This window comes from Sminthopsis crassicaudata, chromosome 1 (genome assembly GCF_048593235.1).
Source record: "Sminthopsis crassicaudata isolate SCR6 chromosome 1, ASM4859323v1, whole genome shotgun sequence".
Classification (NCBI taxonomy): domain Eukaryota; kingdom Metazoa; phylum Chordata; class Mammalia; order Dasyuromorphia; family Dasyuridae; genus Sminthopsis; species Sminthopsis crassicaudata.
In genome coordinates this window covers 60149796-60293974 of record NC_133617.1, presented here as the reverse complement: position 1 = coordinate 60293974, position 144179 = coordinate 60149796, and the positions used below count along the sequence as shown (strand labels likewise).

General features: G+C 36.7%; 2 protein-coding genes and 1 pseudogene across 4 annotated transcripts; 2 read left to right on the top strand and 1 right to left on the bottom strand.

Annotated features, from left to right (window-relative positions):
- Nucleotides 1-49892: 49892 nt before the first annotated feature.
- LOC141564165 (cytochrome P450 4F11-like) lies at nucleotides 49893-83555 on the bottom strand. Of its 2 annotated transcripts, XM_074306299.1 has the most exons (13): nucleotides 83424-83555; nucleotides 68080-68296; nucleotides 62263-62407; nucleotides 57705-57758; nucleotides 57282-57409; nucleotides 56038-56159; nucleotides 54214-54484; nucleotides 52528-52594; nucleotides 52150-52279; nucleotides 51472-51605; nucleotides 50828-50892; nucleotides 50442-50524; nucleotides 49893-50213 (listed from the first exon to the last, which is right to left on the bottom strand). In XM_074306299.1, exons 2-13 carry the CDS (start codon nucleotides 68293-68295, stop codon nucleotides 50003-50005), a joined length of 1626 nt encoding a protein of 541 aa, XP_074162400.1. In that variant the 5' UTR covers nucleotide 68296; nucleotides 83424-83555; the 3' UTR covers nucleotides 49893-50002. The 2 variants fall into 2 exon arrangements, with proteins under 2 accessions (XP_074162400.1, XP_074162410.1); XM_074306309.1 differs by lacking the exons at nucleotides 62263-62407; nucleotides 83424-83555 and having other exon boundaries at nucleotides 68080-68214.
- Nucleotides 83556-101592: 18037 nt separating this feature from the next.
- Nucleotides 101593-141182, top strand: LOC141564152 (cytochrome P450 4F3-like). 2 transcript variants are annotated; one of them, XM_074306286.1, is made up of 14 exons: nucleotides 101593-101749; nucleotides 106217-106307; nucleotides 115733-115949; nucleotides 124591-124732; nucleotides 130474-130527; nucleotides 130953-131080; nucleotides 131971-132092; nucleotides 134372-134642; nucleotides 136477-136543; nucleotides 136824-136953; nucleotides 140011-140144; nucleotides 140289-140353; nucleotides 140578-140660; nucleotides 140858-141182. In XM_074306286.1, the coding sequence occupies exons 3-14, from the start codon at nucleotides 115734-115736 to the stop codon at nucleotides 141066-141068; spliced, it is 1623 nt and encodes a 540-aa protein (XP_074162387.1). In that variant the 5' UTR covers nucleotides 101593-101749; nucleotides 106217-106307; nucleotide 115733; the 3' UTR covers nucleotides 141069-141182. The 2 variants fall into 2 exon arrangements, with proteins under 2 accessions (XP_074162387.1, XP_074162379.1); XM_074306278.1 differs by lacking the exon at nucleotides 101593-101749 and adding an exon at nucleotides 102703-102861.
- Nucleotides 108285-112406, top strand: LOC141545881 (alpha-enolase pseudogene; annotated as a pseudogene).
- Nucleotides 141183-144179: the final 2997 nt, after the last annotated feature.

Here is a 144179-nt window from a genome sequence, read left to right as displayed (position 1 = left end):
AAAATTTCCCCTTATTACTGCTTTAGCTGTATCCCACAGATTTTGGTATGATGTCTCATCATTGTCATTATCTTGGGTGACATTATTAATTGTTTCTATAATTTGCTCTTTCACCCAGTCATTCTTTAAGATGAGATTATTCAGTTTCCAATTACTTTTTGGTCTATTTATCCCTAACTTTTTACTGAATGTAGCTTTTATTGCATTGTGGTCTGAGAAGAAGGCATTTATTATTTCTGCCTTCCTACATTTAATTTTGAGATCTTTATGTCCTAATATATGGTCAATTTTTGTATAGGATCCATGAACTGCTGAGAAGAAAGTATATTCCTTTCTATTGCCATTCAGTTTTCTCCAAAGGTCTATCATACCTAGTTTTTCTAATGTTCTATTTACTTTTTTAATTTCTTTCTTGTTTGTTTTGTGGTTTGATTTGTCTAAATCTGAGAGTGCAAGGTTGAGATCTCCCACTATTATAGTTTAACTGTCTATTTCTTCTTGCAACTCTCTTAACTTTTCCTTTAGAAAGTTAGATGCTATACCACTTGGTGCATATATGTTTAGTATCGATATGGCTTCATTATTTATGCTACCTTTCAGCAGGATATAGTTTCCTTCCTTATCTCTTTTAATTAGATCAACTTCTGCTTTTGCTTGATCTGAGATAAGGATAGCTACCCCTGCTTTTTTGGCTTTACCTGAAGCATAATAGATTCTGTTCCAACCTTTTACCTTTACTCTATATGTATCTCCCTGCTTTAAGTGTGTTTCCTGTAAACAACATATTGTAGGGTTCTGATTTTTGATCCAGTCTGCTATCCGTCTCCGTTTGATGGCAGCGTTCATCCCATTCACATTTACAGTTAAAATTACTAATTCTGTATTTCCTGCCATCATATTATCCCCAGATTATGCTTTTTCCCTTGACCCCCCTGAACCCCTTTCCCAATATTTAATTTATGGACCCCCTTGTGACGCACAGCCCTCCCTTTTTTTTTTTAGTATCTCTCCCCCCTCCCTCCATGTCCCTTCCCTTATTCTCCTTTTCCTTTTCCCTTTTCCTCTCCCCCCTTTTAATGAGGTGAGAGAGAATTCTCTGAAAAACAAATATGACAATTATTTACTCTTTGAGCCTCTTCTGATGAGAGTAAGATTTACACAATGATTCTCCCCCTCTCTAAATTCCCTCAGATATGGTATATTTTCTATGCCTCTTCTTGGGATGTAGTTTCCCTCTTTTTATCACACCCTCCCTTTTTTCTGAATGTATCCTTAGTTTTGAGCAAAGTGCCTGATTAATAATAATACTTAATGGTATGTGCTTAATAAAAACTTATTGACTGACTGATAGTTAAATCATCACCTGTTCTTCACAGAACAGCTAGGACCCAAATCTTCCCATTCTCATCACTTGTCAATTATCACTAATTTTTTTTTGCCACTCCTAATACCTGATATAGACAAGGGTAGCCTTGAGACCAGAGGAATGAGTACTAGGTATTAAAGTAATAATGGACCCAAGGGGAAAAACTGGCCAGTTGATCAAGATTCAACAGATACTTCTGGGATTCTGAGTAATAAGGGGAAAAAACAAAATTTCAGAGTTGCAAGGAACCTCAAAGGGCATTTTATAGACTCCATACAAAATCTTACTTTGAATTTTCTCTTTGACAGACCTGACAAATGGTCATTCAACCTTGCTTTGAAGATTTTGAGTTAGGATAGTCTAATTCAAAAAGGAGGAGCATGGGAAGGAGAAAGAAGAAGAGAAGGACAAATTAGAGCATAAGGAAGAGAAAGAGAAGAGGAAAAAGAGACAGAATAGGAGGAGTAGGAGGAGAAAAAAAAGTCTGATACTTTTTATATACAATAGATCCTCACTTAATGGAAGATAACTACTATGCACTCTTGAGTTTTTTCTTCTCAGGATGATAGATCTGAAGATCTTTCAATCAGGTCTAGATGATCCTTCTACAATCTTGTTATCCTTTTTTTTTGGACACTCTCGTTTTTATCACATCCTTCCTAAACTGTGACTCCCATGATGAAATAAAATACTCAAGATGGGAACTGACTCAGGCTGTCAATATTTACTTTGTCTATTATTACCTTTCTATCTTTATCCACTATGCCTGTTTTCATGAAGTCCAAGACTGACTTAGCTTTTCTGGCTACCATATCATATTGCTGGCATTTTGAGTCTGTTTGATACATACACTGCCAAGTAGGCAGGAATTGATGCGGTTTCTTGGGAGATGATATGAATGTTAATATGCAGGCCCACAATGGGTTCAAAGAAGAGTTCAAGAATGCTGCAGAGGAGGGGAGAAGGGAAAGATACTAGGAGTTGAGGCATGAGGGTTTAATGGGTTTGAGAGGCTGGGGGATTAGGTTTGGGCATAAGGATTTGGAGATTAAGGGATGGTTTACACTTTGGAAAAAGTGATCCTGTCTTCATCCAAGGTCACTCTGTATAATAAAGCATTGGATAAGCATTATTGGGGGTTTGCTGGTAAATGTTGAGCAAGTAGCACTCTGACTCATTTAAAGCTTAATCTACATTATCAACATTTTCTCTATCACTTTCTTAAGACTAAACAACTAATAAAATTGTGATATTCACAATGGAAATTTAGCTATCACTTGTTAGTGGTACCTGACTTCAGTACATCTCTACTGGGCATTATAAATCACTGTGGGTGTGACAGGCTCAGACCAGCCAAAGGCTTGGGAAGAAACAAAACCTCTGGTAGATGGGAATAGCTCCTACTCCTTAGTGGTCTTGATCTTTATACTTTAAGATTAAAGATTTCTTTTGCCCTGCCCTTTGGGATAATTGTGTAGCTTTCTTCTCTTTTCCTATCATACTTTGTTGATAGAAGGAAACAGCCCTATCTGCCTCAGCATATTTCTATTCTTCTACCATCACACTCTGGCAAGAATGTTCTATATTCTAATCCTATAATAGAAACTTGTCCAGTTGAAAGGAAGTATAGATATAATCGATTGAGGAACCATTTTCATGCACTCAAATTCATTTGCAATTGTATGAGGTTATCATTATAAACATCAAGGCTTCAAGCTTAAGAAAGTCATAGGAGGTACCAACTTTTCAAAAGCTGTCTCCCATACTTATTTCCTGTGTCAGCCCAGGCAAGTTGCTTTAGGTCTCTGTGCTTCAGTTTCTTGTATAAAATGAAAGCACTGTACTCAGTTATCTTTAAGGAACTTTTCAACTTAAATTTATGATCCTATGAACATGTATCAAAAAACTGCCAGGCAATTTAAAAGAAATATATATATTTGATGACACAAAATGAAAAGGATTTTGCACAAAATTATTATATTTAAGATAAGAAGTAATGGGAGCTGAATAAGACCCTAGGTCTTTGGTAGCTGGGAAATAGACCTTTTGTTCTTAAGTAGGCCTTTTGTTCCTTGCATTGACAAAATTATGACCCCGTAGCTTATTGTATCCAATCAGAAAGTCAAGTTATGATGTCAACCCCCAAGGTTATATTTCCCCCATAAAAGAACCTACCTGTACTAAACTAACTAACTCCTTTTTAGGCTTAGTTTACTTGCTAGGTGTCATAATGGCTAACATTTTTTAGGGTGCTAAATCCTTTTTACCCTGCCAGTCAATGCTATAATTTCTTTAGACATGAGGGTTCCTTAGGAACTTGCTGTGCCTTAAAGGATCTTCCTCTTTAATGGCATCTTACCCCTAGCTAATTGTGAGTTGTACTATGAGACTCAGCTCTTCTTTTTTCCCCTTGTTAATTGCTAAAACCCCCTTTCCTTGCTAAAAAGTACATATGGATTTACCCTGCTACAAGTAGCATAACAAAGTCTTTCCCTCTTGATTTGGAAGTGATCTAAGCCTACAAGTTCTTTTGATATATCTTCTGAAATCAGTCTGTAATCACATCATATCTTTTGGGGTCCAAAACTCTTTACCCCAACATTTGTTAGCTAAACCCCATTAGAAGGACAGTCATTGATTGGGAAAAATCCTTGTATCAAATATCTCTGATACAGGTTTAGATATAAAAATATGTAGATAATTGATAGAAATTTATAAGATCAAAATAAGTAAGACCATTTATTCCCTAAATGAATAATTCACAAAAGAAAATGGCAAACTATTAATAACCACATGAAAAAGGACCCAAATCACTAATAAGAAATAAAATGCAAATACAAAGAATCCTAATGCTTTATCTCACAAACAAATTGGTAAAAAGAGGAAAGACGAAAATAATCAATATAACTAGAGGGTGTTTTTTTTTTTTTTTTTTTTTTTTTTTTAGCACAGAAATTTCAAATCAGTACCTAAAGTGCAGCCAGAACCAAATTAAAATGAAATTGGGAAATACTTAAAAAATAAAGAGAAATATAAGAAAACCCATAGATAATGTTTATATGTGGGTTTTAAAGTCAATATGTAGCTTTTAGAGGTCCTTATTTATGATATAGTGACCCCATTTCTATTTGAGTTTGATTACAATGATGAAGCAGAGCATGAGGGATATAAATGCGGTTTTGGTGAGGCTTAAATTAGTCCCACTATTCTGGAGAACCATTTGAAATTATGTAGATAAAGTGATGAAAATGTCCATAACACTGACAAATTTTACTACTATGCATATACTACCTAGGAATTTGCTGACAAAAAAGAAAGTCTCCATTATACCATAATATTAGCAGTAACTCTTTTTGTGGTAGCAGAGAACTGGAAAGCAAACTAGATAAATGCCCACTGTTTGGGGAATGACTAAATATAGAGTCCAAGACACACACATATATATAAGACACACTAAATATTATGAATATAGAGAAAATTGATAACAACATGAATTGACACAAAATGATGTAAGCAGGACAAGGGAAATAACATATATCACCACAACAATACAAGTACAAAAAATAATCATCACAAAAACAATAAGACTAAGTCTTTTAAAAAATATTTTTAAAAATTAGCTTGGCCCCAAAGAGAGAACTAAGAAGATATTTGACTCCTTTGCAGAGGTGAGGCTCCATTGATGTGGGGTAAAAAAATTCATGAAATCTAAAAGCATAAATGGAAAATTAATATATTTTTGATGTATTGATTGGTTTTTCTGATCCCTTCCCTCTTTTAGAAATAAATTATTTGTTAAAATAGCTGTTATAACTCTCTGAGATGGTGTGGGATATAGGAGAAATCTAAACTCAAGAGCCAACAAGACAAGTTCTTAGAGCTCTACTAGGGAAACCCATGATGAAGTGTTGCTGATTTTTTTTTTTTAGTGTAGGTAGGATTGTATCAATGAAGAGAACTAGCTCTCTTGGTACCAGAAACCACAATATGAAACACAGGTATTAGGAATTAGTGAAGGGAGAATTGTTCTAGGGAAGAACTATTGATCTTCTTTAGTGTACTCAGACCCAAGCGATAATTCTGGAGTGTCTACTTTGACTGGGATGAACTCAAATCTTTTGAGGACATTCACTAAGTATTATAAACAGTAAGCTGAAGTGCACTTGTGCCTAAATACCCTGGCCACTTATTTGGTGGCCAGAAATTTGTAAAGGGACAGAATATAGGACTTGAAATTTTCATATTGGTTCTGTGCTACCCAGCAATTCAAGGATTGGGTCTCTAAGTCCAGAGTGTTAGTTTTAGAGATGTCCTAGAATTTGAGGAAGGGAGAGATTGCATGAGAAGAAAGCTGAGCCTTATGTCAGCTGAGTTTTCATACCATGAGTAGGATGTAGACTGAGCCCAGAGAAAAATAGAAACACACAACTCTTGGACTCCCAACCATTCCTAGAATGGTTTTGAAAATTTGCCATCTTTAATCTGCAAAACTTCCAGAAGGAGTTTCTAGACAATGGTATTATTACTTTACTGAACCTCAAAGTCTTTTTATTTCCCTCAGAGTGGTAGTGGTATAAAACAGGAAAATTAAGAATTAGGAAAATTCATTGTGAATCATTGAACCCTGAGCCAATGAACTGAAATGCATCAACATGTTAAGCCATGAATTTGGAATGTCCTGAATTGTTGACTGTATATCCAATGACACAAGAGATTGAATGGTGGTACCACTAACTCTGAGTGCATCATAGATCTTAGGAAGTATCATGGATGTTGATTTGTGTACCAGGAATAATTCTGTTGTTATTATTCAATCTTTTAGTCATGTCTAACTCTTCTTAGTTTCATGGACTATAGCTCACCAGACCATTCTAGCCTTCACTATTTTTGGAAGTCTATCCAAGTTCACATTCATTGCTTCCATGATATTATCTTTCCATCTCATCTTTTGCCATCCCATTTTCCTATTGTTTTCAATCATTCCTGATATCAGGGTCTTTTTCAGTGAATCTTGTCTTTTCTTTATGGGGCCAAATATTTAAGCTTCATATTTGGTATTTGTCCTTCCAATAAATAGTCTGACTTAATTTATTTAAGTATTGACTTCTTTGATCTCCTTGATGCCTAAGGAACTATTGAAATTCTTCTTCAGCACCACAATATGGAACTGTCAATTCTGTGATGCTCCTGTTTCCTTATAGTTCAACTTTCATAGCCATACATTGCTGCTGGAAAAACTCTTAACTTTGACTACATAAACCAGTGATTTTTCTAGAAAGAAAAAAAATTTACACGTGATTTAAGAGTCACAGAGAGACTAGGATTTCCCAGAGAAGATTTATTATAAATGAAAATAAGTCACATAGCCATGGGATAATTGACCATTCAGGAATAATGAACAATGGATTGTATTGCAGGATGATAGCATGAAGAGAACTTTAAGCAGCAAAGGGCACTTTCCAAGCCTGGAATTATAGAAAATAGCTAATACAAGATGGGAAGAATAGTAGTTGAATAGGAAACCAATTTCTAAGGAAGCTATCAATAAAGTCCTTCTACTTATGTGTGAATTTCAAATAAATAAGCAATAAACAACTTAGAGAGGAATTTGTAAAAGAAGGGAACAAATTTTATTTAGACTTCATGGATTAGAACTTGTCCCAGGAATTTGACTCTGGAAAATCGTGGAGAGAATTTGGATAACAGTTAATAAAAGGAGAAAGAGAAATAACTTTGCCATAAAAACCTTGGCAGATGTCAGACCACCAAGAAAAAAAGAAAAAAATTGATGAATATTTTAAGAAATGGATCAGAGACCTGGACTAAATGCATGGTATTATAATGATGAAGGAATTCAAGTATCTAGAATCTGCCAAAAACAGAGTAGGTGATAAATTGTTAAATTATTTATTTTTCCTTTTGTAAATTGAACTAAATACAAATTAAGAAAAAAAAAAACAATAGAAAGACACAGAAAAGAAAAATAAAAAATCCCCTGAAATCCCACAATGTGGTAATGTGCCTGGAAGAACATCAATGAGGATTCAAAATATATAACAATAAATTTCCATTTCAAGAAAGCATTTATAATAATAGAAGAGATTATATTCACGAGTGTCCATCCTTTCTTTGTTTTCTTGTAGATTATTTTTTTGTTCTTTGCTGTGCACTTTTTATTTTATTTTTTCCCCTTTTCATCTCCCTCTCTCCCTTATTAAATTCAGGTTTGGCTGAGACAAAGTCCTGAAAATCTGCAAATTTATTCGATGTCTATTTTTTTTTTAATATGATGGATAAGTTTGCTGGATATGATATTTTTGGCCGGAGGCCTAGTTTTTTTGATTGCTGGTGTATATTATTTCACAACCTGCAATCTTTTATTGTGGCTGCTGATAAATCCTGTACAATACTAATTGTAGCTTCAGCATATTTGAATTGTTTTTTGTTTTTGTGTTTGTGTTTTACAAAATTTTCTCTTTCATCTTGAGGTTTTGAAATTTGTCAATAATAGTCCTATATTTTTTCCACAAAGGATCTCTTTGAGGTGGTGATCCATGGGTATTTTTTCCTATTTCTACTTTCCTCTTGTATTTTATCACTCCAGGACAATTTAAAAAATTATTTTTTGCATTATTTTGTCAAGGTTCATTTTTTTGGTCACAGCTTTCAGGTAGTCCAATTACCTTATATTTTCTCTTCTTGATCTGTTCTCCACATCTGTTTTTTTATGTTTCTAATTCAGTTCTATTTTTCATTTTTTATATTTTATTTATTTTATTTTATTTTATTTTTTTTTTTGGTCTTTTATAGCTTCACTAACTTCCCCTTGCCAAATTCTAATTTTCAAAGAATTATTTTCTTCTTTAAGACTTTATCTTCTTTTCTAATTGATTACCTTTCTCTCCCCACAATCTTCTTGTTCTTCTCTTCTCTTTTCTTTTAATTTTTTCTCAATCTATCTCACTTGATTTTTAAAGTCTTTTTTTGAGTTTGATAAATTCTGGGCAAGTAGTTACTTAACATTACTCTTGGGGTTAGAAGAGGCCTTTTTTTTAGTTTCATTATCCTCTTCTGAAGATGAACTCTAGTTCTCATAGTAAGTTCCTATAGTTGGGTTCTTTATTCTTTGCTTGTTCTTTTTTGTTTGTTTGTTTAAAAATGAGAACTATTAGTGTAAGCAAACTCTAATTTTGTGTCTGGGGGGGGGGGAGGATAGTGCTTCTAGCTTCATTTCAGTTCAACTCTCTTCACCAAAAGCTCCACAGCCAGCAGTGACCCGGTCCTACAGCTTCTGCACTCACTTGTGTGCTGGTTTCCTCTCACCCAGGGCAGTATCTCAGCAGCATATCTAGGCCTGGCGTTCTAAATAAGCAGAGGTTTCCACTATCTTCCCAGACTCAGATCCTTGATTCCACACGCTATTTGGAAGGTTAAAGTAGCTGTGTTTCCCACTAAGGTTCCCCATTTAATTGTTTCTATGAAGCTAACCTGGAGTTATTTTCACTTCCCTAGTTAAACTCTGTAGTCTTTCTTCAGGTCCTTCTCTGGTCATCTCAGAAAAAGTACCGTTCTGTCCCAGATCTTTATTTGATGTTTTTTTTTTTTTTTTTTTTTTTTTTTTTTTTAATCAGTCTATATTTACTCTAGACTCAAATTTGTTCTATTTGAGGGGGAAATCTTGAGATCTTGAAATTTTCTGACTTGCTCCACCATTTCCCCAGAATCCTCCCCTCAAATTGTTACTTATGATTGTTCACTAGTACCCAGCACAGTGGGTAAATGTGCTGAGCTTGGGGGCAGGAAGACCTGAGTTCAAATCCCTCCTCACATATCTGCTAGCTGTGCCATTCTGGGCAAATCATTTAATTTCTGTATGCCTCAGTTTTCTCATTTATAAAAAGAAGATAATTATAACATATGGTTATTTTACATCTCAAATGAGATATCACGTGTACAGTCCTTTGGAAACCTTAAAATGACACATACATACTACCTTTAAAAGGTAGAGGTAATGAAAAAGAAAATTTCTTCTCTGGTGTTGATTTTGATCAGGGAAGAAGAAATGGTCACTGAAGTAGAAATTATGAGAATCTTGGGAGTAAGTGACCATACCATGATAGAAGGAAAGTTTTGGCAGGTAGAGTGTGCTACATAGTTCTAGAGCAATGCTTCTTAAATGGTGGGTTGTGATCCCACAGGGGGTCAAGTAATTGAATATGGGGGTCATGAAATTATGATTGTCAGTAAATGTTTTATTTGTAACCCATTTTATATAACTAGATATCTTGGGTCACATAAACATTTCTTGGGTAAAAAGGGCTTGCCAGTAGAAAAAGGTTAAGGAGCCCTTGTTTAGACTTTGAGACATTTACAAAGAGAATTACATAGAATTTAGAGAAAACATCAGTAAGATCCAATTACCTAATATTCTGAATTAGAATTGAGTCATGAAGGAAGGGGAAATTCTAAATAATCCCATTCTGAAGACACAAAAACTCTCTGATGAAAAAGAAAATGGGAAGTAATATGGAGAAGTCATTACTAAGCTTAATAATTTAAAATCCTTAGCTAGAAAAGTGAAGTAAGGTTAAGTCACAAAAGTATGACACAAACCTATCAATCTGGTGTCAGGAGTGATAAATCGCAGAATGAATTGAGGATTATGCTAGATGGTAAAAAATTTCTTTCTTTCTTTCTTTTTAATTTTAGGCTGGGGTTAAGTGACTTGCCCAGGGTCACACAGCCAGGAAGTGTGAAGTGTCTGAGGTCAGATTTGAACTCTGCTCCTCCTGAATTCAAGGCTGGTGCTCTATCCACTGCGCCACCTAGCTGCCCCTAGATGGTAAAAAATAATCAAAAGGGTCTTTGTAGTTGTGTTAGAGGCAATAGGAAGATTAAAGGACTAAAGTCACTGTTCAGGTCATGTTTATGGTAATAGAGTACAATGGTAAAATAGATTAACTACTTGTCCTTTTTTGTTGTTGTTGCTTCTGTTTTATATTTCAAAGAAATTAATTGTTGGACTGGGCAGGATAAAACAAAAATTGTTAAGAAGGAATGGAACTCTAATGACCGCCTTTCTTTTTCTAAATCATTATTAATTTATTTTTTATATTCTTTTCTTTTTTAAAATTTGAGTTCCAAATTTTCTCTCTCCCTCCCATTCTTTCTCTACTTACTGAGAAGGCAAGCACAAAGATAACAGTTATACATGTGAAATCTTGCAAAGTTTATTTCCATATTAGCCACTTCTTAAGCAACAATATAACTTGAAGGTCATACTTCAATTTTCACTTAAGCTCATCAGATTACTCTTTGGAAATGTATAGAATGTTTTCATTGTGAGTCCTTTTTAATTGTCTTGAATCACTTAATTGACCAGAATAACTTGTCTTTCACAGTTGATCATTATTACAATATTGCTGTTACTGTACAAAATGACACCCCAGTTTTTCTCATTTCACTTTGAACCAGTTAATATAGATCTTCCCATGTTTTTCTGAAACTATTTCTTTCATAATTCTTACAATACAAGGCAAGTTTGAAAAAAAGAATATTTCCTCTATTTTGTAGAAAGATGATATTTAGGTTCTTTTTTTGTATTTGAAAATAATATTTTAGCTCTTCCAGGAATTCATTTTGGGTTTGTATCCAGTTGAGGAGTTTTTTGTTGTTGAGATTTAGACTGCAGCTATTTTCACATTGTTGACTTCTTCTGAGTTTGTGTCTTGATCTTTGCTGTCACTGTAGTAACCTTTCACAGTCAAGTCTTGTTGTGGTTTGCTCATTTTTCTATTTTATTTCTTGGCTTTGAATTTTATGTTAAAGTTGGGCTCTGTTCAACTAGGGGAGGGGAAACACTGTCCCAACTTTTAGACTTTTTTGTGCTGCTATTTTCAGAATTAATTTTGGGGGAGTGCAAGTTTGGGACGCTTCTAAGATGGTGTGATTTGTAGAGAAGTGTGGTTATTGTCCTCCTGGTCTGTCTTTACGCAGGAAGATTAGACTGCAGTACTAATGTTCCAAGGAACTTTGATTAGGTTTTTCCCTCCCTTATGATTAACCACAAGTATTCCTCTTTATTCTGAAGATGCTGCTTATGGGCAATAGAGTTGCCAATCAATGCGAGGAATTTGTACCTGCAAAAGACAGTCTGTAATATCTGTTCTACTCCCTTACTATTTCTGGACTAAGAGCTCCCAAAGTCACAGTCTCCTCCAAGGACTATGACTATTGTTGCCCTAGGGGAGACCTCTATTTTAATGTCATAGACTCTCCTGCTTACCTAAGTTGTTTTGGCTGGAAAAATTTCATCCTGACTTTTTGTTAGCTCTGCCACTCAAAATTTGATGTGAGGCATTATTTGAAATTTGTTTGGAGGCGAATGTTATACCTCTATCATCCAGCCCTCAAGGAGCTGATTTTTAAAAAAAGGAGGGTGGAAAATTCTAATTATTGACCAATGAGCTTGGCTTTGATTGCTGGCAAAATTTTCAAAACATTATGAAAGAAAAGATTCTCTCTCTCTCTCTCTCTCTCTCTCTCTCTCTCTCTCTCTCTCTCTCTCTGCCTCAGCAAATTAATCATGTTGTAAAAGAAGAAACAGAATAAAAGAAATAAAAAAAAACACCAAAAAGCTAAAAATATTATACTTTGGTATGCTTTTAGATTTCATCAATTCTTTCTAACATTTTCATCATGATTTCTTGTCTTCGATCATTGTATTGTTGAAAATAGCCAAGTCATTCACAGGTGACTGATAATTTTGATTGATAATATTGCTGTAATTGCATTCAGTGTTCTTCTAGTTCTATTCACTTCACTTTGCATCCATTTTTTCTTATTATAGCTTTTTATTTACAAGATATATGCATGGATAATTTTTCAGCATTGACAATTGCAAAACCTTTTGTTCCAACTTTTCCCCTCCTTCCCCCCACTCCTACCCTCAGATGACAGGTTGACCAATACATGTTAAATATGTTAAAGTATAAGTTAAATACAATGTATTTATGTCCAAAAAGTTATTTTGCTGTACAAAAAGAATTGGACTTTGAAATAGTGTACAATTAGCCTGTGAAGGAAATAAAAAATGTAGGCGGACAAAAATAGAGAGATTGGGAATTTTATGTAGTGGTTCACAGTCATCTCCCAGAGTTCTTTCACTGGGTGTAGTTGGGTCAGTTCATTACTGCTCTATTGGAACTGATTTGGTTCATCTCATTGTTGGAGATGGCCACGTCCATCAGAATTGATTATCATACAGTATTGTTGTTGAAGTATATAATGATCTCCTGGTCCTGCTCATTTCACTCAGCATCAGTTGATGTAAGTCTCTCCAGACCTTTCTGAAATCATCCTGCTGATCGTTTCTTACAGAACAATAATATTCCATAATATTCATATACCACAATTTATTCAGCCATTCTCCAATTGATGGGCATCCATGGGCATCCTATCAGTTTCCAGTTTCTGGCCACTACAAAGAGGGCTGCCACAAACATTCTTGCACATACAGATCCCTTTCCCTCCTTTAAAATCTCTTTGGGATATAGGCCCAGTAGTAACATTGCTGGATCATAGGGTATGCACAGTTTGATAACTTTTTGAGCATAGTTCCAAATCTTTGCATCCATTTGTATAAACATTTCCATTTTTTCTGATATTAGTCTGCTTGTCATTTCTTATATATAATACAATAGTAGTCCAACATGATTATGTACCATGACTTGTTCAGCCATTCCTCAGTTGATGGGCATCCCTTCAATTTCCACTTCTTTGCCATCAGAACAAGAGCTGAAAAGCAGCAATTCTTAAAACCAATATGGCTTCATTAAAAATAGATTATGCCAGACAATATAATTTTCATTCTTATAGAATGGCAAGTCAGAACAATGCTGTAGATATGGTAGAATTTTAGCAAAGCATTTGACAAGTTATCAAACTATTTTTGTGTAAAATGGAGAATTTTTGTTAAGAAGAGAATAGTTAGATTTATTCAGAACTGGCTGTATAATGGATCTGAAGAGTGGTTGTTAAGACTTCAATGGAATCTTGTTAGTTCTAAGGAAGTATCAAGAGCTCTGTCCTTTATTCTTTTCTGGTCCAAGTCAGGGATGAATTGTATGCCTATTCATTTTTACCCTGGGAGGAATACTGAACCAGGACAGAACTTGAGCAATAGAACCTCTGCTAGAGAGGTTCTTGCACTAAAGAGCATAATTGACTTCAGGGATTTTGTCTATCTCTTTGGGACTAATGGTTGCTTCTTTATGTATTAAATTTTTATTTCTTCTCTTTTTAATAAATAAAACTTTGATTAAAATTAAAAAGAATAATGCCCATCAGTAATAAAGTTTTGTCACCTGGTAAACCCTTGACAACAGACAATGAATGATAAATATTAGCTAGGAGTAATGAGACAAAAGATACAAAAGAAGAAGGAAAATAAAGAATTGGGATTGGGGGATCAGCAAATGATTAGTTATAAAGAAGTATATTGGAAGAAAAAGAGCATTTCCACCATGGTAAGATTTGGAGATTGACTAGCCTCATTTTCTTCTTCTTTCCCTACAGAACTCACAGAATCTCCAAAATTCCTTCTTGGCTAATCCTTCCTTATTCCCAGGGCTGTGATCCTTGCTTCCCCTTGAAGGACTTTACTCCTTCTTTCTGATGTGTTGTGTCCTGCTTTCTAGAGCCCCTAAGTTGGGGTGACAAAACATACCATTACTTTCTAGAGCTCCCACACTGGGGTGATTACCATCCTAATGGAGAAGTGATGAGACAGGATTCCTGAAGATGGTAGAAAAATGGAGTCTATCTATTCCAAGGACTTTCCCCTTTTTATATCCTCATACCCTCATGTAACAAAACCACTGCACATGCACTAAGTATATACTGTGCACTTGGGACCACATAAACAACTTGGTATTGTATATAGTTTGCCACCTGGTGTCACTCTGCTTCAATCATAACACAGGTTGTCACCACCCCCTGATTTCTCAGGAAGGCGAGAGCCCTTAGGGGAGATGGGGAGCTGAACCAGACATTATTAGCATGTTCCCTCTGGACTGAAGGGTCTTTTACCTCGCCCAGAGTTCCCCTACTGTCTGTGACCCTCTACACTGATGGACAATTTGTTTTCTAGTTGGCAATCTCCAATGTCCCAGCCTGACCTGTCTCCATCTCTCCCTCTCTTTGACTGACTCATATTCAGTTCATAGTTAAACCTTTTTACAAGGATAATTCCCTGTGCTCAGATTTCCCCCAACCTCCATTCTCCTTGCAACTGTATCCCCAGGTTCCCTCTAATTCCTACTTCTCTAGTGCCTCCCAAGTCCCTCCAATTTTTTTTTTCTCTTCTTTGCTACAGTTTCTCTCAGCTTCCTGTATCTACCCCCATTCCCAATCTCTTTTTCATCTTGCCCCCTTCAGCATAGAGAGACTCCCTATCCAACCCCAATCTTTGATCTCAACCTTTTTTTTAGGCAATACCTTGTATCTCTGAGTCTCTGTCTGTCTCTGTCTCTGAGGAAGGTAGCTCTGGGAATTCAGGTTCACACTTCTGCTGTGCTGGGATTCAGCTTGCTCCTCAGTGTCTATAGTCAGAGAGAATGCTCTATTTTTATATCTAATTTGGACTCCACCTTCATAGGAAAGAGATTAAGAGAGGCCCACAAGGAAGGAGTCGAGCCTGGGTGGAGACTGGGAAAGACAGATGACTGGAAACAAGAGCCAAAAAAACATCTAGGATTGGACATAGTTAGGTGAAAGGGAAAGAGAAAAAAAGGGCCCAGGTTTCTAACTTATTTACTTCACTAACTTTTAGGCCTCCCACTCAGCTTTTTCCCTTGCCTTTTTTCTCACTTAGTTCCATGCCAACTAAGCAGGAGAGGAAAGTCTTCCTGTCAATGTCCTCTGAATTATTTGTGTCAGGCTTGGCCTTCTTGTGTTCCTTTGCTGTTTCTCACACTCACCAGAGGCTATTTTCTTCAGCTCTCCACTAAGCACCACTTTTAAGTACTCTGTTGTTTATTGAAACTGGAAATGTCCCAATATCTAGTAATCATATGCGTAAGTGGTACTGTTGTTCCAGGTCTTAACTAAATAGTAATAAGAGTACTACTGGATAGTAGTAGTAGTTCCACCATTTACTGGGAAGATTGTTTCTTTTGTAGAAGAAAGACCACAATCCTTTTTGTTTGTTCTTTAGTCTTTTCTTAAAGCCTTCTTTGGGAACTACATGAAATAAAGTAAAGTGAGATGAAGGAGGAGTCTTGTAGGATGATCCATGGAGTTATTATCAGTAATACAATGATCCAAGACAATTCCATAGGCCTCATGATAAAAAATGCTGTCCACCTATAGAGAAAGTATTGATATTGTCTGAATACAGACTGAAGCATTCTATTTTCCACTTTTTTCTTTCTTTTTTTTTTCAGGGTCTTTTGCACAAAATATATGACCTTTATTGGATTATTTATTGTCTCAGGGAAAATGATGGGAGGGAGGGAAAGATAGAATTTGGAACTCAAAACAAAAAAAAATGAATATTAAAATTGTTTTGATATGGAATTGAGGGAGAAGAAAATATTTTTTTAAAGAGCCTTCTTTGATCATTCACTTTGGGTGAATGAATGAATGAGGAAACATTTATTATGTGCTTAGTAGACAAAATTTTGGAGATATAAATGGTTGGAGTCCTTGCTCTCTCAGAGTTTCCATTTTAATAAAGGAAGACAACACAGTAGTGGCCAAGAGCCTTTTTGGTCAAGGTAGTGACAACTGATCCACTGGGCAATCAAATGAGACTCCCTTTCTGGAAGAAAGTGTTGACTTGAGCCTCAGAGCAAGAGAAGGAAAGCAAGGCAAAAGAAAAGGAGATGCATATTGGTGACAGAACAGATGATAAGATGGCTCTAGTGGACAATGGGATGGGCTTGATGGATATGAAGCATGGTCTAAGAGCCAGTTAGATAGAATGGAATAAGCACATCTGTGCTTATCTGGTCATCAAACAAAATTGCTCAGCCCAGAATGCCAATGCTAAAGAAGAAGATATTAATGTCCCCAGGATCTGTGTTTTGGAGGTGCTGCAGTGCTGGTCAAGGTGAGAAGAAGTAGGGCTAAATAGCAGAGAATGAAATTATCTTCAGAATCTTGTACCATTCAATTTTCTGAGTTCAAATCTAACCTCAGACTTTTACCAGCTATGTGACCATAAGCAAGTGATTTAACTTTTGTTTGCCTCAGTTTCCTCAATTGTAAAATCTACCTCACAGGGTTTTTGTGAGGATCAAATGAGATAATATTTCTAAGGTGCTCAGTACAGTGATTGACACACAGTAGGATTAGAAAGAAAGAAAACAACTAATTATGAATGTAAATACATAGAAATAAAATAAAATTTGAAAGAAGAAAAACAAAACAAAACAACCAGTAACATTAAAAGAAAACACTCTTCATAAAAGCAAAACATATTAATCTCAAAGACAGGATGCTTAGAGGCAATCTAAGGATGATAAGTATCCTAGAAAACAAACAAACAAACAGCCATGACAAGTCAGGAAAATTTTTACCATCTGTAAAATGGGAACTTAATAGAAATAATACAAGTAAATGTTCCCAGAACAACTCCAAGGTGAATCAGTTTGTGTATGTGTGTGTGTATGTGTGTGTGTGTGTGTGTGTGTGTGTGTGCATGTGTGTGTGTGTGTGTGTGTGTGTGAGAGAGAGAGAGAGAGAGAGAGAGAGAGAGAGAGAGAGAGAGAGAGAGAGAGACAGAGACAGAGACAGAGAAATAGAGAGAGACAGAGATGAGAGAAAGACAGAGAAGAGGAGGGAAAGAGGAAGGGAGAGAGGGAGGGAGGGGAGAGTGGAACAGAAATAGAGATGGAGGGACAGAGTAAATCACAATATGAAAGAATGCATGAAAAAGGGGAAAAGAAGAGAAAGAGAGAAAATATATGATGTAGTTTGCTCAAAGTGAGAACTAGCAATGAGAGGAAGATGATACCTGTAGTCTCTTAGGAAGAGGAAAATCTATAGAGAAGTGGGTACAAGGAGATAAATTAACAAATTTTGATGGTAGGATGGGATGCCACTGATGAATGCTCCCATGAGTGAAGAAGAAAGATGTTCTATGAAGAGAAATGAAACTTTGTACTGGGTGCTGTCTGTGGAGCAAATGTGCTGCTTAGAGATTTTATTCATCCTGTCTGGGTGGGGTGATGTCAGAGCTTTTAGGGGAAACATATGCCTAGAAGGGTAAGAGACATGGGATCTGGGAGGGGATTTTGAGACAAATAGGGAAAGAAGGTGACCAAGGAAAGGGCACAAGTCAATGATGTACTATATAATTGGGGACATGGAGGGAGGGGATCCTCCTATTGTTTGTGTCTCTATATCACCTATAAGAAATGATATTTTTTGCGGGGGGGGGGGGAATGAGAGGCAATGGAAAAGGAGGTTGAGAAGGAGAGAAGTGTGCATGACAGTGGCAGAAACTATTTCGAGGAGAGAGCTAAAATTGGGTACCTGAAAGTTTTAATTCTATGTGGAATGTAAAAAATAGGAAGGGACAATATAAATATAAAGATTATGAACCAGAGAATAAGATATAGAACAGATACAAGGAGAGGATGGATAGTGAAGAGAATGAAGAAGAAGAATCTTCTCTGGAAAGAGGTGGGAAATTAAAAAAAAACCCTATGAATTTGGGGATATGGGGAGAGAAAAGAGGATTATACTTAACTAAGAAAAAAGAGAAAGAATTAAAGGAAAAGTAACTATTAAGCAAAAGTCCAAAAGAAAAAGGGTGAAAAACAGGAGGAAAAGATCAGGAGTAAAGAAAAGAGAACCAATGGGAAGAGAACCTTAATAAAGATTAATCTTAGTTTAGTACAGTACCTGGCATATAGCAGGTGATTATTGATTTGTTACTTTTGTTATTGATGTTGTTGATTTTTATTGATTGATGACTAAAGAAATGAAGAATTCTGAGTCTCTTAAGGTTTTCTGAAACTAAATGGTGTGTGCTATGGTGAAATAATCCAGATTAGTTTTATTGTTATCTTGGAGTAAAAGTTAAATCATTACAATGGGCTATCAATAAGTAGATGACCCTTGATTCTGATGACCTTTGGCAAATATTTTGTTCTAAAATATGTATCAGCCATCTCTCCAAAGATTCCTTCTCTTTCCCTCTTATAATATTCAATTTATCACCAATAAACAGGGTCAGAGCTCAATTGAGGTCAATGTTTATAATTAGTGTCTCAACTAGCTCAGGGTGAGTAAGCATGTTTTCTGAGGATAATTTGTCATCAGGGGAAGATGACCTTGTCCCAGAGAACCTGGAGTTTCTCACTTGCTGAGTGGGAGTTAGTGTGTGCCAACTGTTTTTATTGAGGCATGTTGTTTGAAACTGTGAAGTTATATATGTGGCTTATTATAAACAATTCCCCTGTACTTGTAGAGTTGTTTTTGCTATTTATATTTTTTAAATAAATTTTTTACTTTTCCAAAATACATTCAAAGATACCCCCATTATATATGATACTTGCTGATTGTTTTATTTTTTATTATTTTTTTTCAAAATATATGCATGCATAATTTTTCAACATTGACCCTTCCAAAACCTTGTGTTCAAAATTTTTCTTCCCCTTCTTGCCTAGATGGCAAGCAATCCAATATATGTTAAACATGTTAAAATATATGTTAAATCCAATATTTGTATACATATTTATACAACTATCAAGCTTCAAAAGAAAAATCAAATCAAAAAGGAAAAAAAAAGATGACAAACTTCAAGCAAATAACAACAAAAAGAGTGAAAATGCCATGTTATGATCCACACTCAGTTCTCACAGTCCTCTCTCTGGTGTAAATGGCTTTCTTCATCACAAGGTCATTGGAAATGGCCTTAATAATCTCATTGTTGAAAAGAGCCATATCCTTCAGAACTGATCTTTTGCTGCCATGTACAATGATCTCCTGGTTCTTCTCACTTCACTCAGCATCAGTTCATGTTAAGTCTCTCCAGGACTCTCTGAAATCATTCTGCTGATAATTTTTCAAAACAATAATATTCCATGACATTCATATACTATAACTTATTCAGCCATTCTACAACTGATGGGCATCCTCTCAGTTTCCAGTCTCTTGCCACTACAAAAAGGGTTGCCACAAACATGTTTGCACATGTGGGTCCTTTTCCCTTCTTTATGATCTCTTTGGGATATAAGTCTAATAGATACATTGCTGTATCAAAGGATATGCACAGTTTGATAGCCCTTTGGGCATAGTTCCAAATTGTTCTCCAAAATAGTTGGACCAATTCACAACTCCACCGACAATGTAGTGTCCTTATTTTCCCACATCCCCTCCCAACATTTATTTATCATTATCTTTTCTTGTCATCTTTTACTGATGGTTTTAAATAGATGCTACTAATCATTTTAAGGAAAATTCCATTTATTCCTATAATTTCTAGTTTTTTAATAAGAATGGGTGTTGGATTTTATCAAATGCTTTTTTTTGGCATCTATTTACATAATCAGATGAGTTCTGTAAGTTTAGTTATTGATATGGTCAATTATGCTGATGGTTTTCCTGATATTGAACCAGTCCTGCATTCCTGATAAATCCTATTTGGTTATAGTGTATTATCTTGGTGATAAGTAGATATAATCTCTTTGCCAATATTTTATTTAATATTTTTGCATCAATATGCATTAGGGAAATTGGTCTATAATTTTCTTTCTCTGTTTTAGCCCTTTCTGGTTTAGGTATCAGCTCCATATCTTTTAAATAAAAGGAATCTGATAGAACTCCTTCTTCCCCTATTTTTTCAAATAATTTATATAGTATTGGAATTAATTATTCTTTAAATATTTGGTAGAATTTACTTGTAACATCTGGTCCTGGAGATTTTTTTCTCAATGGCTTGTTTGATTTCTTTTTATAAAATAAGACTATTTAAGCAATTTATTTCCTCATCTATTAATCTGGAAAATCTATCTATATATATTTCCTTAATGAATATTGATGCAAAAATCTTTTTTTTAATTATAGCTTTTTATTGACAAAACATATGCATGGACAATTTTTCAAAAATGACCCTTGGAAAAACTTCTTTTCCAACTTTTCCCCTCCTTCCCTCTACCCCCTTCCCTAGATGGCACATAGTACCATACATGTTAAATATGTAAAAGTATATGTTAAATACAATATATGTATACATATTTATACAGTTGTCTTGCTACACAAGAAGAATCAGATTTAGAAAGAAGGTAAAAATAATCTGGCAAGAAAAAAATAACAAGCAAACAATAACAGAAAAAGTATAAATGCTATGTTGTGGTCCACACTCATTTCCCAGTATTCTTTGCTGGGTATAGCTGGTTCTGTTCATTACTGATCAATTGGAACTGCTTTGGATCCTCTCATTGCTGAAGATAGCCACTTCCATCAGAATTGATTTTCATATAGTACTGTGTTGAAGTATATGATGATCTCCTGGTTCTGCTCATTTCACTTAGCATCAGTTCATGTAAGCCTCTCCAAACCTCTTTGTATTCATCCTGCTGGACATTTCTTACAGAACAATATTCCATAACATCCAGATACCACAATTTACCCAGCCATTCTCCAACTGATGGACATCCATTAAATTTCCAGTTTCTAGCTGCCACAAAAAAGGCTGCCACAAACATTTTTGCACATACAGGTCCCTTTTTCTTCTTTAATATCTCTTTTGGATATAAGCCCAGTAACAATACTGCTGGATCAAAGGGTATGCAGTTTGACAACTTTTTGAGCATAGTTCCGAATTCCTCCCCAGAATGGTTGCATCTGTTCACAATTCCGGGAAAGCTATATTTTTGTAAGTATTCATCCATTTTACTTAAATTATCAGACTTATTGCCATACAAATGGGGAAAGTAGCTGCTAAGTATTGCTTTAATTTCCTCTTCGTTTTTTGATACTCATAATTAGGTTTTCTTCTTTCCTTTTTTTAATCTAAAACTTTGTGTTTTTTTTCCCCCGATAAAGCCAACTCTTAGTTTTGTTTATGAGTTCAATACTTTTCTTACTTTCAATTTTATTAATCTCTCCTTTGATTTTCAGAATTTCCATTCTGGTTTTTAATAGGGAGGGTTTAATGTGTTCTTTTTCTAGCTTTTTTTTAGTTTCATGCCATATAATTGATTTTCTTTTTCTCTGTTCTATTCATGTCAAGCATCTAGATATATAAAAAATTCCCTAAGAACTGGTTCAGCTGCACTCTATAAGTTTTGATATATTGTCTCATTATTGTCACTCTCTTTGATGAAATTATTGATTGCTTCTGTGATTTGTTGTTTCACCAACTCATTCTTTAAATTAGATTATTTAAACTGTTTGGACATGCATACATATATTGAATTTAACTTATATTTTAACATATTTAACATTGTATTGGTCAACCTGCCATCTGGGGGAAAGGATGGCGGGAAGAAGGGGAAAAGTTGGAACAAAAGATTTTGTAATTGTCAATGATGAAAAATTACCTATGCATGTATCTTGTAAATAAAAAGCTATAATAAAAAAAGAATTTGAAGAAATATTTTTCTTGATATTATTGGTAGATCTAGGAAAAGAAGATGGAAGTTATTGAAGATGCAGTTTTTCTGAATAAAAATGTCTTACAGAGTAATTTAAATTAAATTACTTTAAGAAAAGTAGATCCTCTGATTTTTCTTGTACATAATTATATATGCAGAAATATATTTAGAACAATTATGCATGTGTAACATATATTAAATTACTTGCTGTGTAGGGGAAGGAGAGGAGGAAAAGAGGGAGAACAATTTGTAACACAAGATTTTGCAAGGGTGGATATTGAAAACTATTTTTGTGTGTATTTCAAAAAATAAAAAGCTATTATTATTATTTTTAAAAGTAGATCTTTTTCTTAAAAGCATTAATGTAGACTTGACAGGACTTTATTAAGAATGTTGTTGAGAGGAATCTCAATTAGATAAGAGTTAGAATAGTTGATACTTGACGTCTCTACTCTATGTCTTTCTATAAATCTCTCTAATCCACTATACCAATGTTTTAGATTAGGAAAAGGCAGTCTACAGAGGATAAATGATCTGCCAAAGTTATGTATCTAGTTCATGATCTAATCAGGAATTGAACTCAGGAGATCTGATTCTTATTTTTGTTATTTCCCCATTGTTTTAAAAATAAATTTATCCAAAAGTATTTTTTTTTATTCTGCACTTAACAAACACTCCCAAATGAACATTTACATAAAAAGAATAAAAAGTTTATCACCTATAAATATGAATTCATATTATGTATAGTTTGTAATTTTAAAACTACATGAAATAAATTCAGCATACTATTTTGAGAGCAAAAATAAATAAATAAGATTATTTAATTTCTTTTATTTTTTTCCCATCAAGCATTTAATTTTTTTCCCTTCTCCTTCCTTTTTTAAACCCTCTTCACTCCTACTGTACTTTATCTCACAAGTCTTCTCTATGTGCATTCTGGTTTCCCTTTCTTTCTTCTCCTTCCCTTACTGGCAACCATGTCACCTGATTGGTTCTTTTTTTAAAATTAATTTTATAATTATACATTTTTTTTTGATTGTATATATGCATGAGTAATTTTTTTATAACATTATTCCTTGTATTCATTTTTTCAGATTTTCCCTGATTATTTACTTTCTAATTGGTTTTAAACCTTTCTTTCCCTTTATTGAATGTAATTTTCATTACATCATGACTTGGAAAAGGATTTATTTACTATTTATTTCTTTCTGAATTTTATTGTGAAGTTTTTATTTCTTAATACATGGCCAATTCTTGTGAAGGTGTCATGTACCTCTGAGAAAAAGGTACATTCCTTTCTATCCCCATTCAATTTTCTCCAAAAATCTGTCACACCTAATTTTTCTAAAATTCTATTTATCTCCTTAACTTTCTTGCTTATAATGTGGTCTGGTTTATCTAATTCTGATTGAGGGAGGTTGAGGTTCCCCACTAGTATAGTTTTGCCATTTCTTCTTTTTTTAAAATTTTATTTATAATTTTTTTGACAGTATATATGCATGAGTAACTTTTTTTTTTTATAACATTAGCCCTTGTATTCATTTTTCCAAATTATCCTCTCCTTCCCTCTACTCCCTCCCCTTGATGACAGGCAATCCCATACATTTTACATGTGTTACAATATAACCTAGATACAATATATGTGTGTAAATACTATTTTCTTGTTGCACATTAAGTATTAGATTCCGAAGGTATAAGTAACCTGGATAGATAGACAGTAGTGCTAACAATTTACATTCACTTCCCAGTGTTCCTTCTCTGGGTGTAGTTGTTTCTGTCCATCATTGATCAACTGGAAGTAAGTTGAAGATATCCACTTCCATCAGAATACATCTTCATACAACATTGAAGTGTATAGCGATCTTCTGGTTCTATTCATTTCACTCAGCATCAGTTGATGTAAGTCTCTCCAAGCCTTTCTGTATTCCTCCTGCTGGTCATTTCTTACAGAGCAATAATATTCCATAACCTTCATATACCATAATTTACCCAACCATTCTCCAATTGATGGACATCCATTCATCTTCCAGTTTCTAGCCACTACGAAAAGAGCTGCCACAAACATTTTGGCACATACAGGTCCCTTTCCCCTCCTCAGTATTTCTTTGGGATATATTTGCTATTTCTTCTTGAAACTCTCTTAATTCCTCCTCTAATAATTTGAATGCTAAACCAACTTATGTATACATATTTAATATTGATATTACTTCATTATCTATAGTACCTTTAGCAAGATGTAGTTTCCTTACTTATCTTTTTTTTTTTTTTATTAGATCTATTTTTGCTTTTGCTTGATTGGATTGCTCACCCAGCTTTTTTTTTTTTTTTTTTTTTTTTTTTTTTTAATAACTTCAGCTGAAACATATGTAGTCTTCTACTTTTGCCTGTACTCTGTATGTATTTCTCTGCTTCAAATGTGCTTCTTATAAATAACATATTATAGGATTTTTGCTTTTAATCCAGTCTGCTATCTGCTTCCATTTTATGGGAGAATTCATTCCAATCACATTCACAGTTAAAATTACTAATTCTATATTTCCCACCATCCTATTTTTCCCAAGTTATACTTTTCTCTTTCAACCTTTCAGAAGCATATTGCTTTCCTTTCCCATTTCCCCTCCTACTTCCCTATAGAGTGAGACAAGTTTCTATCCAAGCTAAACATATATGTTATTCACTTTTTGAGCCCAATCCAATGATATTAAGGTTTAAATGATGTTCATTCCTCTCCCTTCTTTCCCTCAACTGCAATAGTCTTTTATGCCTCTTTATGTGATATATTTTATCCCATTTTACCTGTCCTCTCTTTTTCTCCCAGTGCAATCCCTCCCCCCCAATTTCTTTTTTATATCATTACATTAAAGTTAGCTTATATCTACACTCTCTAAAACAAAGTTCTCAATAATTACACATATCATCTTCCCATGTAGGGATATAAAACATTTTATTTTTTCTTTCTTTTTTTACCTACTTATGCTTCTCTTGAGTCTTGTATTTGAAGATCATATTTTCTGTTCAGCTCTGTGATTTTTTTCCCATAAAAACGATTGAATATCATCTATTTCATTGAATATCCATCTTTTCCCTGAAAGATAATGCATAGTTTTGTTGGGTAGTTGACTCTTGGTTGTAGTCTTTGATTTCTGGAATATATTCCAGATCCTTTAATACTTAAAAGTGGAAGCTGCTAGGTCCAGGGTAATCTTGATTGTGACTCCTCCATATTTGAATTATTTCTTTCTAGCTGCTCATAGTATCATCTCCTTGATTTGATAATTCTGAAATTTAGCTATAATTTTGGAGTTTTCATTTTGGAGTTTTTTTCAGGAGGTGATCCATGGATTCTTTCAATGACTATTGTACCCTTTGGTTCTATGATAAAAGGGCAATTTTCCTTGGTGATTTCTTGAAATGTATTATCCAGATCTTCAACATAAAGAAGAGCTAATCCAATTCCAATTGATCATAATGGACAGAATCAGCTACACCAGAAAAGGAACACTGGGAAATGAGTGTAAACTGTTAGCATTTATTGTTTTTCTCCCCAGATTATTTTTACCTTCTGAATCCAACTCTTCCTTTGCAACAATAACAACAACAACAAAATTTGGTTCTGCACATATATATTGCACCTAGGATATACTATAACATATTTAATATGTATGGGAATGGACTTCCAGCCAAGATGGCGGCGTGGAGGCAGACAGCTGCTTGAGCTCCTCGTTTTCTCTCAGAACTTACTTCATGACAGGCCTCTGACTTAATGCTTGACCCAGAAAGAAATCCACAGATGGTCACCAAGAGAAGACATCCTTGAGAGTCGCCAGAAAAGGTCTGTGTTTGCTCAGGGGAGGGTCAATCGGACTGGGCGCAGACTGAGGGCAGACAGCCAGAGCAAGACGGGCAGCTCACACAGCTCAGACCGGAGGGGGAGGGGTGTGATCTCTGCCGTTTCTGTGAAAGGGCTTTTGCTCCAGTGTGGATGCTCCGTCTTGGCAGCAAGCCAGGAGCAGCAGAGAGGGTGTAAACACCGGAGGTGAAGATTGAAACCCCAGAAAGCCAGGATCTCTCAGAGCCCGGCCACCCCCAACCCCCATCTGGACTGACTCGGTGCGTTCTCGGAGCGCAGACTCAGTACAGTCATTGCTGTTCTGTTAGTGGCTCTCTGCTGCCCTACCCCCAGTCTGTAGAGGAAGCCCATTAATACCATCCAGCCCCATCCCCCGCAAAACAGACCAATTGTTTCTCTTGTCAGTTTGTTTTCTTTGATTCCTACTCTGACAAAATGAACAAAAAATTCAAAAGGGCTCTAACCATTGACAGCTTCTGTGTGGAGAGGGAGCAGACTTCAAATGCTGAGGAGACTAGGAACAGACTGTCCTCAGATGTATCCCCTGGGAGGGATACAAGCTGCTCCTCAATGCAAAAGAACCTCATAGAGGAAATCAAAAAGGCTCTCACAAGAGAGCTGGAAGAGAAATGGGAAAAGGAAAGGGAAGCTTGGCAAGAAAGCCTGGAGAAGTCATCCCATGCATTCAAAGACAGAGTGGATAAAGAAATCAAATCATTGAGAAACAAGATTAGTGAGCTGGAAAAGGTAAACAACTCCAAGGAAAACAGGATTAGTGAGCTGGAAAAGGTAAACAACTCCAAGGAAAACAGGATTAGTGAGCTGGAAAAAGAAATCAGCTCTCTAAAAAATAAAATGGATAAAATGGAAAAAAATTCCATAGAAGATAAAAACTCAATTGGACAATTACAAAGAGAGATAAAAAAAGTGAATGAAGAAAATACATCATTGAAAATTAGACTGGAACAAGTGGAAATGAATGACTCAAGGAGAAACCAAGAGGGAGTCAAGCAAAACCAGAGAAATGAAACAATTGAAAAGACTGTCAAGTACCTTACCAGAAAGACAACAGACCTGGAAAACAGATCCAGGAGAGACAATTTGAGAATAATCGGACTCCCTGAAAAATGGGAGGAAAAAAAGAGCTTGGACACCATTTTCGAGGAAATTATCAAAGAGAACTGCTCAGACGTTTTGGAAACAGAGGGTAAAATAGACATTGAAAAAATTCATCGATCACCTACTGAAAGGGACCCTAAAATCAAAACGCCAAGAAATATAGTGGCCAAGTTCAAGAACCATCAGACAAAGGAAAAGATATTGGAAGCTGCTAGAAAAAAACAATTCAGATATGGAGGATCCACAATAAGGATAACCCAGGATCTAGCAGCGTCCACATTAAAAGAACGCAGGGCCTGGAACATGATATTCCGAAAGGCTAAGGAACTTGGTATGCAGCCAAGAATAACTTACCCAGCAAGAATGAGCATCGTTTTCCAGGGAAGAAGATGGACATTTAACGAAATAAATGAATTCCATCTATTTTTGATGAAAAAACCAGACCTACATAAAAGGTTTGATCTTCAAATACAGAACTCAAGAGATTTCTAAAAAGGTAAAAAGAAATCTTGAGAACTATACTTCTGCTAAAAAAATATGTAAAGAACATGTACAATTTGTCTTAGAAACTAGAGGTGGAAAGGAGATTATATCATAAAAAAGTGTAAAGTGGTGGTACTACATCTCATGAAGAGGCAAAGGTAACCTATTATATCTGAGAGAAAGAAAGGAGGGAGATGAACATAGCGTGTATCAATAGACATATTCGATTTATGGTGAAACTTCTTCCACTTCATTGAAAAGTGAAAGGGAAGGAGTAAGCTAAGGGGAAGGGAATACAGTAATTTCGAGGAAAAGGGGTAAAATAAGGGGAAGATCTTTAAGGTGGGGGAGGGATCCTAAAAAGGGAGGGCTGTGAAAAGCAAGTGGTGTTCACCAGTTTAATACTGGATAGGAAGGTAAAAGGGAAGGGAAGGGGAAAAGCATAAGCAGGTGTTAATAGGATGGCAAGCAATATAGAATTAGTCCTTCTAACCATAAATGTGAATGGGGCAAACTGCCTCATAAAGAGGAAGCAGTTAGCAGACTGGATTAAAAGTCAGAATCCTACTATATGTTGTTTACAGGAAACACACCTGAAACAGGATGAGACATTCAAACTAAAAGTAAAAGGGTGGAGCAGAATCTATTATGCTTCAGGCAAAACCAAAAAATCAGGAGTAGCCATCCTCATCTCAGATCAAGCAAAAACAAAAATTGATCTAATTAAAAGAGATAAGGAAGGGCATTATATCCTGCTAAAGGGAAGCATCAATAGTGAAGCAGTATCAATATTAAACATGTATGCACCAAGTGGTGCAGCATCTAAATTCTTAAAAGAGAAATTAAGAGAGCTGCAAGAGGAAATAGATAGCAAAACTATAATAGCGGGAGATCTCAACCTTGCACTCTCAGAATTAGATAAATCAAACCACAAAATAAATAAGAAAGAAGTCAAAGAGGTAAATAGAATACTAGAAAAGTTTGATATGATAGATCTTTGGCGAAAGCTAAATGGAGACAGAAAGGAATATACTTTCTTCTCAGCAGTTCATGGAACCTATACAAAAATTGATCATATACTAGGGCATAAAAACCTCAAAATCAAATGCAGTAAGGCAGAAATAGTAAATGCATCCTTTTCAGACCATAATGCAATCAAAATAACATTTAATAAAAAGCCAGGGGAAAATAGACCAAAAAATAATTGGAAACTAAATAATCTTATACTAAAGAATGATTGGGTAAAACAGCAAATCATAGACATAATTAATAACTTCACCCAAGAAAATGACAATAATGAGACATTATACCAAAATGTGTGGGATACAGCCAAAGCAGTAATAAGGGGAAGTTTTATATCTCTACAGGCCTACTTACATAAAATAGAGAAAGAGAGGGCCAACGAATTGGGCTTACAACTCAAATTGCTAGAAAAGGAACAAATTAAAAACCCCCAGACAAACACAAAACTTGAAATTCAAAAAATAAAAGGTGAGATTAATAAAATTGAAAGTAAAAAAACTATTGAATTAATTAATAAAACTAAGAGTTGGTTTTATGAAAAAACCAACAAAATAGACAAATCCTTAGTAAACCTGATTAAAAACAGGAAAGAGAAAAAGCAAATTGTTAGTCTTGAAAATGAAAAGGGTGAACTCACCACTAATGAAGAGGAAATTAGAACAATAGTTAGGAGCTACTTTGCTCAACTTTATGCCGATAAATTCGATAACTTAAATGAAATGGAAGAATACCTTCAAAAATATAGCTTGCCCAGATTAACAGAGGAAGAAGTAAGTAGTCTAAATAGTCCCATCTCAGAAAAAGAAATAGACCAAGCTATTAACCAACTTCCTAAGAAAAAGTCCCCAGGACCAGATGGATTTACAGGTGAATTCTACCAAACATTTAAAGAACAACTAACTCCAATGCTATGTAAACTATTTGAAAAAATAGGGATTGAAGGAGTCCTACCAAATTCCTTCTATGACACAGACATGGTACTGATACCTAAACCAGGTAGGTTGAAAACTGAGAAAGAAAACTATAGACCAATTTCCTTAATGAATATTGGTGCTAAAATCTTAAATAAGATATTAGCAAATAGACTTCAGAAAATCATCCCCAGGATAATACACTATGACCAAGTGGGATTTATACCAGGAATGCAGGGCTGGTTTAATATTAGGAAAACTATTAGTATAATTGACCATATTAATAATCAAATTAATAAAAACCATATGATCATCTCAATAGATGCAGAAAAGGCATTTGATAAAATCCAACATCCATTCCTACTAAAAACGCTTGAGAGTATAGGAATAAATGGACTATTCCTTAAAATAATAAGGAGCATATATTTAAAACCTTCAGTAAACATCATATTTAATGGCGAAAAACTAGAAGCTTTCCCTGTAAGATCAGGAGTGAAACAAGGTTGCCCACTATCACCATTACTATTCAATATAGTACTAGAAACTCTACCCTTGGCAATAAGAGCCGAGAAAGAGATCCAAGGAATTAGAGTAGGAAATGAAGAAATCAAATTGTCACTTTTCGCAGATGACATGATGGTATACATAGAGAACCCCAAAGACTCTGCTAAAAAGCTATTAGAAATAATTCAGAATTTTAGCAAAGTCGCAGGATACAAAATAAATCCACATAAATCCTCAGGATTTTTATACATTACCAACACAATCCAACAGCAAGAGATACAAAGAGAAATTCCATTCAAAATAACAGTAGATAGTATAAAATATTTGGGAATATATCTACCAAAGGAGAGTCAGGAATTATATGAGCAAAATTACAAAACACTTGCCACAAAAATAAAGTCAGATTTAAATAATTGGAAAGACATTCAGTGTTCTTGGATAGGCCGAGCGAATATAATAAAGATGACAATACTCCCCAAACTAATCTATTTATTTAGTGCTATACCAATCAGACTCCCAAGAAACTATTTTAATGACCTAGAAAAAATAACAACAAAATTCATATGGAAGAATAAAAGGTCGAGAATTGCAAGGGAACTAATGAAAAAAAAGTCAGAGGAAGGTGGTCTAAGTGTACCTGATTTAAAGCTATATTATAAAGCAACAGTCACCAAAACCATTTGGTACTGGCTAAGAAATAGAATAGTTGATCAGTGGAATAGGTTAGGTGCACAGGGCAAGATAGTGAATAAAAATAGCAATCTAATCTTTGACAAACCCAAAGATCCCAAATTTTGGGATAAGAATTCATTATTTGACAAAAACTGCTGGGAAAACTGGAAATTAGTATGGCAGAAACTAGGCATGGACCCACATTTAACACCACATACTAAGATTAGATCAAAATGGGTCCAAGATTTAGGCATAAAGAACGAAATCATAAATAAATTGGAGGAACATGGGATGGTTTACCTCTCAGACTTGTGGAGGAGGAAGGAGTTTGTGTCCAAGGGAGAACTAGAGACCATTATTGATCACAAAATAGATCATTTTGATTACACCAAATTAAAAAGTTTCTGCACAAACAAAACTAATGCAAACAAGATTAGAAGGGAAGTAACAAATTGGGAAAAAAATTTTACAGTTAAAGGTTCTGATAAAGGCCTCATCTCCAAAATATACAGAGAATTGACTTTAATTTATAAGAAATCAAGCCATTCTCCAATTGATAAATGGTCAAAGGATATGAACAGACAATTTTCAGATGATGAAATTAAAACTATTTCCACTCATATGAAAGAGTGTTCCAAATCACTATTGATCAGAGAAATGCAAATTAAGACAACTCTGAGATATCATTACACACCTGTCAGATTGGCTAAGATGACAGGAACAAATAACGATGAATGTTGGAGGGGATGTGGGAAAACTGGGACACTGATGCATTGTTGGTGGAGTTGTGAAAGAATCCAACCATTCTGGAGAGCAATCTGGAATTATGCCCAAAAAGTTATAAAAATGTGCATACCCTTTGACCCAGCCATACTACTACTGGGCTTATACCCCAAGGAACTACTAAAGAAGGGAAAGGGACCTGTATGTGCCAAAATGTTTGTGGTAGCCCTTTTCATAGTGGCTAGAAGCTGGAAGATGAATGGATGTCCATCAATTGGAGAATGGTTGGGTAAATTATGGTATATGAATGTTATGGAATATTATTGTTCTATAAGAAATGACCAACAGGAGAAATACAGAGAGGCTTGGAGAGACTTACATCAACTGATCCTGAGTGAAACGAGCAGAACCAGAAGATCATTATACACTTCAACAATGATACTGTACGAGGATGTATGCTGATGGAAGTGGATTTCTTCAACATAGAGAAGAGCTAATCCAATTCCAATTGATTAATGATGGACAGAACCAGCTACATCCAGAAAAGGAACACTGGGAAATGAATGTAAACTGTTATTTTTACCTTCTGAATCCAATTCTTCCTGTGCAACAAAAAATTCGGTTCTACACACATATATTGTATCTAGAATATACTGTAATATATTTAACATATATAAGACTGCTTGCCATCTGGGGGAGGGGGTTGGGGGAGGAAGGGAAAAAATCTGAATAGAAGTAAGTGCAAGGGATAATGTTGTGGAGAATTACCCATGCATATGTACTGTCAAAAAATGTTATAATTATAAAATAAAATAAAAATTAAAAAAAAATATGTATGGGAATGCCTGACATCTAGGGGAGGGGGTGGAGGGAAGGAGGGGAAAAATTCTGAATACAAGGGAGTACAAGGGATAATGTTGTAAAAAATTACCTATGCATATGTACTGTCAAAAAATGTCATAATTATAAAATAAAAAAATAAATAAATGTATTATCCAGGCTCTTTTCTTTTATCATGACCTTCTTCAATAATTCTTAGATTGTCTCTCCTGGATCTATTTTCTAAGTCAGTTTTCCCAATAAGGTATCTCAAATTTTCTTCAATTTTTTTCTTTTTTAATTTTGTCTGACTGATTCTTGCTTTATCATTGAATCACATGCTTCCATTTGTAAAATTCTAATTTTGAGTGAATTCTTTTCTTCAATTAGCTATTTTTCTTATCTCCTTTTTCATTTGAACAATTGTACTTTTAAAGGAGTTGTTTTGTTCAGTGGATTTTTTCTATTTCACCAATTCTATTTTTAAGAAAATCTTTTTTCCCCCCCATTTCATCAAATTTATTTTTTAAGGAGTTGTTTTCTTCAGTTAATTTCTTTTGGCTTCCTCCCAAAACTTTCATAATTCTTCTAAACAACTCTCATTTCTTCCCCCCATTTTTTTCTATTTCTAAAAATCCTTTTTGAACTCTTCTAAGAGACCCTTTGAGTTGGAGACCAGTTCATATCCTGCTGTGAGGCTTCACCTGAATGTATTTTGCCTTTATTCTCCTCTTCTGAGTTTGTGTTCTAATTTTCCCTTTCTCCATTGCAGCTTCTATAGTCAGAGTTAGTTTTGCTTTTTTTCCCCTCATTTTTAAAAGTTGTGTTCTGCTCCTGGAGCACAGGGAAGATTGTTTCAAATTTCTGAGGTTGAATGGTCTAAGGACTTTAGAAAGGAGTAACTTCTTTCACTTGATAGACAGCATTCAGTTTGGAAGCTCTATGAAAGAAGAATTTTCATATCCAATTCTACTTACATTTGTAAACATTCATATAATCATTAAGAGAATATAAGATCATTCAGGTAATCACAAAGCAATTAGAATTATCAATAGTTAAATAATGGCAAGAAACTTCTCACCTATCTTAATGTTAGATAACTGCTTAATCTTAACCTTTAAGATGATATCTTCTCACCAGGACACAATCTAATGCACTTGAATTCAGGGTGGGGGTTTAAGTACTATTAATTTTCAACCCTCAAATGAATATCTGCTGAAGCTAACAGAAAAAAAAAGCAAAATTTCTTGACTTTTATTATTTAATTTAAAACAAAAAAAGCCCAACAACCAAGAAAAAATCCTTCCTTATATTACCTTTGATAGCAAACAAAACAAAACAAAACCCAAAACCTACATATATTCAAAGAATTCTCCCCAAATGTGAAGAGAAATAGATGACCGCAGGTCATAGTTGAACACATCCCACTCGGTCAAGAAAACTAATAATAAAATCACAAAATCAGAACAATTTTCATTTCTTTCATTTGGTATAGATAGCACTATCATAAAACATCCATATCAATATTTTCCAATAGGATGTATTTGTAAACTCACAAACATAATTGAATACATCTTATTTTATTTTCATCTAAAGAACTAATCCACACATGTATTTTCTGGCATATATAGCTCTGTAGAATTTTTTGGATATCTGCTTAAATCATGAATTTACTTTCTTATTCACTATTTGTCTCTTTTGTGTAATTAGACTCATGACCCCTTCTCCTGCTCTCCTCATGGTAGGAATCTTAATCTCCTTTCAAGATATAAACTCCTTGTGAATAGTGCCTGGCTGATGATAGATGCTTAACAAATACTTATTGATGGTTTGAAATATGGCTCCAGAGTCACTGCTGGGCAGTTGAGAATACTCTATGAGGCAGTGCACAATCTGAATCATGATATACTTTGTCCTTCTCCATTGCTTATCTGTCTTGTTATTGCTTAGCAGCACCATGAAAGACTAAAAAAACTAAAATGTGTATGAACAGCTGAACTTTGAATATATGAAATGAGGTATGCCAGCTCATGTTTTCAGGGAACCCTGAATTATCTTCTATGGAATGCTTTCTTTACCAGCTCAGAGTTTCTTGTTCTAAAGAATTATCATGAGTATGGATAACCTGTCTAGTAGATTTTATGCATTAGAAATTATGGTGATTCTACAGAAGGGTTGAAATTTATGCCTGATTCAAAGGAATTCTCCTGACAAGGGAAATGGTCACAGAGAAATTTTGAATTTCTACATCATGAACGGAAGTAATATATGTGGCTGTGGGCCAATTGACCAATCTAATATGATGAACAGTGGGCTCCACTTTAAGAGAACTTTAAATTGCAAGGGAAAGAAAAAAAATTAGTTATATAATTCTGCAATGTCTGAAATAGAGTGTAAGGGTTACAATTTGGGAAGACAAATAGTAGAAGAAAGGACAATGTCTAAGAAAAGCTATCAATAAAAACATAAGATCTCTATATACAAACACACATGTTGACATTATGTTGAGATTTGATAGGTTGGGACTCAACAGGAAGATAGCTCTGGAAGAATTACTATATCTTTTTCTTTTTGCTTGAAAATCTTTATTTGAAAATATGATTGGTTTATCCTATTTTTTTTTTAGTTTTTTAATTGAAGCTTTTTATTTTCAAAATATACGCAGGAATAATTTTTCACCATGATCCTTGAAAAACCTTATGTTCCAGTTTAATGTACATTCTCCCCACTCTCTCCCCTAGATGGCAAGTAATCCAATATATATTAAACATTGTGAAACTATATGTAAATCCAATATAGGCATAAGTATTTATACAAGTATCTTGTTGCATAAAAAAATTAGATCAAAATGGCCTAATATTTTATTTTAGTTTTAAAATTTTTTATTATAGCTTTTTATTTATAAGATATATGCATGGGTAATTTTTCAGCATTAACCCTTGCAAAACCTTCTGTTCCAACTTTTCCCCTCCTTCCTCCACTCCCTCTCCTAGATGGCAGGTAGACCAATACATGTTAATTATGTTAAAATATATGTTAAAAACAATATATGTATACATATCATACAGTTATTTTGCTGCACAAGAAAAATTGGACTTAGAAATAGGGTAAAAATAACTTGAGAAGGAAATAAAAAATGCAAGCGGACAAAAACAGGAGTGGAAATGCTATGTTGTGGTTTACACTCATTTCCCAGAGTTCTTTCTCTGGGTATGACTGGTTCTCTTCATTATTGAATAAATGGAACTGTTTGGTTCATCTCATTGTTGAAGAGGGCCATGTCTGTCAGAATTGATCATCATATAGTATTGTTGATGAAGTGTATAATGATCTCCTGGTTCTGCTCATCTCACTCAGCATCAGTTCATGTAAGTCTTTCCAGGCCTTTCTGAAATCATCCTGCTGGTCATTTCTTACAGAGTAATCATATTCCATAACATTCATATACCACAACTTATTCAGCCATTCTCCAATTGATGGGCATCCATTCAATTTCCAGTTGCTAGGCACTACAAAAAGGGCTATAGACTAATATTTTAAAAACAAAAATTGCATATGAAAATATACCACAAAAATCTTTAAAATTAAGCTTAATAAAAGTTTTAAATTGTTCCAATCATTGTGGAAAACAATTTGGAATTATGATGGTAAAATTACTAAATAATTCATGCCCTTTGATACAGCAACAAAAGTTTCTGGCATGTAATTTAAATAGGTTAAAGACAGATAGAGCCTATATATACCTTAATATGTATAATGTATTTTTTAAGGTAGCAAAAAAAAAACCAAACATAACTGGAAACAAAATATATTCATATTTATTAGAAAGTGAATTGTGTTGCATGAATTCAATGAAATATTATTTTGCCTTAAGAAATGATTAAAATAAGGTATTCTAAGAAAGTTGGGAAGTTGTTTGAAATTATATATAATGAAGTGAGCAGAAGACTCAAAAGATATAACAAACATGATAATATTATAGAAAACAACACTTAAAGTCATTCAACTCAGTGTAATAAATCCTCTCAATGGAGGGATGGCATATTACCAAATGAGGCAAAACCATTTAAAAATTATCAAGGATTAAGTTTCTTTGGCTTAATTCTACTTCTTTCCCTTCTGTCATGAGGGAAGGTACCATAAGGATTAGTACAGAAAAGTGACAGTTAAATTAAAAAAAAAAAAGGCAAAGCATTTTTAAAAGAAAAAAAAAAAAGCCTTTTACAAAAAGAAACAGAATTCATAGGACAAACCATGATTTCTTTCATTACAGTCTCGCCCTAAAGAATCAATAGAGATATTATTTACATGAATGTAAGATTCCATGGACTTTTTTCAAGGATATAGTTTGTCAATACTTGAATGGAATTCAAGTAGAATTCTAGAATCAAAATTCCATCCTTTCTCCCTATCCTATTTTTTTCCCCATGAGGCAATTGGCGTTAAGTAACTTGCTCAGGGTCACTCAGCTAGGAAGTGTTAAGTGTCTGAGACCACATTTGAATTCAGCTCCTCCTGACTTCAGGGCTGGTGCTCTTTCCACTCTGCCACCTAGCTGTCCTTCCCTATTCCATTTTTAACGGGGGGCCATAACCTCTCAGCTTCTGAGCTTTAAGAATCCAGTAATGTTCTAAGCACGGCTATTTCTTTTTCTGGAAGGGGACTAGGTTTGTGGTGCTTCCTGCTGATCAGTGCACAGGAACTACAGGGCTGATGGAGCAGGGACACTAGGTTTAGTGAGACTAGGCAGAGTTTATAATTCGCTTTCTTCTTTGTAAAGCAGTCAGTAAAGATTTATTGGTTTGTCTAGTATCATCCCCAGTGAGTGTTTCACCATCACACTCGGTCGCCTCGTCCTTAAGGGGCTTGCAATCCATCCCCATCCGCACTCTGGGATAAAGTGGGACCTCAGGGACCTGCAGATACTTGGGGTGGAGGTGCGGCAGCAGCGGCGCGGATGGATCGGGCTCTCGGAGAGCAAGCATGAGGGGTGCCCGGGGAGGGGTAGGGGTAGAGGTAGAGAGAGTTTCTACGGCATCCGGGCGGGCCTTTGCAGCCAGACCTGGGTCCCACGTCCAATGGAAGGTTGTGAAGAGAGGCGTCGCCGCCATCACTACCTAACGCGACCTGAGCCGCTGATTGGGAAAAGGGGGCTAGGAAAATAACTCTTGTTTCCCCCCGGGATGCTATCACCGCTGGGTAGCTACACGTTGTTTCTCTCCGCTGCCCCTTCCTCCCGTCTCTGCTCAGTGCCCTGGCGGACGGACTATTTTCCCTTCAGCTCGGAACTATACCTTTTTCAAAAGCAATAGAATAGACAAAATATAAAGTGATGCATTTATCACATTCTGAAGACAAAAAGAAAAAGGCTGCTTGTGAGAAGTAGAAAACTGCTTGGAGCACAATGTGGCAGCACAGGGAACCCATGAACAGCTTCTGATTTTTAAAAGATACGCATCTCGATTAATCAACAAGCACTGATTAAATATGTGCCAAGCACCAGGGATTTGTAGACTAAAGTTTGGAGACTTCTGGGTATTAGTCTGCATCTCGGTAGTCAAGCCTGTCCATCTGGGCAAAATCCTCTCACATCCAGTCTTAGCTATCACTGTTGAAGTTGTGGAGGTGTCAGGCAACAGAAGAGGGTGAATATGAAAGATGTTACAAAGGTAAACTCAATAGACCTTGACAACAGATTTGATGTTGAAGGTGAGGGAAAGAAATTGAAAATGATTCCTCCCTAGGTTGTGAGTTTGTTTGATTGGAAAGATAGTGACTTCAGCAATAATAGCAAAGATAAGAATGGGGAAGAATTTTGGGAGAAAGATAATGAGGTCAGTTTCAGGTATGTTGAGTTTAACATATCTATTGGAGGCAGAGTCAAGATGGAGAAGTAGGAAGCAATATATTTAGGAAGGTTTTTTTTTGTTTTGTTTTTGTTTTGTTTGTTTGTTTTTGTAAAGCGCAATACCATTATGTTTAGATGTACTGAATTAAATCTAACTCTAAGAGGAAATGGGTTTTATTAGTAGGTCATGGTTTAGAACAGAATGTTCTGAATGTGTTTATTGATTCATAACCATGAATCTCATCCACAGTCAGTCTAACATTGGAGTGGTGGAGATGCAGGTTAAGAAATTCTCAAAGTCTCTGAGGACCATAGAAGCGTGAGTATATTCCAGTTTTATAACCTGCCAATAGAAATATTTGGTTTACTATGGACTCATTTTGTATATATTTACATGTATATATGTTGTTTTCTCCAATTGAAGGTAAGTTTATTGAGGGCAGGGGACTATTTCTAATATTTATTGCTTGGTGTATAAGTAAGAATGCAAGAAATTAATTGCTCAATAGTAGCAAGCATGTCCATGAGATATCCTGCTCTTTACCTTCCAATATGCCTCCTACTTTTCACATTTTGTATTCCTAGATATATCATTTGATGTTCTGTATTTAAAAGTCTCTTTAAACATATTCTTATATATTCTACATTTAGTTACAGGTCTGACATTTTAAGTCCAGAGGTTCCTTCCAGTTTTGGCATTTTATGTTCTAAAGATTTTTTCCAGATTCAACATTCTATTTGCTAAATTCCTGCCCAGTCTTGACTTTCTGTTTTAAAGTTTTTTTTCCCAGCTCCTTTTAGGTACCTCTCAGTTCTGACATTCTGTGTTCTAAGGCCCTTCCTAGGAGTTGTTCTGTGTTTATGATCTGACATTTTTTTTTTAGTTCTATGATCCTAGGACTCAGAATGTCAGAACTGAGAGGTACCTAAAAGACAGAGTTCTCTCTCTGTCTCTGTCTCTGTCTCCGTCTGTCTGTCTCTTTCTTTCTCTCTCTCTCTCTCTCTCTCTCTCTCTCTCTCTCTCTCTCTCTCTCTCTCTCTCTCGACTGCATAGAGCATGAATGAACAACTCAGTTGGTCAAACCATGGCATGATGCAAGAAGATTGTCCAAGAAAAATGGAACATTAGGGAAAAGGGCATCTGAAAAGAGCAGGCAAGTGGAGATGAGGAAACATGGTTTTTGTTCAAGTGTATTGGTGACTAGCAACATGAGCAAAGTGTGTGGGTGTACATTTATGATCATCAAAGGTGTTGACTTGTGTCACAATTAATGTTCTCTGGCCAAGTCAAATGGAAGAGGGATTCTTTATGGAGAGATTCAATCAATGTTCTTGCCTGTGACGCTGTGTGTCCTCAAACTTTTTAAATAGGGGGCCAGTTCACTGTCCCTCAGACTGTTGGAAGGCCAGACTATAGTAAAAACAAAAACTCATACTCTATCTCCTCCCTTCAGCCCATTTGCCATAAACTGGAAGCCACATAAATGTCCTCAGTGGGCCACATCTGTCCTGCGGGCTGTAGTTTGAGAACCCCTGCCTGTGAGTGACATTGGGCTTTGGACTGATATATCATGTTCCCTCCAGAGATCTTCTTGTATCTTCGTCTCTTTGGTAATTGATCTGGAGAAAGAATGATATTATGGAAAGTGTGCTGAGTTTGGGGTTTTGGGTCAGAGGACCTGGCTTTGCCACTTGTTAGTTTGTGATCTTGGACATTTCAATTTAACCTCTTTGGCCTTCACTTTCTTTATTCCTCCAATCCAGAGATTGAGATGACCTCAAAGGTCCCTTCTAAATTTCTGTATATGATCCTATGAACCTCATACTGAGACAGAAAAGAAGGAAAAAAACCTTATCATGTTAGCTTCATTCCAATTTTGTTGAATTCAGCAAGCAGATATTAAATGCCTACTATGTGGTAATAAATATGGCCAATACTAAAAATATAAGGAGAAAATTATGTCCTATTGGGGAAGAACCAATAGAAACTGAGATTCTTCATGAAGCTGAATTAATACAATGCTGGCAAATGTCTGAGTTTAAAAAAAAAAAGAAAAAAGCAGTCTGGTAAAAAGTCCTGATAAAATCACAATGAATGAGAGACATTTCCACTTTAGTGTAATCATTCAGAAAAGGAAAAAAATCCTCTTGTTGTATAATTAAAGATGTCCAAATGGAGAATTTGTTAATTTGTTGCAGTCTGGAGAAACAAAGAGGATTAGATAAATAGAAATGGATCAACTATGTGAGAGTATAGGGATTTGTAGCTATACTAGAAATATTGTGGAGGACAACAGTTAATCAGTAAACAAACATTAAGCACTTATGAACTAAAATCTACAAAAAATATTAATTAAGCACCTACTAAGTGCCAGGCACTGTGCAAAGCTCTAGGGATACAAAGCAAAAAGAAATTTCTATTTTACACTAAAATGGAAAAGACAATATGCAAAAGGAATTTGAAAAGTGGGGAGAGGAAGAGAGAGAGTACATAGCAGTAGGGGCGTAATAATGATGATAGAATGGAAACTAAGTCCAGCAGCTGGTGGCAAATAAAGAGATGTCTAGGAATTTGAGATTTCCATAAAGGGAGGCTATGAGAGGGAATCTTTACTCTGTTCTCTAGTCCTCTTACCAGTGGATCAGAAATAATTGAGGGCATGAGGTATGAATAGTAAAAACTGAAGCAATCTCCATGGTGAGTTTCCTGATAATTAGCTTATCATGGGCAGTGAAAAATAAGAAGAGGAAAAAGAAAGAAGAGGAGGGGAAAAAGGAAGAGAAGAAGAAAAAGAAAAGGAGAAGGAGGAGGAGGAGAAGAGGAAGAAATGGAGGAGGAGGAAAAAAAGGAGGAGGAGGAGGAAGAAAAGAAGGAGGAGGACTTGATTATATCAAAAATGTTTCAGTTTGGGGGAATATATTGTCAATGAAGATATCCAGTAAAAAAGCAGACTGAATTTTATCCTGATCTTGCAGCTTTCTATGCCTCACTTATACTTTTATATAGAAATATGGGCTACAGTTTTCTATAAGTTCTTCCTCAGTTATATTCCTCAGCTGAGATATTATGTTTAGAGTCTTTTGCAACTTAATATCAAGTGTATTGGAGATACTGTGATTAGTAAGCATCTTCTTTGTAGGCAAAGCTATGGCTGTCTTCAGATCAACTAAACTGAGCCAATATCTGAAGCTGATTTTAACTCTTTCATTAAGATTGTCAGCTAACCTCTATGCAGCTCTTTCTATTAAGCCATATTGTACCAGACAATAGAGACTGTTTTCTGTTTGTTTGTTTGGTTCCCCCCTGAAACTTCTACTAATGGTTAAATTCTCAACTTTGGCCCTGAACTGAACTGATCTTCTACTATGTCCCCTGAACCTGTCAGTTCAATTGCCACCCATTCCTATTATTATCAAGATTCTAAGGGCTACAGGGAAATAGCTTTCCTGTGGATGGAGAATGAAATTTATTTTTATTGGTTCTGAACAAAAGAATTGGGTTCAGTATGGCAAAATTATAAGGACATGTGATATGAGAAGACTTTTTTTAAACAATTAAATATATCTGACAATTTAATGTGCCTTTATTTTGGGAAGAAGTGATTAAGATGATTCATCCTTTAGGAATTTATTGAACTTGATTATCTCAGAGATATTTTGGTTTTGAGAATCTGTTGTCTAGAAGGGTATCAGTAGAGAAGAGCAATAACAAGCAAGGTTTGAAGAAAGCCCATGTAAATAGTAGAAATGAGTGATTTCATAGATCATGAGGCACTCAACTTCTCAAGCCTGAACATGATGCAGGATCTGAATTATCAAGAAGTAGCTTTCTAGTCTTTTACTTTCCATAACATACTCTTTGACCCAGAAATGTTGGCCTCTTTATTCATTCCATGATCAAGAAACTCCATCTTTCAGCTCTGGGGATTTTCTCTGTCCTCCATGCCTGTGATGTTCTCCCTCCTCATTTCTGCCTATTACCTTCCCTGGCTTCTTTTAAGTCCCAACTAAAAAAATATCTCCTATAGGAACCCTTTCTCAGTGTCTCATTTTTAGTGATTTCCCTCTCTGAATTATTTCTTCTTCTCTTCTATTAGATCATAAGGGTGAAGATTGTCTTTTGATATCCTTACCACATGGTAGATTCTTAACTATGTTTATTTTTTTATTTATATAACTTTTTTTATTTACAAGATATATGCATGGTAATTTTTTTCAGCATTAACAGTTGCCAAACCTTTTGTTCCAATTTTCCCCTCCTTCCCCCCACTCCTTCCCCTAGATGGCAGGTAAACCAATACAGGTTAAATATGTTAAAGTATATGTTAAATACAACATATGTATACATATCCATATAGTTATTTTGCTGCACAAGAAGAATCCAACTTTGAAATAGTGTACAATTATCCTGTGAAGGAAATCAAAGATGCAAGTGGACAAAAACAGAGGGATTGGAAATGCTATATAGTACTTCACACTCATATCCTAGAGTTTTTTTGCTGGGTATACCTGGTTCTATTCATTATTGAATAAATGGAACTGATTTGGTTCATCTTATTGTTGAAGAGAGCCATGTCCATTAGAATTGATCATCATATTGTTGTTGAAGTATATAATGATTTCCTGGTCCTGCTCATTTCACTTAGCATCAGTTCATATAAGTCTCTCCAGGCCTTTCTGAAATCATCCTCTTGGTCATTTCTTTTCTTTTCTTTTTTTTTTTTTTTTTGTTTGTTTGTTTATTTTATTTTATAATTATAACTTTTTTGACAGTACATATGCATGGGTAATTTTTCACAACATTATCCCTTGCACTTACTTCTGTTCAGATTTTTTCCCTTCCTCCCCCAACCCCCTCCCCCAGATGGCAGGCAGTCTTATACATGTTAAATATATTATAATATATTCTAGATACAATATATGTGTGTAGAACCGAATTTCTTGTTGCACAGGAATAATTGGATTCAGAAGGTAAAAATAACAGTTTACACTCATTTCCCAATGTTCCTTTTCTGGATGTAGCTGATTCTGTCCATCATTGATCAATTGGAATTGGATTAGCTCTTCTCTATGTTGAAGATATCCACTTCCATCAGAATACATCCTCGTACAGTATCATTGTAGTGTATAATGATCTTCTGGTTCTGCTCGTTTCACTTAGCATCAGTTGATGTAAGTCTCTCCAAGCCTCTCTGTATTCCTCCTGTTGGTCATTTCTTACAGAACAATAATATTCCATAACATTCATATACCATAATTTACCCAACCATTCTCCAATTGATGGACATCTATTCATCTTCCAGCTTCTAGCCACTATGAAAAAGGCTACCACAAACATTTTGGCACATACAGGTCCCTTTCCCTTCTTTAGTATTTCCTTGGGATATAAGCCCAGTAGTAGTATGGCTGGGTCAAAGAGTATGCACATTTTGATAACTTTTTGGGCATAATTCCAGAGTGCTCTCCAGAATGGTTGGATTCTTTCACAACTCCACCAATAATGCCTCAGTGTCCCAGTTTTCCCACAGCCCCTCCAACATTCATCGTTATTTGTTCCTGTCATCTTAGCCAATCTGACAGGTGTGTAATGATATCTCAGAGTTGTCTTAATTTGCATTTCTCTGATCAATAGTGATTTGGAACACTCTTTCATATGAGTGGAAATAGTTTTAATTTGATCATCTGAAAATTGTCTGTTCATATCCTTTGACCATTTATCAATTGGAAAATGGCTTGATTTCTTATAAATTAAAGTCAATTCTCTGTATATTTTGGAGATGAGGCCTTTATCAGAACCTTTACCTGTAAAAATGTTTTCCCAATTTGTTACTTCCCTTCTAATCTTGTTTGCATTAGTTTTGTTTGTGCAGAAACTTTTTAATTTGGTGTAATCAAAATTTTCTATTTTGTGATCTATAATGGTCTCTAGTTCTCCCTTGGACACAAACTCCTTCCTCCTCCACAAGTCTGAGAAGTAAACCATCCCATGTTCCTCCAATTTATTTATGATTTCGTTCTTTATGCCTAAATCTTGGACCCATTTTGATCTAATCTTAGTATGTGATGTTAAATGTGGGTCTAGTTTCTGCCATACTAATTTCCAGTTTTCCCAGCAGTTTTTGTCAAATAATGAATTCTTATCCCAAAATTTGGGATCTTTGGGTTTGTCAAACACTAGATTGATATTTTTATTCACTACCTTGCCCTGTGAACCTAACCTATGCCACTGATCAACTAGTCTATTTCTTAGCCAATACCAAATGGTTTTGATGATTTGCTTTATAATATAGTTCTAGATCAGGTACAGCTAGACCACCTTCACTTAATTTTTTTTTTTTTCATTACTTCCCTTGAAATTCTCGACCTTTTGTTGTTCCATTTGAATTCTGTTGTTATTTTTTCTAGGTTATTAAAATAGTTTCTTGGAAGTCTGATTGGTATAGCACTAAATAAATAGATTAGTTTAGGGAGTATTGTCATCTTAATTATATTCACTTGGCCTATCCAAGAGCACTGAATGTCTTTCCAATTATTTAAATCTGACTTTATTTTTGTGGCAAGTGTTTTGTAATTTTGCTCATATAATTCCTGACTCTCCTTTGGTAGATATATTCCCAAATATTTTATACTATCGACCGTTATTTTGAATGGAATTTCTCTTTGTATCTCTTGCTGTTGGATTGTATTGGTAATGTATAAAAATGCTGAGGATTTATGTGGATTTATTTTGTATCCTGCAACTTTGCTAAAATTCTGAATTATTTCTAATAGCTTTTTAGCAGAGTCTTTGGGGTTCTCTAAGTATACCATCATGTCATCTGTGAAAAGTGATAATTTGATTTCCTCATTTCCTACTCTAATTCCTTGAATCTCTTTCTCGGCTCTTATTGCCGAGGCTAGAGTTTCTAGTACTATATTGAATAGTAATGGTGATAGTGGGCAATCTTGTTTCACTCCTGATCTTACAGGGAAAGGTTCTAGTTTTTCGCCATTACATATGATGTTTACTGAAGGTTTTAAATATATGCTCCTTATTATTTTAAGGAATAGTCCATTTATTCCTATATTCTCAAGCGTTTTCAGTAGGAATGGATGTTGGATTTTATCAAATGCTTTTTCGGCATCTATTGAGATGATCATATGGTTTTTATTAATTTGATTATTAATATGGTCAATTATACTAATAGTTTTCCTAATATTAAACCAGCCCTGCATTCCTGGTATAAATCCCACTTGGTCATAGTGTATTATCCTGGGGATGATTTTCTGAAGTCTATTTGCTAATATCTTATTTAAGATTTTAGCATCAATATTCATTAAGGAAATTGGTCTATAGTTTTCTTTCTCAGTTTTCAACCTACCTGGTTTAGGTATCAGTACCATGTCTGTGGCATAGAAGGAATTTGGTAGGACTCCTTCAATCCCTATTTTTTCAAATAGTTTACATAGCATTGGAGTTAGTTGTTCTTTAAATGTTTGGTAGAATTCACATGTAAATCCATCTGGTCCTGGGGACTTTTTCTTAGGAAGTTGGTTAATAGCTTGTTCTATTTCTTTTTCTGAGATGGGACTATTTAGACTATTTACTTCTTCCTCTGTTAATCTGGGCAAGCTATATTTTTGAAAGTATTCTTCCATTTCATTTAAGTTATCGAATTTATCGGCATAAAGTTGAGCAAAGTAGCTCCTAACTATTGTTCTAATTTCCTCTTCATTAGTGGTGAGTTCACCCTTTTCATTTTCAAGACTAACAATTTGCTTTTTCTCTTTCCTGTTTTTAATCAGGTTTACTAAGGGTTTGTCTATTTTGTTGGTTTTTTCATAGAACCAACTCTAAGTTTTATTAATTAATTCAATAGTTTTTTTACTTTCAATTTTATTAATCTCACCTTTTATTTTTTGAATTTCAAGTTTTGTGTTTGTCTGGGGGTTTTTAATTTGTTCCTTTTCTAGCAATTTTAGTTATAAGCCCAATTTGTTGGCCCTCTCTTTCTCTATTTTATGCAAGTATGCCTGTAGGGATATAAAACTTCCCCTTATTACTGCTTTGGCTGTATCCCACACATTTTGGTATGATGTCTCATTATTGTCATTTTCTTGGGTGAAGTTATTAATTATGTCTATGATTTGCTGTTTTACCCAATCATTCTTTAGTATAAGATTATTTAGTTTCCAATGATTTTTTGGTCTATTTTCCCCTGGCTTTTTATTAAATGTAATTTTGATTGCATTGTGGCCTGAAAAGGATGCATTTACTATTTCTGCCTTACTGCATTTGATTTTGAGGATTTTATGCCCTAGTATATGATCAATTTTTGTATAAGTTCCATGAACTGCTGAGAAGAAAGTATACTCCTTTCTGTCTCCATTTAGCTTTCGCCAAAGATCTATCATATCAAACTTTTCTAGTATTCTATTTACCTCTTTGACTTCTTTCTTATTTATTTTGTGGTTTGATTTATCTAATTCTGAGAGTGCAAGGTTGAGATCTCCCACTATTATAGTTTTGCTATCTATTTCTTCTTGCAGCTCTCTTAATTTCTCTTTTAAGAATTTAGATGCTGCACCACTTGGTGCATATATGTTTAATATTGATACTGTTTCATTATTGATGCTACCCTTTAGCAGGATATAATGCCCTTCCTTATCTCTTTTAATTAGATCAATTTTTGTTTTTGCTTGATCTGAGATGAGGATGGCTACTCCTGCTTTTTTGGTTTTGCCTGAAGCATAATAGATTCTGCTCCACCCTTTTACTTTTATTTTGAATGTATCATCCTGTTTCAGGTGTGTTTCCTGTAAACAACATATAGTAGGATTCTGACTTTTAATCCAGTCTGCTAACTGCTTCCTCTTTATGAGGCAGTTTGCCCCATTCACATTTATGGTTAGAATGACTAATTCTATATTGCTTGCCATCCTATTAACCCCTGCTTATGCTTTTCCCCTTTCCTTCCCTCTTACCCCCCTACCCAGTATTAAACTTGTGAACACCACTTGCTTTTCACAGCCCTCCCTTTTTAGGATCCCTCCCCCACCTTAAAATTCCTCCCCTTATTTTACCCCTTTTCTCACAATTTCTGTATTCCCTTCCCCTTAGCTTACTCCTTCCCTTTCACTTTTCAATGAAGTGGAAGAAGTTTCACCATAAATCGAATATGTCTATTGATACACACTATGTTCATCTCCCTCCTTTCTTTCTCTCAGATATAATAGGTTACCTTTGCCTCTTCATGACATGTAGTACCAACACTTTACACTTTTTTATGATATAATTTCCTTTCTACCTCTAGTTTCTAAGACAAATTGTACATGTTCTTTACATATTTTTTTAGCAGAAGTATAGTTCTCAAGATTTCTTTTTACCTTTTTAGAAATCTCTTGAGTTCTGTATTTGAAGATCAAACATTTTATGTAGGTCTGGTTTTTTCATCAAGAATAGATGGAATTCATTTATTTCGTTAAATGTCCATCTTCTTCCCTGGAAAACGATGCTCATTCTTGCTGGATAAGTTATTCTTGGCTGCATACCAAGTTCCTTAGCCTTTCGGAATATCATGTTCCAGGCCCTGCGTTCTTTTAATGTGGATGCTGCTAGATCCTGGGTTATCCTTATTGTGGCTCCTCCATATCTGAATTGCTTTTTTCTAGCAGCTTCCAATATTTTTTCCTTTGTCTGATGGTTCTTGAACTTGGCCACTATATTTCTTGGCGTTTTGATTTTAGAGTCCCTTTCAGTAGGTGATTGATGAATTTTTTCAATGTCTATTTTACCCTTTGTTTCCAAAACATCTGGGCAGTTCTCTTTGATAATTTCCTCGAAAATAGTGTCCAAGCTCTTTTTTTCCTCACATTTTTCAGGGAGTCCGATTATTCTCAAATTGTTTCTCCTGGATCTGTTTTCCAGGTCTGTTGTCTTTCTAATAAGGTACTTGACATTCTTTTCAATTGTTTCATTTCTCTGGTTTTGCTTGATTACCTCTTGGTTTCTCCTTGAGTCATTCATTTCTACTTGTTTGAGTCTAATTTTCAATGATGTATTTTCTTCACTCACTTTTTTTATATCTTTTTGTAATTGTCCAATTGTGTTTTTAAGTGAGTTTTTTTCTTCTATGGAATTTTTTTCCATTTTATTTTTTAGAGAGCTGATTTCTTTATCCAGCTCATTAATCCTGTTTTCCTTGGAGTTGTTTACCTTTTCCAGCTCACTAATCCTGTTTTCCTTGGAGTTGTTTACCTTTTCCAGCTCACTAATCCTGTTTTCCTTGGAGTTGTTTATATTTTCCAATTCACTAATCCTGTTTTCCTTGAAGTTGTTTGCCTTTTCTAATTCACTAATTTTATTTCTCAATGATTTGATCTCTTTATCCACTCTGGATAACTTCTCCAGGCTCTCTTTCCAAGCTTCCCTTTCCTTTTCCAATTTCTCTTCTAACTCTCTTGTGAGAGCCTTTTTGATTTCCTCTATGAGATTCTTTTGTATTGAGGAGCAGCTCATATCCCCCTTAGGGGATTCCTCTGGGGACAGTCTGTTTTTAGTCTCCTCAGTATTTGAAGTCTGCTCTCTCTCCATACAGAAGCTATCAATGGTTAGAGCCCTTTTGAATTTTTTGTTCATTTTGTCAAAAGCAGAATCGAAGAAAACAAATTGACAAGAGAAACAATAGGTCTGTTTTTTGGGGGAAGGGGCTGAATGGTGTTAATGGGCTTCCTCTACAGACTGGGGTTAGGGCAGAAGAGAGCCACTAACAGGAAAGTGATGGCTGTGCTGAGTCTGCGCTCTGAGGCTCTGAGAACGCGCTGAGTCAGTCCAGGTGGGGGTTGGGGGTGGCCAGTTCCGAAAGATGCTAGCTTTCCCGGGTTTTAATCTTCACCTCCGGTGTTTACACCCTCTCCGATGCTCCTGGCTTGCTGCAAAGACGGAACATCCACACTGGGGTAAAAGCCTTTTCACAGAAACGGCAGAGATCGTACCTCTCCCGCCTCCAGTCTGAGCTGTGTGAGCTGCCTGTCTCACTCTGGCTGCCTGCCCTCAGTCTGCACCCAGTCTGTTCAACCCTCCCCTGAGCAAATACAGACCTTCTCTGGCGAATTTCAAGGATGTCTTCTCTTGTTGATTATTTGTGGGTTTCTTTTCTGGTCAAGCATTAACTCTGAGGCTTGTCATGAAGTAAGTCCTGAGAGAAAGTGCGGAGCTCAAGCAGCTGTCTGCCTCCACGCCGCCATCTTCCTGTTGGTCATTTCTTACAGAACAATAATATTCCATAATATTCACATACCACAATTTATTCAGCCATTCTTCAATTGATGGGCATCCACTCAGTTTCCAGTTTTGGGCCAGTACAAAGAGGGCTGCCACAAACATTTTTGCATATACAGGTTCCTCTACCTTCTTTAAGATCTCTTTGGGATATAAGTCCAGTAATAACACTGCTGGATCAAAGGGTATGCACAGTTTGATAGCTTTTTGAGCATAGCTTAATTATGTTTATTGATTGACTGAGTAATGAGAGACAAAGATTAATTGAAAGGAAAACAAAGGTAATATGGGAAGGTGAAATGAAAGTGTTCCCAGAAGTCAGAATAACCACTTGCCAGGGCTGCTAAAAAGATTCTTATTCAGATCTAGGCTCAACTTGATTCTTCTCATTTTGGATTTCTGTGAATCTGATTTTTGTCAATGCCCCTGGTCAGTAGCACTGATTGGTTAGAGTATTTAATAATTTAAGGACTAGAAGTATCTTAGAAGCCATTTATTCCAACCTTCTAAGGTAAGTCCTCAGATATTGTAGTTGGTTAGCCTTAGGCTTAAAGTTATGGATTCCAGGAATTTGGTAGAGGCTAAAGTATATGTACTTTTTAGCCTCCTGTTTCTTCCCAGTTATTGAAGGTAGGAACATATGCTTGGTTTCTATTCCCAACCTTCTTAGGACAAAGACAAAAACCAAAAATCAATGTACAGGATACATTTTTATTCAGGAGAATCACAATCAAAATAGTCCTGGTTTGAGGAGCAGGCAGTCACCAGAATCCTATGACTACCCTATGCCTATGTTAGGAGAAAATGCCTCTCCATTATTCCTGGGGGACTTTTGCCAGGTGTGGTCCAGGACTGGAAGGATCCAGAATTGGTTCTACCCTCAGCCACAATCCATCTTTAGCCCTGAGGATCAGTTCTGGCTTCCTTTGAGATAGGTATCCATCTGAGAAGACCCGAAAGTGCAATAAAGTGAGGGCCAGCACAACCTTCATCTCTGTCATGGCAAAATTCTTGCCAATGCAGTTCCTGTCAATGGAAGCAGAATGATGAAGATCTCTCCAACCCTCAGATCTTGAGCAAATCCTAATTTAAAGATCTTCCAAAATTAAGGATGGGACTGGAGTATAGTGGGGATTCCCTGAAGATAGAATCCAGGGTCAAAGGGATGGGTGTTTTATGAAGGATTAGAACTGCCTACTAAGATTTAGTGATATAGTCCATTTTCTACAGAATTTAGGGAGGATATTGACTCACCTGGGTCCAGCTGAGAAAGGCATAAATGCCAGTGGTGACATCTTCTGAGAGTTGTTGGAGTCAAAGCGGTATGGGTTAAAGACCTATAGGATAGAGCAAGGATGGAATAGTAAGAGTATTTTTTTACTTCAAACTAACAGACTCCCTCCAAAGGAAGAGATCATAATCAGGGCAGATAGACTACTCTCAGGAAAAAGCAAATTCAAAGCAGAATCCTCTTGGGGATGAGAAGGGAGATGATGAAGTATTTCCTGCCCTCTCCAGACCTGTCTTGAGAATTATGTTCAAGTGGATCCTTTTACTGTAGGACCTGTGCTGGAGCTCAGGTTCATCTTAGATGGGTGTCTCTGTCCCCTATCCATGAGGGGAAAAATTGGTATTGCTACCTCAGGGTTGGTCCACACAGTTGGATTGTGGTGGGTTCCAAAGATGTTGACAAGACAGCTAATGCCTGTTATGGAGAGAAGAAAATGTTTCTTGTGGAAAATGTTTTCAAAGTACTGGCTTATAATTCTGGGTCAAAATAAGGAACATGCCTTTCCAACTACAGTGAAATTGGGGAATTTTTCTAATAATAAATCTATGTCAAGGTAGCAAGTGCAAGCATTAGTCCCATGCTATATGAGAAAAAAAAAAACTGAAGAAAGAATAATTTATTTTATTTAAAGTCATATGGTAAATCATATTTAGCTTGTTTATGCATAATTGCTTATCTGTTTTCTTCCTGATTAAGTTGTGAGAAGGGAATTTTACCTTTCTTTGTATAGCTAGCTCTTAGCATAGTTCCTGGTAGTTATTAGGTACTTAATAAATGTCTATTGATTGACTGATGTAACCCTTCCCCAACTTTTTTACCTATATTCATAGGCATGGCCCTCACTTTCCTCATTTTGATTCCCGTTGTCCTTATCCCATTAGAAAACGTATAGAAATTTTAGAGGCTATATGTATTTATGCCCTCCCCCTTAAATTCCCGTCCTCATCTACCACCCCAAGAGACTTCCTCCTCTTATGGTTTGGCAGGTGGCACCTTTTGGAATGATGTGACCATCAGGCAGCTGAATATCCTTGGTGCAGCAGCGGATGACGGTTACAACTGGTGGGTACAATCGCAGGCTCTCTTTGATACACATAGATAAGAAGGGCATCTGGGACAGATCATCCCTAGGGATAACAGGCTTATCATCCCCATGGTGATAAAGAGGAAGAGAAATACTCTGCAATTCCCAGCAGGAAAGTTGGTGGAAATAGGTTTTAGTACCCTAATATTCTGGTTTTGAAGTCTCTTACAGTAAGAAATTAAGTAAACCAGATAAGATTATTGTTCAATAAAAGAAGATAATGATATGGGAAGAGTTGGGTTTTTTTGTTTTTGTTTTTGTTTTTATATAGAAGTCTTCCTGCTTTGTAGACCGAATGATAGCTGTGAAAAGTTTTTTAAAACTGGTAGTATAGATATCCTAGCTATTTGGGGATGTCTTCAAATCTGTTATATATGGAGTGGGAAGACCAATTTCAATGGATAAAGAAGCATCATCTAAAGTGTCAGCCAAGGTGAGGTGGGATTTGAGTGGTTCTTTTGTGAGTGCTTTAGTTTTAGTTTAGTTTAGTACCTAAGATGAGTAGGGATCTCTTCTTTCTTCATTACTCCTATTGGACAACCCACCACACATCTTGGTCTTTATTCCCAGCCTCAGTCCATACTGACCATTTAATTTCATTTGGTTGACGTCCCCTCAGGAGTTCCTGTATCTCCTGTCGGCAGTGATCCTGATGTTCCTGATGTTGTGCCAGGTTATATAGGACCCAGGAGATTCCACTTGCAGTTGTATCATACCCTAGGGAAAGTAGAGAGAAAAAAGGAATTCAGAGAGATGATATGGTGGTTGGGGATACCCATCATTGCTCTATGGAGAGGAAGAATACCTTTTCCTGATCAGTTCCAGGTTAGGAGAATAATTCACTCTAGAATAGTTCTGACGCAAGCTATATTCAGTGGGACTGATACTGGGGCTAAAAGCTAGATAGGAAATTTCATCACCATGTACCCCCACCCCATTTCTCTCCCTTTCCATATGACCCTTACCTTCAAACATAAAGGTGTCAGCTTCTGCTTGTATGTCCTTGTCTGACAGAGCCTTCCCATCCTCATCCTGGAATAGGTTCCCAAGAAACTATAGCTTCTTGATCTTTTCTCTTCCCTTGAACAATTCTGCTCAGAGCCCCAAGCAATATCACCTCTAATAAATCTAAAAATTATTTTGTTATATGTATAATTGAAGAGTCCAACCATATATATATATATACATATCACCAATATATATATATATATCACCTATATATATATATATATCACCTATGTATATATATATATATGTATCACCAATCTCAAAGCCAACTTATATACCTAAAGCTATTATCTTCCATGTTGCACTTTCAGAGTCACTCCCTAGAGATTCTCTGAAGGGCATAGAATGCTCAAAGGCTATGATATATTCCTGCAAGCAAACATTGTGAATGAGAGCTTCTTGGAATACTCCAAATCATAGAATATTTTATTTGGGATGAACCCTTACTCAAGCATGAGTTTTATCTACTTCCAGAGAGCTAGCATTAGTCATAGGGATACTCCTAGAAATTTTTTCCGATTGTTATTGTCTTCAATAAGTATTGTATATTTTCCTCTGTGTTGTCTAACATTTGTATCCTATAGCTCTTGATTGTTAATAGTAACCTAGACTTCCTTGATGTGCCTAGAGCTATTCCTAGTCATACCTAAAATCCAAAAGACTAATTGCACTTCTTCTAGGCATTTTTCTTGAAAGAAGGAAATTTCTGAAAGATACTACCATAGAGATCCTTTTAGATATAATCAGAACAGTAGGGATGATTGTCCTTCCCAATATATAGAGTTAACAATAGATATTATTCAGAACAAGCTTAACACAAAGGACCTTGATTATTTAAAACAAGCTTAGAACAAAGGAGCTTGATACACATGCTAAGAATGGAGATGACTTGGAATATGACATGTTAACATTTCAGCTATGCTAATGTCCTACCTGTGTTATTTTGGGAAAATTACTTATCTTCCATGGGTCTCACTTTCCTCATCTGCAGAAAGAAGAGGCTACAGTAGATAATTCTTAATGTTTCTCTCAGCTTTAAAGATCTGATTTTATGTGGAAGAGCTTTGTAAAGGATAAATCACTATACACATGAAAAGGATGATAATCTATTAAATTCAGTAATTGAGATAGTCCTAGAGCCAAATGGAACTTGGGTTTTTTGCTGAAATTACAACTTAGATGAATTTTGAATTCCAGAGATATTTAATATGCCTAGAACCAGCACAAAGATAACCTTAGACTTACCTAGAACTCAAGGTACTTCCTTGATATACTTATAATCAGCTAGAAGCAGTTATTCTACAACCATGGAAGAGGAGCAAAAGATTACTCCTTCTCCTTTCCTAAGTACATATTTAAGTTTGACTTAAGTTTGACATTGGCTTGAGTCCTTCAAAGAAAAATGGGTTTTGATGACAGTAAAGTTTAGCTCAGTTTCCCATTGTGGGTGCAGAATGCTTATCATGCTGTGCTGGACTTCAGGTTTCATAAAACTTGGCTATGAATATCTTCCCCACTCCCATTCAAGTCCATGAATATATTAAGATGGACTTTCCTCTTCCCCCGAGTCTCCCAAAGTTCCCTGAATACTTTCTGCTTTTCTACCTTCTCCCTGCCCTCCCACCCCCTCCACTGGTACTAACCTTGGCCAGTAGCAGAATATCTATGAAATCCATGATCTTGCCTTTGCCTTTGTTACTGAAATAAGCTTCAGGACCATATGTGTCAAGGATATGGCGCCGGGCCTGGACAACAGCTTCTGAGAAGTCATGTACTAAGCGACAGGCGCGGGAGAAGTGCCTCCCCTGGCTGGTGAGGTAGTACAAGACATCCCAGTATAAGAGTAGATGTTTGTTGCGGCTTGACACCAGGGCACTCAACTCCAGAATGGCTGAGATGTAGGAATTTGGCTTCCTGTCCAAAGTATGGGGTACAGAGTGAATGGCTAAGGCAGAGAGGAAGAGAACTCTGACCCTGGAGACTTCATATAACCTAGATTAAGCTCTTCAAATGTCCTTTCAACCCAACTGCAACCCAATTGCCCACCCAAGCTTGCCTGTTTTCATCACTGACATGACCTCTTTCCAGTAAGCCATCCCCATTCCTTCCTTCTACTGAGCCCCAACAAGCTCTGATTACTTTTCTTCCATTATGTCATAGAATCTGTGTAGAAAGAGACCCCAGAGGGTACCTAATCTGTGTTTTATCTTATTGGGAATTCCCTCATGTGTACCTCAGGTCCTGCTTAAAGATATCCAGTGAAGAGAGATCTGCTACTTTTCCGGGCAGCATGTTCCACTTTGAGATAGCTTTCGTTATTAAAGTTCCCCACCCCTGTTATATCAAGCCTATATCTGCATCTCTATGACTTCTATTCATTGTGCCTGATTCTGTCATAGGCAGGCACTGTGATCCTCATTGAACAAATATGACACTTGAGGCTCGGAGAATGACTTACCCAGAGCTCAAACTTATTAAGCCTGATATTTAAGGTTCTTCAGAGCCTATATTTAACCTACCTGTACAACTGCTCCTCTCTTAGCCTCTTAACTAGCCTGTAGTCCAATATTCTCTAATCAAACTTTGATCACATCATTCTTTCTGCCAGAGGCATCCCATCTATCCCTCCCTGATCTCCCAGTATATAGTGAACTCCTTTTCTGACCTCCTAAAAGTATCCTGAACTGTAATGTTCTATCAGTTTCCTATTTCCTCCACGAGTTTGGGAATTCTTCAAAGGCAAGAACAGTGTCTATACCAAAGCTGTCTCAGAGTAAGAACTAGAAAAACAGATATTTTATCTTGACTGATTAAGCTGCTCATTATTTAGAGGAGTGGACAGGACCTTTTGCCTTGCTACCCAGAGAAAATCAGGAAGAACCTATTCTTAAGGGGTCAGACTTTGCATAGAGCCTTGGTATTGTTGTGTTAACAAAAAGGGTAGAGCACTTCAAACTGTGGTGATGGGAAGGCAAGAACAACAGTCTTTGTAGTTCTGAGGATGGGGGAAAAAGATAAAATTATCTCCTATCTTGGAGCTCCCATTGGGGGATGCCAATAATTCACATCAATGACACAATGCAATATTTGTTATATTACATGTATCCTTTTGCTGAAATTTCTTGAACTGTAAATAATGGATAATGAAATACTCTCTGTTGCTCTCATTTAAAAGACTGGTCAGGGAGCTGTTGAAAGCAGAATGACACCTTCTAATAAAAAGGATGAAAGGATAGGGGCTCCTTGAATCTCTAGTAAGGAACTGGAGAATGAAAGCTACACATCACTGTTAACTAATGGTGATTAGTTTTCATATTGTCAAATCAATTCTCCTCCTGGACCATCCCAGACTCTTCTGTGACACTGTGAATTCCTTTTATCTAGGAGTACTTTATTTCCCTTTTCCCGGATGCAATGCTATCTATAACTCTTGAGGTTCCAAAGCCAAGGACCGGGTAGTGACTCACTCCTGGCAATCACTGTTATAACTAAAGATGCATTTCTGAAGGCTGTCCAAGGTCATGAGGCTGATGTGCTCGAACATGTCCAGGTGGTTGCTGTTTCTAGCACACAGATGCTTCCATTTCTCCTGGTTAAGTAAAAGAAACAGATTGTAGGCTGTCCTCCTTCCAGGACCTGTCACATGGGTTCCAACCTCTGTAGCTACAGAGAGGGAAAAGGAGGGACTTTGTCATGGGGAGCAGTATAAGGCTATAGGCCACAATAGGAAATCTCTCTTGGGAAAGAATCATGACCTGTCAACCAAATCTTATCAAGATTTACTAAAATCTTGCTCCATTTCTGTCATTAATTCACTCCAAACTTTGTGTTGCCATTGCTGTCATAGTGATGTTAGTAATAATTACATTTATATAGCATTTTAATATTTGGAAACACCACTGGGAGGTAGTTATTATTATCCTATTTTACAGATGGGAAAATTGAGCTTGACAGGAGTTATCTAGTTGTCCAGAGTCACACAGTTAGCAAGTGTATGAGACTGGATTTAAAATTAGGTCTTCCTGATTCCAAATGCAGAACCTTATCAAATTTGATTTAACATCCTCATAGAAGGACATATAAAATAAACACAAGATAATTTTCTTTGTGGGGGCTGGGGAATCAATAACTGGAGGAAAGAGGAAAATCCAAATATGGGATATGATACTTGACCTGAAGTTTGAAGGAAATACGGAATTCTCAGAGGTGAAGGATGTAAAAAAGAAGTAAATTCTCTGCATAAAGTATAGTCTGTGCAAAGATATTCCCTCAACCTATTTGCTCTACATCTTAGATTTTGTTTTTCATAGTAAAATTCCTAGAAAGAAAACTATCCATATTATTACCTCTGCTTCCTCCCTTCTCATTTCTCAATCCCTTACACTATGATTTCTGATCTCATTGCTCAATCAAATTTGTTCTTCCCAAAGATAATTAAGAATAATGAAAATTATTGGTAATTTTGATTGAGCAATTTCATGTTAAGTGATGAGGACAGAAGCCAGACTTCAAGAGGAAGGGAAGGCAATGAGTACTGACAGTTTTTCCCCTAGGAGTTTGACTGCAAAGTGGTGACATATGAAGAGGTAGTTGAGTCAAGTAACTGATTATACTTTATATAGGGTGGTCTAGCAGGAAATACTCTTAAAGTGGGCTTTGGCCTTGATGCCATTTTTCCTACCCGCCGCCCCCCTGGCTCTTCCAGGCTCACATGCATGATGTTTGTAGACTGGTTGAAGATCTTTACATAAGATTTGAGGATGTCAAAATGAAAAGCTGGGGTCAGCAGGTGCCGATGTCGTTTCCATTTGTCTCCTTCACTCAGCAGTAGCCCATCCCCTGGGAAGAGAATATGGTAGAAATCTAGGTTTAATCTTCTATCCTTCAATCACCCAGAACTTAACTCTACCCAGACCCCAATGCTAGTTACCTAGCCCTCATTCCAGATTTCTGCTGACCCTGAGTCCATAACCCCTACCCCTCAATCCTAGTTTCTATCTACATCCAGGTTTCTATCATTCAGTCCACAAACATTCTTTCTCTAGCATCTTAGGTTAGGGGAATGTCAAGTGCCTTTCCTTTTGGTCTCATCCTCACTTTCTCGTGATAATTACTGGTTCCACTTATGACTTACCCAACCAAGGCTTCAAAAATCCGTAGAAAAGCTTATCCTTGGGTGCAATGTTGACTGTTGAAAGAGAAAATTTTTTCAAGTAAGAGAAAGACAAGGGGAGAACAAACCATATAACATCTCAGACAAAGGATAATGAAGTTTATTTCAGCCTATCCCAGAGTCCCAAATTATTAGACCAGTATATAGGGAATAGAAATTCCTTCATTTTGTCATCTACCCTACCCTAAACAACCTATTTCCAATCCTAGCACAGCTGGTATTAAGAGAAAGAGGAAGATAGAGGAAAACAGAATAGAAAAAGAGAAAGTGAGACTTTTGTAGGATGGAGATAGGAGCAAAAGAGTGGGGATGGGACATAAATCAGATATATCCTGATGTGTTAGATGTGTACAAACCATAGAGAGTCCAACATTTGATCCAAGAGCATTGCAGACACAATCTCAGCTATGTTCCAGACATGGTCCTAGATCCTTACCAGATACAGGTAAGATGTAGATCAATAATTCTCAGTACAGTCATGGCCCCAGACATAACTCCATGCATCATCTAGAAATTGCTGGAATGCCTCCCAGACAGTTTAAAATTTAATTTCAGACATTGACCAGACAGGCAACAGAAAACTCCCAGATGTGACTCCAAATAACATTAATGCAACAGAGTCTAAATAACTTTCACAAATACTCAGAACCCTACTGCCATAGACATAGTTGAGATAACTTCAGACATAGAAAATACCCAATTTGTACATGGTTCAATTTCTCCTAGTATCCTTCAGGAGTCCATACATAATTTTATTATGTCTAAGACTTCCTTTCAGGGTCATGTCTATAATATTTGCATATTGCATAAAGATATTTACATAGAACATGAGGATGTTGAAGTCAAAAATTGGAGTTAGCTAAGATATGAGTTAGATGGCTCCCAGAAATGACTAAGCCTGGCTCCTAATTCATTATCCCAGAACTTTTTCAGGATTCAGACACCTCCACCTAGACATTACCTAGACACCTCTTAGATATGATACTGAAAACTGTCCAAGACATATATTCTAGGCACTCTATATAACCTTAAAAATGAACCTATTTAGAGTCCAGAGAAGTTCCTGTATGTAACCTAGATATAATTCCAGACAAACTAGATATGACTTTAAACATGTAACCATTACAGCTCATTTAGGCCAAAAGGCCACTTAGTCCAGCTATATCCCTGGAGAGATTCAGAAATGGTCCCAGAAGTATTCCAGACACGGCCCCTGATATGCCCTGATCATGGCCCTACATGTTAAACATGGCTTTATACAGCTCTAAGCATGACCCTTGACTTATCCTAGATACAACTTGATGTTCTAGCCAGACACAGTTTAGACATGTAGCCAGACAAATTCCCAGAAATCACTTTGGTTTCACCAAAACTTTGTTCCACATACCTCTTAGACAAAGTTAAGATTCTCACCCTAGACATGACTCCAAATATCACCCAATCCCTCAACAAATATAACCAAGGCACTACCTCCTAAAACAAACAAACAAACACGTTCCATATACCTGAGGATAGCTGGGTTGGGCAGTGGATTGAGTGCTGGACCTAAAGTCAAATAGATCTGAGTTCAAATCTAGTCTCAGACATTTATTAATTATATGACTCAAGCAAGTCACTTATTCTGTTTGACTCAGTAAAATGTAAAATGGGGACAATAATAGTACCAATTTTTCCGAGTTGTGAAGATCAAATAATAATTATAAAGCACTTAGCACAGTACCTGGTACATAGAGTCACATAATGTTTGTTATTATAATTATCATTATCATACTTGTCAGATGGGCCAGAGCCTTTCCTGTCTATCTCTCTTTCCTGTCAAGCCAAAATTTGCCATACTCACTTCCACTACACTTTAGTTTCTTTCTTTTAAAAAACTGTGTTATTGTTTTCTGGTTATACATATACATTAATTTTTAAATACACATTTCTTTATGAATCATGAGAAAAATCAGAACGAGAGGAAAAAATGAGGAAAAAAAAAGAAGAAAAATTGGGAAAAAATGAACATAGCATGTGTTGATTTATAATCATATTCCATTCTAATTTCAACCAAACTTGTTCCCTAATCTTTTGTTGACCCAACCCAATTCAATTCAACAAATATTTCCTGAATACTTACTATGTGTAAGGTGCTATGCTAGATATTGGGAATTAGAAAATAAAAAGAAAAATAGTCTTTAAACTTAAGAAAGTCATAGACTACTGGATTATATTTTATAAGGATGTCCTTCACACTTGACAACACTCTTTTAGAACCCTTGCTTTTGAAATGTTCCTCTTTCATAAAGTCCCAGCAGAGATATAGATGAAAGAAAGAAACATTCCCTACTGAGAGGCAGCCAGGTGTTGGGTACAGTGGATAGAATTCTTAGCCTGCATTTAGGAAGTCCCAAGTTCAAATGTGACCTCAAACATTAGCTGTATGATCCTTGGCAAGTCACATAACATCTGCTTCAGTTTCCTCAACTGTAAAATAATAATTGTGATAACAGCTACCTCCCAGGGCTGTTGTAGGGATCAAATGAGATACTATTGGTAAAAGTGCTTAACACATTTTCCTGGCACATAGTAAGTACCTAATAAATATTTCTTTTCTTTGTTTCCTCCTACCCAAATATTCATAGCCTTGCTAATTTTTTTTATGGTAACACAGAACTGGAAACAAAATGTATAATCATTATTTGGGCAATAGTTGAACAAACTGTGGTATATATTGATTATTGATTTATTGATTATAATTAATTATTATCATGATGAATGTGAGGCAGAGAATATGCCACTTTTCTTGGTACTGAGCAAAATAACCAGAAAAAGAAGAACAATCTATACCCAATGATTAGAATAATGTAGGTGAAAAAAATACTAAAAAGACACTTTGAATAATCATCATAGGAAGTCTTGATCCAGGAAAATAATGAAATATAACTCAATTTTCTTTACAAGAGGCAGAATATTGAAAATATCGTCAGATCTAGTCACTATACAAGTGGCTTTAGACTCTTTTTCATTGATACAAGGGAGAGGTCAGTGGGAAAAGGAAAGACAGAGTGCCAGGATTATCCAAAAAGGCCTGTAATATGTAAATTAAAGGTATGAATAAATATTTTTTTAAATTATAAAGGGAGATATTAATTATAAATTTCAAAGAGTCCAAACTTTTGAATTTATAGGACATAGTAAGGGGATAAGCATAAATCAAAATAATAAACATTTATTGAATTCAATTACATTTCTAGAAGAATTAGTTGGCAAATGAAATCCAGCTATCCAAAAATGAATTTCTTTCTTCGTCTCCATCCATCTCCTTCCCAGACCCATCCATACATTTTGGCTTACCCACAACACCCACCAGAGAATCAGTGAATGTCAGAGCAAGACAAGACCTCACAGATTTTGTCCAGTTTTCCAACAGAGGATGGCCCAGAAAAGGTTGAATGATTTGCCCTAAATCACATAAGCAATAATAGCAGAAGTCTTATTTTAAGATCTTAAAGGGAGGTGCTAAGAAGGATTGAGTGTTGTCTTCTCCATCTCTGAAGCAGTAGATATTTTACCAGCCCTGTTCATACTTCAGTCACTTAGTGGTAATGTGCTTGATGCAGATAAGTCCTCAATATTTGTGTCTCCAAAACAAGTCCAAGTAAACAAAATTACTAATACATCTTTCCTTCACTTTACAATCTGAGGGATCCTGTTCTATTACCTCCTATCTCAACCACAGAAGGCAGAGATCAATCTCCATTAATATATCAGAAAATATTTCTATTCAACTTTCACAAATATTTCTTGGACAAAAAGGGGGTCTTTGGGGCTAGTGTAGACTATGTTTTCCCCAGGTGCTACTATTCTATTTTACCCACCTGCTACATAACATCCATATAACACATGTTCTCCTGCCACTGGGCAGAACTAGACAGTTGCCTCTAGTAGCTTCCTCCTAGGCCAGAACACAGAGAAATATTCTGGAATATAATCCACATCTAGTTTAACAATAAAAACTCAGCTTCCTTTCTTTTCTTCTCTCCCCTCATCTCTTCTTACCAAACCACAGATCTTGGAGAGCCTTTGTAACCACATTTGGGTTGGGAAAATTGAAATTATGGGATAAGAACAGAAGGGGGAAAAAGAAGATGAACAAAATTCTCTAGAGGACTGGAAGGAGGGAGGCAGGAGGATAATGAATGAGGAAAATGAAGGTAAAGATTGCTTAAGGATAAATCAGAGAGACATTCAGAAACAAAGGAACACAGATACACATATAGATGCAAACAGGTGACTAGGGTAAATACTTAGTAAATAGTTATTTACTAGATTCTTGAGGTAGGAAAAGCTGAGTACTGAGAATGGAATTTCTGATCTTGAGGGATTTGAAGGCCTTGTTGAAAGGCAATAATCTATGGGACTAAGAAAGATCTGGATGACTGAGAAGGAGCTGTTTCTTACTAAAGGAGCATTTGAAGGTAATGGATAGCCTAGGTTAGATGTGCTACAATAACTATGAACCTTGGGATTACCATACCTGAGGCTGAAGTAAGAGGCTGGATATAATCAGGGTGGCAGAGTATAACCATTGGGTAGAAAGGCCCCATCCACATTAGAAATATTTTCTTGAAGGTATTCACTAACTGGACAGTACGAATCAGGCCTTCCTCAGTAGGATCAATCTATGAACAAGACAGAAGTCTGTGAGTCACCTTCATTTCTTTTTCATTGTCTGAAAGCAAGGGCAAATGGCTGATAAAAGATCACAAGAAAAGATGCAGACAAATAAGCAAAGAAGTGAATCCAGGGAACTCAAACTTCATTCATTTCCCCAAACGGTATCATTGAGTTATGAAGGTAGAAGTTAGAAGCAAAAGTTAGAGCTTTGGAATAGAGTTTTAGACTGAATTTGTAAGTGATCCCACGTTTGGTACCATGACTTAACATTGCCATCAAAACATTTCACGATTATCTTGAATCAAATATGCCATGTACAGATGGTAATGGTAGGCTGTGGTACCTTTATTTAGTTTGGAATTTTGTTCCTCTGACATTGTCATTCAGGGCAAGAATCTTAGGCTAGTAAATGAAATTTTTTGGACTAAATGAAAGCAAATCTGATACTACTAATTTTGCCTAACTCACACTGCAGCTTTAGAGAATAAGTTCTAACAAGCCTTGTGGTATTATCTATATTGGCTTTCTATTTCTGGTAGGAGAACATAAGAACATAAGTCAGCTCACAATGATAACTTAGACTTTCACCAGATATGAACATGGAGATTCAGCTGGGAACCAGAAAGTACCTAAAGTTTTGTGAGAGAAGTGTTTTTCCCCTGCATAAAGATTCACCTTTAAGATTCATTCTGACCAGGACAGAGAATTTAAAAGTATTTTAAAAGAAAATATTTATTTTAGCTGGAATTATGATGCTTATACATTGTACTTTAGCAATCTCAAGGAAATTTGAATATACTACATTGATAAACATGCTGTAAATGTTGAGGTCCCAAAAGTATGGAGCAATATGTGATTTTTAAAATTATTTTTTTCAATTAGTGAAAAATCTGCTTGCTTGCTTGCTTTCTCATCCCATAATGAGAAAGAAAGAAAAAACAAACTCCAATTACAAACATATATAGTTTGACAGAAAAGGAAAATGACAAATGTCGGAGGGAATGTGGGAAACATGAGACATTAATGCACTGTTGATGGAAGAGTGACCTGCTTCAACCATTCTGTAGAGCAATTTTGAACTCGTCCAAAACATGCACACCCTTTGAACTAGCAATACCACTAGTAGGTCTGTATCAAGAGATACAAAAAGATAAAAAAAGAAAAAGAACCTATATGACTTAGGAGAGTCTAGACCCTCCTAAGTCAGGCTGGAAACCATCTCAAGTTTTTTCCAAGATGACTTTCCTCTCCATATCCCATCACATCAGATATGTACATCTCAGCAGTAGAAGAGAGTTTTTCTTCTTCCCCTGGGCTATTCCCAAAGGCTCAGGCTATATATAACATCCCTTTGATGTTTAAAGGGACCTTTTGTAGTTCCAACTTTTTCATGGGTAGATCAGGTATTAGTTGTACCTGGGATGACATTTTGCCCAAAGGGAAAATTTTTAGCTGGTAAAATTGTAAGAAAGAACATGAATTTAGAATCAAGACTTTCGAATATGGACTCTGATACTACTTACCTCTGCTCTCACCATCCTCATTTATAAAATGAGAGAGTTGGATTAAATGATCTCTTATGATCTCTTAGAATTCTATGACTCTGAGAATTGTATAATGCTATCATACAATCATTTTTTTGTTGCATTTTTTTGGCATGATGAATAGCATACTTAGTCTGGAGTCAGGAAGATTCATCTTTCTGAATTCAAATCTGGCCTCAGACACTTACTAGCTGTTTGTTTCACTTTTGTTATATGTAAAATGAATTGGAAAAGGAAATGACAAGGTACTCCAGTGTTTTATTTTGTTTTGTTTTGTTTTTTTGCAAGAAAATACAATTGAAGAATTGGATATGATTGAAAAATTACTAAATTCATCATATGATGATGCAAATTTTTGTCTGTGGCACTATTCTGTATGTCTTAAATGGGACAAACAGAGACAAAATTTATACTGCCATTTAGGATTAGTGAAACATATTTCGGAACCCAATTCCTTTCCCCCAACCTCTAGGTGTCTGCTTTCCTCAGGCTGTACAAAGCTGCCTTGCTCTATCTCCATCCCTTTGGGACCTCTCTGTGGCTTTTATTACCTAGGGCTACAAAATTTCCTTTCTATTCCTTCTGTCTCGGTTCTCTTTTAGACTAAGCTCAAGTAGGTTTTAGGAGGGGCATATGGAGTTTTCAGGGGGGACTAGCACCACTGGTAGGCAGGGCTTCCTGAGCCATCTTTAAGGATGTTCATTTGTCCACCCAACACTCAACAAGCTATAACGTGTAGCAGCTACACCCCAGTAAAACTGTCACAGCAGATGAGCTAAACTAGATAGAGGGCAATCAGCAGATCTCAGATCTGTTAATGAGTAGGGAGATGTCTACCCCAAGCACAAGACTTCCCCTCGTAGAATGGATGGATGAGAAAATTTGGTTCCAACAGCTTTGAAGGCTACTGAAGCAGGCACTGTGGAACACTTAGAGCTTGGTCAGACAATGAAGATGCCAAGGTCATCTACCACATCCCAAGCCTTGATTTTTGTCCTCCCACTGGACTTTGATGACTCTGAAAGAGACAGTCATCAGCCTCACATGCACAACTCCTGTGATGTCATTGGTCCTCTTTGTAAGTAAAGGATGAACAAAACAACACATTGGAAGCTGAGCACAAGCTAAATATGCCAAGAAAAGGTAGATTTAGGATGCTACAAGGAGACTAGAAGAAAGCTTCATTGTGCCTAAGGGGAACTTTGTGAACCCTAACCTCTCTGCTGACAGGGTTACATCTGCAGTTACCTATTGGAAGCTGAAACTGAATGTTTTGTAGACATATTAAATTCACATATACAAAATCTCTGCCTTCCAAACTTCCTTTTTACTACTGAGGACACTATCATACTTTTAGTCTCCCACACTCAAAATCTAAGCACCATCCTCAACTTCTTATTCTCTCTTACCCACTATATTAAATTTGTTACCACATCCTGTTGGTTTTATAGAACATCTCTTGTATAAGAGACTTTTTCTCCTCTGACATTGCTACAGCCTTGCTGCATATCCTTATCATTTAAAGTTTGAGCCACTAACTAGCTTATTGATTGGTCTCCCTCGTATATCTATCCACATGCCAGTCTATTCTTCATTCAATTGTCAAAGTAATCTTTCTAAATTGCAGGACTGAGCATGTCACTTCCACTCAATAAACTCAAGTAGCTCATTCTCACCCTTAGAATAAAAATATACTCTCTTCTATCGAGGCTTCAAATCCTTTGCAAACTACTCTACTACATTCCTTATCTTCTTACATTTTACACTCACCTTTCTTCCTTATATATCCTGAGATCTAGTGACACTAGTCTTTTTGCTATTCTTCTCACAAGATATTCCATTACCCAATTCAGTTTCCCCTGGCTGTTCTTCATGCCTGAAAAATTTCTCCCTCCTAGCCTCTACCTCCTGGCAGCCCTGGCTTTGTTCAAGTCCTAGCTTAAATTCCACGTCCTCCAAGCAGCCTTTCTTGATTCTCCTTTAATAATAATACCACCCCTTCCTTGATTATCTTTATCTTTTGTATAGCTTATTTGTATATATTTGTTTGTGTATTTTTCCTTCATTAGTTTGAACTCCTTGAGAGTAAGGATTGTCTTTTACCTTTCTTTTTTTATCTCTAATGCCTTAAAATATTAGGTTCTTACTTAATAAATGTTTATTGACTGAACAACTCTATAAAAGAAAAAAGGACTTTCAGGAGGTGGGAGTTACCTCTTTGTCACATATCTTGCCTAAGCGAGCACCCATTTTTTTTCTGGACAATATGTGTACTTATAAGAATGTGGTCACAAACTTTTGCAGAGAATTTTTTTTCTACCAACTGTTCTCATTACCTTCCTAAGTAAATATTCATTTTTAAAAATTAATTTTGATCACTTGATATTAATGGATGATCATTGGGGGCATCGTAGTGACATTATATTATATATCTCTCTCAGCCTTACGGGGTCCTTTAGAACCCCTAGGGAAGAAGAGATAACTTCTCTGTGGGCATTTAATATGCCAGCTCAAGTGAAAGGCTGGAGACAGAACCCCAGAGCCTATGCTACATTTTTTTTTTTTTTGAAAGAATCAAAAATCTGATAGATCATTGGAATGACCCAGAAAACGTGCATCTGAATTTCAGGGAAGCACCTGAGAATATCTCTCATTATATCCTTGGAGAAAGCTTTGTATAATGAAAAAAGGACGATTTGGATTAAGATGATTTGGGCTTGATCTAGGATCCACTTTTTTGTGATGTTGGGCAAGTTACTGATTTTTTGGGGATTAAATTTCTTCATTTGCAAAATTAATGAATTATATTGAAAGATCTCTAAAGTGTCTTCCAGTTCTCAGAAATTGTGTTCTACAGTTTTGTACATAAACTGGATTGGAACTGGCTGAATAATTGATGAGTGCTCTAAGGATTTACTTTCAATTTTCTACTTTTTAAAATAGATTTTATTTTTTATTTCAAACTTAAATACAAAAATGAGAAAAAAAACACATTGCCATGTACACAAGATCATAAGAGATGATCCAATATAAAATTCTAAATTTCCATTTCAAGAAAACCCATATAATAAATACTACCCATTATTTTATTCCTATTCACCCCTCCAAGAATCCCTCCTTTATTCTCACCTCTTACCCTATTCCTTGCCCTTTTATTTTTTCTGTATTTAGAAGACATTTGTACATTTCTCTATATATATATATGTTATTCCATTTTTAACCCATTTCTGATGAGAGTAAAGTTCCATCACTACCTTCTTTCCTCCCACTTCTTCAGCATGTTTTTTTTTTCTTTTATTCTTCATTTGTATGAGATAATTACTTTTTTTAATCCCTTCTTAAACAGTTTTTTTTTTTTTTAGGATAACTTCATCATACACAGCTCTGTCCAAGATTTTTTTTTCAAAAAATGATGATAGGCATAAGAATTTTGATAATATTTTCACATATAAGAAAGAAACAAGTTGATCTTATACTTCGTATTTAATGTTTACTTTATATTTCTCCAGGAAATGTCTGATTTTCCCTTAAGTTCTATAGTTTTTATCACAAATATCTCAAAAGTCTTTCCATTCATTAAATATCTATTTTTTCCCATTCAGGGTTATTGTTAACTTTGCTGAGTAAGTTACTTTTGCTTATAACTGCAGTTCCTTTGTCTTGTTTTAGAATGTGATTATCTTCCTTTTGCCCAATTCTAGTTTTCAAGGAATCATTTTCATCCTCAAGTTTTTGACCATCTATTTCAAATTTATTGATTTTATTTTCATAATTTTCTTGATTTTCTTGGACTGCTCTCATATTTTTTTTCTTAATTTTTCCCTGAATTCTCTCATTTGATTTTTAAAATCAAGAAATAGGCTATGTTCATTTAAAAATGTCCAAGGCTGGGCAATAAGAATTGGAACTAGAGGTTCCTAATACAAGGGGAAAAATTTACCTTTATAGGTATTGAGACAGTGAGATAAAACCCATTTTTGTACTATGGCTCTGAATAGGTATATATTATTTAACAAACAATATTATATTATGTTACATTACATTATATTATATTAAACACACCAGGAGAGATAAAAGGTTGGATGGTGTAGCAATATGATCCATCATCCCTTGATCTATGTAACTCTACTTACCAGCCCCAGGTGGCCAAAGAACCAGTTCTGAAGAGGAGGCTGGGGGAAGCATCGAAGTTTCTGGCAGTTGATATAATATTTGTGGACAAAGACAAGGACCTGAAACATCATCCAAGTGCTTAGTGCCAGGAAGAGCAGGAGCAGGACCAAGGAAACTCCAGATCCCAGTCTTTTAAGTCCCAGCTGGTGAGATAGCCACTCAGAATCAAGCAGCATCCTGTAGTTCCAGAGAGAGATGGAGGATGGTGGAGAGTGAGGCATAAACTGATATGTCTAGGAGAAAGGAAAGGGAAACGTAAAGTGTTTGGGGGATGAAGGAAAGAGGAGAGAGAGAGATAGAGGCAGGGGATTTACCTTACATGCTAGAAGTGTAGTTTCTAGGAAAATATAGCAGTGATTTTGGGGGGCTTCTCTTCTGGAAATCTGATTGCAAAGTGCTCTGGCTTTGTACCTTCCCCCCAAAACACATCCAGCCTAGAAATGTTATTGTTCTGGGAATCTGTCTGATTCTGAATAGACCACTCCTCAATTCATTGCTGACTGATAATTTGGTCTGTGATAACCAAATTCAGGAAAAGACTCCTCTGGGCCATAGAATTAGCATGTCAATGATAGAAAGCTGGATAAAAGTGTCTCCTTGCTTGTTTCTGTGTTAAATTCTCTTGGAATTTAATCTGCTTGTAATTGGCATTACAATTACAATTAACTTTGTTTCTTGACAAGGAAATGGGTTCAAGCCTGCAAATTCTTTTGAGACAACTTACAACCCTATTCTGTGATCCCAAACTTTTGGGGCCCCTTCCCAACTTCAACATTTGGTGGCCCATATGGGAAGAGTCTAGCTTCCCTTGGCTTGATTCCGTCCTTGTCAAGGTAAACCCCACATTTTTTCTCCCACAATTTTATAGCAGGACACCCCAAGACACTGGGAGAAAGATTGTCTGGGTCATCATGAACTCCATGCCCAGCAAGCTTACTTTGACTAGGAATACTGAGACTGGGAAATTCTTGCAATTTTTGGCAAAGTTTCTGGGGAACCTTTACCACCCCTTTACCTGCTCTGAGATGTCAGAGAAGATAGAAATGCTATAGGATAGTTTTTGGCAAAATTTTATGGCTTTTGGCAAAGATGGGACATACCATTTTTTTCTGTCTGTGTGTCTGTGCAGAATGTCTGTGCCATGTTTGTTCTGTGAGCTAGATTTTGTTACCTAGGTTTAAACCACAACCAGCAAGAAAAATAAAGCTCTGTGCTGTAGTTAGAATCCTGGGAAAATTTCTTTAAAAGCCTAACTTTTTTCCTGTGGATTTCAGCTCTGGCCAAGCTGGGGGCTACACAAAAAGTTAGCTGACCAAGCTGGGGGCTACACAAAAAGTTAGCTGATTAAAATTAAAAAAACATCTTTACAGTTTCTCAAAGTTTTGAGAACAAAATGTTCTCAAATTCTCAAAGTTTTGAGAAAAATGATTAAAAAGTTTAGCAATTAATCATTTTAAGATTACAAGAAAAATTCCTGAAACATTGGGGATAATTCTGGGAATTAACCACATTATGAAAGAAAAGAAAGGAAAAAAAAAAAAAACAAACAAACTAGGTAAATAGCAACTTTTTGCTAATCCTTCTTTGACTATATTATTATATAAAATAATATATGTAGCCCTGATTGATAAAATTTGCTATTAGAGATAAAATCTCTTGGGACTATAACTGATATTCTTTTGCATCCTGAATTTGATTGCCTGATCATTGTCAATAACCCATATTCAAGAGAAATGTCATAAATTACTCAGAAATGTCTTGAAATGTTTAGGTGGATGACTTATCTGGGCAAAATCTGGAAGGACTTCCTCTGCTTAAGGTGGGATCCTTCCTAGTTCTGTTTTTTTTGTTTCCCACCTGATTATTTCTGAGTCTGGGTAATTATTACTGCATAATCAGCTGTCAAACAGTTCTAAGGATGCCTTTTCCTATCATGTATGTGTTCTCAGGCTGAGGCCTGAAGTACCTGTTTTGATGCTATTATAATTATGTCCCTGCTTTTTTCCTCATAGCAAATTTCTATAATCAGAGCAAATGGTCAGTAGAAGCCATGAGCCCAATACAAATATCCCAGGGAACACAATAATGGTTTTCTAACTAAGATCTTAAAGAGACTTTCCTTTGCATATCATTGCATAAAGTTTCATATTTCTTTTTGCTCCTGAAGGGGCGAATCCAGGGGAACATAACCATTCACCAATAAACATGGCCAGTATGGGGTTAGATGATATCTTGCTTTGCAGCCCCACCTGAGAGGCTTCTCTAACTGCAGCCATACAAACCCCAAACTTCCAGCTCCTTCCTCCCCCACCCAGGGCTATATAGGTTTTTTTTTTGGTCTAAAGGTTCACACAGTTTGTTAAATCAGTTTGTTAAAACCCTGCAAACTAAACTAATCTCTTGCCCTGGCTTTAGCCCTACCTAAAACTGAGGAAAGGTAGGGTCAGGCCCTAGGGGCCTTGACTTGGGCTCTTGAGCCCTATCCCAGACTTCTTTTTTACTTCTCAAAGAAACTTGGTGTTTTTGGGGTAGACTTCCTACTTTAGAGCTAGCTGCTACAGCCCTTCTAATTGAGGAAGCCTTTAAGTTCACCGTCGGCTAATCATTGGAGGTTCTAATTCTCCCCCTCCAGTTTCAGAGCATTTTTGCTCTCACAGAGTTTTATACTTGGAGAAAGGAATGAGAAAGAACATCTATACTGACGGATTTGTGTATACCTGTTTCGAGTAAGACCCTTCAGTCCAGAAACCCTCTAACAATATCTTGCTTGACTCCCCACTTCCCTTTGGTGTTTTTCATCTCCCTTCCTGAGAAGTCATGGAGGGTGTGATCACCTTTTTAGTACTTTCACTTCCCTTCCTGAGAAGTCAGTGTGTGTGATCACCTCTTCTTTGGGGTTCTCACCTCCCTGAGAAGTCAGGGAGGGTGTGACCACCTGTGTTCTAAAACAAAAGAAAGTGGGAGATGTAGAGGGCTGAAACTCCAAAAAGGTATGCTTGAATCAGACAACAGAGCACTTAAGGTTAATTACCTATTTGTTGTGAGATAATGACTCTGTTATCATATATTTGGATAATGGCTTTCCTCACCATTGGTGTCTGCTGAATGTTTGGTGTTAAGATCATCCTAGGCAAGGATTGGAGGGTGGGGGAGAGAAGGCAGGACAAGTAGCAGGAGTAGGAGAGAGGCTGGTGACTCAGGACTCCAGAATCTGGGAGAGATCTTTGGCAAGCCTCTTGGCAGCTTGCCTGTGTCTTTCACTTCTCCCCCTAAAGACCAAGGACTTTGCTTTATCCTGACTCTGAAGCCCTCCAGGGAGTTAGCACCCTCTTATTTTACAGATGAGAAAACAGAAGCCCAAATCACTTAAATAATTGGACCAAGATCATAAGATAATGGATCTGACCCTAAAAGGGAATTTAGAGGCCATTAAATCCAACACACTTATTTTTATAGATGAGGAAATTAAGACACAGAAAGGTTAAGTGATTTGCCCAGGTGACACATATTAGTACAGAGGAAAGATTCAAACCCAGGTCTTTCTCAACCAAAGTTAGCTACTCCATCCAATGTCAGAGTGTAGTATCAGGATTCAAAACGAGGTCATCTGATTAAATGCACTCAATTCAATTCCAGGAACATTTATTAAGCATTAAGTATGTATGAAGCATGTAACTAGACAAAGGCAAAACAGTCCCTGTTTTCATGGAGCATCTATTCTACTTCTTCCTTTTTTTCCCAGAATGACTATTTCTTGTTGTCTTCCCAACCCTAGAAACTTGTTTTGGTATATTGGGAGTTCCACCAAAAGCCCTGAAGCAACTGATTAACTGGGTGTGTGATCTGGGATAGGCCAAATCATGTCACTGTTTCCTAATCTAGAAAAACAAAAAATTCCATTGAACAAGTTTTAAGGTCCCTATCTATTTCAGTATTCTGTGATTTTTCTGGAAAGTGACATCAATTCAGAAGGAGATACAGACAAAGGAAAATTTTCTTATTGCATGTTTAATTTGATATATTTTTCTTTCTTTTCTTTTTTTTTTTTTTAAATAAACTATATTGGAAGAATTGTACATGTTTGGCATAAATTGGATTGCTTGCTGACTAGGGGAGAGGGTAGGCAGAGGAGAGAGAGAAAAGTTTGGAATACAGGGTTTTGTGGGGATGAATGTTGAAAACCATCTTTGCATATATTTTGAAGATACAAAGCTATTATTACAAAATAAACTATATTAAATTCAGCTTCATATACAAAGCTCTTTTCTATTCTGATACATTAACATTTCATGTATGTTAATTTCTTTTAAAAGAATGATTTGTTGAAGACAAGATGAGGATGTATAAAAGAGGTTGTGTCTAACATCACTCAGTTATTTAGATATGCGAGAAAGATTCACTCTCCATTTGCATGTAAAGGATTCTCTTCAAGGGCTATCTGAGCTCTCCAACAAGCAACATGACATGAAAGAAAGGCTGGTGTCCTAGTCCTGATTATCAGGTCTTGTACATACTATTTCTATGATGTTAGATAACTTGTACACTAACTTATACACACTAGCCTTAGTTTTCCCATTTGTAAAATTAAAGGAATAGCTGGCCCTTCTATTTACATGACTGTATGTTCTGAGATTATACCCTAACCCTTATCTTCAGAGTTGGCAGAAGTAGACTGAACAAGTATGATTTAAATAAAAAAGGTCATAAGGAATGAGATTACTTGTATACTTCCTATTTTTAACATGGGTCTGTATGCTCAGAAAAGATACAGTTCCCAAAAATCCAGCTCAAAAAGGTTTCTTGTCTACAATTTTAACCAGGAAGTGGGAATGGTCACAATGTGAAGTATTATCCTGGATTTGAAACTTATGTCCATTACATTTTAACTAGGACTCTGTATGTTCATTGTTGTTCAGTCTTTCAGTCATGTCTAACTCTTTGTTACCCCATGGTCCAAGAGTGGTCTGTCATTTCCTTCTCCAGTGGATTAAGGCGAAAAAGATTAAGCGACTTGTCTAGGATCACACAGTAGTAAGTATCTAAGAGCAGATTTGACTTCAGGTCTTCCTGATTCCAGGCAGGTTCATACAAGGTGCTATTCTTCCAAGTCATCTTGTCCCATCCTATAATTTTTAGACATCTAATTGTATAGATATCACATATGTATATATTAGATTTTGCCAAGTCTTGTTTATATTCAATGTATCCCTGGTGCAACATTAGTCATCATACATGTTATATACTGCAGAATGAATCCATTGAATGAATGAAGGCTATAAGGTGACATGATTTATTTATAAAAACAAACATCTAAGACATATGGAGTATTGAATTCAGTTCTAAAACACTGACAAAAGGAAATACAGGACCCTCTGGGTATATATGGCTTTCTTCATCACTGAACAATTTTAATTGGTTTGGATCATCTCATTATTGAAGAGAGCCATGCCCATTAGAATTGATCACTGTATAGTCTTTTTATTGCTGTGTATAATGATCTCCTGGTTCTGCTCATTTCACTTAATATCAGTTCATGTAAATCTTTCTAGGACTCTCTGAAATCATCCTGTTAGTCATTTCTTATAGAACAATAATATTTCATAACATTCATATACCATAATTTATTCACCCATTCTCCAATTGATGAACATCCATTCAATTTCCACTTTCTAACCACTACAAAAAGGACTGCCACAAACATTTTTTGCACAAGTGGGTCCCTTTCCCTCCTTTAAGATCTCTTTGGGATATAAGCTCAATAGAAACACTGTTGGGTCAAAGGGTACCCACAGTTTGATAACTTTTTGATAACAATTTAAGTTCCAAATTACTCTCCAGAATGGTTGGACCCATTCGCAGTTCTACCATTAATGTATCATTGTTCCACTTTTCCCACATCCCCTCCAACATTTGTCATTATCTTTTCCTGTCACCTTTAGCAGAGTATTTATTTACTGCTAATGTTATTTTCTATTATTTAATGTAACATAATTATTCTTTTTTTTTTTTTTTTTTTTTTTTTTTTGTTTTAGCTCATTTATTTTATTTTATTTCTATTATTAGTCCCTGGCCTGGTCCCAGGTTAAACTGTGCCCAAGTCACCTATGGAAACATTCCCAGCTCCACGCCTTTTTGCCTTTGTGAGAAAAGAGTTATGCATAACTAGATCTAGAATCATCTGGACTGGTTTCCTTTCAGTATTAGTCAAGGGGATAAAATACAGCTTTTGAGATAGCCACCAAGGTCTAGCTTAACAATTTGATGATATCCACATTATTGTTGCTGATCAATTGTTTTTCAGTTGTGTCCAACTCTTTCATAACCTCATTTAGGAATTTCTTGGCAAAGATACTGGAATGTTTTGTCCTTTCCTTCTTCAGCTTATTTTACAGATGAGAAACTGAGGCAAACAGGGTAAAGTACTTGCCCAGGATCATATAGCTAGGAGTATCTGAGGCCAGATTTGAACTCAAGAAAACGAGTCTTTCTGACTCCATGTCTGGTGGTCTATCTGGTGTGCCACCTGACCCCAAATATTTATTATTTAGACATTTTCAGTTGTGGCCAATTCTTTGACCCTTTTTTAGAGTTTTCTTGGCAAAGATACTGGTGTGGTTTGGCATTTCCTTCTTCATCTCATTTTACAGGTGAGAAAACCAAGGTAAGAACAGTAAGTGATTTGCTCAGATCTTTCTAACTCCAGTCCTGGCACTTGATCTAATCTGTCCAGTTTACCAAATGAAAATTCTTCACTTTCTCCATGGGCCCAGCAACATTGGTTATGCTTCTTTTGCTATTCTAGATATTCAAGAAAGATTAAGAGTACAAGTCTTTGCCATGAGCCACTGGGATCTCAATGTCAGAGAAGTAAAGTGAGGAGCCTGCATCTAGTCCTTAGGTAGGTAGAAGGCTACCTTCCTTCCCTGCTTCTGTAGCACTGTTGTGTTTATCCTAATAGAGCTAGAGGGTCACTAGTGTCATTGTTCACTGGGATTGCTCAGAGTGAATAAAGATTTCTTCTGATACCAACTTCACACTAACAAACTTTTCCCCTGGAGAGATCAGAGTTTCTCCACTGCTCCCTTTGTACTCAGTTTATGACAAGAGGTCATCATGGGGGACTTTTTTCTGGAATGTCCCTGGGATTGTGTGATGCTTGTTCCATTATATGTATGACTTCTCTCATATTTGTGTCATTAAGACTCTCTGACCCTTGAATTATTTTACAGGATCTGAAGACCACATATTAGTCCAATACTAATTTCCACTCTCTGCTAACTAACAGAAAATATCAAATTCTGTTGATTTATGCTCTCTTGGGTCACTCCACATAGTAAACAGTTTGTTCTGGAGAATTCAGACTTCCTGAATTATAGCATTATAGAAGAAATGGAGCTGTTAAGTGACCATCAAGCACTCAAGGACAGAATATGTTGCTGGATTCACTATGATGCTTTATCAGAGAGCAAGTATCTCTGGTAAAGGTTTAATTTCTTAAATATATAGAGAACTGTTTCAAATTTATAAGAATACAAATTATTCTTCAATTGATAAATAGTCATATTATATGAATGGGAAATTTTCAGACAAAGAGATCAAAAATATATAGCCATATGAAAAATATGAAAAAATGCTCCAAAACATTATGGATTAGAGAAATACAAATAAAAACAACTCTGAAATGCTACTTTATACCTATCAGATTGGTTAATATAACAGAAAAGAAAAATGATACATGTTGAAGAACATGTGGGAAGATTGGAGCACTAATACATTGTTGGTAAAATTGTGAGCTGATCCAGCCATTCTGGAGAGTAATTTGAAATTATGTCTAAAGGCTATAAAACTGTGTAAATATTTGATTCAGCAAAGCCACTACTGGGTTTGAATCCCAAAGAAATCAGAAAAAAGAGAAAAAGACCTACATGTAGAAAATATTTGTAGCAGCTCTTTTTATAGTGGCAAGGAATTAGAAATCGAGGAGACACTCATCAATTGGGGAATGGCTGAAAAAGTTGTGGTTATATGAATGTAATGGGATACTAATGTTCTATAATAAATGATGAATAGGCAGATTTCAGAAAAACCTAGAAAGACTTATATGAACTAATGCTGAATGAAGTGAGCAGAACTGAGAAAATATTGTACACAGTAATAGCAACACTGTGTGATGATCAACTATGTTAGACTTAACCTATACAGTCATCGAAGATATTTCCAAAATACTTGTGATAAAAAATGCCATCTGTATCCAGAGAAAGAACTATGGTGACTGACTACAGATCAAAGCATGCTATTTTCTTTCACAATATCACAACTATGGAAATATATTTAACATGACTGTTCATGTATAACCTATATCAAATTGCTTACTGTTTTGGGGAAGGGAAAGAGTAGGAAAGAAGAGAGAAACATTTGGAAAAATCTTACAGAAATGAATGTTGAAAATTATCTTAACATAAATAGAAAAAAATTACTATTTTTAAAAAATGAAATGAAAAGAAATAGAAAAAAAAGGAAAACAAAAAATTAGGAGAAATTTTTTTAGCAAATTTCTCAAAGGCCTCATTTCTCAAATTTATAGTTAATTTGTAAGAACACATTCATTTCCCAGTTGTCAGAATGGTCAAAGGATACAAATAGGCAGTTTTCAGGTAAAGAAACAATAGTTATCTATAGTCACTACTGATTAGAGAAATGCAAATTAAATCAAGTCTAAGGTATGACCACATATCTATCATATTGGATAATATGACAGAAAAGGAAAATAATAAATGTTGGAGGGGACACTGAAAAATTGGGACGCCAGTACATTGTTGGTCTACTTATGAACTGATCTAATGTTTCTGGAGAGCAATTTACAACTATGTCCAGAAGATTATAAATTTTTGTATTTCCTATGACTCAGCAATGCTACTACAAGGTCTATCTCTCCAAGAGATCAAAGCAAAAGAAAACAGACCAATATGTGCAAAAATATTGATGGCAACTCTTTTTTTTTTTCGTGCTGATTAAGAATTGAAAAATCAAGGGGGCACTTATCAATTGGGGAGTGGTTGAACAAGTTATGGTATATGATTGTGATGTAATACTATTGTTGGATAAAAAATGACAAGTAGGATGGTTTCAGAAAAACGTGGAAAGACTTTTATAAACTTATACAAAGTTAGATGAGCTAAATCAAGAGAACATTGTGTACAGGTACAGCAATATTGTTCAATGATAAATAGTAGATTTAGCTATTCGGAGCAGTACATTGATTCAAGACAATTTAAAGAATTTACGATGAAAAATTCCATGCCCTTCCAGAGGAAGAACTAATGGAGTCTGAATACATATTGGATCATGCTTTTTTACTTTATTTTTTGTCCATTTTTTTTTTCAACATGGCTCATACAGAAATGCTTTGTGTGACTTCATATACACAATCTAAATAAAATTCCTTGCCTTCTTATGGAAAGAATTTAGAGCTCATTTTTTTTGTGTGTATGTGTGAGGCAATTGGGGTAAAGTGACTTTTCCAGGGTCACACAGCTAGTAAGAGTTAAGTGTCTGAGGACAGATTTGAACTCCAGTTCTCTTTACTTCAGGGATGGTGCTCTATCCACTGCTCCATCTAGTTGCCTCTAGAACTTAATTTTAAAAATTGTCAAATAAATTTTTACACATAATTGAAAAAAAAAAGTGTTGGTGGAGGAGTAGTGAGGGGGAAGAAATGTTCCTCAACCACAATGACTTTCACAAGTGCTGTCTTCTGAGTTTCAAAATATGAAGTTCTCTGAGGTTAATAGGAAGTGGTAAGATGTGCACATGGATTCAAAGTTATCTCAAAAAGGAAAGGGGAAAGATTTGTTTAAGGTATACTCAAAATTATTCTTCTAGTCTTAAATATTTCTTCAGAATTGTGTTGAACATGAGGAAAAACTTGACAAATCTTATTGATGCTTCACTCAATGTCAGAATCAGATGTAAATCCATAAACAAGGCTTCAGAGATGAAATTCTAATCATCCTTTGATCTATAGAGTGTAATGTTAGAAGTGGTGGAAAGATGGAAAACTGGCTGATTTCCAGACAAACTTGACTCAAAGGTGAGCTTGTCTGAAAATCTGGAAATTTAGCTGTAGTATAAGGGGTCAAGACTTCTTTCTGCCTTGCATATAAAGCCTCAGTAATGAGATTGCTTTCAGAATTTAGATTAAATTTAATCATATCACTTAATAATATTTAAAGAAACAGATAGATATAATCCTAACCTTCTATTCCTTCTCTCTGAGGAAGGCAGAGTTGGTGGCCTGTATCTCCAATCTACTAGTTCTTCTCTTGGAAGGACTGAAATTCTCCCTTGGAGAAGGGGGATTAGAGTGAGGGTGGAGTGGGCAAGAGAAGAGGCTATCTCTATTCTGTCTCCTTTTGAATCACACAATGATAATCCCATCCTACAGACGGGGAGATAGCTCTCTCAAATTCATAAAACACCTACTATGTGGTCAGCACTGAAAACACAAAGACAAAAATGAGACAGTCCTTGTTTTCAAAGTTTCCTGCTCCTCCCCCATCATGACATTTTTCCTAAAGGAATAAAATAAGATTTTGTTTGGTGAAGGATAAGGAAGCATTGCTATATTGCAGAGAACACATCCATGGTCAAATCCTGCCTTTGACACTGACTAGCCATGGGAGCTTGAGCAAGTCCCTTCCCTTATCTCAACTTCAATTTCCTCATTTGCAAAATTATAATACTACTTATGCTAGTTACTCCCACAGGATTGGTTGCAAGGCTCAAATGAGACAATGTATGCATAGGACTTTGTCTATTTTATGGAGCTATAAAAATCTCAGATCAATAAAGATTTGAGATAGATACACTCACGCGCGCATACACACACACACACACACACACACACACACACACACACACACACACACACAATCTGTTGTTGTTTCAGTTAAGTCCAGCTCTTCGTGAGCCCATTTGGGGTTTTCTTGGCAGAGAAACTGGAGCAGTTTGCCATTTCCTTCTCCAGTTATTTTACAGATGAAGAAAGTGAGAAAAATAGGGTTACATGAGTTGCTTAGAGTCACTAATAACTACTAATAAGTATCTGAGGCAGGGTTTGAATTCAGGAAGATGAGTTTTCCTGACTCCAGGCTTAGCATACTATCTACTGTTCCATATAATATGCCCATGTACATGCATGTGTGCACACACACGTGTGCATATGTATGCATGTACATATATACACACAGTAAAACCTATCTACTGTGACTTGTGGCTTATATGTATTTGTGTGTGTATGTATTTATATACACACATACATATACACATAACATAACATAAATACAGGAACTTTGTTCTCTAAGTTTCAAAGTGCACAGGCTTTTAAAACCTAATTGGGAGGGTGATTTTTATGTTACTGAATTTCTGCAAGCAAACTATAAAGTAGCATAACATGGGTGTGCAGGTGTGCAACACCAACACTGGACAATCAACTTTAGTGCTTTCCCTCTTTAAGTTTTCTCTAGTGAGATATTATTCAGCAGCACAATGACAAATTCTGACATATTCTACAAATTAAATGAATGCTTAGACTTCACCACAACACTGCCATGGCATTATACCATTATTTCTCAAACATAGTATTAAAAAAAAAAACAATAAAAAGATGCAGTTTACATGTATTTTTATCCCTGGTAAGTTTTTATAGTCTTGCTAAACCTTTGGGATTTAAAAAAAATGAAAACATTATGAGAAAACAATCAGAGCTATGCTAGCATTCTCTGGTGCAATATAGAATACAACTTTGGCAAATTCTTCAAACATCAAGACCAAAGCTCTAAGCTTCTGTGACTTACAAGAAAAAGGTACATTTTAATTAGTATATGCTTGGACTCGTTGAATATGGGCAGGTATGTGGCACAGTGGATAGAGTATCACGCCTAGAATTAAGAAAACCTAAGTTCAAATCTAGTTTCAGACACTTGTGTGACCCGAGGTGAGTTACTTCACCTTTTTTTGCCCCAGTTTCCTTGTATATAAAATGAGCTGAAGAAATAAATGGAAATTTACTCAAGTAAAGCCCCAAAAAGGGATCACAAAAAGTTGAACATGACAAGAAACAACTAAATAATAATGTTATTATAAGACTTAACAATGAGACCTCGGATCCAGAAAAAGGTTTATTCCCAGAGAATATCTATGGCAAAAATACTCTTATTCCCATCAGAATCCTGGAATAACAGAACTGAGAGGGATGCTGAGAGCTAGCCAGTTCTACCCATTTCCCAGTAGGACTCTTTGCAAAATATGCAGTAAATGATCCCCCAACTTTGGTTAGAAGACCCTTCTTAAAAGAGGACAAATATTGGCCAGCAATGTAGAAATTTGGCCAAAGAGGTACAACCAAAAGAGGCTGCCTTGCAAAACCCAATTCAAAATCAGGAACACAATCAGCACATGGCACTATACCAAGGAATCCCACTAGGAGGCACTGTTGATCCTTTGTTATCAATGTGGTCAGGATGATTATGTGAAATATACTCAAGGAAAGAACCAGTCTTAGTATGGCACAAATTATAGTTGAATGGGCACGTGTTCCAAAATCAATAAAGTCATAATTGTGTCAGGATAAAGGTGAGTAAACTTATCTTGTTGTGGCTAGACACTACTCGTAATCCCAGAGTTTTTTGTTTTGTTTTGTTTTTTCATATGGAGAAGTTTAAATTTCTGGAGGACATTTGCTGAATACTGTTAAGACCAAGACCAATACCTGAATATCCTGGTCATCTGTTCCCTGTTGTATAGAAACCTTATAGGAATAGATAGAAGGTCAATCTGGTGGGTCTTACAAAGATTCTCTTCAACTCAGACCTTCCTAAGGTGCTCACTAAGTTATCAGATGGATCTTGGAAAAGGTAATTTTAGAGATTTTCTATTCCTTGGGGCCCTAGGATTAGAAATTTCACATGAAAAAGAAGTAAAGCCTATCTGGCTTTTCATAGCTTGATTGTCAGAAAACATTATATGGACAATTCAATTCCTGGATATCCAATTATTCCAAGAATGGAAAAAATGGAAAAATAATTTCCCCCTCTGAGATAAAAGACCTTAGGAACCTCTAAAAAGAGATTAGTGTTGCTGAGGTTCAACATCCTTGTAACCTCACCCAAAAGAATAATGTGAGATACTGGGAAAATTATCAAGTATGGATTCCACTGAATCCTGAATCAGTGGACTAAGGTGGCTCAGCAAATGGGGCCATGAGGGGATTCACAAGATTGTCTGTTGGGGTAATCAGTGTCTACTGAAATGGGAGGCTGCTTTTTATCAGCTATGAGTTTCCTATATGCCAGGAAGAAGTACATGAATAAAAATCAATGGCAGCAAGGTCTCTGAAAAAGTAAATACAGAGGATGCTTGTGTGGAGTCAAGGCTGCAAGTAGATAGGTGGGGAATTATTGTGAGTGTGTAATAGAGATGGAGAGTATAACCTGAGGATTTCAGTTCAGGTCAGGGACTCACTAAAGAAGAGAGATGCAGGACAGAGGCATCTTGAGAGTGAAAAGGATATTGGCTTTAAAGAGTGAGTTCTAAACTAAACCAAGTGAAACTGAACTGAACTAAATTTAAAAGGGTAGGGAAGAGGAAGACAAATATCCTTGTAGTTAAAGTGAAAAGGGAGGTTAAGGACAAAAATACTCTGAAACTAGAGTGATTAATAGGCACAGTTCAAGAAGAATAATGGTAAAAAGAGACCTAAATCCATAGGAAACAATATATGAGAAGAAAGTCAGAAATAAAACCCTCAAATATCTATAAACAAAAGTATGAAGTCTGGTTCATAAACAGGAAGAACTAATCTAAAAAGAGGGGATGAATTTAATTAAATCCATATAAAAACATGTCCTAAATAATTATTAGAAAAATGCAAATTAAAACTCTGAGGTACCACCTCATATTTTAGCTTCAGACTGGCTAAAGTGACAAAAAAAATCAAAAAATAAAAATGAGAAATGCTGTCCGAGAAAGCTACAGTATTGTATTGTTGTGAAAATGTAAAGTGGTTCAAACATTCTGGAAAGCAATTTGGAACGATGCCAAAAACACATTAAACATCTCATACCTGTTTATCCAGAAATATTGTTAGTAGAGCTATAGTCAAGAATGATGAAATAAAAAGCAAAAGCAGCAATATGTACAAAAATATTTATAGCAATCTTTTTTTGTGGAACAAAGAACTGGAAAGAAGAGATGTTCATCAATTGGGAATGGCTGAACAAGTTATATTGTATGAATACATTGGAAAACAGTAGTTTTATAAGAAATGATAAAGACAATGATTTCAGAAAAAAACCTGAGAAGACGTAAATGAATAAATCCAAACCGAAGTGAGCAGAATCAGGAAAACAATTTATATATTAACAGCAATAACCAACTTTGAAAAAATTTGAAAAATTTATTATCACTGGTCAAAACAATGGCCAACAAAATTCCAAAGGACTCATAAAACGATTCCCAAGCAAAGCTGGTTTTAGAAAGAAGTTTCTCAGAACTCAGTTTTCCCTTTTTCTTTTAAAAATTTTTCATTTTTTCTAATTAGCTGTAAAAACAAATTTTATTATTTGTTTTATAAACAAAAAATTGAGAAGGCAAGAAATTTTATATAAATTAAACATGTTCAGTCATGCAAAATATATTTCCATATTAGTTGTGCTGTGAAAGAAAATACAGACTCCTCTACTGTACCCCAAAAATTAAAAAAAAAGTTTTAAAAAGTATGCTTTAATTTACATTCAGATTCCATCAGTTCTCTTTCTGGAGATAGACTGCCTTTTTCTTCATGAATCCTTCAGAATTGTATCGAATCATTACACTGCTTAGAATAGCTAAGTTATTTAAAAATTTTCACTCCTCTAATAATTTGTTATTTTCTGGTTTACCATTTCTCCTAAACCAGAAGATCAAGAATTAGGTAGGAACTCAGAAGTCACATAGTGCACCCTCCTAATTTTACAGATGAGGGTCAAAATGGAGAATCTCAGAGGTTAAGTGACTTCTACAAGGATACAAAGTAAGTAAAAGAGTTGAAATTTGAACTTGTCACACTACTTCAAATTCCATAATACCATTTATCTTCCATTTGTCCAGCCTCTTTCCAGAGCTCTGATCTTTATTTTCTCCTCTGTCCCAACTTTTCAGATTCCTGTCTGCTCAATTCCCACCAGATTTATTACCCTGTTCCCAAGAGAAAATAGCCCTCTTCACCTCCAGTTTTGGACATCAGTCTTCCCTCCCCAACCAGTACCTGCTGCTTCTGTATCTGTCTCTCTCTGGCTCTGATGAAGGTGGTCCCCCGCTTTTGCTGTTCTGCGATGTTAACAGCTCCTCTCTATTATCTAGAACCAAGAAAAAGATTCCACAATCCTCCTAAATTGTCTCCTCCATCAAACTCCACCTCTCTAGGAAAGGGATTGAGGGAAGGCAACTGGTCCTGGGTGGAGGCTGGGTGGAGTGAGAAAATGCTGGAACCCGTAGTCAGAAGAGGCTATATTCTTGTTATGAAAAACTTTGATGCAATAAACAAAAGGATATAAATAATAATCTAAACTCCCTAGATAATATCACTAAATCTAAAATTCTCTCCTGCTTTCTTCCTTTCCTATAATATCTTATCTCCACTGAGCAGGTAGAATCATCCCAACAGTCCTCTTAATATGTCCCTCCTTCCACTTCTCTTTTTCCATTCACCATTTATTCCCATCCCCTTCTCCTCTTCCTTCCATTTTTCCATTTCCTTGTCCAAATTAGACACAAGGGGAAAATAGCTCTGGAAGCCCATTAATAAACCAACCCAACTTTAAGCTCTTGTCTACTTTCAAATCTATGGATTCCTTTTCCCATGGCAATTCCATTTTGCCAAATCCCAATTTTTAATTACTCTCAACACTCACCTCCTTTGATATCCTGTGTAAGTCTCATGGCAGGAGGGGAGTTAAAATATTTCTTGTTCCCAAATGCAACTTCCCAACACTCCTCCAACCATCACTAAGCATTTTCTCCTCTTTTGAGGTATATAGTATTTAAATTTAGCAGCCAAACCTTTACCCTTTCCATCAGTCTTTAAGATGTTTTCTTTCCTTTTATGATTTCAAGAAATCATCTTGTCTAGGCTTTTTTTCATTATACTTTTCAAGTAGTCCAATAATTCTTAGAGTGTCTTTCCTGAATCTATTTTACTGCTCAGTTGTTTTTCCAGTGAGGTATTTACATTTTCTTCTACTTTTTCATTATTTTTTGTTTTGTTTCTTTTTTTTTTTTTTAATTTTTTATTTTATTTTATAATTATAACATTTTTTGACAGTACATATGCATGGGTAATTTTTTACAACATTATCCCTTGCACTTACTTCTATTCAGATTTTTTCCCTTCCTCCCCCAACCCCCTCCCCCAGATGGCAAGCAGTCTTATATATGTTAAATATATTACAGTATAATTTAGATACAATATATGTGTGTAGAACCGAATTTTTTGTTGCACAGGAAGAATTGGATTCAGAAGGTAAAAATAACAGTTTACATTCATTTCCCAGTGTTCCTTTTCTGGATGTAGCTGGTTCTGTCCATCATTAATCAATTGGAATTGGATTAGCTCTTCTCTATGTTGAAGAAATCCACTTCCATCAGCATACATCCTCGTACAGTATCATTGTTGAAGTGTATAATGATCTTCTGGTTCTGCTCGTTTCACTCAGCATCAGTTGATGTAAGTCTCTCCAAGCCTCTCTGTATTTCTCCTGTTGGTCATTTCTTATAGAACAATAATATTCCATAACATTCATATACCATAGTTTACCCAACCATTCTCCAATTGATGGACATCCATTCATCTTCCAGCTTCTAGCCACTATGAAAAGGGCTGCCACAAACATTTTGGCACATACAGGACCCTTTCCCTTCTCTAGTAGTTCCTTGGGGTATAAGCCCAGTAGTAGTATGGCTGGTTCAAAGGGTATGCACATTTTGATAACTTTTTGGGCATAATTCCAGATTGCTCTCCAGAATGGTTGGATTCTTTCACAACTCCACCAACAATGCATCAGTGTCCCAGTTTTCCCACAGCCCCTCCAACATTCATCGTTATTTGTTCCTGTCATCTTAGCCAATCTGACAGGTGTGTAATGATATCTCAGAGTTGTCTTAATTTGCATTTCTCTGATCAATAGTGATTTGGAACACTCTTTCATATGAGTGGAAATAGTTTTAATTTCATCATCTGAAAATTGTCTGTTCATATCCTTTGACCATTTATCAATTGGAGAATGGCTTGATTTCTTATAAATTAAAGTCAATTCTCTGTATATTTTGGAGATGAGGCCTTTATCAGAACCTTTAACTGTAAAAATTTTTTTCCCAATTTGTTACTTCCCTTCTAATCTTGTTTGCATTAGTTTTGTTTGTGCAGAAACTTTTTAATTTGGTGTAATCAAAATGTTCTATTTTGTGATCAATAATGGTCTCTAGTTCTCCCTTGGACACAAACTCCTTCCTCCTCCACAAGTCTGAGAGGTAAACCATCCCATGTTCCTCCAATTTATTTATGATTTCGTTCTTTATGCCTAAATCTTGGACCCATTTTGATCTAATCTTAGTATGTGGTGTTAAATGTGGGTCCATGCCTAGTTTCTGCCATACTAATTTCCAGTTTTCCCAGCAGTTTTTGTCAAATAATGAATTCTTATCCCAAAATTTGGGATCTTTGGGTTTGTCAAAGATTAGATTGCTATTTTTATTCACTATCTTGTCCTGTGAACCTAACCTATGCCACTGATCAACTAGTCTATTTCTTAGCCAATACCAAATGGTTTTGGTGACTGTTGCTTTATAATATAGCTTTAAATCAGGTACACTTAGACCACCTTCCTCTGACTTTTTTTTTCATTAGTTCCCTTGCAATTCTCCACCTTTTATTCTTCCATATGAATTTTGTTGTTATTTTTTCTAGGTCATTAAAATAGTTTCTTGGGAGTCTGATTGGTATAGCACTAAATAAATAGATTAGTTTGGGGAGTATTGTCATCTTTATTATATTCGCTCGGCCTATCCAAGAACATTGAATGTCTTTCCAATTATTTAAATCTGACTTTATTTTTGTGGCAAGTGTTTTGTAATTTTGCTCATATAATTCCTGACTCTCCTTTGGTAGATATATTCCCAAATATTTGATACTATTGACTGTTATTTTGAATGGAATTTCTCTTTGTATCTCTTGCTGTTGGATTGTGTTGGTAATGTATAAAAATCCTGAGGATTTATGTGGATTTATTTTGTATCCTGCAACTTTGCTAAAATTCTGAATTATTTCTAATAGCTTTTTAGCAGAGTCTTTGGGGTTCTCTAAGTATACCATCATGTCATCTGCGAAAAGTGACAATTTGATTTCTTCATTTCCTACTCTAATTCCTTGGATTTCTTTCTCGGCTCTTATTGCCAAGGCTAGAGTTTCTAGTACTATATTGAATAGTAATGGTGATAGTGAGCAACCTTGTTTCACTCCTGATCTTACAGGGAAAGGTTCTAGTTTATCACCATTACATATGATGTTTACTGAAGGTTTTAAATATATGCTCCTTATTATTTTAAGGAATAGTCCATTTATTCCTATACTCTCAAGCGTTTTTAGTAGGAATGGATGTTGGATTTTATCAAATGCCTTTTCTGCATCTATTGAGATGATCATATGGTTTTTATTAATTTGATTATTAATATGGTCAATTATACTAATAGTTTTCCTAATATTAAACCAGCCCTGCATTCCTGGTATAAATCCCACTTGGTCATAGTGTATTATCCTGGGGATGATTTTCTGAAGTCTATTTGCTAATATCTTATTTAATATTTTAGCATCAATATTCATTAAGGAAATTGGTCTATAGTTTTCTTTCTCAGTTTTCGATCTACCTGGTTTAGGTATCAGTACCATGTCTGTGTCATAGAAGGAATTTGGTAGGACTCCTTCAATCCCTATTTTTTCAAATAGTTTACATAGCATTGGAGTTAGTTGTTCTTTAAATGTTTGGTAGAATTCACCTGTAAATCCATCTGGTCCTGGGGACTTTTTCTTAGGAAGTTGGTTAATAGCTTGGTCTATTTCTTTTTCTGAGATGGGATTATTTAGACTACTTACTTCTTCCTCTGTTAATCTGGGCAAGCTATGTTTTTGAAGGTATTCTTCCATTTCATTTAAGTTATCGAATTTATCGGCATAAAGTTGAGCAAAGTAGCTCCTAACTATTGTTCTAATTTCCTCTTCATTAGTGGTGAGTTCACCCTTTTCATTTTCAAGACTATCAATTTGCTTTTTCTCTTTCCTTTTTTTAATCAGGTTTACTAAGGGTTTGTCTATTTTGTTGGTTTTTTCATAAAACCAACTCTTAGTTTTATTAATTAATTCAATAGTTTTTTACTTTCAATTTTATTAATCTCACCTTTTATTTTTTGAATTTCAAGTTTTGTGTTTGTCTAGGGGTTTTTAATTTGTTCCTTTTCTAGCAATTTTAGTTATAAGCCCAATTTGTTGGCCCTCTCTTTCTCTATTTTATGCAAGTATGCCTGTAGGGATATAAAACTTTCCCTTCTTACTGCTTTGGCTGTATCCCACACATTTTGGTATGATGTCTCATTATTGTCATTTTCTTGGGTGAAGTTATTAATTATGTCTATGATTTGCTGTTTTACCCAATCATTCTTTAGTATAAGATTATTTAGTTTCCAATTATTTTTTGGTCTATTTTCCCCTGGCTTTTTATTAAATGTTATTTTGATTGCATTATGGTCTGAAAAGGATGCGTTTACTATTTCTGCCTTACTGCATTTGATTTTGAGGTTTTTATGCCCTAGTATATGATCAATTTTTGTATAGGTTCCATGAACTGCTGAGAAGAAAGTATATTCCTTTCTGTCTCCATTTAGCTTTCGCCAAAGATCTATCATATCAAACTTTTCTAGTATTCTATTTACCTCTTTGACTTCTTTCTTATTTATTTTGTGGTTTGATTTATCTAATTCTGATAGTGCAAGGTTGAGATCTCCCGCTATTATAGTTTTGCTATCTATTTCCTCTTGCAGCTCTCTTAATTTCTCTTTTAAGAATTTAGATGCTGCACCACTTGGTGCATACATGTTTAATATTGATACTGCCTCACTATTGATGCTTCCCTTTAGCAGGATATAATGCCCTTCCTTATCTCTTTTAATTAGATCATTTTTTGTTTTTGCTTGATCTGAGATGAGGATGGCTACTCCTGCTTTTTTGGTTTTGCCTGAAGCATAATAGATTCTGCTCTACCCTTTTACTTTTAGTTTGAATGTCTCATCCTGTTTCAGGTGTGTTTCCTGTAAACAACATATAGTAGGATTCTGACTTTTAATCCAGTCTGCTAACTGCTTCCTCTTTATGAGGCAGTTTGCCCCATTCACATTTATGGTTAGAAGGACTAATTCTATACTTGCCATCCTATTAACCCCTGCTTATGCTTTTCCCCTTTCCTTCCCTTTTACCCTCCTATCCAGTATTAAATTGGTAAACACCACTTGCTTTTCACAGCCCTCCCTTTTTAGGATCCCTCCCCCACCTTAAAGATCCTCCCCTTATTTTACCCCTTTTCCTCGAAATTACTGTATTCCCTTCCCCTTAGCTTACTCCTTCCCTTTCACTTTTCAATGAAGTGGAAGAAGTTTCACCATAAATCGAATATGTCTATTGATACACGCTATGTTCATCTCCCTCCTTTCTTTCTCTCAGATATAATAGGTTACCTTTGCCTCTTCATGAGATGTAGTACCACCACTTTATACTTTTTTATGATATAATCTCCTTTCCACCTCTAGTTTCTAAGACAAATTGTACATATGTTCTTTACATATTTTTTTGGCAGAAGTATAGTTCTCAAGATTTCTTTTTACCTTTTTTAGAAGTCTCTTGAGTTCTGTATTTGAAGATCAAACCTTTTATGTAGGTCTGGTTTTTTCATCAAAAATAGATGGAATTCATTTATTTCGTTAAATGTCCATCTTCTTCCCTGGAAAACGATGCTCATTCTTGCTGGGTAAGTTATTCTTGGCTGCATACCAAGTTCCTTAGCCTTTCGGAATATCATGTTCCAGGCCCTGCGTTCTTTTAATGTGGACGCTGCTAGATCCTGGGTTATCCTTATTGTGGATCCTCCATATCTGAATTGTTTTTTTCTAGCAGCTTCCAATATCTTTTCCTTTGTCTGATGGTTCTTGAACTTGGCCACTATATTTCTTGGCGTTTTGATTTTAGGGTCCCTTTCAGTAGGTGATCGATGAATTTTCTCAATGTCTATTTTACCCTCTGTTTCCAAAACGTCTGAGCAGTTCTCTTTGATAATTTCCTCGAAAATGGTGTCCATGCTCTTTTTTTCCTCCCATTTTTCAGGGAGTCCGATTATTCTCAAATTGTCTCTCCTGGATCTGTTTTCCAGGTCTGTTGTCTTTCTGGTAAGGTACTTGACAGTCTTTTCAATTGTTTCATTTCTCTGGTTTTGCTTGACTCCCTCTTGGTTTCTCCTTGAGTCATTCATTTCTACTTGTTCCAGTCTAATTTTCAATGATGTATTTTCTTCACTCACTTTTTTAATATCTCTTTGTAATTGTCCAATTGAGTTTTTATCTTCTATGGAATTTTTTTCCATTTTATCCATTTTATTTTTTAGAGAGCTGATTTCTTTTTCCAGCTCACTAATCTTGTTTCTCAATGATTTGATTTCTTTATCCATTCTGTCTTTGAATGCATGGGATGACTTCTCCAGGCTCTCTTGCCAAGCTTCCCTTTCCTTTTCCCATTTCTCTTCCAGCTCTCTTGTGAGAGCCTTTTTGATTTCCTCTATGAGGTTCTTTTGTATTGAGGAGCAGCTTATATCCCTCCCAGGGGATACATCTGGGGACATTCTGTTCCTAGTCTCCTCAGCATTTGAAGTCTGCTCCCTCTCCACACAGAAGCTGTCAATGGTTAGAGCCCTTTTGAATTTTTTGTTCATTTTGTCAGAGTAGGAATCAAAGAAAACAAACTGACAAGAGAAACAATTGGTCTGTTTTGCGGGGGATAGGGCTGGATGTTATTAATGGGCTTCCTCTACAGACTGGGGGTAGGGCAGCAGAGAGCCACTAACAGAACAGCAATGACTATACTGAGTCTGCGCTCTGAGGCTTTGAGAACGCACCGAGTCAGTCCAGGTGGGGGTTGGGGGTGGCCGGGCTCTGAGAGACGCTGGCTTTCTGGGGTTTTAATCTTCACCTCCGGTGTTTACACCCTCTCCACCGCTCCTGGCTTGCTGCCAAGACGGAGCATCCACACTGGGGCAAAAGACCCTTCACAGAAACGGCAGAGATCACACCCCTCCCCCTCAGGTCTGAGCTGTGTGAGCTGCCTGTCTTGCTCTGGCTGTCTGCCCTCAGTCTGCACCCAGTCTGATTGACCCTCCCCTGAACAAACACAGACCTTTTCTGGCGACTTTCAAGGATGTCTTCTCTTGGTGATAATTTGTGGATTTCTTTCTGGGTCAAGCATTAAATCAGAGGCTTGTCATGAAGTAAGTTCTGAGAGAAAACGAGGAGCTCAAGCAGCTGTCTGCCTCCACGCCGCCATCTTGGCCGGAAGTCCCTTTTTTTTTTTTTAATAATAGCTTTTTATTTTCAAAATATATGCAAACATTAATCCTTGCAAAACTTTGTGTTCCAAATTTTTCTCCCTCTCTTCTCCTTACCCTCTCTGCTAGACAGCAAGTAATCCAATATATGTTAAACATGTGCAATTCTTTGATTGTTTGACTGATTCTTGAAGTCTCATTGAGTCTCATTTTTGTTTGTCCAGTTCTAATTTTTAGATGAATAATTTTATAATTTTTAATGAATTATTTTCGTCAGTTAGCTTTTTTTTTTTTTTTTTTAAATCCTCCTTTTCCATTTGGCCAATTGTAGCTTTAAAGTAGCTGTTTTGTTCAGTGGATTTTTTTTTTTTTTATTTTGCCAATTCTATTTTTAAGGAGGCATTTTCTCTTCCCATTCTACCAATTCTATTTTTCAAGGAGTTATTTTCTTAATCTGTTTCACCAAATTTATTTTTTAAGGAGTTGCTTTCTTTAATTAATTTCTCTGATTCTTTTTCTTGCTTGTGGTTGGCTTTTCTCCCCAAATTTCATAATTTTCCTGCATAGCTCTCATTTCTTTCTCCCCATTTTTCTTCTATCTCTTTTTAAAGATCCTTTTAAAATTCTTTTAAGAGAGTCTTGAGTTCATATCTCTCCTTATAAGGCTTTACCTTCATCTTGCCTTTGCTATCCTCTTCTGGGTTAGTGTTCTGATCTTCCCTGTTTCCACAGGAACTTTCTATAGTCAGCTCTCTTTTTACTTTTGTGCTCTGCTCCTAGGGCACAGGGGAGATTGTCCCAAGATTCTTTTGTAAAGTGATAGGAACTTTTCATTGATAGCATTGGGGAAGGTAATGCTGTAGTCTTTCCCACTGCACTGGGGTGGGCCTAGCCAAATGGTACCTGTTATGCTTTGTTTGGGGGCTCACAATTTGCTTTCTGTAATTACATTGGAATACTCACAGCTGGTCTGCTGATCCACTGGCTCTTTGAAACAGGATGGAGTAGTTAATGCTACTGTACTTTGGCTAAGAGCCTCCCATTATATTCTCTGTAGGCCTCATCTGCTGGGTCTCCCTACATAGTGCCAGTGCTGAGCTACATTTTCCCCTGCCAAATTGAGATAGACCTTTCCTGAAATCCTTGCAAAGTATCTTAAGCAGGAAAATTATTACACTTTGAATGTTTGTGGATTCTGTCACTCCAAAATCTGTCCAGAGACTTGATCTAGCATTGCTTCTGAGAGAAGCTGGGGAGAGCCCAGGCAATATTCTGGCATCTTGACTCTGTAGCCCTCTCCCTCCCCCATTTTCTTTCCTTTGATCATTGAGTTCACAGCTGAGCTCATAGCCTGCACCAGAGCTCCTGCCTTTGTTTTGGAGGATTTTAATATTACATACATGCATCATTAATATGGATATACATAGACTCATAGAGTTTTTAGATAATATATAATATTTACATAGTGCTTTAAGACTTGCAAAGAACTTTATCATTATAATTTATCCTTATAATAAGCCTGGGAGTTAAGTGTTATTATTATGCCAACTTTATAGTTAAGGGAACTGAGACAAACAGATTAACTGACTTCCTATTAACTGTCTGATTAACTGACTTCCTATTAACTGTCTGAACTCAAATTTGAACTCAGTTCTTTCTGTCTCCAGGTCTAGTGTACCACTTAGCTGCTTGATAAAGAGGATAGGTATAGAAATATTCTCTCTCAAATACCCTAACTTCCCAGTTCCTTAATATAGTCTGTTATAGTAGCCTCCTTTGTTCCATTTCAGCTATCCACAGAGATGATAATAATCCAAAGAGAAAATAAAGAAAATTGTATTGATCAGGTTCACTACAAATGCACATTATATAATATCAATAGGACTCTATTGTAGCAGGCAATCTATTTATACTTCCCTAATATAGCGATTATTTTACTCATGACAGAAGGTATCACAAAACTTTTCATCCATCCTCAAATGCCTCATTGCATCTCTACTAGATCCTCTTAGCTGAGGACCTCACCTCACAGTACACCAAAAAATTGATGTAATACCAGGGAATTGCATTTTCTTCCCTCCTCATCTCATTTTATTCAGAAGTTTTGTTTTAATATCTCATATTTCACTTCAATCTCACGTGAAGAGATAGTTCTTGTTTTAGCCAAGGCAAATTCTTCTAAATGTAATCATGATCCTATCCTAGTCCATCCTCTCCTCTCCTCTCCAGCACATGCCTTTCCTATCTTTTCCACTCTCTTTTTTAAAATTAATTTTAAAATTATAATTTTTTTTGACAGTACATATGCATAGGTATTTTTTTTACAAGATTATTCCTTGTATTCACTTTTCCAAATTTTCCCCTCCCTCCCTCTACTCCCTCCCCTAGATGACAGGTTATCCCATACATATTAAATGTGTTACAGTATACCTTAATACAATATATGTATGTAAAACCAAATTTCTTGTTGCCCGGTAAGAATTGGATTCCGAAGGTATAAGTAACCTGTGTAGAAATATAATAGTGTAAACATTTTACACTCAATTCCCAGTGTTCCTTCTCTGGGTGTAGCTGTTTCTATCCATCATTGATCAACTATAACTGAATGGATCTTCTTTATGCTGAAGATATCCACTTCAATCAGAATATGTCTTCATATAGTATCATTGTTGAAGTGTATAGTGATCTCCTGGTTCTGCTCCTTTCACTCAGTATCAGTTCATGTAAGTCTCTCCAAGTCTCTCTGTATTCATCCTGCTGGTCATTTCTTACAGAACAATAATATTCCATAACATTCATATACCATAATTTACCCAACCACTTTCCATTGATGGGCATCCATTCATTTTCCAATTTCTAGCCACTACAAAAAGAGCTGCTACAAACATTTTGGCACACACAGGTCTCCTTACCTTCTTTAGTATTTCTTTGGGATATAAGCCCAGTAGTATCACTGCTGGATCAAAGGGTATGCACAGTTTGATAACTTTTTGGGCATAATTCCAGATTGCTTTCCAGAATGGCTAGATTCTTTCACAACTCCACCAACAATGTATTAGTGTCCCAGTTTTCCCACACCCCCTCCAACATTCATCATTATTATTTCCTGTCATCTTAGCCAATCTGACAGGTGTGTAGTGGTATCTCAGAGTTGTCTTAATTTGCATTTCTCTGATCAGTAGTGATTTTGAACACTCTTTCATATGAATGGATATAGTTTCAATTTCATCATCTGAAAATTGTCTATTCATATCCTTTGACCACTTATCAATTGAGGAATGTCCACTCTCTTTAATAAGGAATTTCTCCCTATTCATTGGCTGCTTCCTGCAACTGAAAAACATGTTCATATCTTCTTTATTCATAAACAAAACAAAACAAAATACCAATGATGACAATAACAACAACTCACTTTATGAGACCATTTTCACCAAATATCTACTTCTTCACTTCCTGGCTAAAGTCGTATTTTTTTGAAGCATATTTTTTCTTTTACTTTTTTTTTTTGCTTTTTTGATCAGAAATGGCTAAACTTCTTAAGAAAGCCATCTGCACTAACTACCACCATTTCCTTTCCCCTCACTTGCTTTTAAATCCTTTATAGTCTTGTTTCTGACCTTATCATTCGACTGCAATTGGCATCTTCAAAGTTACCAAGAATGTTTGAATTGCCAAAATTTATATACTCATTGGGCCAGCCCAGCTTCCCTAAGGAATTAGCAGCCTAGCAAAGCAAGACAAGGCTTTTTACAAAGTAAATTATGCTAATTACACCACTAGACATGTAAATTCTGAGGTTATAGAAGTTTGCTAATGTGGAGAAGTCCTAAAGGCTTAGTGGAACTGCACATGTCATTACCCAGAATGTATACAGAAAAGCTCACTTAGGGGAATATTACTTTATGGTAATAATATGAAAATTAGTACCATGGTGGGGGAAATATTTATTAAGCATGCAGTCCAATATCCTGTTCTGCATCCTGCTGGTGTTACTTTTTTGTTTACTGATTTCTGTGTCATGTTTTGTGGTTACTGTCATGTGATAACCTGGTAATATGGTTACAGAAAATGCTGGTGGACTCATTGTTCCAGTGAGATTCACAATTAATGATGTCTGTGGGGCTTGAGGCTAGAAGCAAATTTGGGTTGGGATGGCTGAGGGCAGCAGTAAGAATCCCATGAATAGGAGAAAATTGATTTCAAAAATCTCTCTCTCCCTCCCATACCTCCTCCATGCACTGAGAAAACAAACAAAATAATATCAATTATACATGTACAATTGTGTAAAACACTTCCATTTTAACCATATTGCAATATATACTTCAATTTGTACTCATTGATTCTCTCTCTAGAGGTGGATAGTATTTTTCATCATGAAATCTTTTGGAATTTTCTTGGGTCATTGTATTGATCAGAGCAGCCAAGTCTTTCACAGTAGATCATCGTTATGACATTACTGTGCACAGTGATCTCCTAAATCTTCTCACCATCCTTCTCGTCACATCTTATCACAATCTTTTGAACTCCCCAAAGGGTGAAGTTAACAAACAGACTCCGGATAAGTAAAGCAGTTTAAACTTTTAATATACTCCTGCACAAAGTGAACATGAGTTCACACACAATTCCCACAGGTACTGAAGCTATCAGTTAAATCCTGTAATTCCACCCTAAATCCTAAATCCTCCTTCTCAAAGTTTACATTGGTGGAGACCCTTTGAAGGGCTAACATTTCATCACAATTCCATTACATATGTTCCTTAATAATTCTCCCCCACAATAATATATTGCATATTATTTTAATGAAGCCAAAGCTCCTCCTATGGAGAAGTTAATATTTAAAAGACTAATTAAGCATGCACAGTAGCAAGAATACTGTGATTGAAGCTTGAAGTGAGAGGGTTTAACTGTCTGTCATATCTTGTGATCTTTGAATTACTGATGGGTCATAGTTCACTACAAATTACATATCTAGATGATGAATATGGAACAATAAAACCTTTATGTTTTACTTGTTATATGCCTCCTGCAGAATCCTCATCCTAACTTTGTGTTTGAATAATTTTTTTTTTTTTTTTTTTTTTTTACTACAAGCATTATTGCTGGCCAGGATAGTATATTATGGACCACTAGTTTGACTTTCACTCGATTCCTTATTTTGTAGCCAAGTTACAACATATGTGGAAACAGAACATTGTTCTCTCACCATTTCTCACATTAATAGTCCATCACAATCAGAAGCCAAGTAATTCCCCAACTGATGAACCTCCCCTCAAGTTCAATTCTTTGCCATCACAAAAAGAACTAATATAAATATTTTTGTACATATAAATCCTTTTCCTTTTTTTAAAAAAAAATCTCATATTGCCTGGTAAAAGGACACGCACAGTTTTCTAGCCTTTTGAATACTTTTACAAATTACTCCTTAGAATATTTGAACAGTTCACACTTCATCAAGATACATTTTTTTCTCATTCTCTCCAGAATTTGTCATCTTTTTTTATCTTGTTCTCCTCAAATGTCTCTTTTGTTTCTGAGTACTGCATTCTTTCATCTATCCTTCCTTCCCTTTGTCATTTCCCCCATAATTCTATTAGGTAAAATAGACCTCCATACCCAACTGAGCATATATGTGCATGTGTGTATGTGTATTCTAACTTCTTAGAGCCAATTCCAATGAGAATGAGATTACGTCATTGCTTGTCATCTTTCCCTTTTCTTCTCTCTTATAAAAGTTCTTCTTTCTATGCCTCTTTTATGAAAGAAAATTTTATTTATTCTATCTCTCTCTTCTCCCTTCTCCCAGTGCATCCCTGATTGTCACTCCTTAATTTTTAATATTTGGAGATCTATAACTGACTCATATTTAGACCCTCTGTCTATACTGGGACATAAACAGCTTATCTTTATTGACTCTCTTATGATTACTTTGTCATGTTTATCTTTTTGCATTATTCTTGGGTCTTGTGTTTGAATGTAAAATTTTCCATTCAGCTCTGTTTTTTTTTTTTTTTCATAATGAATACTTAAATGTTCTCTATTTCATTAAATATCCATTTCCCCCTGGAGAAAATATACTTAATTTGGCTAGGCAAATGATTCTTGGTATAATCCTCATTCCTTTGCCTTCTGAAATATCATATTACAAGGCCTCCAATCTTTTAAGTAGAAGTGTAAATCTTGTGTCATCTAGATTATAATTTTTTTTTTCTGGCTAATTGTAATATTTTTTCCTTGATTTGGAAGCTATGAAATTGGGCCAAAACATTCCTGGGAATTTTCATTTTGGGATCACCTTTAGGAAGCGATTAGTAGATTCTTTCAATTTCTATTTTACCTTCTGATCTGAGGCATTTTTCCTTTATAATTTTGAAATAGGATGTCAGCTTTTTCTTAAATCAGATTTTCAAATTACCCAGAATTTCTTAAATTCTCTCTCATTGATTTGTTTCCTAGGTCAGTTGTTTTTGAAATAAGAAACTTTACAGTTTCTTCTATTTTTTTCTTTCTTTTGATTTTATTATTTCTTGATGTCTCATGGAGTCATTAGCTTCTATTTGCCTGATTCCAATTTTTAAGGAATTATTTTCTTCAGTGAGCTTTGGTACTTCTTTTTCCATTTGGTCAATTCCATTTTTAATGAGATTCTTTTCTTTAGAGAATTGTTGAATCTCTTTACCTTTAGACAAATTCTATTTTTAAAGTTATCTTATTCAGTATTTTTTTTGCCTCTTTTATCAAACTGTTAATTTTCTTTACATAATTTTCTCATATCACTCCAATTTCTTCCCCACCCTTTTTTTACTTTCTTTAACTCTTTCAGGAATTTTTGCTAGTATGGGTCCAATTAATTTTTTTTTTTTTGAAACTTTGTAGGTATTTTCACATTGTGGTCCTTTTTTTTTTTTTTTTTTTTTAAAGCTTTTGAGCTTATATATAATATATATATATATAATATATATATATATATATATATATATATGTCTTTTATGCCATTGTAGGAGCTTTGTATTGTCAGTTGCTTATTAGTTATTTGTTCTTTCTTTCTTTTTTTTTTTGAGCTTTAATATTAAAGTTGGGCTCTGCTGTCTTCTGAGAGTTGGGAAGGCACTATCCCAAGCTTCAGGTTTTATGTGCTGCTATTTTTCAGAGCTAGTACTAAAGTATAGAAGTTTTTGGTACTTCCAAGGTGGAGTGATACATGGAGAAATGTAGTCACTGCTCTCATGGTCTGAACTTTGCTCTTTATCCAGGAAGAACCTCAGCTCCCCTTCAGCCATGATACACTAGCAATGCTCCTCTGTGTCATGGAACTGTGAGCAGGTCTCCTGCTAAACCACAGCGACAAGTAGTAGTGCTTTCTGATACTTTGGAACTGTGAAAAGGGCCCCTCCTCCTTGTGATAGATTATAAATGCTCCCCTCTGCCTGGAATTATGATCCAGAGCTGCACATGTGTAATAGAATTGCCAATAAGTACTACTTGGACCCAATGTCTGCAAAAGTTATCTTGTAATCTTTTTTCTAACCTAACCATCTCTGGGCTGAGAGTTCCCAAAGATGTTGTTACTGCTACTGCTGTCAAAGGAATCAAAATCACTCTTTAAGAAGAACTGGGGTAAGATATTCTAGAGATATTGACCCTTGCTTTCTTTGAAACTTCATTTAGATAGATGTGCACTATACATCCATAGTATGTGTGTATACACACACACACACACACACAGGAGAAGAAACAGGATACCTCTAAGATTCAGCCAGTAGAGAGATGTCAAGATTTCAGGTGAAATGAGCTTTAGGCTAATATAGAAGAATCAATGGTCCCATAAAGTTTACCCACCTAACTTGGAACCTCAGCTATGCTAAGTTTTTGTTGTCACATTTTCTAGGCATATATGGTGTTTTCCTATAGAGGAGAACAGTTTCAGGATTTGGATTTGCAGGGTGGTAATCTGAAAGATTAGTGTTTCACTTAGATTGTTGCTCAGTCCTTTTTAGTTATGCCCAACTCTTTGTGTCTGTCCCACTTTGGGGGTTTTCTTGGCAAAGATACTGAAGTGATTTTTCATTTTCTTCTCCAGCTCATTTTACAGATAAGGAATGGAGACAAACAAGTTAAAATTATTTACCTTAAGATCAATCACAGCTAGTAAGTGTTTGAGGCTGGATTTGAACTCAGGTTTTCCTGACTCCAGACACTACACTCTATCTACTGGGCTACCCAGCTGCCCCAAAATATTTATAAAGAAATCCTAGCAAAAACTAAAGTCCACAAAAATTCTCTTAAACCAGAGCATATCTTAGTCTCTAGAGAGAGTAGATTTGAATTTAGTGACGACTACAAAACATTTCCTCACCTCCACTCAAACTGAGATTCATTATCTTCTACAATATCAGTGCCTGGGAAGAATGGGCTTGAATTTCAATGATATCTTCAAAGCATTTCTCCCACTTCTGGATGTGTTACAGTTGCTACACAAATGATGACTTTGTTATATATGGCATATAGGCTTCTGGGTTGATGCTCTGCTGTGCTAGACGTGAGCAAGTAACTCCTCAGGCTGCATTCTCTCTTAAACTCATATGTTGCAGGTGTTGCAGATTTCTATTTTGGAATCCTATTTCCTGAACTTCTGGTTATTCATTATCTTTCAAAATCATAAGGTCATTCTATCTCTAATACTCATCAACTGAGAATCAAGAAAAAATGAATACAAATGAGAGAAGAAATAACAATTGCCATGTTTGAGGCCAAATGGTGATAAGTTTGAGAAAATTCTACCCTTATCTGGAGGATAACAGTATCTATTTCTCCCCATCCCAAAGGAGAGACAGATGGACAGACAGACACAGACATAGATACAAACACCACAGAGAAATAGAGAGAGAAAAAGAAAGAGACAGATGAAGAACAGAGAGGTTGGTGAAGTGCTTTTTGTTACAGCTTTTCTATGCACTGCACACTCAATTCTGACTCAATAGCCAATTCAAAGACCTTTTATCCACAAACAATAATCCACTAAGAAGTGGAAATATCTGAGCATATCCATAATTGGGGCAAAGCCCCTTCTTACATATCCCTAGACTCTAATAGAAGCACAGTAAGACTATACAAGCAAAGATACTTGATCAGACTGCTATTACATTATTTTACCAATCATTATTAGTTTGTATTTCAGTTTCTGATCAGGAATCTTCAGTGCCTATATCAGAGAAGCATAAAAGAGAGACAGAAGAAATCAAATTATCTTTCTCCACAGAGCAAGGTGCACCCTAGAAATTCACATCAAACTATAGTAGTACCAGTGGCACTGAAATGCTTGTTCATTACTATCCAATAAAATCTTCTCTTTCTATTTACTCTTGATTTCAGCTCACATCATTGATTTTTTTTGCATGTTCAAGAAACCTGCATTGAAGGATTAACTTAATGGGTCGTCTCTCCAATTTATTGTCTTTGTCTGTGTAATGTGAACCCTTTAATCCACCTTGTATTTTACTCTGTGAATAATTAAACCAATCTTTTTTGATTGATCTTGGATCTTAATTGGTAATTGTAAGTCATAGAAAGTTTCTGATTAAGGGAATCTTATGTTGAATGCTGTGCATTCTCTTTGTGGCTTTTGTTGTTCTTTGTTCTTGAAGAGGACCATGATATCAGGGAGTTGATGCTATGACACGATGTCACCCTCTGTGAGTAGCTCACTCGGAAACCAATTGGGACAGGTCAGTTGGTCACTGAAGCCCTCTCCTCCCCTTCCCTCTCTTCCTCTCCTCTCTATGCCCCTCCCCTCTCCCTCTCTTTCCTTTTTTTTCCTTCCCTCTGTCCACATAGAGTGTCATACTCTGGGTGCTCTACTTAAAGGAATATACATTTTGATTGTTGGAACTTTGCAAGACATACTGGGTTTTTGAGCTAGGGACAAGCAGTAAACCCAAATCTCTCTGGCTCTCAATAATTGACCAACAATAGATCCCAGCCCAAGCCCCACTTGATCATTATTTGGGTCCAGATTGGCTCAGAGTGAATATAAATAGCAATTGTTTTTGTTTTGACCATAAACTGAGATGGTCTTGCTCTCCCAAATTGATTTTTTTTTTGGGGGGGGGGCTAGGTAAAAGAGGCCATTCTCTTCCTTGTTTCTTACCTTGCCTTAATCACTGATATGTATTTAAAGACTAGGAAAAAGAGAAATATTATAGGGGGGAAAAACTGATGTAGGAATTAAGAACCCTGGATCTTGTTTTGGTTTTGATCATTAATATAATCTGTATAATCTTGAAGAAACATTGAACTATATGATATTTGAAGTTACTTCCAACTCCAAGCTTCTTTGATGTCCTTTCCCCTCCCTGGGCCTCAGTTCCCACTGGCAAGGGATTAGACTAGATCATTCTTTTTTCCCCCCCTCTGAGGCAATTGGGATTAAGTGATTTGCCCAGGGTCACACAGCTAGAAAGTATTTAGTCTCTGAGGCTGGATTTGAATTTAGGTGCTTCACCCACCGCACCACCTAGCTGCCGGGACTAGATCATTCTTAAAGACCTTTCCAGCTCTGATATTCTGTGACTCTGTAAGGACAGATAGTTTATGCAGGAGGGATAAGAAGGAGGCAGAGAGAGACCAGCTACAACATTGTTGCAATGTTCCAAGGGAAAAGCAATGAAAGTCTTAAGTAGAGATGCGTTGTGGGGAGGGAAATGATGGTATGAGTGTGGGAGACTAGGACTGGTGACAGACTGGATGTTGTCCAAATTGATAAATTTGGGCTGAGTTGCCATTCAGAATAAAACTAGCATCAGGGCAGTTGAGCTGATACCCAGTACACTCCTCCTACAGAATAGCCTAACACTGCTGCCCTATTCTTGGAATTACTGAAGAAAGAGAAGAAAACTTGAACTGGAGGCTGCTTTTTAATCTTCCTAGTTGGAACAGGAAGATGGGGAAGGGCAGGGAACATGGAAAGGTAATTCAAAGAAAAAAGAATCCTGGAGAAAAAGGAAAGAAATAAGATCAAAGTAATGAGGGAAAGGAAAGGGGAATCCCATTTCTCGGCCGCATAGATAATCCCATGAGGTGCAATGTCCCCTGTAAAATGAATTTACAGGCCTGAAAACCTAGATTGATAAATAAAAGGTTTATTGTAGGAATTTGGAAGTAAAGCTCAGTTAGAAAGACGCCAGAGCCAAAAGTGGCCTCTGGGCGGGCAGGGACCCCTACATGGCTGGAAGGATACCATGTGTTGTCTGGGAGGGCTCCTGCAATGAGGGCGGTCCAGCTCACCTCTTTTATACCCAAAAGATGGTGGGCAGTACCCCTAAGTTCTTGGTGGGCTTTTTAGTTTGCTCAGATCAGGTGAGGACTGGGGGAAGCTGAGCTGAGAGTGGGGGGCTGGGCCCGGATATTCAAAGGGTATCTTTGACCAGGATTTGTGAATCAAGGTCAGTCATGGGTTGGGCAATTAGAAAGGAATCTTAAAGGGACCCAAATCCTCATCAAAAGGGTAAGGAAAGAGAGAGGGGGAAGGAAGAAGAGAAGAAAAGTGTGAAGGATGGCATAAGAGTATATCAGAGTTTGAAGGGGGATAGAAGAACAGAATAGGTATCATAAATTTTTTTTAGGGGATCTCTTCTTTATAAGTCCAACTGGGACAGGATGGTAGGAGAGGGAAGAGAAAAAGAGGAGGAAAGAGATAAGGAGGAGTTTTTAAAGGGAACTCTGGAAGTCAGAGAAAAAAATGACCTTGAGGGCCTGGGTTGTTAATTCTCATACCCTTTCACCTACTGCTTCATCTCTTGTGCTCATTAATCCCTCTCTTTTTTCTGAATCTGGCCACCAGACCTCCCCCTTCCTGGCTCCAATCAGATTGGAGTTACTTATTCAGGTTTTTTTTTCTTTTTTCTTTTTTTTTTTCTTTTCATGTAGAAATAGAGTCTGAGGCAGTGAGAAGTTGGTAGGAGGGGGATAGAATACTGTAGGGCATTTTCCTTGGGTTATAGTGAGAAACAGGTGGGATCCCAAGACATCAAGACAAAGACACCCAGAATTTCCAGAGCTCCTCGGAAAAGACTTTGCCAGGTATTGTCTGAAAAATGAGGACTGGAGAGTGAGTATTGCATCTGGGATTGTTGGAGCCAAGGTGAGGATGGGGTAGGGGTAAGGGGCATAGGGGGGAGATACAATGAGATGCAGTATGAAGAGACAGAACACAAAAGAGCACAAAGAGGAAGACCCAAAGAGGAGCTAGAGAGGTAGGAGCTGGGTAGAGGCAAGACCCAGGAGTTTAGGGAAAAGTTGGAAAATAGGACAAAAGCAGAGCTCTTGGGAATTCCCATGTAAACAGGCTTGACTAGGAAGTTGACACAGGGCCCATTCTTCTCCTGATTCCCGCCCTAGTTCTGCTAAATCAGTGTTTTGTTTTGTCTCCAGCTTCATTTCCTTTCATCTCTGATTAACTGCCGGAGGTCACAGAGTAAACTGCTCAGATAGGATTTGAAAGAGCTAGTGCTCTCTGCATTATAGTGAGAAAAATGTCGGAATGGAAAAATGGGAAAGATGGAACTTGAAGATGAGGGTCTTTTGAAGAGATGGAAGAGACAGAGCCAGGAATGTCAGTAACTCTGGGAGGTCTGGATAAGAGACTGAGTAGGTAGGCAGAGAGGAACAAAAGGGATGCCAGCACCAATATTTGTAAAGCACTCAGCACCATAGGGTAGGCACTTTTACTAAATGCTTGTTTTCTTCTGCCTTCCCTTCCTCTTCTCCTTCCTCCTTCCCCAGAAACACAAGGAGGAAGAGGGAGGAGTACATCCAAAGGGCCATCTCTAATAACAAAGAAAAAAAAATCAGTAAAACTAAACAATATGTTAACCATGTTTGAGAGCAATCTTTACAACCTCTACAAATCAGGGAAGTAGGTGGATTCTTATGTCTTCTCTGAGGGCAAGCTTAGTCATAAATGCACAGCTCTATTTTGTCTTCCTTTATTTTTTACATTTTCATTGCTGTAATCTTTTTAAAAAGAAAAAAAAAACAAATATAAATATTTGAATGAGATGCTGTAATCCCTGGACAGATATTTAAATCACTAGTCATTTACTGCGCTTATTTAGCCCACAGGTGCTAACTTACCTGCTCCTCTGTCCCTAGGCTGTTTTCATCTGCTCTTTTCTGTTGGAGAAGGAGAAAGAGAAATTTATTTCTCTCTCCTCCTTTCCATTTCCTGCCTCAGTAGCAAGACTTTCCTCCCCATAAATTTGCAGACCAGAGTGGGTGGATTGACCTTCTATACAATTCTCCAGACTTTGGGTACACATCCATTGTTCCATTGGATACAACATCAAGTGGGAGAAATATCCATCAGCACCTCTTCTCATGTGTGCTGCTATTCTCTCCCTGTAACTGTTTCCCTTTCTTATCTTTTCCAATTTTCCCCATATTACCAAATTTATCTAAAATCACCAAAAATCCTCTGGGAGCAGACATATTTTCTCTTCTCCAATTATGCAAATTGGAAAAGGAGGGAGAAAGAGCAAATATTCTAGTTCTTGCTATGTTTCCTCTACCCAGGCAAAACATTGTTAACTTTTAAAATTATAGCAGAAACCATGTAATGCTCATGTTGCTGGGGACCTGTGATCTCATAAAAATGAGTACCCTCTCTAACTCAACCCAAACATTCCTTCTCATCTTGTATAATTCTTGCCATATCCTTCCTTCAGTTTGCTATTAAGGATGCCACCTAAAGTCCATCTAGCCTCCAAAGCACCTTTTTTAAAATCTCTTGACTTTATATGACTACCAGTGACCTCAGAGGTGCTGTCGACTACTGAGTGACTTACTTAGTGACTAGTCTATCTTTTCCCCTCAACATATAGTTTTACTGATGACACCCTTGGGATTCTTTATTCATACAAATACTTCTACTACTATAAATTTATTTCTATATAGTATAATATAGATTTGAGGTTAGAGGACCTAGATTCAGATCCCACTTTGCAATATGATATCTGTGTGATCTTGGATAAGTCACTGTAATTTCCTTATTTTAAAAATTATTGGGTTAAAATCACTATTGATTGCAAATTAATGCAAATTAAAATGACTCTGAGGTACCACTACACACCTGTCAGATTGGTTAAGATGACAGAAAAAAATAATGATGAATGTTGGAGGGGCTGTGGGAAAACTGGGACACTGATGCATTGTTGATGGAGTTGTGAAAGAATCCAGCCATTCTGGAGAGCAATCTGGAATTATGCCCCAAAAGTTATTAAACTGTGCATACCCTTTGACCCAGCAGTGCTACTACTGGGCTTATATCCCAAAGAAATACTAAAGAAGGGAAAAAGACCTGTGTGTGCCAAAATGTTTGTAGCAGCTCTTTTTGTAGTGGCTAGAAATTGGAAAATGAATGGATGCCCATCAATGGAAAGTGGTTGGGTAAATTATGGTATATGAATGTTATGGAATATTATTGTTCTGTAAGAAATGAACAGCAGGATGAATACAGAGAGGCTTGGAGAGATTTACATGAACTAATAGCTGAGTGAAATGAGCAGAACCAGGAGATCATTATACAGTTCAACAATAATACTGTATGAGGATGTATTCTGATGGAAGTGGATATCTTTGACAAAGAGAAGATCTAATTCAGTTCTATTTGATCAATGATGGACAGAATCAGCTACACCCAGAGAAGGAACATGGGAAATGAGTGTAAACTGTTTGCATTTTTTGTCTTTCTTCCCAGGTTATTTTTACCTTCTGAATCCAATTCTTCCTGTGCAACAAGAAATTTGGTTCTGCACACATATATTGTATCTAGGATATACTATAACATATTTAACATGTATGAGAATGCCTGCCATCTAAGGGAGGGGGTAGAGGGAAGGAGGGGAGAATTTGGAACAGAAGTGAGTGCAAGGGCTAATGTTGTTAAAAATTACCCATGCATATGTACTGTCAAAAAAAGTTATAATTATAAAATTAATAAAAAAATTATTGGGTTAGTTTTAATATCCCTTTCTGCTATATCTCTCTATGACGATAAGTAGTGTTTTAAGATTTGCAAAGAGCTTAATTTAGCTCAGAACTCAGAGTTCAGAAAGAGATACTATTTGGTATCATTATTATTCCTGATGCCCAGAGAAATGAAATTATTTTTCTTTGGTTACATAGTAAATATTGAAGATAGGATTTGAATCCAGGACTTTAAATCCAGCAATCAAATATGCAGTATGTATTCACATGGGGTTTATGATATGCAATAATGTTCATAAAGAGTAAGTTTTTATAAAGTTAATTTTACATGGATTGCTGTCTTCTTAAGGAGATAGTATGCTATCCTGTGTCAGCACATACCCACTGTGTTATGTGATTACTTTCTCTCTCTCTCTCTCTCTTTTTTTTTTTTTTTTTTTTTTTTTTTTAGGCTGGGGTTAAGTGACTTGGCCAGGGTCACACAGCTAGGAAGTGTTAAGTGTCTGAGACCAGATTTGAACTCGGGTCCTCCTGAATTCAAGGTAGGTGCTCTATCCACTGCGTCACCTAGCTGCCTCATGTGACTACTTTCAATAATACGCTGATTATTAAATCTTCTATTAACTACTCACTGTGAGAAGTGCCCCCCAACGCTCCATCCTGGGACTCTTATCCTCTTCCTCTATATTATTTCATTTAGGGATCTCATCAACTCCCATGAATCAAGTCTCAACTCTGTGAACATTATTCTTAAATCTTTTTGTCCAGTTCTGACCTCTCTCCTGACGTTTATTCTTGAATCCCCTGTCTATTGGATATCTCCAACTAGAAGATATCTAGACATCTTTAACTCAGTATGTCCAAAATTGGATTTATACTTTCCTATTCCTTGAACTAAAAATTGGAATGTTTATAAACAGTTATAATTCTCTAGCATGCCATAACCCAGTTCTGTGATGACTCTGTTGTGACTACTGTGGCAGTAAGGGAGTAATATATCTATATTTGACATATAGGTATATATCAGGTTAGCTCATGTTCTCCCTTTCCTTTCTCCCTCCTTCCCCATCTCTTCTAAGTACATTGGAGTAATAGGGAATGAAGTGAATGGAATCTGATACCAACAGTGCCCTTTTGGTGTTGTATGGTAGTCATTTTCAAGTGGGAATTTTAGGGAAAATTTTGAATGTGGATTTTAGTTCTATTTTATATAAAAAATTGTTATTTAACTTTTCTTTTCCCTATTTTCCTGTTTCCTGTCTTGAAAACTCACAAATTCTTTTGTTCCTAATGAGATTCTTCTGAACAAACTGGATAGTTCACTGTGCCTCTAACTTTATGCTTTTTTTTTTTGCCTGGTGATACTTTGTATGTGTTGCACAGAATGTGCACCTTTAAGCACATTTGTGTGTTGTATATATTGTAAGCTAAAGTAAGCAGAATGACTTAGATATTTACAATGTTGCTGCAAAGACCTCACAGGGAACTCCTTGTTCTAGAAGTATCTACTGACTTTGGGGCCAAGAATATTGAATGTTTTTCACAAAGAATCAAACAGAGATCTAATTGTTTTGTACAAATTAGCTGAACCAGTGGTATATTCAGAATCACAGGGAGTGTCAGAGAGGATTTAGGAGAATATCTTGAATTTGAATGTCATAGAACAGATCACCAAAACTCCTACTGAGAATGAAGAAATAGGAAGAAGATTCCAAACACTCCTAAATAAGGGAGAAATTTTCTAAATTCATTCAGATACTTGGAAGGGAGAGGTCAATAGTAGTGCCAGCCAGAGATAATGAACAGCCTGTATACTAGGAAAGGCATTATTCAAGAAACTTATTTAAAAAAACTAAGATTCTTTTCCTTTTTAAAAATAACCTTTCCCAATTACATACAAAAATAATTTTAAACATTCATTTAAATTTTTTTTGAGTTTTTTCCTTTCCTTCCTCTTCTCCTACCCCCAGTAAACAATTTGAGGTAGCAATGTGTAATCATGAAAAACATATTTTCACATAAGTCAAGTTGTGAAAAAAGACACGAACCAAAAATCAAAACAAAAACAAACCAACTCAAAAAGAACCCACAAAAGTGAAAAATAGTATACTTTGATCTGCACTCAAACTCCATCAGTTCTTTTTCTAGATGTGGTTAGCATTTTTCATCATGAGTCATCTAGGATTGTCTTGGTATAATGACTTGGTATAAATGACTGAGAATAGTCATTTATAGCTGTTTATCATTCAGTATTCTAAGGTCCTTTTTTGTAGAGCAACCACATTCATAGGTATGATTCATTCAGGTCCTAGAGAAGAATATGATAGAGGCAGGGAAAAGCAGAGAAAACTAAGTAGAAAATCTCGAGGGACCTCTGTTTGATCTCTGTGGCTTGAAGTCATAAACTCCAGAGAGAGTTTGTGAGAAATCTGAGAATTGTAAGGAAATGCCTGAAAAATAATTTGACAGCTCAGAGTACTCAAGACAAAACTGTGACTTTTTCTCCAATATTTACCAGCATGTTGGTAAGAAAGAAGTCCTGGTCAAAAGAGTAAACTTAATAGACCAAATAGATAGAATCAGATTGAGTCAGGTGTTTGTATACTGACAGAAGAAGGGAAGCCAAGAGGCATCTGATTGGCTGTAGCCAGGTAGACAAAGAACAGATTGGGTATTGTCATAATGATTTTCTTAAAACACACATTTGACCATTCAATAAACTGTAGTAACTTTATATTACCTAAATGCCTTATTTGGGCTTTGAAGACCTCTGTAAACTAGTCCTTGCCTACCTTTTCAGTCTTACACCATACTCCCTTCCACTAACTGACCTTCAGAAGGTAGCTCCCTTACTGCTCCTTTCACATGATATTCCATTTCCTGACCCCAGGCATTTTCACTGGCTCTTCCTCATGGCCTGGAACTTTCTTACTCATTTATGTCTTTACTTTTCCTGGCTTTTTTCAAGACTCAATTTGAAGTTTCATCTTTTGCATGGTCTTTTTTATTTCTCCTAATCTTAATGCTTTCTCTCTGAGAACCCCTCTGATCTGTTCCCTCTACATCTTGTTTGTATATAGTTATTTCCTAATGTTTGTTTCATTGGACAGTGACTTCTTTATAGTAGGAACTATTTCTGTTTTTCTTTGCATTGCCAGGACTTAGCACAGTGTGTGGCACGTGAGAGGTACTTAGTAAAAGCTAATTAATCTCCACTGATTTGACCAGTTGCTGCAAAATTTTTTTAAGGAATTTCTCCATTAGATGGAGAAAAAAGGAGAAAGCAGGCTTTGATGTATTCTAAATTATCTTCTACAGTGGCTCACAGATTGCAAGGTGAGAGAGTACTCTTAGTTGCCCAGATTCAGAGAAAATCAGAAAATTGGGATAATGGGATCTTTTCAGAAAGACAAAGGATAATGGACCCAGTATTAAGTGTTTTAATTCTATCTACCTTTAAGACTTAACTCAAGTGGCACTTTTCTCTTAAGAGTCCTTTCTTTATTACTCTGGTTCAGTGTTCCCTTCTACTATTTACTTATACCTACTTTGTCAGATTTTACTTATCTAGGTAAGCTTTTTAGAAACCTTCATCCTTGATGCTTCTCTGCCAATTTCTAACAGTACAAGGAGAAAGTAGACATGTAAAATAAAGATGGAACAATTAGCAACCCGATTAGGAATTGGCTTTCCCCCATATACCACCATCCCAGAACATTATCACCACACAGGCTAATTTACAGCTGCAATTAATAGGGAAAAGTTCTATGAGTATACCAATTAGGAAGCATTTATTAAGTATCTCTGTGGTTCTCAAATTTTTGTTCTCAGTGTCTTCATACTTTTAAAAATTATTGAGGATTGTTCAAAGAGTTTTTATTTATGTGGTTTATTTACAGGTATTTACCATGTTAGAAATAAAAACTTATTTTGAATTTGCTAACCCTCTGAAAGGGTTTCAGGCTCCCCACCCCCCAGGTATGGCTTTAGACCATACTTTGAGAACCTCTGAAGTACCTAATAAGCATCAAACTGTGCTAAGTGCAGGGAAAGACTCAGATTAAAAAACGAAACAGGCTTTGCTCTCAAGAATTCTATCAGGGAAGCAAAATAGATAATATTTTGTGTAAGTATATGCAAATATATGTATAGAGACAGGAATTTGTGGTGGAGGTTGTAGAACCTGGGTTGGGGGCAGGAGAAGGACCAAAGACTTTCAGTAAGAGAAAGCACATAAGCTAAACTTGGAAGAAAATAAAGAATCTTAAGAAACTGAAGGACTCCAAACACTCCAAACATAGGGGAAATGAACTCTGCAAAGGAAAAGAGATGGGAATTCAGTGTCAATTTTGAGGAACAGTAGGAAGGCCAGTTTGGCTAAACCATGGAATTCAAGAAGGGAGTAATGTATAATAAATAATGGGAGGTGGGAGTTAGGCTCTGACAAATTGTACATGCCAATAAAAGAATCTGCACTGTAGAAGAAATTATGGAGCAGGAGAATGATATAATCAGACCTGTACTATAGCTAATATAAATAAGGAGTTTGTCTAATGGTCACAATAACCAGGAGGAATACTTCTTTTTGTTCTCTTAAGAATAAAGGGTTAAACAAACAAAAAAAAAAGAATAAAGGGTGGCCCTTGCCTCTGTTCCCTGAGTCCAGAAGAGGTCCATTCAGAAACTCAACATATCTATTCTTAAGATCCATGCCAGAGAGATCTTCAACTCTCATGGAAACACTTCTGTTGAAGTTGATCTCTAAACTGAAAAAAGTCTCTTCCAAGTTGTTGGGCCCAGTGGTGCTTCTAATGGCATCCATAAAGCCATGAAGCTTTGAGACAATGATAATGCTGCAGTGGGAGAAAGGTGTCTCAAGAGTGGTTGAGCACACCAATAAATCTATTGCCTCACCCTGAATAGCAAGATATGCTGTGAAGCAGAAGATTGACAAATTGATGATAGATAAGGGACATCTCTGAGTATAAATCTAAATTTGGTGCAAATGCCACAATGGGAGTGTCTTTGGCTGTTTATAAAATTGGAGATACTGAGGAAGGTGTCTGTCTCCCTGTAGCACCATATTGCTGACCTTGCAGGTATAATGAAGTTATCCTGCCAGTTCCAGCCTTCACTGTGATCAATGGTGACTCCCATGCTGGTAACAAATTGGCAAAGCAGAAGCTCATGATCCTCCCTTTTGGAGGAGCAAGCTTCAAGGAGGTCTTGGAACAGGAAACCACCAATGTAGGCCCTGGGAAGTGAAGAGATCTGGACTTGCTAATGAATGCTGTTGGTAAGGTTGGCTCTATTAATAAGGCCATAATTTGCATGCATATTGCTGCCTCAGAATTCTTTCTACCTGGGAAATGTGACTTGGACTTCAACTTTCCTGAAGATCCCAAGAGATACATCTCTGCCCATGTTGGAGACCTCTATAAAGATGTAAGTCAAGGACTATTCAGTGATCTCTACTGAAGATCCCTTTTGCCAAAATGATTAGGAAGTTTGGAAGAATTTCACTACTGCAAGGATACAGATGGTATGGTATGATCCTGATGAGGCTGTTTTAGCAAATGATGTAGCACCAGATGATGTGCTTTAGGAAAAGCATCAAATGTTGGGGTTAGTTCATGTGAAGAATTCACAACAGCCATTCTCTTTGGCAAAAGGTAGGTTTATTTAGTAGAAGAGGCTAAAGACAAAATGAAGGGATACAATAGATACCGGGAATGATAAATATGAAATAGAGTGGAAGAGCATATAGTTAGTAAGAAAGAACTTTAATGATTAATGATGGAAAGACAAGTTCCTTAATGGAATTCACAATACTCATGAGGTTGGCACCATGCCCTTAGTTGGCAGGCTAAACCCTAATAGGGATTTAGCACCTTAAAAGAGTTAGCTATAAGATGGAAAGAGACATCATAAGGCATAGGGGGGGGGGATGAGAGGAGAGACATCATGTGGGGTGAAGAGAAAGACACCATGAGGCAGTGTCCCAAAGGGATTCAGCAGTAATGGTGTGGGCCATGGACAGATTTTATAAGGGGACAGCCAGGGACATGACTGGGATTTCTTGGCTAGACATAGCAAGATGGGATTGCTCATGAGTTCTATAGAGGATGGACTTCAGAGAGTTGACATAAATTGGATTTCTGATTAGACAACTTCCATAGAGAATGGGACCATGAAGCTAAACTGATCTCTATCAGTGCCTTCTCCAGGGAGCAATTCCATCAATATTTCATTCTTTCTCAGCCAACCACACCCAAACCTCATATGTTTCAAAGTGACTAATCCCAAATACATTGAAAAGGCCGTGAATGAGAAAGCCTGTAATTGCCTCCTACTGAAAGTGAACCAGATTGGTTCAGTGATGGAATCTTTGTAGCTGTGCAAGCTGGCACAGTCCAATGAGTGGAGAGTAAGGGTTTTCTAGGGAGACTGAAGATATTTTCATTGCAGACCTGGTGGTGAGTCTTTTTACTGGGCAAAGCAAGACTGATGCCCCCTGCTGATCTGAGGAGCTGGCCAAGTATAACTAGCTTCTCAGAATTGAGGAAAACCTAAGTAACAAAGCTAAATGTTCTGAAAAGAACTTTAGAAAGAAGTTCTTGGCCAGGAGGCCTCAGAGCTAGCACCTGCCAGCTGTCACTGTTTTAGAAGTCTGCTCCTGATGGGCAGCGCCAAGTACTAGATCAGTTTTCTTTTGGGAGCAGGGGCCCTGATGTTTAACTTCCCTCTCCCTTCCACCTTTCTGTGATATTTTCACTGCTTCATTAGAACTATCTTAACAGAAATTGGGATGCTCTGTTGGAAGACCTTACAATCTTATGACTGGGCTACAAGGACCTGTTCTCACCCTCAGCTCTAGTGTTGATATGTGGAGCTATATATATTTACGGGTTGTGTTTGTTGTTGTTGTGAGGCAATTGGGGTTGTGACTTGCTCAGGATCACATAGCTAGAAAGTGGCCATATTTGAATTCAGGTCCTCCTTACTCTAGGGTCAGTGCTCTATCCACTGCACCATCTAATTACCCCATATATATTTGTGATGCAACCCTGACAAGCCCATAGGTCAGATCCTTCATGGCTTCTATGTGCAGAATTAAAAGTATTCAGTAATCCACTAAAAGGAAAAAAAAGAACAAAGGGTGATAGCACCTACAACCATATATTGACTATGGAGAGCTCAATGAGGCCATGGTCTAAAACCACTACTTTGTTTTCTAACATCCTGAGAAAAACACAGTGTACCCACATTTGTGCCAAACTTACTGTACAGGAACTTATGATCAGGTGAGAATTAGGGTTGGAATGAAAATAAAGCAGCCATCCAAACTCTGAATTTTGGGTTATTTCCTTGGGGGTTGTACAATTTGCTAACCTTTGGAATCAATTTGCACTTTTCATAGTCCCAAATGGGTCATAAAGAGTCAGATGAGATTGAAGAACAGCAGAACAATATACAAGAGGTCTTAAGAAGCAGAGGTGAGGAGGAAAACATTTTATACACAGTGGCTAAGATTAAAACAAATACCCAGGGTTTAGATTTCTGAAGAAATTGATGTGTAGGGAAGTGATGTTACTTGACACTTTATTGTCATGCAGTGGGGGAAGAGGCAAACAAAGAATATGCAAGCTATGCTAAAATAAGCAGGCCCCCCCAAGCAAGAAACACCCCAGTCAGTTGAGGGAAACTTTGTGCCCAAAGTTGGCTTTTAGGTGGCAAGATTATAAAAAAGGGGTTAGTTGAGAACAGGTATCAGTGCCAGATGTAGGAGACAGCATTCCTCATCAGATCCACATATGATGAAAGGTTCTTGGGGGCCTTTTTTTTTTTTTTAATCAATACCAAGCTTGGAGGAAGCTCAGAGAGATGGATTTTCTTTCTTGGGACCACATAACTGTGTGGTGGATCTAACTCAGAAGCTAGATCTGCACATTGAGAGTTCATTCAATCAAAAAGCTATAATACATCTCTATCTGATACAAAATGAAGAGCAAAAAAGAACAACTCTGTTTTGCCTCTTAGTTTTTAGGGGCATCAGGACCATTTAGCCTAAGTTATTCCATATTAGAATCTTATTAGTTTTAAATTAAATTAATACAAAATCTATAATTATCATACTATGCAAAGATTTGGGATCAAGTGGTGCAATGTCATATTTGGGGAAAAGAAGGAAGGAGAGTTTGAGTTTGATCTTACAGGGTCATTCCCCCTTCTGGACATAGTGTTCTGCTTGAAAGGGTTCCTAGGATGATGAAAGGAGCCTACTCAGCCACAAGTCCCTGCGAGTTGTGTCTCCTACTGACTTGGACCTGTCTTATCTGTCATCTAGTTTTTAATTACCCTCTCCTCCTCTATCCAGAAGAAGGCTAAGATTTTAGGAAGTTAGCCCATTTCTTAATGGCCTTTCTGATCCTCTCTATTCCTCTCTTTTAGGCCCCCAGCCGTTCCACTCTTCTAACTCCTTAAGGTTCCTTCCTCCCCCCATGATTGTCTTTTCTCTCCTATGGCCTCACCTGCTCAGGGAAATCAGGACTCAAATCTATAGGGGAAAGGTCCCAGTGAAGGTGAAGGGGTTAAGGAAAAGAGCACTGGGGAAGTAACTCCTTGTTACTAAACTTTTTGCAATTCAGGATTTCTGGTTATCTTCTTCCTTCCTCCCCTACCTCAAACCTCACACCCTAAGAAGTGCTGAGCAGCCTGGGTCTTCTTCATAACTATACCTACTAGGGTTGTCCACACCAGAAGGAAGGTGCCCAACATCACCTGAGACTCTAGTATTCAACTTTACCTCAGAGCCAGGATCTGTGCCAGGTACCAGGAAAGCCATTACTGTTGGGTAGGGTAGGCATGGGAGTCTGAAGAATTTTCACCTGACTTCTGAGCCAAGAATAAGTGTTAAACCTAATTTGTGTGCTTAGGTGTTCATGGCAAATGACCCTCCCTGCTGCTCAAGGATTTTCATCCACCTTTTCCTTCCCTATTCTACTTTTTTTGGAAAAGGGGTAAGGCTTCCTACAACCAGATATGGTTATTGCAGTTCAGGTTTGGCTCCCTAGCTCAATCTCTTGTTTATTGAGGGGAGAGGTGGAGTTCTTAAAGCAGTTAGTGATAGGGAAGAATTGGGAAGGGGGGGAAGGAGGAGGAGCAAAGTGCAGATCCTATGCCATGTAGGCCTGATGGAATGTTTGTTAGGAGAAAACTGAAAGAGCTGATAGAGAAGTAGGATTAAGTGCTTTCCTTGGATCTCCCTTTATATACTCCAGGAGCTGGCAGCAGGGGCTAAGAACACTTTTGCTTGGGAGGAGAGCCCTGTCTTCCCCCTGAGGGGCTTTAGATTCTAGAATTGGAATTCAGACTCAAGTCAGGTCAGTTCTGGGCTTGGGACAGGCTTCTAGGGAGGGAGGTGATACAAATCAGTTCTGTTATTTCAGCAGTTCACAAAGTACTTAGGACTGGAGCCTTGGAAGAGACCCACAGAGGTGATGGGATCCCAGGGCTTTTATTGACATAAAAAGTGTTGGCATTCTGAAAACAAAACAAAAATGCTAGCCCAAGACTACAACTGGGGGAAAGGGGGAGAGACCTCTGTGTTTGGGAGCAGAGTCTGCTTTTAGGTTTCTTTTAGGAGTCTAGGAGTTGTACATTTCTCTTGGAATGTGTCTCAGAGGATTATAAGACTAGAGGGTCATGGCACTGGTGCCCCTCAGAAACTGGTGCCTTTTTTCCACAGACTTTTCGTTTGCTTCTTCCTTCCTTCTCCTGCCTTTCCTAATCTTGATACTCCTTCTTCCCTCTTCAAACTACTCCAAAATGCCTCCTTATAATTAGGCCTCCTCTCCTCTCCCTGCTTCTTTGCCTATTCATCCGTTGGCCCATATCTCCAGATTCAGTAATGATCCCAGGACTGCCCTATATCTCTCCTTATGCTTCATGGTCTCTCTTCTTGCAGAATGCTAACTAGCTCCATCTGGCTAGCTCATTATCTAGGCCTGACAGGCCTGAAGTCTTGGATTCCTTCCATGCTGCTCATGGTGTTCTTGGTTCTTAGCACCTGGATTTTGATATATGGCCTAACCTGGGTCCAACGATACTGTATCAACTGCAAGAGGCTTCGATGCTTCCCTCAGCCCCCTCTTAAGAACTGGCTCCTTGGACACCTGGGATTGGTAAGTAGGAAGCCTGGAGTGGGGATTGGGGAACTCCGTGAAGACAAAAGGAAGGTAGGACTGAAGGGACTAATGGACCAGTGCAACTTGGGCTAGAGGCTAGGAACTAGAAGATTATGGGGACTGAGGGGCAAAAGGACTGAGAAGATGGATACCAACTTCAAATTCACGAAGGAAAAGGAAGTCTTATTCCCCTAGATAAAATAGCATGATATGAAGTTCATGGGTCACTGAAGAAATTGTTGACATCTCCAAAAATTCTTAAAATGGACTTATGTGATAAATGTGAGATTACAAGGATGGAATTACTAAGGAGAATTTGGATGCTCTGAGGGAAAGTAGGAACTGAAGGGCCTTAAGGAGTGGTATGACAAAGGGGGAAGTATTGGGTGCTGAGAGGTGGTCAAGAGCTTGAGAAGCTTGGAGGAGTGAGGGAGTAGATGGATCAGCACAATTCAAGGGCTGAGCTAAAGAGTTACTGAGAAATAGAGAGTCTGAATAGACATTTTCTTGAGAATAACTTCAGTTTGTTTTGCTTGGCCCCAGATGCTGAATAAGATACAACAAGTAGAATTTTTAGAGATAAACTCAGCTTATATACATTTTTAAAATGCCTATTGTGTGTTTTATAATCTAGATGGAATTCCACCCAAATGAAATAACAAGTCTAGGCTACATCTCTGTCCCTAGCAATGAGTAAATCACAATTGTTCTTCATCTGTGTAAGGATGATCAAAAAGTTGTTCCTCACAGCCAAGAGAAGTCAATCTATACCATTGTTAATTAAGAGAAGGAGCTTGATGTGGGTATAAAGGGGAGACTTGGGCAGGACCAAAGACTCTGCTTCTTTAGATATGATACTAAATCCTTTTGAGAAACTTAGTGTCTCATTGTCCCAGGTTAGACCAGGTAGAATGGGGCCAATTGCCTCACATGCTCCAGTAAATCTTTGCTGCCTTAGCTTGCAGCTTAACAGAGAATGCTGCTACAACCCATCCTTTGCCCCTTGAAAACTCTGGCCAAGTCTGTCTGGACTTTCTATCAACTAAACTCAAACTTAACAGAAAATTTAACATATAAGAGCCAGTGTCAAAGAGCACTTTTAAGGCATTCAACATGGACAAATGAAACATGAACAAACTGTTTATGGTTTTTTACATGGGAAATGTATACTTTATATTTAAGACTTACATCAACAATGAAGTAAGCTTAAAAGAAAGACAGGCAGAGTATAGGTAAAAATAGTTATCATGTAATTATACAAATAAGCTACAGAGGAAAAATAGACATAGAGGCACCAGAAGGTGGAAGAGGGCTCATAATTCTAGAAAACCTACTTATATTGGGAATGGGTTTAATAGGCAACAGTACATATATACCATGAAGGGTATAGCACTTTCCAAAATCTATAAAGAAATAAGGGGTAAGGAATAGGTAGATGGAGAAGCAAAGGGTGAAGGAAAAAGGCAAGGGAAGGATCGCTGGGTGGGGGGGGGAGGTTAAATAATAGTAAGTCAAGTTATGGAGCAGAATTTGTCAAGAATCAGCAGGGATAGGAAAGACGTGTGTATGTGAGGTATAGGTGTGTGTGAGTGTGTGTATGTAAATATCCATATATGTATACATAAATATATCTTAACTATAACTTGCTTGGGTGTGGGGGAGATGAAAGGGAGGTATGTGTGTGTGTCTATGTGTATGTATATATCTATATATGTATATATAAATATATCTTTTCTTGACTATGGCCTGCTTAGGGGTAATGGGATAAAAGGGAGGAAAAGAATAAAGTAATTAAGTTCTCTGCACAGCAGAGAACAAAAGAATAATTTACAAGAAAGTAAAGAAAAGACAGATACTCATGAATATAATTTTTTCCACCTGTATATACTTCTTAAATTGATATTTATTGTTATCTATTTTGAGTCCTCCCTGATGTTCAGCATATGATAATGTTCTCTTTTGTTTCATTTTGTTTTGTTTTGCTTTTTCTGGTTTTCTTTTTGCTTATTCTGTTTCTTCAAATAAAATAAATTTGGAATTTTTTTTTAATGCTAAAACTTTTCAGGAAGGGCTATTCTCACCCTCTGGAGGTTTTTTTTTTTTTTTTGTTTTTTTTTTATAGGGATCTCCTTCTGGTGTCAGCCCCCCGAATAGCCTGATGACTCTGGGCATCACATTATTTCCCCAGGCACCAGGGATAGCTTACTTGTCCTGTTTAACTGGTACCATCAGTTCTATAACCTGATTTCTGTCCACTCAAATCTGTCCTCCTATACCTTGTACCCCAATGCTATTGTTCACCCTCTGGGACCAAAGTGAATTACTCTAATCATTCTTTCACACAATAGCCTTTCAAAGACAGTTATTATGTTTTCCCTAGGTTTTTTCTTTTCCAACCAAACATCAACTGATCCTTGAAAAGGGTGGTTTTCTTCCCTGTTCTGTCCGGGTTACCCAGCTCTGGGTATTGCTGCTTTGGGGCAGAGTGCCAGATCTGGAATCTGGAAGACCTGAGTTCAAATATAGCTTCAAAAATGTATTAGCTATGTAACCTTGAAAAAGCCACTCAACCTCTATCTTAGTTTCTTCATCTGTAAAATGAGGATAATAGCAGCACTTATCTACCAGGGTTATTGTAAAAATCAATAATTAGTGAATCAAATAACTTAGTGAAGTTAATTAATAAAGATCAAATAAAATAATAAAAAGTAAAACAGAGTTCTTGGCACATATTAGGCACTATATAAATAGTAGCTATTATTTAATTGTTACTAATATTTATATTCTTCCTAATTAATATAAACTAATTAATATTAACATCCTTTCTAATATATGTTGCCCAGAGATGAGCCCAGTATTTCCTAGAAGGTCTAATCAGGGCTGACATGTCCCCTGACTTTTCAGGATTCTAAAGTCACCAGCTTTTTAAAGATTACCCTCTGTTTAGCCATGCTTCCTCACTTTCTAATTATGAAATTGATTTTTTTGAACCTTTTTTTGTACATTCATTCCCATTAAATTTCATTTTGTTCAATTTACTTCATTGTAATTTTGGAATCCTATCTGGTTGTCCCCTGTATTAGTGTATCCATCCTAGGTTTGTATCATCCAAGAATTTTAAAAAGCTGCCATCTAAGTCTTTGTTTAATAATTTCATTTTTTAAATTTTGTTTTGTTTTGTTTTTTGTTTCAAAATTTAAAACTTGAATAGAAAATAGAAAAAAGAAACAAAATAAGCAAAGAAAAAACAGAAAAAGAAAAAGCACAACATAAGAGAGGATTCAAAATATAAAGCAATAAATTTCCATTTCAAGAAAGAGAATATAATAAATACCATACATTGTATTCAGAACTGTCCATCTTTTCTTTGCTTCCTTGTAGGTTTTCTGTTGCTTTCTTCTGTGTACCTTTTATTTTATTCTTTTTTCCCCTTTTCCCTGATATATTTATATGTAATGTATATATACACAATATATATGCATATATATACACAAATATAGATATGTATAATCACATATATATATACATATATATATATACATATACATTTATGTGCATCTATATATGGTTGCATTATGCTTGCTTGTTTCCTGTTTCTCTAAAGGTGGATAATATCATTCTTCTTAGGTCTATGTTTTCCATATTTTTTCTAAATCCATCATTCATCACTTTTTTAGATGCAGAAATATTCCAACCTTTTACTATCTAGTTATTTTATATAGTCTAAAACAATATTAATTAATATGGCTGATATATGGTATAGTTTCCCAAATTCCCCTTTTAATTGAATCTATTTTAATTTTAACTTTGAGATCAATGATTACTATCCCTATTTTTTTCTAATCAGTTCTATTCCTGATCATTATTATTATGTTGTGTATATCTATTGATTCCTATCCCTGAAGACTCTTCATCTTTATTTCTATCTGCTACCTTGCCTTAACCTATCTTCTCCAAGAATCTGTTCCTTATCCTCTTCATCCATCCTTTCTTCCCACTCTTACCCTCCCTTTTATGCTATTCCCACTAATCTACATTCCCTTCTATACCCTCCCAATCCTAGTTCCTCTTCCTCTTATTTCTTTATAAGTTTAAAAGACTTTTATACCCTTCTAGATAAATATATGTATTATTCACTCTTTAACTCATTTTCTCTCTCTCTCTCTCTCTCTCTCTCTCTCTCTCTCTCTCTCTCTCTCTTCTCTCTCTCTCTCTCTCTCTCTCTCTCTCTCTCTCTCTCTCTCTCTCTCTCTCTCTCTCTCTCTCTCTCTCTCTCTCTCTCTCTCTCTCTCTCTCTCTCTCTCTCGGCTGAGGCAATTAGGGTTAAGTGACTTGTCTAGGGTCACACAGCTAGGAAGTATTAAGTGTCTGAGACCAGATTTGAATTCAGGCCCTTCTGACTTCAGGATTGTGCCCTGTCTGCTGTGTCACCTAGCTGCTCCCTTTAACTCATTTTCAATATGAATCCAGCCCTTCTAACGTATCTAATTTCTTTGTTTCAGTTCTTGTTCTTGCACCTCATTTGTATAATCTAATTACTCTTTTAAAAAAATCTTTTCCTACACAGTTTTGCTTTTTAGAATTATATCATATTCAGTTCTCCCCCAATCTTTCTTTTGAACTACTCATTTACTAATAAAAAAATCTTAGACATATTATTTAAATTTACATATATAAAACATAAACCATCCATCCTTATTGAGTTCCTTGAAATTAATCTTTGATGATATTTCTTTAGGATCTTATACGTCAAATTTTCTCTCAAGTTCAGGTCTTTTTGCAACAAAATTATGAAAGTCTGATGATTCATTGAATGTCCATTTCTTTTCCATTCAGGAATATGTTTTATTTTGTTGGATGTGATATTTTTTACTACAATCCTAGTTCTTTTGTTCTTTACTAGATAGTGTCTCGAGATCTGTGGTATTTTAATGTCACCACTGTTGGATCTTAAGTGATTTTAATTGTGGCTCTGTCATATTTAAATTGTTTTACTTCTTGTTGTTTATAATATTTTCTGTTTGATCTGAGGATTTCAGAATTTAGCTATAATGTTCCTGTAGCATTTCCTTGTAAGATCTTTTTCAAAAGGTGGTGATCTGCAGATTCTTTTCTATTTCTGCTTTTCCTTCTTGTTCTAAACTTCAGAAAAATTTTCTTTAATTATTTTTTGTATTATTATATCAAAAATTTTTTTTGGTTGTAGCTTTCAGATAGTCCAATTATTTTTATATTTTTTCATTTGATATATTTTCCAGATCTTTTGTTTTTCTTTTAGATGTCTCATATTTTCTTCTATTTTTTTTATTGTTTTATATTTTGTTTTATTATTTCTTGGTTTCTTATAATGTCATTAGCTTTTCCTTGACTCATTCTAGTTTTCAAGAAGTCATTATCTTTCTTGAGATTCTGGATCTATTTTTCTAGTTGGTTGTCTTTCTTCATATTATCTTGTTTTTCTTGGATTGTTCATATTTATTTTTAGTTTTTTTCCCCTCAATCTCTCTTATTTAATTTTAAAAGTCTTTTTAAAGTTATTCTTTGAATTCTTTTTGAACATGTTTCTATTTAAAATTGTTCTTTGGGATAGGAGAGACTTTTTTATGTCAGTATCCTCCTTTTCAATGAATTCTGGTCTCCCGTATTCCCCTAGTAACTTTCTATGGTTGCGTTTTTTCTCTTTTACATGCTCATTTTGTAGCCAATAGTTGGTATAATCACCTTTAATCCTGGGGTAAGGGTGCCTTTGGCTTCAGATCTTCCTTCACTTCTCTCCTCTAGCTTGGAATCCCCAAATCAAGAACTCTACCTTCCTGAATGTGCCCATCGCCAGCACAGTCCCCAAACCACTACTTCTGCACACTTTATTAGCATGTGGGCTGGTTTCTTATTGTCCATAGGCATATCTTGACAGTACAGCTGGACTTAGCATTCCTTTTCAGCAGAAATTGTCTCAATCTTCCTTGACCCAGATACTCCATACTGTCTTGGAGGAGAAAGTTTCTGTAGCTTGGACCAAGGCTACTTTCCAATCTAGCTAGCCCCAGAACATATTTCTTGCTTTTTCTGTGGAACTGAAACTTGGAGGTGTTTATGCTTTGCTGGGATCAAACCTGGAGGTGTTTATACATCATTGGGGAGAACCTTGAAATGTTGATATTTCAGCAGGGCCAAATCTAATCCTGGCATCTTTTTTGGATCTTTTCTAGCTGTCCCAGGAGGACTATTATTCTGTCCCAACTCTTGTTTGTTTTTAATCATTTTATATACTGAGGAACAATTTTGATTTGTTTGTGGAAGAAATTTGGAGAGCTTGGAATTTTCTGATACACACTACCATCTTCTCAGAATCTTCTCTGTTCAAACCATTAATAAAGATATTGAATTAGGAATGAGCCAAGATACTCCACTAGAGACCTTTCCACAGAATAACTTCAGTAATTCAATCAGTTTCTCATCTACCTAAAAACATACTATCTACGAATAAGTGAAGAACATTTAGTTCTTCACTAAGAGCAGAATAATGTTTGTAAGGTTACTTAGCAGAGTCAGAATTTAAATTGAGACCCTTAAACTCCCAATCCATTGCACTAATGCCTTTTCTTACCACTCTGCTCCCTTGTATTCCTTTTCCCAAAACTACATCTGGAAGATAGAACATAGTCCCTTGATAGGAACATTAAAAAAAACAAAACAAAAAAAAAAAAAACTTAGAAATGGAAATTTTTTCCTGAGGAGATCCAAGGAAATGGATCAAAATTTCCAATTGGTGGTTGCTTATAGAGAGATCTTTGTAACATGGCTTGGGCCCTTCCATCCATTACTTATACTTTGCAACTCTGACTGCATCCTTACTTCAACCTGATATATTGATAGAGATCCACAATGGTCATTGTGGGACAACATCTAACCAATCCTGAGCCTATATCTTTCTAAGATATTCCTACAGGGCATCTCTTGGATAAACACTACTCTGTCTTCCTTCCCTTTATCACCCCTATCCATTCATCTGGGTTTCCTGAATTTAAGCTTTATCCCCAAACTTTAGTCTCCTCTTTCTTTGTTTTAATAACTGAATGAAATACATGTTGATTAAATACCTAATGTGCCTGTAATTTCAGTCCTCTTCTTCAGTATCATCCCATAATACTCTCTGATTTTCCATTCTGCAAACTATGCCTTTCCTGATTCCATCCTTTCCCCTAATACTTTTTCAGTTATATTTTCTTCCTCTTTCTTGTCCTTTATTTCCCTTTCATCATTTTTCTTTTTTTCTATTGCCACACTGAATAGTCCCTGCCTCCTCAATCCCTGCTGGGCTAGAGTTGGGGACAGTTAGAGGAGAGTGAAAACTTATTCTGCCAAAAAATGGATTTGGGAATACTTCTAGGATATCCTGATTCCATTTCTGGGGAACATGCTTGGAAGACAACTTTCTGGTCTTATCCAATAAAAGGTGTGTGCATGTGTGCGCGTGCGTGTGTGTGTTTGTGTGTGTGTGTGTGTGTGTGTGTGTGTGTGTGTGTGTGTACAGTGAATAGGGGTATGGGAAAAGGTAGATGAAGGTCCAAAGGGGACAGTGCCTACTTTGGCCCAACAGACCATATTTCGCAGAAAAAAATATATATAATTGATAATGGAATAGAAAGAATTTTCTAATGTTTTGGAATCAGAGATTCATGTTTGAGAAAGGAATTTTGTGGGGACAGTAGTATTATAATGGAGAAGGATCCTTGGGGTCAAGAGAAAAGAAAAATATAGCAGATATTTCTAGTCCAAATATTTTCTGTGCTTTGAGGGAATGGAGCTCAGTGGAGAAGTCTAAGCATTGAGAGAGGAAACTGGAAGAATGTTAGCATAAGTCTTTTTATTCCCACACCTGAGCCCAGGTAGACCCACTCAGCTTTGGATTCATGAGACATTAGCGAGATTAGACAAGGGATGGAGATTTTTTACTTTCATAAAAATATGGAGACCTAAGTGAATATGCATAAACCTTCATAGAAATATTTGGTATCTATGTTCAAGGTATAGGTTGATCTTCTTAGGAAATAATGTAAAGGGGCTTGAGGGGACACTTCTCTGTTCCTCAGATTACTAGGGAGAATGACATTATCCTTTTAAAATGGAAGAACTTTAACTTTAAAATGAAAAAGATAAGAAAAAGGTTGTGTGATATATTTCACTATACCCCATTCATGTGATTAGGGGTCCATTGAAGTATTGCACATCAGGGAGGAGGGACATGTATTCCCAGCAGATTGGAGTTCAAGCCAATATTCTGATTCTACAAATCCACACATCTCTAGACTAAAAGAAGTTGTCTAAGGCCAGTTTTGGACTCAAGAAAATGAGTATTCCTGACTCTAGCTGCAGTACTCTATTGACTCTACTACCCAATTGCCCAGAGGGAACAAGAAAGAGGGAGAAGGAAGGGAAAAGTGATAAAAGTTAAAGACAAGGAGATATAAGAAGAGAAGTGGAAAAAATTCAGGAAAGTAGCAAAGAGAACTCCATTTTAGTAAACCTTATCTCTGATATGAAGTGTCTAGGAGGTAGGTAGCTGACAAAAGGAATCTTTTGAAGGTGCTCTAGCTGCCTCATGTCCATGTTTCTAATCCTTGATTATTGTCTCTAGGGTTCTACTGAAGAGGGTATTCGTTATATACAGGAGCTGAGCAGTCTATTCCATGATGTCCACATCTACTGGGCGGGGCCATTCATACCTGTAATCAGGCTTTTCCACCCCCAGGTCATCTCTCCCTTGCTTATGGCCTCAGGTATGGCCCTTGGTTTTCTATGGGCCTAACTTGGAAAGGGAAACCTTGGTTTGGCAGGGGCCTAAAGGACAGAGTGAGGTTCTGTGTAGAGCTGTAAATCAGGATCTACCCCAGGCTTGGTTCCTACTCTAATCTGTCTTTAATATTAGGCAAGTCTTATTACTTTTCTAGATTTCATTTTTCTCATCTGCATAGTAAAGATAGTGCCTGGTCTCTCTATCTTATATTTGATTCAATTCAATGTAATAAAAATTAATTATGGGATTTATGAGGTCTATGCTTCTCGTATAAATAAAAAATTATAAGGTGATTACTTTCAAGGAGAATAATCTCCTTGTCTAATGAGAGGTAGGGGAAACAGGGAAGAGAGGTGACAACATACTTACCTACATAAGCATGGATGGAGTGTTATGGGCCAGACCTCTGAACTTGAAACAAAGGATTCTTACAAGGTACTAAGTCAGTGGAATTGATAGAGACAATAGTTATCTAATTTAGCATGGTTCAGTATAATTGATTTAATCCTACAAGGAGATGTTATGGGCCAGAACTTGAAATAAGGTACTAAGTGGAATTGAGGAGACAATGGTTAAATCTAATTTAGCATTGATTTAATCCTATAACAAATAATGGTTTCCTAGTGATATAATGATTGGTTTGTACTCAGTGTGTAGCATATAAGGGAGAAGGCTCAGCCAGGAAGATTCAGAGAGACAAGCAGACAGAAGGCTGGAGGCTGGAGCCCAAGCTCTTGGACTCAGACATTTTCATCCCATCTCACACCACCTTGGTGGCAGGCTCGCCTCCTTCACTTCTCTGATGAAACCAAGACTCTGGAAGGCCTCCAGAAAACTAGCCGAGCCCCAAGTGAAGGAGATAGGACTTTGACAGAGACAATAAAGGATTTGGATTTTAACCCCTGGTTGTACTTGTGGTGATTAGTGAACTGAAACAAAGGCTGCCTCCAGAGACCCCAAGAAAACCTCAACAGAGAACATTACATTTTAAAGAGAGCATTACAACAATGGAGGAGGGGGAAGAGAAAGACAAAGTGTTCTAAGAAAAACTAAGGTTGGAGAAATCACCTTTAATTGGGAAAATCAGAGAAGAACTAGAAAAGGCAGCCTAAAGAAAGAAAGAAAGGCATAAGTCAGAAGGGAATTATAATATATGAGACAATCTGCAGGAATGCATATTGATGGGAGAAAGCACCTTTTCAATTTGTGATTTTGAATATGTGAATGGAGGCATAAAGCATAGCTTACCAGGCATATGACAACCAGGATTCAAAAATATCTTGGCAGACAAATATTGGGTTGAACTTAATATGATGAATTTTAATGGGGATCAAATTACATGAGATCAAAAAGTTATTTTCACAAGTATAAGATAGGGAGGCATGGCTAGATAGAAACTAATATGGAAAGAAAAAAGAAACAATGCTATATTATAGTAACTAAGAAAGCCAATGGAATTTGATGCACATTGAGAAAAAATAGGTACAAGACTAGGGAAAAATTGTTGTGACCTGCTTTTTAGAGGCCCCAAGTTGGGGTGACAAAATGTACTATGATTTCTAGAGCCCCCACACCACAGTGATTAAAATATACCTTCCTAGTGGAGAAGTGATGAGGCAAGACTCCCAAGGATGGTGGAAAAATGGAGTCTGTTTATTTCAAGAACTTTCCCCGTTATATAATGTAACAAAAACAGCACTGTGCACGTGGGACCTCATAAACATCTTGCTATTGTATGTAGTTTGCCACCTGGTATCACTCTGCTTCAATCACACATAGGTTGTCACTGCCCCCTGACTTCTCAGGAAGGCCGAGAGCTCTTAGGGGAGGTGGGGAGCTGAACCAGACATTGTCAGCAGGTTGACTGAAGGGTCTTATACCTCACCCAGAGTTTCTCCACGACTGTGACCCTCTACAAAAAGCAATGGCTTTTCATGGTTGGTCTCTGCTATCCAAGGCCTCTGCCTCAGTTGGACTATATTTGAGCATTGCGTATAGTTAAAACACTATTTTGAGGAAGGGCATTAATAAACTAGAGGGCAACCAAAATGGCAAAAGTCTTAGAATTTCTGTGAAGGTGTGATTCGTCAAAGGAACTAGGGAAAAGAAGAGAAGGGAAAACTAATAACAGTTTTCTTCATGTCTAGGAAGCATTATGGAAGAGGGAATCAGACTTTTTTTCTCAGCCACAGAGGATAATGGGTAGAAGTTACAAACACATGAATTCAGGCTTAATGTCAAGAAAAAACTTCCTGACAATTAGAGTTCTCCTAAAGTGAAAGTTTCATCATTTGTGCAATAGGCAAAATGATAGAGCTTTAATTTACAATGCTGTATATTCTGTGGGATGCAACCTTCCAGAGGTTCGTTCAGTGCTGAGTCAAGGACTAGGAGGCCATGGTTGACCATTTATGGGGAAGGATCACATATAGAGAAAACAAGAATAGTACTAATGCGTAAACAAATGATTTGATGTTTATTCCCTGTATGTTTATTCCCCTGTGAGAGGGAGTATAGCAGAGTGGACAGGAATTCAGGAAGTCCCACTTCAGGTACAAACAAGCTGTGTGTTACTTAATTCTCAATAGCAAGGTAAAGAATTCTCTAAGACTATCAGGTGTCAAGGTGTATGAATAGAGAAAGTTTCCTTGTAAGGAGCTCATGAAATAACAAATCTAGACTGTATCGCACAGCTCGGCATAGACAAGAGGGTGTATGAACTCCAATTTATTCTCAGATTTACTCTTGGGCATGACCCTTTCTGGGGTGACTATAGCTTAACCTGGCTCTTGGAGGAGATCACTGATTCTGAAGTCAGGGGACCTGGATTCAAATTTCTTTCCCTAGGTGACTTTGGAAAATTGTACTACCTCTCTGACCTCAGTTTCCTCATCAGGAAAATTGAGGCATTCCAATTTTGAAGTGGGTATTTAGATAACATAATTTGGTCTGGAGTCAAATCTGAGTTAAGATCTGGTCTCAGACACTTATTCATTGTGTGACCTTGGGCAAGTATCTTCAATATGTTTGACTCAGTTTCCTTCTCTGTAAAGAGCTGATGAATGAAATGGCAAACCATCCCAGTATTTTTGCCAAGAAAACATTAAAAGGAGTCACAGAGTCAGACATAACTGAAAAATGAATTTGGAAGTTCCTTTCATCTCATCTCATGATCTCAAGAATTTGTTTGGGTCATGGGTGAAGAAGCAAAGACAAGATTTCATACAGAAGGAAGGGTTTCCTCCCCCTCCGATGTTCTATTTAGTCCTTCCAAGGTCTGAATATTCCTTCACTCAACAGATGGAGGAAATATCTCCATTCTTTTCTTTTTTTTTCTTTAAAATAGTTTCTTATTGATTATCTTTTATTTTTACATTTCTTAGATAAATCCTTTTCTCCCCCTGCCCCAAAAGCTATTCCTTATAGCAACCAAACAAAATTTAGAGAAAAGAAAAAAAAATTCAGCAAGTAAAATAAAATCTTGATGTCATATGCAATTTTCCAAAGCCATAACTCTCCTCCCACAATCCTATTGCCACAAGGAACAAGGAGTATCCCTTCTTTTATATGACAGTCTCATAGGAGGATATACCCCCACTAAGAGGGATAAAGATGGGAAAGAAAGTGACAAAGGAAACAAAAGGAAGAAAGTGACTCTAGATTCCAGGCAGCATCTCTGCCCACCTTGTTCCTCCTGCATCCTCAGGTGTGAGCTCCTCCCTCTCCATTCTTCCTTTAGATACAAAATTCTGAAGAAGGTTTGTTGTATAGCCAGTCTCTGGTCCACAGCTTCAGGGATGTATGCTGCTGGTGGGTAGGGGCCTGGTGCCCAGTGATCCGCATCTTCCATCCCAGTTACATCAAGCCAGTCCTCCTGGCCTCAGGTAGACTTCCCTTGTCTTGCTTTCTCCATGTTCCCTTCCTACTGAAAGCCTTGCTGCTGGGATCTCTGTGCTGCCTGATTACCCTGGGACACGGAAAGACGGAAGGAATAATTAGACTCCAGCAACAGCTGGGGAATAAAAATGTTGGTTAAAGCAACTTTGTCTCCTGTTTATCTGGTCCCATGGATCCTGTTCCTTTAGCATGTTGCTATGAGTGGATAGTGCCCTATGCCTGGGAGGGGGGGTCTGTCTGTTCTGTATCTGTGACTTTTCTGGGTCCAGGTGTCTGGTTCATAGGACCACATCTGGGCTATGTATTTGAGTTGTGTTGGTATTGTATTTGAAGCCATGTTTCAGACTGTCCTGAGCAATGTTTCAGTTTTGTTCATATCATATTCAGAGTGTATCTGAGATGTTTGGGGCCATGTTTCAAGTGTTCAAAACCATAGCTGAGCTGTATTGATACTATGTTTGAGGCCATAACTCAGGCTGTTTAGAACTATATCTAGACTTTGTGGTATGTTTGGAGACTATGCTTTGGACTCATATGTTAACTATAATTGTTACCATGTTTCAGAGGCATTGACACAATCGTATAGATTGTGCCTAAAGCCATGTCTGGACTGTGACTAGAGCTATATTTAAATTTATATCTAGAAATGTTTTTTCAGATTTGCATCCAGAGTCAAAACTAGAAGATGTTTGGATCATGTACATATGGGGACACCTGGGTCCTAGTCTTAATCATGTCTAGATCATTATGAGCCATCAGCTGGTAGGGAAGGGAGGCCTAATGGAATTTTGGACCTCATATCCACAGATATTATCTCTAAAGTCCTGGAACTGGGACTGGATGGAGAAGGGAGATTTGCCCTATGTGTGCTATATATATCTTTAAGAATATACCTAGGCACAATGAATGCCTGGCATAATGAATAGAGTGCTGCTACTGAAGTTAGAAATTCCTGGATTCATATATTGTCTCTGACATACACTAGTTACATAATCATAGGCAAAATACTTAACCTTTCAGTGCTTCAGAAAATTCTGAGACCATAAGTTTCAGATGAATAGAAGATATATAGTGGGGTCCAGAGTGTTCACAATGAAAATTCCCTACTCCAGTGAAACCAGAAGTCCAAGGGTGAGGAGGGTAAAGTACTCAAGTCATGTCCAAGTCCATATGAGCACTGTATCTAAGTCCATGTTTAAGCTTGTGTCCAAAATATATATCTGGGGCTATCAACAGAGGAATGCCCAGATTATGTCTAGGATATATATAGGCCTTGACATAGTGAGTTTTGGGGTCATATTTTAGGGAACAAAATCTCTCTTCCAAAACATCATATCTATGATTTGTCTTAGATCATGTCCAGAACATGTATAGTCCATGTCTTGGAGTGGATGATGTCTGATGCCATGTTGAGGCTATGTTGGTAATGTTGGGTCAAGTCTAGATTACACCCAAAGTGCTTTGTACTGAGTCTGGGGGCCGCCTTTAAGTTGCTATGCTACCCAGCATAGCTAGGTGTATCTGGACATAATCCTAGCTCTACTCTCTTTGCCCTGCCCTAAATCTAATCTAATCTCCTTACCCATTTCCTTCTCTGCTGCCCTCTTCTTGTCTTGTCCATTCTGTGCTTCGAGAGAAGCTGGGGGGATGATACAGAAAGTAAAGCCTTAGTCACTTCCCTCCCTGACTTTGAGCTTGGGGCCCCAGTCTTTGATTCACCTCCTCCATCAACCCTCTCTGGACTGTTTTATGTTCCTTGTTCTTCCCTTTATCTTTAATCATGGCCATGCCAGGCCTCTAAAGGAGCTCTCTCTCTCTCTCTTACAGTCAGTGTTACACCCAAAGACAACTTATTCTATAGCTTCTTGGAACCATGGTTGGGTGAGTGATGCTTGTGGAGAAGGCATTGGCCAAGAGGTAGAGGGTGAATTGGGTTGGTCAGGAAGATTAAAGAATGGATATTTGTGATTTGAGATTGAGGCTTGAGATGAGGCTGGTATTTGAAAGCCTCAGAGCTAGGCTCTAGTCTGGAGGACTAGAATGAAGTACTTGTTTGGGGAAGAGCATGGGGCTTGATATTTGTAATCAGAAAATGGAGGTCTAGCATTGGGAGCAAAGGGTATATGGGCTAAGGGTTAAGAATTTGGGATGTAGCACCTGGTGTTTGGGGACTTGGGATTGGGAAAGTGGTTAAGAGTTGGGAGAGACAATGGAGGACTGAGATGAGAACCAAGCATCTGACCCTACAGGCTGGGAGACTCTAAGATTTAGAGATTAGTTGATACTTACCACTGTCTTTCTTCCAGGGGAGGGGTTGCTGTTGAGTAAAGGAGAAAAATGGAGACAACACCGGCACATGTTGACACCCGCATTTCACTTTGACATCCTCAAGCCTTATGTGAAGATCTTCAACCAGAGTGCAGACATCATGCATGTAAGCCTGTAGGAGCTGGGACAGGTTGGGAAGAAACCTACCCGGGATTGAGTTTGCACAAAATGAATTCCCTTTCAAAGCAGCCAGGGTCTCAGTAAGCATAATGGGGGCAGGGGGAGGCATAGTATCATCCATGTTTTCTTAAGGTAATGAGAGTGGGGTTGTGAGGTAGAGTCCATGGTCACTATCCCCCAGAAGCCTCTTCCAGTATCTTGCAAATAAGTTTCCAAGCCATTTGACCTCATCTCCTCCTAATATCTTGGAAGGTATAGAGGGTACTACTGACTATTCCCATTTTATAGATGAAGGAGAATATGACCCAGAGAGGTATTCTCACTTTTCCAAGGTCACACAGTGTTTCATTAGTAGAACTGGGACTAGCTCTTAGTTTCTGACTTCTGACAAAGGATCTTTCCATTCCAATGGCTAATTTTCAATGTGGCTCATAGCCCTACTATTATCCCTATGGTGAACAGAGATTCTCTTTCTTGGTCTTTCTGGGTGCCCGAAGAAGCAGGAGCCAGTGAATCATGTTCTGGAAGGATAGCACCAGACTAACTAATTCTCTCTGTCTCTCTTTCTGTTTCACTCTATGTCTGTCTCTGTGTCTCTATTTCTCTTTCTCTTTCTGTCTATGTGTGTCTCTGACTCTCTTTGTCTCTATCTCTGTCTCTCTGTGTGTTCACACATTAATTTCTTTCTCTGTCTCTGTTTCTGTGTGTGTTATGTGTGTTGTGTGTCTTTGTTTCTTTGTCTTCTTTGTTTCTGGATCTCTATCTCTTTCTGTCTCTCTCCCCCCTCTTCTCTCTTTCTGTCTCTTTCTCTGTCTCTCTGTCCTTTTCTCTCTCTCTTTCTTCCTTCTTCTCTCTCTCCCTCTCTTACTCTCCCAGGCAAAATGGAGGAGGCTGTGTGCTGAGGGTACCAATTACCTGGAGATGTTTGAACATATCAGCCTCATGACCCTGGATAGCCTGCAGAAATGTATCTTCAGTTACAACAGCAACTGCCAGGAGTGAGTATCAACCTAGTCCTTGGCTGTGGAGATGAAGGACCTGCAGATAAGGAAATGACAGTGCCAAGGAAAAGGGGAAGGGAGAGCTCCAGCGCAGTGTTGAGGACCAAATCTAGAAGGACTGGGAAGGAAGAGAAACTTTAAGGTGATGTAAGCAGGGAAGGCCCATGAGACGTGTGATGGATCAGGAGTCAGATGACTTGTGTTCTAACCTCAGTCCTCTTATTTATTACTGGTGTGGCCTTAAGCTGTTTAATTTCTCTGGGACTCAGTTTTCTCATCTATCAAATGGAAAGATTGCTGTAGATGGTTTCTGAGGTGTCTTCCAGTTCCAAATCTATGATCAACCAGCTATGATATCCTTCTGAGAACTCTGGGAGCTCCTAAGAGCCTTGGAGAAGGAATGAGCTATGAGCTATGGGGGAGCCTGGGCAGCTTTAATGACATGTTAAGGAAAATGCAGGAACACACACACATACACATGTGCATGTATATCGATATCTTTATTTTACGTGAAAACAAGCTCATTTTTTCCAAAGGCAACAGGGAAGACTTTGCAAAACATAATAAACATATAAGGAAATCTTTTATCATCTCTGGTTCCATCCTAATAGAGACTTTAAGCCATTTTAATCTATGTTCATTAATCAATGACAGGTCTGATTACAGTAATAATCCTTTATGTAGGCTGTTCCTAGGTTTTTACCCGAGAAAGCCAGACCTCTAGGCAGTTACAAATAAGGGAGTTCACTTAAGTACATTAAGGCCATTGCCTGTCTGGAAAAATGTTGCATTTGATTGCTCTAGCTGGGGTCATTTGCAGAAGTGGAACAAAGAAAGACCTTTTAATTCACTGTTTTCCCCAACAATTCCATCCACAAATGTGCCTCCTCTATTCTGTGTCATTGTCTCCCCTTCTCCAGGGGAAGGCAGCTTGTCACAGATACCTCCTCAGACCAGTCATTATTATAAGTCAGTGTGGTAGTTTCGATAACAACTATTCATGCTATTTAAAAAAATATTTGTATATTTGGTTTATTTATTTAATATTTTTTCCAGTTACAATTAAAATACATTTTTTTTTACATTTAAAATTTTTTGAGTTCTAGGTTCTCTTCCTGATCCCTACCACAATTAAGAAAGCACATGTATTAACGTAATTTTAAAAAATTATTGTACTCTATTTGAAAATGGTTTTACTTCTGACTTCCCTACTTCTCCAGTTGGAAAGGATTTTGCTAACTAAAGCAGCTTCTGGGGTCTTTTGACCTGCTATCAGTGGTGATTATTTTACATTGATAAGTCTTCTGTAGAAAATAATGGTAGTTCATTTTAATATCTTTCTTTTGTCTATTTTCCATTTTTTTGCACTGATTGTTTGCATCGATTGTTCAAGGAGGAATGTAAGATCCTGATTATAGAGGAAGATTAGGAAGGCATCTCAGATGTCATGTAGTCCAACTCATTATTTCCCCCCAAAACTTAAGAAATAAAACAAGCATTTCCATAACATTGTAGAATAGGGGGAAAAAGATGATTATATATGAAATTGAAAATCCTTTTTACATATGAGAAAGTTGAAGAAAGAAGATTAAATGATTTCCCCCAAATCACATAGGAAATAATGGAGGTGGGATTTGAAACTCAAGTCTTCTGATTCTATGACTTATAGTGAGAAAGGTACTCTAACATCTGACATGAGGATACTCTAGAGAGAAAAATGTACTCAGAAGCTGATTTGGGGTATGGCATATAATTATATCCTTTTGTGAATATAGCTGAGATCTCAGGCAGCTTGTCAGCCTGGTCATGTACACTATTGTCCCTTTTTGGAGGAATGCACTCACAAAGGGATATCCAAAAGGATAACCATTCCCCACAGCTATGAATTCCTACTTTTCCCCTGTCTCTCTAGCACTATCAGAATTCTTCATTGACAGGATTATTTTCCATGAATTCAGATCCCAACAGCTGTTTCTTTCAGCTTTTATGTGTTGGATGCAGTCCAGTATGATGTCCTAGACAACTTTCATCCTGTTGTGTTAACCCAAGTTGTTAGCCATTCCCCTGAAGCCAGATTCTTCTCTTCTCTCTGGGTACTAAAATCATTCAAGTTTTGGGGAAGTCCTTTACCATTCTCTACAGATTAGTGGTGGGAAGGTTGTGAACTATTTAGAAGTACATTATAGAAATCATTCTGGGCTATCTAGAGTCTGAGTGATTGGGGTTGTCTCCCTGCTGAACCTGACACCTGACCATAGGCCTTATGCTTTCATCAGTAAACCAAGTGCCTACATCTCAGCTATCCTGGAGTTGAGTTCCCTTGTGACAAAGCGCCACAATAATCCACTTCTATACTGGGATGCCCTGTACAATCTCACCAGCCAAGGAAGGCATTTCTCTCGAGCTTGCCACCTGGTGCATGATTTCTCCAATGCCGTCATCCAGGAACGACGTCATATCCTCGCCCAACAGGGGATTGAAGCCTTTCTTAGGAACAAGAGAAAAAGCAAGACCATTGATTTCATAGACATTCTCCTACTGGCCAAAGTGAGTATCAAGCTTGGAGAGGGGGAATGGGAGGAGAAAGATAACAACATTGTGGGGGTTCCAAAGAAAAGAGGTAGAGAACATATAAGGAGCATGAAGGACTTTGGCAGAGAGGAGGGTCTGTAGTCTTAGATATCAGAGTTAGAATGCAATATGGAATGGAGGCCCTAATCCACCTGACTTGCCATCTTTTTTTAAAAGCTATCTTTTCCTAGGGAACCTAAACTTTTGTGAAATTGTATAGAACATTGAGTGTATAGGTTGAGGATATGCTACCCTTCTGAATGCTAGAATGAAATAACTACCTCCTCATTGTTTTTTGGTGTGTTAGCAGTGTGAATCTCTGTGATTTGTTCTAATAACAATGAAAAAAATCTCCTTGGTTCTAGGTGTATAAAGAGAATTTTCTAAATTCTAGATGAAGCTAGAAATATTATTGTGACTTGTTCTAGGTATATCTAGGCATAAGTGGGCAGCACCTATATAAGATGGGGCAGCTAGGTGATACAGTAGATAGAGTGCTGAACCTGAAGTCAGGAAGACTCATTTTTTTCTGAGTTCAAATTTGACTTCAAATTTGTGTGACCCTGGGAAAAATCACTTGATCCTCCTTGCTTCAGTTCCTCATTAGTAAAATGATTTTGAGAAGGATACCACTCTAATATCTTTGTCAAGAAAACCCTAACTAGGATCATAAAGAATCTGACACAACTTCAACAACTAGACAAAAATGCCAATAAATTTTATGAGAGAGATCATTAGAATTATAACATATCCAAAAGTAACTCTGTGGTTGTAGGTGTGCCAGAATACTTTTACCCAGTCTAGATTTTATTTTAATATATTTGTTTTGGTTCTTTATATATCAGAGGAGTTTCTGATGAAATAAGTAGGTAGATAGAGACAGATAGAGATGATTGATTAGTAGATATAGATTTGATAGAAGGATAAAAATGGAAATAAGAATAGATGAGAGAGGAACAAATAAAAGGACAGGGAAGATAGAAGAAAGGAGAGGAGAGGGAAGAAAGAGAAGAAAAAGGGAAGGAGAGAAATTCTGTGTGTGTGTGTGTGTGTGTGTGTGTGTGTGTGTGTGTGTGAGAGAGAGAGAGAGAGAGAGAGAGAGAGAGAGAGAGAGAGAGAGGTTTCCTGAGGCTATTTCTAAGTATATTAGGAAAGTCTCAGATTATATATATATATATATATATATATATATATATATATATATATATATATATATATATATATATATATATATATATATATATACATATATATATATATACATATACATATATGTTGGAGAATCTAGGATTGCTTCTTGATTTACCAAGGATTATTAAATGTGCTTTTAGAAAGAGCCCTAAGTTTTGGAGGGTCTCTGAAAACAGAATATTTGCACTTTGGATAATAGTATCTTCTAATTCTAGGATTATGGGATTGTGTATTAGTGGTTTCACCTATTTTGATCTGAGTGGGTTCTGAGATTCTAGGTTCATCAGGAGACCTTTGGTAAGAGTAGGGAGGATTGGTTCTAGGTGCTATAAGAATTATGGAGAATAGTTTTAAGTTAACCAAAGAATTTCTTTGTGGCGAGATGCACTTTATATGTAACTTATTTGCTATTCACAACAATTCTGTTAGTTCTTATCACTGCTTAGATAGCATGGTTAAGGGATTTGCCCAGAGTGACAGAGCCTAATGTTTGACTTCCAAGTTCCATGCTCTTCCATTGTGCCAATTAAAAGGGGTTGGAGGTTTCTGCCTTAGACCATCTAAGTAGGCTCTTTTATTGGAAGGGAAGGGATCAACAACAGAAAGGGCTCTGTTCTAGGATGAAGATGGGAAAGCTCTGTCAGACAAGGACATCCAGGCAGAAGCTGACACTTTCATGTTTGGAGGTCAGTTTTAAATAGGACAGAAGGGGCAGGGCTGAGGGTGCTTGGGAAAGAGTTGGGATTTTTCATTTCCTTCTTACCCCTGATACCAGCCCAACTGACTTGAACTAGAGTCGATCTGGAGGGTGTTTCACAAGTCCCATGCCATAGGTTCAAGACCCTGGTCCAGAGACTAATGCTGGGAAAATGGGAATATTCTTCCATCTGACACATGATGAGCTCTGCTCTTGCCTCATATATCTTCTTTGGGATTCTCTTATTTCCTTTCTTTCCCACATGCTAGGTCATGATACAACTGCAAGTGGCATCTCTTGGGCCCTCTATAACCTGGCCCAGCATCAGGAATACCAGGACCGCTGCCGCCAGGAGATAAAAGAACTCCTGAGAGATCGTCAGCCAGAGGAGATTGAATGGTCAGTATAGGGTGACACTAAGAATGGGACCTATGGTGGTATGGGTATGAGGAACCCATAAGTATTCCAGAGCTAGCCATAATTGTTTTGTAAGTGCTCATTGTTAAGTTTTCAAAGTCAAAAATCAACATACACAGTCCTCTCCTTGTAGCCTTGTTATTAAACATTTACCAACACACACTTGTATTGTTCAATAAACATTGCTAAAGTTCAGCAAAAGTACCTTAGAAGATTCAGAATGAAATCTTCACCACAACTCCTACAATTGACATTTATATAACATTTTAAAGTTTGTAAAATGCTTTTCATCTATGATCTCATTTATACCTCACTACATCCCAGGGACAGAGTTATGGAGGCCAACCTGTTGCTCCACCTGGCTACAACCTAGTGTTCTCCCTCACCTAGGCTCCTGTTGGGTTTCTGGTTTTGTTTTTAGGATGCTGTTTTTTAATCCACTCTGCTATTTGTTTCTGTTTTATGGGAGACTTCATCTCATTCACATTCACAGTTATGATTACCAGCTCTATATTTCCCTCCATCCTATTTTCTCCCCTATATATACTTTTGTTCTCTCTTTCCATCCTGTCCTTAGTCCTGTGTTTTTTACTCACTCCACCTACTACCTTATCTTCTATTACCCCTTCTCCTTCTCTTTCTAGTGTTTTTTAAAATCTATTCCACCTACTACTTTATCTTCTATCAATCCTTCCCTCTCTTTTCTCACCTTTTCCCCTAGTATTTCTGCCCTCCCTTTTATCCTGTCCCTCCTTTTTCTTTTCCTATTTCTCCTCCTATTTCTTTATAGGGTTAAAAAAATTTCTGTGCCCAACTGAATGATTATTATTTCCTTTTAGAACCAAAACTGATGAGATCAAGCCTCAGACAATACTCATCCCCCTCCATTCTTTCCCTCCATTGTAATAGGTCTTTTGAACCTCTTCAAGTGAGCTATTTTTCCCATTATAACTCCCCTTTCCTCTTTTTTCCAGTACAGACTTTTTATACCCCTTAATGTCTTTTTCTTTAATATTATCACATCAGAGTCTATTCACAACCACACTCTCAGTCTATGTGAGGCCCCCTCTATCTGCCCCAGTGGCAAATATAATTCTCAGGAGTTGAAGATATTGTTTTCTCATCTAGGGATGTAAACAGTTCAACCTTTAAATAATATATATTTCCCCCCTCTTTACCTTTCTATGCTTCTCTTGAGTCCTGTGATTGTAGATTAAAATTTCATTTTAGTTTAGTTTTTTTTTTTCAATAGAAATGATTGAAAGTCTCTTATTCATTGACGTTCCATAGCCTTTCCTAAAAGATGATGCTGAATCTCTTTGGGTAGTCAATTCTTGGATGTAACCCCAGGTCCTCTGCCTTCTGGAATATAGTATTTCAGGTCTTCTGATGCTTTGTTGTAGAAGCTGCCAGATCCTGGGTAATCCTGACTGTTCATCCTTGATATTTGAATTGCTTTTGTCTGACAGCTTACAGTATTTTTTTCTCTCGAATTTGTAATCCTGGAGTTTCATAACAATGTTCCTTGGCGTTTTCCTTGTGGGTTCTCTTTTTGAAGAGATGATGGATGGATTCATTCAATCAGTATTTCCCCCTCTGTTTCTAGAATATCCAGGCAGTTTTACTTAATGATCTCTTGTAGAATGCTATCCAGGTTCTTTTTTTTTTTTTTTTTTTTTTTGGCCTTCTGAATCCAATTTCCAGGTCAGATGATTTTCCAGTGAGGTATTTCACATTTTCTTCCATTTTTTCATCCTCTTTAGTTTGTTAGTCTGATTTTTGCTGTTTCACAAAGTCATTAGCTTCTATTTGCCCTGTTCTAGTTTTTAATGTATGAGTTTCTTAAATTAGTATTTGTATATCTTTTTTTACATTTGGTAAATTCCACTGTTTAAGGAGTTTTCTTTAGACAATTTTTTTCTTCCCTTTTCTAAGATGTTGACTCTCTCATCTCCTTTCTCATCTTTTCTTCTACCTCTCTTATTTGCCTTTTAAACTCTTTTATGAGCAATGTCAAGAAGCCTCTTTGGGTTTGAGACCAATTTACATCACTTTTTGAGATTTCCTCTATGGACATTCTGTCCTCATCTGAGTTTTGGTCTACCCTGTCACCATGGTAGCTTTCTAAGGTTAAGGTCAAAGTTCTTTTCTTTTTCTTGCTCATTTTCTTTTCTTATCTTTTGGTATTTATTTATTATTATTTTTTTACTTTTAAGGTTGAACTGTTTTCTTAGGGTATAGGGAGTGCTGTCCCAAGCTTTCTGAGGAACTCTGAGCCTTTGCTTTGAGTGCTGGAACCCTTTGTCTTTGCAGGGAGTAGCTTTGTCTGCTTTTTTCAGGAAACAGCCTGGTTTTCCAGAGTTTGCCTTCTGAGCTGGGACTGGAAGCTACTCCACTGATTTGTCCTCTCTTGAGCCAGGACTGAGGGTCTTAGTTGCTGATTTGCTGTGATTAAGATTCTTTTACTGGCTTTCCCAAAGTCTATCTGAGCTAGACTGAACACCTTTTTCACCCTAGTGAGACTGACCTTTCTTGAAGTTTTTTATTTTATCTTGAGCTGGAGTGTGATTTCATTCCATCAGATGGTTCAGAGGCTTGGTTTCATGTGGTTTTTGAGGGAAACTAGGAGAGTTTGAGTAGCTTCCTGATTTTATTCTGCCATCTTGGCTCCAACCCAGAAGTTCTGGGTTTCTGGTTAACTTTATCCAGTTATCTCTCAGAGCTCAAACCCTGGAAGATTTCTACAGACAAGATCTATTTTTGAGTTCTGTACTCCCCCAATTTTCTCTTCATTCATATTTCCATCAATACCCTCCAAAGTTTGGAATGTAAGAATCCTGGGTATCAAAGTCATTACCCAATTTTTGATATGTTGAACTTCATAGTCACTATGTTTCAGGGACTTATAGACTCGTCTGTCCCTCAACTTCTGATTATCAGGGTTTTCCATGTCAATATTGTTCCCTCTATCCTTTCTGAGGATAGAGGAAATCCTCTCCTTCTCCATTCTGCTGGAGCTGACAGGGATCTTGTTTCTAGGGATGATCTGTCCCAGATGCCCTTCCTGACCATGTGTATCAAAGAAAGCCTCCGGCTGCACCCACCAGTTTCCATGGTCTCCCGCTACTGCACAAAAGATATCCAGTTGCCTGATGGGAGGATCATTCCTAAAGGTTCATTTACCAGGGGCTCATACTAGAACAAGGGGAAGGGGTGAAAGAAGTCTTGTGGTTATGACCCATTTGGGAGGTTGGTTCAATATATCCATAGGTAGAATTTACAAGTCACATTAGACTCTCTCCTATTCTGGCCAACAGGAAACATTTGCCTGATCAGCATCTTTGGAACTCACTATAACCCTGCTGTGTGGCCCAAACCTGAGGTACCTCTACCCAGAAATATTCCTGAACTAGTCAAAGATGAGGAATTGGGACATTTATGGTGATTGGGGGTGAGGCTAAACTCTAAATCAAATCCTGGGAGACTTGAAGGCAAGAGAAGGAAGTTTTGATTACTCCAGGAGATGTTTGGCTGTATTGAAGATCAGTATCCTAGGCAAGAGGAAGATTGTATGTCTAGGTGAACAAGATCCTCTCAATATCCTAGGTTTATGACCCGTATCGCTTTGACATCAACAACCCAGAAAAGATTTCACCCCTGGCCTTTATACCCTTCTCAGCGGGACCCAGGTAAGTCAATTCTTTCTCTGTCTTTTCCTGAACTCCCTGGGTGATGTTTTTATCCCTTCCAGGTCAGTGTAAGGAGTTGTACCCATCAAGGGTCCTGTTCCTATGTCCCCAGGAAGGGAGTCGGAGGCCCAATCTCAGTTTATGAGGACCCTAGAACCAAAGTGTGAGAATTAACCATCCCCTCTTTCCTTGAGCAGGAACTGCATTGGACAGAACTTCGCCTTATCTGAGTTGAAGGTTGTGCTGGCCCTTACCCTACTGAGGTTCCGAGTCCTCCCTGATAAAGACCCAGTGCGAAGGAAGCCAGAAATTATTCTCAGAGAAGAAAATGGTCTGAGGCTGAAGGTGGAACCTCTTTTAGATCTGTCCAGCCCTGAGATACACCTCTCAGAAGCCCCTCAGGAATAATGGGTGGAATATATCCTTTTGCTTTTGATTATGGAAGCCTGCTTTCTACTTGCCTTTCTAGCAACTCTAATCTTGATTGTAAATTCTTCTAAATAAAAGCACTTCAGCATACTATATAAATGTTTTTACTCTGTGTTTCTGCCTAAATAATTGAAGAAGTTGGGACAGGAGAGAGAAGGCAGGATGCTGTGTTCTTAGCCCCAAGCTCTGGAATAAAAAAGGAGAGGGTTAGAAGGTATCTCCAGCTCAGTCTCTGCCAGCCCCTGTCATTTAACATCCCTTCTTCCAAATCCATTCCAATCAGAGAAAGAGGTCAGAGAATCCCAGAAGGACAGCTAGAAAAGATTTCCAAACCATAACTGAGGATTAGGGAGATGAAGAGATTTAGTTAAATTGTAGTTAATTAAGCATCAGAAGCACAGGTTGAATTGATTTTCTTTGACTGCAGAGCCAGCAACCTTCATTGTACTCCTCCTTTACACACAGCTTAAATCCCAGTGATCTAACTCCTACCAATAATCTACATTCAAACCTACTTCCATATATCCAAAAGCAAATTTATTCCACAATATTCAACAGCAACATGTTTCTCAGGATTTCAGAATCATGGACAACTGTATATCAGCACAGTCTCTCAGGAACAACTGCTCCCATTTTCAAACAAAGGTATATTCTGACTCCAACATGAGTTCACTGAGATTGATATTCTATAGAAACATGGCCCAATATGGACAAAGTGCAAAGCTTGGTACCAGAAAATTCTACCTCATATTCTTACTAGTTGTATGAATCTGGAAAGATAAATTAATGTGTCTGGGCCTCAGTTTCCTCATCTGTTAAATGAGAGGACAGGACTCAGTGGCCTTCAACCTAAATCTCTGATTTGGTGACTATATGACTTAAGATTCCTTGAAGTGTCTGAAATGCTAAAATTGTGTGTTTAATGTTGGAAAGTTTCTCTGGAACTAGGATCCTTATGTATAGTAGTACCCTTTTGGCAGAGAGAGTATCAAACTCAATTAGAAGTAGAAGCTAATAATATACACACAAGAATCTCTAAGGCTACATATTGACAGGTTTAAAGTATAATGTCATCTGTTTTATTTATTTTAATTTATTTTGTTAAATATTTCCCAATTGTATTTTAGTCTGATGCAGGTCACACTAGGAAATGTTGTGAACTAAAGGTGATCCATAGGCATTTATTTATTTATTTTACATCTGTGAAATGGTTAATTCCTACTAAAACAGATAAGTAGCTAACTGCTCTGCAACCTACAGCTATAAAGAATTGTCTGAAAGGTTAAGTGACTTGTTTAGATATGTCAGGCATAATTTGAACTCAGGTCGTCCTGACTCTTTAATACTAAAAATGATGATGATGATGATGATAAATTTGTTATCATCATACCATGCTATGGGGGAGAGAAAAATGACCTCAGAGACAAGAAGACCTGAGTTTAAATACTGCCTCTGATACATTCTGACTGTTTTATCATGAACAAATCACTTAACTGTTCAAAGTGCCCAATCAGTTCTTTAAAATGACAAGTTGTAGGGAAGCTGATGGCGTGCACTGGCAGAGGAAGTTAGTTCCTCATTGGGTTCCTACCCAAGTGGAATTATAAATTCAGTTCCTATCACATTTTAATAGAGATTAAAGCTCTACAAAGAGGTATCTATTCTTCACACTGGCTACAAACACCAAAGACACATAGGCATTAAAGACTTTTTTGAGAATTCAGAAATTCCAATAAATAAACTAACAGCATAAACCCACTCTACCTATTTACAGAGAGTAGGGCACATACTCTTATGATCATGTTCTTGAAGGATTCTATTAGCTTGTAAATCCAAGTGTTTTTGGGGCCATGTTACATTGTATCTGAGAGATTGGTTTTAGAAACATTGGTGACCCATTATGAAGAATACTTTTTTCTTTCAATTTCTTCAGGTTGGGAATATCTTGTGTCTACTTTTCCTTTTTTCTTTCTCAGTCAAGGGATGTAGGATCAGAATATTGGTCTCTTCTATTACATATCAGCACTAGAATTTAATAAATACATTGTTTAGTTGACACTTGGGAATTACAAGATATTCCAGTCTTGAAGCAGTGGATCCCAGGAGCCAAAAATTCAATAAGAACAGCAAAGAAGAAAGAGAAGACTTAGTAATAATGATATGGCAGGGATGGGAAGGAGCTATCAATTTATATTTATATACAGTTGGAAAGGAAGGCAGTGGGGAATGAGTATTTATTAAGCACCTACTATGTGCCAAGTGCTTTCCAAGTATTGTTGAATTTTATCCTTCAACAATCCTGGGATGTAGAAGTTATTAATAAATTTATTTTATAGTTGAAGAAACTGAGGCTGACAGAGGTTAAATGATTGCTCAAAGTCATACAGCTAGTAAATATCCAAAGATAGATTTGAATTCATAGCTTCCTGACTCAAGGCCCACTGGTTCCTTCCACTACACCCTCTCACTGTTTCCTCTGAAGAAAGGACTTCAAAAATAGGATCATCCATATAAAACTTAGAAAGACCTTCAGGATTATCTAATCTAAACCCCACATTTTCTAAGGGAAGAAGCTGTGAACCAGTGAGGAAAGGGCCTTGTTCAAGGATATACAGATAATGACACATTTGGTGTTAGAAACAAGATTCCTTATTCTCCCTGATCTTTTTACTCTATTTTAGCATTTCAGAAAATTGATAGGAATTTGGAATCTGCCTCCAAATGTTCAGGAAGGCAGAAAGACTTGTCCAGGAGTTGAGGACGGCTGATGTTAGAGAGAGCCATGTGTTCCCATAGATATACAAATAGGCACAAAAGACAAAATTTGGGGGCAGAGGTGGCAGATCCTGGACTGGGACTCCTGAGAGTCACAAAGATTCACCAAATTGTGTATCTTCTGTGGTTCTGCCAAGTCCCAGCCCCTGTGTTTTCTCAGAGTTTGTGTCTAATGTTTTTGCCTTAATATATATAGCTCAAATGTATACAATTGTTTTAAACATATTTCTGTATTTGTTACATTATATAAGAAAAATCAGACCAAAAGGGAAAAAAAATGAGAAAGAAAAAGCAAACAAACAAAAAGGTAAAAAT

What these genes read in the sequence shown, in the direction of transcription:
- LOC141564165 (XM_074306299.1), bottom strand. Translation starts at nt 68,295, where the DNA reads ATGCTGCTTGATTCTGAGTGGCTATCTCACCAGCTGGGACTTAAAAGA. An exon ending in CAACCAAATGAAATTAAATG is followed by an intron (nt 51,606 to 52,149) that starts GTCAGTATGGAC and finishes TGTTATCCCTAG; the next exon opens with GGATGATCTGTCCCAGATGC. An exon ending in CTGTGTGGACCAACCCTGAG is followed by an intron (nt 50,525 to 50,827) that starts GTAGCAATACCA and finishes TCTATCCTATAG; the next exon opens with GTCTTTAACCCATACCGCTT.
- LOC141564152 (XM_074306286.1), top strand. Translation starts at nt 115,734, where the DNA reads ATGCTAACTAGCTCCATCTGGCTAGCTCATTATCTAGGCCTGACAGGC. An exon ending in TCCCTTGCTTATGGCCTCAG is followed by an intron (nt 124,733 to 130,473) that starts GTATGGCCCTTG and finishes TCTCTCTTACAG; the next exon opens with TCAGTGTTACACCCAAAGAC. An exon ending in CCCTTCTCAGCGGGACCCAG is followed by an intron (nt 140,661 to 140,857) that starts GTAAGTCAATTC and finishes TTCCTTGAGCAG; the next exon opens with GAACTGCATTGGACAGAACT.